The 129,235-nt window shown below is 44.1% G+C and overlaps 3 protein-coding genes and 1 long non-coding RNA gene across 6 annotated transcripts in view; 2 read left to right on the forward strand and 2 right to left on the reverse strand.

Annotated features, from left to right (window-relative positions):
* Positions 1–477: 477 nt before the first annotated feature.
* On the forward strand, positions 478–10,484 carry LOC110522250 (choline/ethanolamine transporter FLVCR1). The gene is made up of 10 exons (XM_021600482.3): positions 478–1,389; positions 1,567–1,711; positions 2,086–2,226; positions 2,788–2,855; positions 4,791–4,894; positions 5,642–5,752; positions 6,185–6,290; positions 6,644–6,755; positions 6,985–7,052; positions 7,557–10,484. The coding sequence occupies exons 1-10, from the start codon at positions 727–729 to the stop codon at positions 7,641–7,643; spliced, it is 1,605 nt and encodes a 534-aa protein (XP_021456157.3). The 5' UTR covers positions 478–726; the 3' UTR covers positions 7,644–10,484.
* A 771-nt stretch (positions 10,485–11,255) lies between these two features.
* Positions 11,256–50,411, forward strand: LOC110522251 (tubulinyl-Tyr carboxypeptidase 2). Its single transcript, XM_036975823.2, has 7 exons — positions 11,256–12,217; positions 17,560–17,648; positions 18,312–18,368; positions 18,817–18,891; positions 23,182–23,563; positions 25,480–25,598; positions 47,027–50,411. The coding sequence occupies exons 1-7, from the start codon at positions 11,900–11,902 to the stop codon at positions 47,094–47,096; spliced, it is 1,110 nt and encodes a 369-aa protein (XP_036831718.1). The 5' UTR covers positions 11,256–11,899; the 3' UTR covers positions 47,097–50,411.
* A 1,383-nt stretch (positions 50,412–51,794) lies between these two features.
* LOC149984115 (uncharacterized) lies at positions 51,795–61,511 on the reverse strand. Of its 2 annotated transcripts, none has more exons than XR_016495392.1 (4): positions 61,267–61,511; positions 58,628–59,045; positions 57,807–57,870; positions 51,795–52,990 (listed from the first exon to the last, which is right to left on the reverse strand). It is a non-coding gene; the product is annotated as an uncharacterized LOC149984115 (long non-coding RNA). The 2 variants fall into 2 exon arrangements; XR_016495391.1 differs by having other exon boundaries at positions 52,522–52,990; positions 61,278–61,477.
* Positions 61,512–70,782: 9,271 nt separating this feature from the next.
* Positions 70,783–129,235, reverse strand: part of LOC110522252 (polypeptide N-acetylgalactosaminyltransferase 14) — a 134,147-nt gene continuing 75,694 nt past the window's right edge. For both annotated transcript variants that reach the window (XM_036975825.2, XM_036975826.2), the window contains 12 exons: positions 125,590–125,657; positions 122,924–122,989; positions 108,845–108,966; positions 102,645–102,732; positions 101,108–101,192; positions 94,810–94,913; positions 92,149–92,275; positions 89,973–90,065; positions 89,331–89,414; positions 88,237–88,381; positions 73,859–73,978; positions 70,783–71,628 (listed from right to left, as the gene is read on the reverse strand). In XM_036975825.2, coding sequence (XP_036831720.1) covers positions 71,470–71,628; positions 73,859–73,978; positions 88,237–88,381; positions 89,331–89,414; positions 89,973–90,065; positions 92,149–92,275; positions 94,810–94,913; positions 101,108–101,192; positions 102,645–102,732; positions 108,845–108,966; positions 122,924–122,989; positions 125,590–125,657 — 1,261 coding nt within the window. In that variant the 3' untranslated portion in view covers positions 70,783–71,469. The remainder of the gene's footprint in view (positions 71,629–73,858; positions 73,979–88,236; positions 88,382–89,330; positions 89,415–89,972; positions 90,066–92,148; positions 92,276–94,809; positions 94,914–101,107; positions 101,193–102,644; positions 102,733–108,844; positions 108,967–122,923; positions 122,990–125,589; positions 125,658–129,235) is intronic.

Here is a 129,235-nt window from a genome sequence, read left to right on the forward strand (position 1 = left end):
CTTTTGAAAATTGGTAAATCTGAGGATGAGTTGAAGACCCACGTTTTCAAATGCATCAATACGCCCTGGCCTGATACAAGTGTAACATCCCATCTATACATCTGTTGTAGCTATTAAGGCCTACAATTAACTGAGCAAATATATATTTTTTTGGCCTGTCATTGAGGTGGATGGTTTCATTACACATTGTCTAAAAACGTTAGCTTTCTAGTGCGAGACCATGTGTCACTAACGAACGATTCCACCTTTGAACAACCTCAATGCTATTTAGGAAATTATGCAGTTTATTTGAATAACAGCAAATTATTATCGCAATATTTTTTATTAATCTACCAGGCATATAGACCGGTGCGAATATAACCGTACTGTAGAGTTAGGGCTACTATAACACCTTCCCTCCGGAGAGCCCTCCAAATCCTGCATTTTGATTGGTCAGAGTCATCATCGGAAGGCCTCCATGTGTGAGTTGTGTGATGTAAATGCACCCTGCCCCCATCCCCTGCACATCCACTAAAGCGCCACCGACATAGGCTACCATGCGAAAGAAGGCGCTTTATATGAGAGCCAATAATACAGATAGCCAACAACATTTTTAAAGGTATTTTTCTAAACGGTATGAATAGTTGTTGTATTACCTACTGACTGAATGTTGGCTCTGCCCTATTTTGTGTAAACGTACTTCCTGACTATAAGGTATAGAGAGATAGGCAACGTCGGCCCAGCATCATGGTGGCTGGCGAGTTAGTACAGGAGCATTTGCGGCTTGACAAAGCATCTGAAATAGACATCAAGACGCCGGTGCATAACGGAGTAGTCCCAACCGGGGATCAGTACTCCGACCTAACGAATGGAGCGGCACATCTGACAGAACTGGACTCGAAGGCGTTGGAACAGGAGATACCTCCAGATGAGAAACAGGCTATGCTTCCTGGAGATGAAAAATGTATCGAAACTAAGCTCTTTTGGAGAAGATTCGCCGTTTTAGCTGTGTTCAGCCTCTACTCCCTCGTCAACGCATTTCAATGGATCCAGTACAGCATCATCACCAACATTTTCGCCCACTTCTACAATGTATCCAGCGACAAGATCGATTGGCTGTCAATTGTATACATGGTGGCGTATGTCCCTTTGATCTTCCCCGCAACATGGTTACTGGATAAAAAAGGACTGAAATTGACAGCCCTTATGGGCGCGGGCTTGAACTGCGTCGGTGCGTGGGTGAAATGCGCCAGCGTCCGGACCGATCTTTTCGGTGTAACAGTGACTGCACAGATCATATGTTCCGTAGCCCAAGTCTTCATCCTCGGGCTGCCCTCTAGGATTGCATCAGTGTGGTTTGGCCCGAAGGAGGTGTCTACCGCATGTGCAACAGCCGTGCTAGGTAACCAGGTGTGTAGGCCTATTGAGTCACGTGATGAGGGGCTCCTAATGAATCCTTTAGCCTAATCACATTGTAAACGTTACAGGCTAATGCTGTGGACATGTTTTACTGCTGTCTAAAAATGACATTTCTGTATTTTGATGGAGTATGTGTGACATTTATGAATTTATCTGATCCCTCTTTAGCTGGGCGTTGCTATTGGCTTCCTGCTTCCCCCTGTCCTGGTCCCCAACACCGTGGAAGACATAGAGCTGATGGGACACAACATCAGCGTTATGTTTTATGGGACGGCTGTAGTCTCCACTGCTCTGTTCATCTTGACTGTAATTGGTAATTCAGTTGAGACGAGCCTTGTCAGGCCATCTGAAATGCACCCGGTGGACAGCACATCATAGTCACTGTAGCAACAAACTCCATAGGTCCAGAAGACTGCACTTATATTTTCCACAGGCTACGGATACCATACAAACATACCAACCATTCAAACATACCAACGTAAACCAGGATTGCATAGGAGTCATTGCAGTCATATGCTACTGAGTGCTTTTGAAGCAAGAAACAGAGAAACACTTGTCCATTATGTTGTAAAACTGTAAATACAGTGTTAGTGTTGACTATGCCACTTCTCTCCTAGGCATAAAATACAGACCCCCACTACTTTCCAGACAAACGTGTTGATGTTGTCTGTGTCTCTTTGCTCCTAGTCATGGAAGACAGACCCCCACTACCTCCCAGCCAAGCTCAGGCTGTCCTACTTGACTGTGCTCCTGAAGACTACTCCTACCGACAGTCCATCATCAACCTGTTCAAGAACAAACCTTTCATCCTACTGCTCATCAGTTATGGTGAGACACCTGACTTATAATCTTCCCTTATCTTACACCTTATCTTGTAACTACACTATAACTATGGCATTACTTCTGTATTACGTGCAATAACCTAAAGCTTCTGAAAAGTTATGGTGAGACACCTGACTACTTGCCAGTAGCCTGGACTCAGGTCTGTGCTTTAGCTAACTCATCTGTTGTGTTTGTTGTCGTCACAAAGTTTATGACATGACAATGAAAGTTTGAGGTGTTGACCAAAGCACACACAGATCTGGGGCTAGGCCAATTATCCTGTGTGCTGTCCTTCAAAGTCTCTTGTAGCATGCTGTCCATTCCACTGATTGTTTCCTGGGCATAGTTGTTCATTATGAGATCATTCTGTCTTTAACCCCATACACTCCAAGGCAGACTGACTGCTCAGTCGGTGCTCAGTCCGGTTATTAGCTAATCCTTTTTTTGAATTTGAGTTTCTTTTGTTGGTCTTCAGTTAAACTTCATGGTTTTGTGTGTACTATACAGATTATTGAAGTTTATCACTATGTCGGGATAAAACAGTCAAATAAATACATTTTCTTTTAGGTATCATGACTGGTTCTTTCTACTCTGTGTCAACACTTCTCAATCAGATGATTATGGCTTGTTACGAGGTAAGTGGAGTACAAAATGTGTGTTCCAATTACGGAAAATCAGGATTATTTGATGGGTTGATTTACTACATGCATAGCTAGATCAAACACAAGCTCTGGAACGGCACAAAAGTAACACACTTAATGGAAAAGGCTTTCTCTGGAAACAGATGGAGTTACATGAGCGCTCAAACCACGACAGGGCACGAATCCATTGTCTCCTGTTTGTAGTTCATAACCACTTTTCACGCATGCCTGCTACCCTTGGAGGAGAGAGACAGTCAGGGTTGGTTGAAAGACTGAAAGACAAGCAACATTCCGTGAACTCTAGTAGCAGCCTCCTCTCACTGTAAAATGTTAAATGATGTAAACATCACTTTCCCACCAGACTTTCCATAAATCCCTGAACTGTACCCCCTAAACCGACAGACCATGTGACCAGCTTTAAGGTTATACATGCATCCAGCTTGGCTGTCGAAACGTTGGTTATTAAAGTATTGCATCTGAGCTCCTAGAGCGTGCGGCTGTCCTTTCTAAAGTATGCATGCATCCAGGCCATATTTTGTCTGGTGTCCTCTTGAGCCTCAAGTTTTAGCTTATGGCCTAAACTCACCAAAGGCAAGCATGCAAGGGGTGTATGTGATCTATTTTTGAATACATTGTTTTGAATTATAATGACCCAATTGAGGGCGGGTGGGTTGTCTGCTTTGACGCCTCGCTCAGTGAGAAAGTGTCTCTATTTTTGCGTTTTATCGCAGGCGCTGCAGTCACACACAAAAAAACAATACAAATGTTGTCATTATTAACGTTTTTTTAGAGCTCATTTGAACTGGAAGAGGTGGCTATGGGTTGATGCTTTACGATACATGCTATATTAGACCAATTCATCCATGTATGGAAACCAAACATCCCTATCAGCAAAGATGATTGGAGTTATGGACTATCCTGCTAGCATGTAGTCACTGTTCTGCCTGTCCTGTCCTTTCCATTCGCCTATCTCTGCTTGCTCTGCCTGCCCGCTTCTGGTGAGTTTTTCCGCTTTAGCCATGTTAGTCCAAGAGCCACCCATCAAACATATAGATAATATTATGAACAGTAACACTGTCTCATTCAGAACGTGTAAAACTGCAATCTTTAATCAAAGTTACTATATTTAGCATCGAAATCACAGGGTAATTTCCCTAGCAACGTTCTGACGTTGCCATTTTTCACCTTGGTTACTTTTGTTGCACACTGGCACACAGAACAGAGAACTGTTTGTCCGTTCAGTGTTCGCCCTTGCATAAGGTCAAGCAACACGTTACCCGTCCTTCACTGATCCAGATGAACCCTGAAATAAGGAAATATATTTCAACCATGTGCATTGGTTTTCTCAGTTAATTGAAGTCACTTTGGCAGATATATTTAGCCTACAAGGCCATCATTGCTTTGTTTTTCCTGCTAGCAGAACTAAAGGCAGCACAGCGTTCGCTAGCTAATACAGCTCACAAAACATTCAAGGTGCCGACAGCTACAAAAAGCGCTGGTTTGGCGTCTGAGAAAAATTCATTTAGCACGTTTAAACAACTTCTAATCTTTTATTATTTTGGGATTCCTCTGTTCCGATAAATATGTTGCTTTCTGTAAGCATGAACAGCGTCACATGTGTGACATGTCAACCTCATAATGTTTCTGGGAGAAATGACCCAAAATGCGCTATGATTTTGAAATTGTACCTCTGATGCATAATATTGAACTAATGTTAAACTTTTACAAGTCTTCAACCACATATTCAAAAAGCTATCTATGTAATGATGTTGAAACTTTGCAGTTTTGTTTCCTGGGTCACGGAATGGCTTTTCTGATGAGTGGTGGCCCTTTTTTGGTGGGTGGCCCTTCATGCGAATATGAGAGTGGGACGCATGTCCCAGGAAAAGCCTGCTGTACCCTCCACTAACATCAACCTCCTCACCCCAGAACCAGGAGCTGAATGCAGGCAGGATTGGCCTGACCCTGGTGGTGGCTGGAATGGTGGGCTCCATCATCTGTGGACTGTGGCTGGACCACACCAAAACCTACAAGTAGGTACCGTCCCCAAGCCCAACTGCCAGTGACATAAATCACTGCATTCTTCGGTGACACAGTTACTAAACTATATTGCACATGATGCAATTGTGAGTTGCAGAAGGCAGTTGCAGTATGTCTATCTAAAGCCTTACGGTTATTTCTGGAGGCTTTGTGCGCTGCGGTGGCTTTTTTGTGGGCATACAGTACTCTGCGGTTACTAGAAAGGAAAGTGTTGTAAAGACAAACTGAAGTGTATGAGTTCCAACTCATCCTTTAGATAAGCAGCCTGCTGTACGTTCCAAAAATGATGTCCTGCCAGTTCAGATCTAATTAACACAGGTTTGTAGTAACATACTCTTAATGCAACTCAGTTTTAGTAATCAGATTTAGGGAGATTTCTCACATGCATGACTAAGCATTCTCATTTGCTCTGAAAGTCACCCTCTGCTTAACTTATTATCCTCTGGAGAACTGTGATGCGTTCTGATATGCTATTCATACAGGTGCTGGGTTGGGAATGAAACCAATGGTTAGAATCAGTGACATTTTCAGCAAGCTATGAAGTCATTCATTACAAAGTCAACTTATATGGGCTATGTGCAGTAAGTCCCTGAGACATAGAGAGAATGATGAACGTGAGAGTGACGTTGTACATTTTCCCTGCCCACGATTACCGGCCTTTTCCCTCTTCAATTGTGAGCCTCTGTATAGAACATCCACTTTTATTCCCAACGATGTTCTGTCCTGTGCTTGTTCCTCAGAATGACCACTCTGATAGTGTACATCCTGTCTTTCATTGGTATGGTGCTGTTCAGCTTCACTCTGAACCTCAACCGTATTTACCTGGTGTTCTTCACTGCTGGGGTGCTGGGGTAAGATAACCCTTCTTTGTATTTTTTTGTATTGTTTCACCTTTATTCATACAGGTAAGTCAATTAAGAACCCTTTCTTGTCGACCATGACGACCTGGTTTGTTCTAAAGTTGTAAATAAGTGCTTGAAATGATAATTAAGAAGTAATAAAGTTGTAATTGCCAGTGTCAACATTGTGCCAACAGGAAGATCTAGTGAACAGTATGGCGTTTAAAAAACAGGCACCTCCTTTTTCTTGTCGTTGCTTATTTTGTCACCAGTTCCTCTTGCTCTTGTATGTTTTGAAGGTAAATAGTCACACGCACAATGCCACTTTATTACCTATGTGGTGGCCAGAGGCTATGTTCAACCAAAACAACGGCATCGCGATAAAGCCGTCTGTTTTCCCTGAGGGCAGCCATGGTTCACTGATATGATTTTGTCATTCTGTAGGTTCTTCATGACAGGTTACCTTCCGCTTGGCTTTGAGTTTGGGGTTGAAATTACATATCCTGAATCAGAAGGGACATCCTCTGGTCTCCTTAATGCTTTTGCACAGGTAAGCCCCAAACACGTGCTAACAATCACAAGTCTTTTTCATTGTTTGTGGAACCATGTGTGACTGCCTACAGAGATTTTTTCAGGTAAATACTTTTGTTCATTCTCATACAAAACACAAAATGTGTCCTCCTCTTAACCGTATATTGTGTAACCTTACCCTAACCACACCCATTTTCAAACAAGTATATATCCACACATTATATACTTTCTATTCTGATTCTTCATACATTTTAAGCTTCTCTGCCAAGTGGGAAGACAATCTGTTTTGTCAGTCAGTATAATCCTTGTATACCATTGAGAAAATACAGGTGTCCAATGTTTTCTCACTCTCATTTTACCTTCTTCCCTCAGATCTTTGGGATTCTTTTCACTTTGATCCAGGGGAAACTGACAACAAACTATAGGCCCCTGGCTGGGAACCTGTTCCTCTGTGTCTGGATCTTCCTGGGTATCTTTCTCACAGGTTGGTTGGCTCACTGCTCTGATCTGTTCTGCACTCATCTGTTCTGCTCTGTTCTGTGGAGTATGGATGTCTTCCATATGATTCCCCTTCTGCTATGAAAACTGAAACAGACTGAGAATACAATAGAATACAATAAAATACATAACAATACTATGAAGGCTACGCCACAAATGTTTATGTTTATATATTGTTTGAGGCTCTCTTAATTACTTTATTTTGTTTGTTTCAGCCTTAATAAAATCAGAACTGAAAAGGAACAATGTCAACATGGGCATTGACAGCAAAACTCTTCAAGCAGTAAGTCACGTTCTCTCCTTTTCCCTCAGAGAGATTTTCTCTTTTCTTTTTTCTTTCTGCTGAAAGGTCAACCCCTCAATCACTTGTGACCTTTTCCTTGAATGATGTATCACACGACAGAGGTCAGGTCACTAGTCTGCTTGTTCTTTCACATTGACAGCCATTTTGAAGCTGTCTCATATGTCATGAGATTGCCCACATCAAGACCCCGGTAAACATCAAAAGACAGAACAGTCTTTCTGCCGGGCTTGTCTAATGTGAATCTGTATCATGCAGAGAGCAGAGTGAAAGAAAATAAAACCTTTTAATAAATAGTCTTCAGGCAGTTGAGATGCCCTATGATGTTAGAATTTGGCTCTGTGATTATGCACCTCACTGTGTTGGTTTAATGAACAGTGATTGGCTTATGCCATTGTTACTAGCCACTTAAGTGATGAGAAGACTCTTCTCATGAAAGGACTATGTAAGACTTGAATTAAAGATATCTTCCTCTTCTTGTCTCAGGTCACTACTAAGTGCCTATCAGACAAGCCAACCAATGGCGCCAAGATGGAAACATCAGTCAGCTTTTCCCAGGAGACCTCACTGTAACCCAAAGAGGTCGCTTAACAATCTACTGAACATTTCGGAGGCCTACAGCGCATTCAACAAAGTTTCCTGAGGTTACTTGAAATCTCCCTTTTCTCTGGATTGTATCTTGTAATGTGTTATTATGATAATGTTTTTACTGTAGTGGTTTTAGCTGAGCCATGATTTGTTTACAGACAGGTAAAACTATAAGCACTCAAATTCACCTTTCAGACTTCCCATAGTCCCCCTGCTTCTTCTGCTTGATGATCCACTACTGTCTCTACAATCACCATCATCTCTGGTTCATGAATTGGTGCTTATTTAAACCTATTTAAGGCATTATACAGAACCACACGGGAGCATAGAATGTAGGATCTCTGACCTGCCTCGGCCTGTGAGGATGATCATTGTTACTTCTTGTCTTGAGATTTAAGCCATTCGTACAAATATGGACCAAATATGACACACAAGGTGCAAGGCATATGTCAAATGTGCAACATGCACAGTCTACTTTTCTGTATATTACTAACATGAATGCTTTTGAAAGTGTTAAAACATTGATACGTTTGTTGAATACATGGCACAGATAATTGTTCTGCCGAGATAGGTAGCTAATGGTATAGCAGCGCCACCTAGAGGGATATTGTGGAAATACTAAGAATGCTGTGTGGATGATGAAGCACAAACAGGAGTCATAATGACTGTAGCATCACAATTCAAACATCTCCAAACCTTCATAGGAGCTTATATAGCTCACTCTGTGTCTTTAAGGACTATGCCCAGTAGCCATCTCCCAGCACATTTCTAAACCACTATATTGGCTCTTGTATTTCCTTTGTTTTAACAGGAATAATTCCTCTCGTCCAATCATTAATCAGAAGATCCAATCCACAGGCGTTTGTTTATATGTTATCCTGCTTCCTGCAGGATATGTGCTTATAATTATTCATATTTGAGTGTCAGAGCGAATGTTATTATTTAGCTACTTATGACGAGAAAAAATATTTATTTGGTTGACAGATGTTTTCCTTTCTTTTCTAGCATTTTACTTAGTTCTGAATAATGAAGAAGTACCATTCTATATGGACATTCATAACATTTCCTTTCTTTTTTAAAATTTTGATAATGAACTTATTACATCTTATATAGCAATGTAGTTATGTCTCAATTATTTATTTATCTTACTTAAGATGTATTCCATTTACCAAGCACTTGATATTTCAAAGACCACTGAAATGAATAATGTTATTAAATGGAATCCTTGCATAGACACTCATTCTTATTTGTCCCTAATTAAGAATGAGTACATCCAAACTGAACTAATTTAATACAGTATTTACACTGCATCGCCAAAAGTATGTAGACACCTGCTCATCGAACATCTCATTCCAAAATCATGGGCATTAATATGGAGTTGGTCCCCCCTTTGCTGCTATAACAGCCTCCACTTCTCTGGGAAGGCTTTTCACTAGATGTTGGAACATTGCTGCTGGGACTTGCTTCCATTCAGCCACAAGAGCATTAGTGAGTTCGCCCAATGATGTTGGGCCTGGCTCGCAGTCGACGTTCCAATTCATCCCAAAGGTGTTCGATGGGGTTGAGGTCAGGGCTCTGTGCAGGCCAGTAAAGTTCTTTGATACCGATCTCAACAAACCATTTCTGTATGGACCTCACTTTGTGCATGGGGGCATTGTCATGCTGAAACAGAAAAGGGCCTTCCCCAAACTGTTGCCCCAAAGTTAGAAGCACAGAATCGTCTAGAATGTCATTGTATGCTGTAGCATTAAGATTTCCATTCACTGGAACTAAGGGGCCTAGTCCCAACCATAAAATGCAGCCCCAGACCATTATTTCTCCACCACCAAGTGGAAACCCATTTCATGAAGCTCCCGACAGACAGTTATTGTGCTGACGTTGCTTCCAGAGGCAGTTTGGAACTCTGTAGTAATTGTTGAGAGCGAGGACATGATTTTTACGCACTTCAGCACTCAGCGGTCCCATCCTGTGAGCTTCTGTGGCCTACCAATTCCTCAGCTAAGCTGTTGTTGCTCCTAGACGTTTCCACTTCACGATAACAGCACTTACAGTTGCCTGCGGCAGCTCTAGCAGGGCTGAAATTTGGACGAACTGACTTGTTGGGAAGATGGCATCCTATGATGGTGCCACGTTGAAAGTCACTGACCTCTTCAGTAAGGCCATTCTACTGCCAATGTTTGTCTATGGAGATTGCATGGCGGTGTACTCGATTTTATACACCTTTTCAGCAACGGGTGTTGCTGAAATAGCCAAATCAACTCATTTGAAGCGGTGTCCACATACTTTTGGTTATGTAGTGTATGTGCAATACACCATATGGTAGCCTGGCGGTTAGAGCGTTGGGTCAGTAACCAAAAGATTGCTGGTTCGAATACCCTAGCCGACAAGGTAGAACATCCATCAATGTGCCCTTGAGCAATGCACGTAACCCTACTCCAGGGGTGCCGTGCTACTATGGCTGACCTTGTAAAACCGCACATTTTACTGCACCTATCTGGTGTATGTGACAATAAACCATCTACTATTTTATGACTTTGACACGCCGCTATCTAAAGTCTCTGACAGCGTGATTATAATTTAGCAATGTAATCCACAGTATAGTCAGTGCCAGCACTGTTACCCTGCAGATGCTACATAATGTGTATGATGTTGCACAATCCATTCAAAGTGCCCCAGAGTGTACTGTAAAACTAAGGTGTTTGTATTGCTTGTGTTTTTTTTGTCCTTTGAGTTTTGTATGTGGAAAGGGGCCACATGGATACTAGCTTATCTGTAGATAATGTCAGTTGAAAGTGAAAACAATACAATAAAATTATTTTCCGCTCAGTATTGTCAGTGGTTGTTGTTATTTTGTATCTGTTTTATTACTTGGAGTCAATGAGGTGGTTACAGAAGAGTTGTAGTAATGACTTAGACATTGTAACAACGGTTTCCTCATGTGGTGACCATTATGCAAATATATTTAATAAGCATACTGTATTCTAATAACTTGATGGTCCAACAAATTATGGTTTTTGTGACAGTATCATAAGTGATTGAAATGCTAGCACTAGGTTGAAAACGTGTAGAGAAAGTTAAAAAACCCAATTAGAATTGGCTGACATTGTCCAGAATATGTGCATATTTGACCAACTAGCCTGTTGCTGGAGTGCATATTCTCACATTTCTAAACAAGTAGGCCTAACCTTGATATCCCGCTAGGGTAGGCTATTTTGATACATAAATAAAATGTCCTCCTATCACTTAACAATATGTATTGTTTCTATGCATTAACAACCAAGCCTTTGATCATCTTGGACAATATGTAAGTATGTCCATACGTTTACTTTCTGAATAGCCACTGACCATTTCACGTCAGACACCAACTGGTTACCTTGAATCAGTGTGAAGTTGTTACATTGTAACAACCTTTATGACAGTACGACTTTAAAAGTGTTGACCGATGGTAAGAAAAAAAAAATCAATTTGTTGCAAATTTCACTTGTTGACGCCCTCATCCGCTATCGCCACCAATCACAGCAAGGGATTAGTTCCTTATTTGGTATGAATTCTACTTAAGTCCGCCTCTCTTTGTTGCTACACCCAATGAAATAATTTAGAACGCGTCTGGCTGCCGGGGTTACTATAGACAGAACAACATAGTGACATCATTTAAGAAAAAGATTAACCATGTGATGGATGACTAAATTACCAAAGAGGAGTTTTCATAATGAGGACAAAGCTTTCGAATTGCCTACTCGATATTGGGGAAATATGTAGACTACGAACGGATCGAAATGCATTGCAGGGGTTGTCTCAAGCTGTGGGGGTCATACGTTCCGGCAGTGTTCTGAGCAAAGGATGAAGTTAAAGAGGAGCGAGCCAAGCCGTGAATATTCTACTACGGGTAACCAGCAAACTACATTGTTATGAATGGTCCACACACTATGCGGTATTTAAGTAGGCTATGCTTTGCGGTTTGATTACTTGGTGGGATCTTTCAGCCTTTTTAATGAGTAAAGATTATGCTTAGCTGAATATGAAATGCACATTTTTTCTGGTGCATTTCTACCTAAAAAAGCTTGACATATGCGATTTTTTTCTTAATTTCGTTTATTTGAGTGATTGCAGTACCGTTATCTGGACGTACGGGAGTGGATATTGGTACAGCAACATGTTATAGGAATTCTGGGTTATTGACAAAAGCAAGTGGAATCATCGCGGGCTGCCATCTGCAAGGACCTCCACTTTTGAATTGAACGATGACTGGACCCAACGCCACTAGCACTTGTTCACCTGCAGCTAAGATGGGGAGGCACCGATCCAAAAGTACCAGTGGCAGTACGTACTGCAACTCGAGCCCGGGCGCTGAATCTGCCACCCTTAGCACCCCCAACAACGCTGGACGTTCATCGGGAGAAGAAGATGAGAAAGATGGGGGTGTGCTCTTTTACGTGAACAGAACTGGTTTTCCCATTGAGGGTGTCACTTGGGAGAGGATGTGGACTCATGTAGCCAAAGTACACCCCGATGGACAAGACATGGTCAGCAAGATAAGGAATGCTGCATACCTTCCCAAAGTAAGTATAGCCTCAAAGCTAGACTGATAAGCAGTGATATTGTCCTAAAAATCCTGTGCAATTACCATGTAATAACCAACACTGACATATGCTTCAAATTGCAATTCAACAAATATCATTTGCAATTCCATCCATGCAAAGAATCCATCAAATCACATGCACCGAATACAGTAAATTGCTTACTTTCAAGCCCTTAACCAACAATGCAGTTGTAAGAAAATACCTATGAAAAGTTAGAAATAAAAGTAACAAATTATTAAAGAGCAGCAGTAAAATAACAATAGCGAGGCTATATACAGTGGGTACCGGTACAGAGTCAATGTGCTGGGGCACCGGTTAGTCGAGGTAATTGAGGTAATATGTACATGTAGGTAGAGTTGTTAAAGTGACTATGCATCGATAATAACAGAGAGTAGCGTTCACAGAACCATAACAGGATGAGTTGAAGATTTCCTCCTGAAAGTCTTTCCTTATTATCCTGTTGAGGAATGAAGCATTAAGGCATGCAGATTATTTCAGCCTGCCCTGGCATCCAACAGGACACTACATTGCCGGAGTAATTTCATCAGAGGCCAGACATAACCGGGACTGAGTGTCGCCAAGCAGGGATCAGTGTTGAGAGCCTCTTTCTCTGTCACTGGTGGGAGTGGGACTGTGCTGAGAAAGGAGACTCTGGAGCATTACTCATTTGTACGCCGGCAATTAGTGCATGTGATGGCAAATCCCAAACTCATAGCACACTGTCAGCTATATAAAGCATATGACAACAATGCACGCAGGAACCTTTGTAATTGCCACGGTCTGTGTCCATTCTTGGTGCTGCTTCTGCACTAGTTGTTTGAGCTATGACCAGGGGCTGCTTTGGTGCTGCATCATCAAGGGACAGTGTGAAACTTGCTTTTAAGTTCAGTGTCTTATGAACAACCCTTTGGCAGTCCACAATAACAGTAACCTGTAGACCTGGTCAGTCCTGTGGGATTTCCCTCATGCCATTATATACCATTGTCCATCATCTAACCCTCTCCACTCAAGAATAAACCAGCACAAACACTATCTATAGTCTGTGTCTTTGTGAATAGGTGAATGGTAGTTGTGTTCTGCAGTGTTACAGGCAGCTCAGGGATAACCTCAGGGCCAGTGTCTGGGTAACTGTGTGGAGGAGAGAATGAGCATTGCACTGCTGTCTGTGGAACTCACATGTATGCATACAGAGCTATAGGCTACAGAGAGAAGCCTGTGAAGTGTCAACCTGCAGCATACTCTGAGGGCTGGAGGTGTGATTAAAGCGTGCCTCGTGATCCATTCATTCCTTGCAATTTTTGCAAGGGTTTTCTGTATTTACCTGTAGTCATTCATTGTTTTGGAAACTTGATTCATGGTTCCACTGGCCCACCCATATGGCATGTTGGTAAGATGTTAGCAGATTTGACTCTCGGTCTCCTGAAATACTGTATTTCTCTATGTTCTGCTCTATTGATATTATGGTAACATTACTATGCCATGTCAGGAATGGTAACACCACTGTGTGAGCTCTGTGCCCTTACTTTGCCCTGATAATTTGAAGGGGTTGGTTGTGAGCGAACTAATCCACCATCTCGGATTTGAGTCTAGGATAATCTGTTATGGCATAATACTTTCCAAAAAGCTTTTTACAGGAAACAAAACAGGCTTTTTACAGGAAACAAAACAGGCTTTCAGCCTCCCATTCTGTTTCAAACTTACCTCATGTGCACCTCATTGCATCACAATAGGATTTGGTTAGTCTGAACTGAGCTCCAAACGTGGTGCTACTGAATGAAGAATCATTTATGTATTTGTTTTTATTTCACATGCAGTGCAATGGGAGAAGGTTCAATCTAATGTTTTATGGTACCTTTATGGTAATCACATGAAAACCGTAAGCAATCATGCTCTGAACAGGCCTAGTCTCTGACCAATGCCCAACTATCTTCTTGAGAGAGACAGATGCCCAGGGTCTTTGGTGCTGCAGTCACATCTTGGCTATCGCCATCAGGTTTCAGTGATGTCCCCTGGGGAAGTAAAGTTAGATTAGAGTCACCACACAGGGGGCGGCCTGTTTGACCCCCACACGACCTCTCTAAAGCTGGGGAACAGACAGACGGGACGGCTGGACGGAAAGGGAGAAATCCCTCTTTGAACTACTTTTTAATTCCCGCTTGTCCACCTGTGAGGAACGTATGGTACGTCTACAGACAGACCATGCATTGCCAGCCTCAGCCTTGCTCAGTCAGGTCACCAGGTGTTAATACTATCCCACTTACTGTGGTGCTGAAATATACATTTCAAAGCTTGTCTCCATTTCCCTCTGTGTAATTGTCCTCTTTTTTTAATAAGAAGTCTTTCACACCTTTATAATAAGGAATTAAGTTGAGTCACACACTCTTGCCTTTAGGTCCGGTAGTTCTCTGAGCTCCGCAGTGCGCCCTCCTCTTCTTCAGATTGGAGAAAAGGAAAGGAAGAAAGAGGAGCAGGCAGACAGCTAATTACACATGGTGAATTGGGAGCATTGTGTGTTGCGCTCCTGTCAACTCTCTCTCAACACTAACACTGCATCTAAATGAGAATAGAACTAAAATAAGACACACTTTATAACTCCATGCGAGATGGAAATTTGTCTCCTGCTTTTATCTTATACAGTACCAGTCAAAAGACACACCTACTCATTCCAGGGCTTGTCTTTATTTGTACTATTTTCTACATTGTAGAATAATAGTGAAGACATCAACACTATGAAATAACCCATATAGAATCATGTACTGACCAAAAAAGTCCTAAACAAATCAAAATATATTTTATATTTGAGATTCTGCAAAGTAGCCACCCTTTGCCTTGATGACAGCTTTGCACACTCTTGGCATTTACTCAACCAGCTTCATGAGGTAGTCACCTGGAAATCATTTCAAATAACAGGTGTGCCTTGTTAAAAGTTAATTTGTGGAATTTCTCTTTCCCTCGATCCTGACTATTCTCCCAGTCCCTGTTGCTGAAAAACATCCCCACAGCATGATGTTCCCACCACCATGCTTCAGCTTAGGGATGGTGCCAGGTTTCCTCCTTCCTTGGCATTTTAGGCCAAAGATGGAAATCTTGGTTTCATCAGACCTTTTGGCTCCAACTCCAAGCGGGCTGTCATGTGCCTTTTACCGAGGAGTGGCTTCCGTCTAGCCACTCGACCATAAAGGCCTGATTGGTGGAGTACTGCAGAGATGGTTATCCTTCTTTTTTCTGTGTGTCTTTTTTTTTTACCCCCTTTTTCGTGGTATCCAATTGTTAGTAGCTACTATCTTGTCTCATCACTACAACTCCCGTACGGGCTCGGAAGAGACGAAGGTAGAAAGCCATGCGTCCTCCGAAACACAACCCAACCAAGCCGCACTGCTTCTTAACACAGCGCGCATCCAACCCGGAAGCCAGCCGCACCAATGTGTCGGAGGAAACACCGTGCACCTGGCGACCGGGATAGCGTGCACTGCGCCCGGCCCGCCACAGGAGTCGCTAGTGCGCGATGAGACAAGGATATCCCTACCAGTCAAACCCTCCCTAACCCGGACGACGCTAGGCCAATTGTGCGTCGCCCCACGTACCTCCCAGTCGCGGCCAGCTGCGACAGAGCCTGGGCGCGAACCCAGAGTCTCGCCGTGCCCTAGACCACTGCGCCACCCGGGAGGCCCTGTGTTATTACTTTTCTATATGTGATGTGGTTGGCTACACTTTGAGAAGATGTCTGATACCAAGCACAAGGAAATCCTTTCCTCAGTCAGCACTTATCCTCATCCTCCCATCCCTCCGTTTACTGTGGAGATAGAGATAAAGAGAGGGAGAGAAGAAAGAAATACCCCTGTACTCCTTCCCTGACCCAGCAGAATTATGTTCCATTCCAGGCTCTCCACAGTGGAGATAGGGCTGGCAGGGGGATTGTGTGAGGGATTATTGAGAAATAAGACCCAGCGCAACTAACTGCTGAATATTACACTGTTTTTTGCTTACTCATTTGCACAGCTTTGATTTAAAGCTTTTGAAATTAGCCTGTGTGATGAGCGAGAGCTTAGACCACTATCTGTAGGAGATAAAGGGCTGATGAGACCTATCTGTAGGGGGTGGAGGGCTGATGAGACCTATCTGTAGGGGGTAGAGGGCTGATGAGACCAATCTGTAGGGGGTAGAGGGCTGATGAGCCCTATCTGTAGGGGGTAGAGGGCTGATGAGCCCTATCTGTAGGGGGTGGAGGGCTGATGAGATCTATCTGTAGGGGGTGGAGGGCTGATGAGACCTATCTGTAGGGGGTAGAGGGCTGATGAGCCCGATCTGTAGGGGGTAGAGGGCTGATGAGCCCTATCTGTAGGGGGTGGAGGGCTGATGAGATCTATCTGTAGGGGGTGGAGGGCTGATGAGATCTATCTGTAGGTGGTAGAGGGTTGATGAGATCTATCTGTAGGGGGTAGAGGGCTGATGCGCCCTATCTGTAGGGGGTAGAGGGCTGATGAGACCTATCTGTAGGTGGTAGAGGGCTGATGATCCCTATCTCACCTTGATTGGTTTGGGTTTCTCTTATCCTCTCATCTCACCTTGATTGGTTTGGGTTTCTCTTATCCTCTCATCTCACCTTGATTGGTTTGGGGTTATCTTATCCTCTCATCTCACCTTGATTGGTTTGGGATTCTCTTTTCCTGTCCACACAAAATATACACATTTGCTATCTCTCTCACACCCTCTTTCTCTGTACCTGTGGCTGATCTAGTGGCTGTATTGTTCTCTGTTGAGTCAGATACTACACAAACCTGGTTGAAAGGATCAGTGTGTGTGTGTGTGTGTGTGTGTGTGTGTGTGTGTGTGTGTGTGTGTGTGTGTGTGTGTGTGTGTGTGTGTGTGCCATTGATTGATCAGAGAAACAGACCTAACAATGATTAACTAGAATTACTAATATCCTGGAAAGGAAATGTCTTCCCTCTGGGTTTAGGTCATGGTACTCTGTCATTAGTTTGATCCATCACCTCAGGCTTTCCAAATAGAGCATAGTAGGGTTTGTGTGACTGAGACAGAGGGCTAAACTGTTTGTCTTCAGCATGACACCAGACTCCTCAGATAAGCTCAGTTTAACAGCTCTGTTGAGAAGAGAAACAACCCTGAGGAAATTACATAGCGTTTAGTTTACTGGGTCACCTTTTTTCACACGCACACGAGCACACACACACACACATTTGTTTTTCTGGTTCTGACTAACTCAATGACTGTACATTAGAAGGCCTTCAATATTGCCACATGTTTATGTTTCCACCACCACCAAGATCAATCTAACATAGTCTTTCTTTGTCATCCCACAGCACCCTGTGCCATCAGTCCCCAACTTCAAGCCCTCCATGTCTGTCCCTGCCTGGCTGCTGGCCATCCAGAACTACATGAAGGCACTGCAGTATCCTTTCCCTGCCGAGCACTCAACCTGCCACCTCCCTTCCCTTATCCTCCTCTCATCCCCCGTTCACAGAACACGCTGAGAAGAGAGAAACCACAGCTCCTTTTAGGGCACAATGTCCTCCTATAGCTCATTGCAGATCCGTGACACATTTCACACTGTTTAATTCACTCTGGAGCCCTGGGGGTTGCACAGTATGTATGCAGTGTGTTAGCTAACTAACACTGTGTCAACGTTTTCAGGTGGGCTTAATTTGTTGTGATTGTAGCCAGGGGAGTGCAGGTGCACCAACTGCCATACTGTAGCTACAGGTGCACCAACTGCCATACTGTAGCCACAGGTGCTCCGTGGGTCTGTAAATAATGTCACAGTACTTTATAGTCTTCACTCTGTTAACTGCGGGAGACACATTCAGATGGAGAGTAGCCATCGTTTTCAAATTCGTTTCAGTTAGACTTGACACATGACAGTGAGGGGGGGGGGGGGGAATGTAATCAATGAGGTCTTTGAGGTACAGTTTTTTTTCTCTCGGATATTCATAAACCTCTAGCCTACAATAGATTAATTACATCAACCTGATATCAGAAACATCACCATTCCCCTCTCGCCCAGCCGTTGTAAATAATTGCAGACTCCTTTGAATGCCCCTTAACTGTCTGTCAGATACAATCACACAGGAACTCAGTTCTTTGAGATAAGGAAGACCAGACCATTGTGTGGGTAAGTGTGTCTGTGGTATCTCAATTGGTTCGTGTTTGTGTCTTTCCTGTGTCTGCCACTGTGCCGAGCCAGAAGAGAGGTCCCACTACTCTGTGAGACAACATAATTTGTCTGTAGAAGAATATAGGCCAGTTCATATGTTGAAAATAGCTGTCCTCTGCCTCTTGCTGTGTCCTTTACCCAGAGTACACATGCTATGTGCATGTACTCTGCAAAGACAGCCAGGACATTTAAAAATACAAAAATATGTAAAAGGGGTCATCGTATTTAGAAGATGGTGCTTTCATTAGTGTACTTGGCTTGTACTTGACACATTTGAAGTCATTCAAACAGGGTCTGTTGTTATCCTGTTTGAATAACACCATTGTGTCATTGTTCGTATAAGGCACCAAAGGGGACTTTGTATGAAACAAGAATATTCACTACAATCATCTTTGTTCTCTTTCAGGTTGATGGAGACTGCGAGAGAAATGATCAGGGAATCTCTTCCAATCAAATGCCTTGAAGCTGTCATCCTTGGAATGTATCCTTTATTTGCCTGCAGGCACAGTCGGAGATACACATTAACCAAGGGAGTTAGAGCGGATCTGTTTCTGGTCCTGAGGTGCCCGTTGAAACCCCTGAAATCAATTAGATACATTCAGTTGTGCGACTGACGAGGTATACCCTTTCCCTTTAATAATCCCCCTTAGGCCAGTAAGACTCACAGATGCCCCAGTTGCTAGGAAACAAGAGTCTGAAAGTTCAAAGGTGAACCTCCCTCCTAGCATATAGGCAGGCAGAGCAAAGTTTCTGCAGCGTTTCTCACATTGCCATTTAGAGCGGCTTGGCTGCTGGCCCTTTTCACAAACGGTTACTGTCACGTCCGAGCCTGATCTTTCTCAGGGGCACAGGTTTATCCTCAGTCAAAACTGCAAGCTGGTCTCATGAAGAAAAAGGCTGTGTCTGTTGTGTCTGTTGACTTGACAGGCTTTTCTCTCGGTTTATCCCACTGGGCACAGATGTCAGTTCAACATCTAGTTTTCATTTACAGTTGGTTTAGTTGTCAATTAACTTGAATTCAATATGAAATAATTAAATAAATGTCATAATGTCATTGGATTTAGGTTCAAAATACCAAATTCTTTTACGTTAATTACTTTTTTCAAATCCAATCGGTTTTACACGTTGATTCAACGTTATCACATTGAATTCTTTGGTTGAAGTGACATGGAAACAATGTTTATTCGGCCAGTTTTTGCCCAGGCTCAAGTCCAAGTCTGTCAGGTGAGACCAAACCTGTTAACCCTCATTGACAAAGATGATAAGCTCAATGAAGCTTTGACTTGCAACAGACATTCTCTGGTCTCCTAGATGAAAGAGCCAGCCAAGCTGTATGCTAAGATACAGAACCAGTTGATATGTTCAGATAATAGTGAGAAAATTAGAGACTCAGTTGTTACAGCATGGCTCTTAGTTTTGTTCTGTGAATGGTTTAGTAGATGGAGTGTTGTATACTCGTGTTTTCTTATGATACAACCTATGTTTCCCTCCAGATCAACTACTACAGCCTTGTCTTTGTGTTGAGCTGAATCCTCCAGTAACTTGGTGCATTAGTAGGTCCCCCGCAAGGCAGATTCCTCTACTACAGATAAGAGGTTCTGAATACAGTAGCCTAAGATGCTTATCGCAGAGAGGAGAAACAGAGTTTATGTTTGTTTTTTAAAGAATAACTCCGTTTCATCAGGTCTTGGACATATTTGTAATGGAACTATGTATGCTCTTATTATTGTCACACATTTAAACAGATTTTTTGTTGTTGCCTGTTACGAGGATTGATAAAACGTCAAAGAATTAGGGTGAATGAGGGCATATCATTTTAATACTTTAGAAAACAGTGAATGTACTGGATCAGGGGTCAATGGCAGTCTTATCCCAGCAGAATGTTTAGAAGTTTATTGCGAGTTGGTTTCGCCTTTCACTTAATGATAGATATTTGGTTTAAAAAAACAAGAGGGGCAGCAGATGGTTTTACTAAAGTGCTGACCCTCCTCTTGACCAAACAGTGGTGCATCGTGGATCATATTTACTATGGGCCATCTTCCACACACAGCATCATGGCAACCGAGCAAGCATGTATCTTAATCTTCCAAACACTGACAGAGTGTTTGTCATATACCTAGAGATATGCTGTTCTGTTGGAGAAGGGCTTAGGGGGCAGTTAACAGGCGTGTCATTAATATTTGCAACGCCTCCCTGGAGTTTTCCCAGCTCAGGTGTTAAAGCAGCATGAGCCAGTACTGCTGGAGCTAGTAAACACAGGCCTTATAGTCATACGTCGCTTGGTTTGGTTTCTATGGCAACAATAATCCTCCCCAGGTAATGGAAAGAGCTCTTGCCTGGTGGCAGATAAGAGGAAGTATGCTACTATTGGGGTTGGGGTGGATCGCATGCCGTGCATCATTGGTAATATGTGATATTTTTGTAGTTAGTTAATGGGGCATTCAGTAAGGAGAGGCAATGGGGGGACTCTGTGTGTGTGGGTGTGTGTGTGTACAGTATGTGTGTACAGTGTAGACAGACCCAGCTACCACAGGGGAGGACAGAGGGGCTTTCTTTTTTCTGTTGCTCTAACTGCCGCCTCAATGAATAATCACACCAACGTTCTGCAAACCGCCGCCGCACTGCGCTCCCTACTCTGTGAAAAAACAAAGTGTCAGAAAAAAATATTCTTTCTGAGGGTGATTATTTCTGCTGTCTGTCTGTATTCTCCCAACGTTGGGTTTGTTTCTCATGGGAACACAGAGTGTAACTGATCAAAGTGTTGATGTCAACTACCATAACCTCCTTTCATGGTGCTTCCTGTCCTGTGGTGATCTTAAATAATACCTGTCACTCTTCTCTCAAACCTCAAGAGCTCTCTTCTTCAAATGGGATATGCCCACTTTATTTAGTTGAGGCTTCCTCTGTGAATATTTCTCTACAGGCATCTTGCTTGTGAAACATGACTCGTGGCCGCACACGGACGCTACAAAGATGCCTTTTAACTATGTATGTTGTGGAAGGGAATCCCCATTGCACCTGTTGAACTGGTCGGCTGGCCCCTATGATTATTTAATGAAAGTACAGTGCTGTGATGTTAGGGGTGGGCGGGCGGGCGGGATGTGAAGATGACGGACAGGCGCTCTGGCCATTGAGAGGGCTTGGTGTGGAGAGATACAAAATACAAATAGATGGTTGCTGGTAGCTGAGAGGAAACAGAGCCAAGCCACAAACCAGTCAGTTGATGCTGAAATGTGCTCCCTCTCTCAGAACCAATGTATTATCTCAACCACAGTAGCAGCCAGATTGTGTTATTGTTACTGCACAACACTGCAGAGTGAGGGTGCAGCGAAAACAGCCTGCTTATTGAAAACATGAGACGACAACATTACTGATGATGATACGGATGAGTGGATCATAGATCATATATGCATAATATATGTCTGGATTATGATGAGGTCAGTACTGCTGAGGCTAATGGTTGGTAGTGGGTCAAACTCTGATCTGATTGACCCTTTCTCAGGCCAGTCAGTGGGGCTGCCAGTTGCTTTTTACTGGTCATAAGGTCACTGATACACACAGTGGAGTTTCCTATTCTTGTGTGTGTCACTGTAGTGCCTCTACTGCCTCGGGACCTGGACAGTCCCAGATAACCCATCTCCAAGCTTGCCGTGTCCCCCTCCGCCCCCCTCTCTCCTGGGCAGGCCAGATTTGTCAAATCTGCCGCATCGTGCGCCGCCCAGCCACGCTGCAGTGGATCCACAGGCCAGTTACATAAGAGTTCTGGGGAGCCACATACAGAGTATAAGCCCCAGGGAGAGGCTAGCCTGGTGTGCATTGTGTGAGACACTAGATGCCACGTTAGGACACCACAGCTATTTATTCCTGGGACTTTTAGGAATAACTGTCTTTGAGTGTCTGGCTACTTTCGAATGAAATATGCATATACTGTATCCTCAAATTTTGTTTGAAAGAAATGTATCTGTTTTGTGATAGTATCCCATCCTATGATGTGCAGAGATGTACTACAGTCTGTCCGCTGTAATGAAACTGATATAATGAATGTTACACCTGTCAGCTCCAAACCCTCTCATTCACTCCCTCCATTAGCTGATTTGATTTAGAGATATAGTGAGTGTGGCTGTGTTTGGGTTCAAAGACAAGCCACTTACTAAATCTGCTTCTCCATTATTAAAACAGCCAATGCCAGTTAGCTAATGAGTTTCTGGAAATAATCTAATGAATTTGTGAGTGGGCTTAACATTGGCTTGGATACACCCTTCTCTCTCTCTCTCTCTCTCTCTCTCTCTCTCTCTCTCTCGTAAACATCAAGTGATCACCATTCAGGAGATTATTAGGGAGTATTTATCTCTGAAAAGTTGTTGTTGATTATACTACTGATGCTACCCCCTTTAACCATGATGCTTTAGCTTTTACCTTCTTTCTTTCTTTCTTTCTCTTTTCTCTCTTTCGCTCGCTCGCTCTCTCTTTCTGTGTATATAATTACAACCATTCAGTAGACAGCATTAAATTCCCTGAAACTGTTGTTGTTGATTATACTACTGATGCTAACCCCTTTAACCATGATGCTTTAGCGTTTACCTTCTTCTTTCTTTCTTTTTCTTTCTTTCTTTCTTTCTTTCTTTCTTTCTTTCTCTTTTCTCTCTTTCGCTCGCTTGCTCTCTCTTTCTGTGTATATAATTACAACCATTCAGTAGACAGCATTAAATTCCCTGAAACTGTTGTTGTTGCTAATGATGCCAGTTAACGTCCTTGAGCATGGTCACCCCAGATACCTGACCAACGGGCTGACGTCGGTGGAGCGTTTCCCCATCAGCTTCAAGACCCAGTTCTCAGGGAACCACTTCCACCACGTGGTGCTGGGCGTCTACTGCAACGGACGCTATGGTACGCTGGGCATGAGCCGCCGCCAAGACCTCATGGACAAGGCCTTGACCTTCCGCACGCTCAGCGAGCTGGTGATGGAGTTCGAGGACTCGTACCGTCGCTACCAGCACACGCTGAAGAAGGTGAAGATCGGCCTGTACGTGCCCCACGACCCGCACGTCTTCCAGCCCATCGAGTGGAAGTACCTGGTGCTCAACGCCGCCCGCCTGGGGAGAGAGGACATGAGAAAGGAGCTGGAGAAACATGGCCGAGACATGAGGATGAAGGTGCCATGTTGTTGTCCTACTTTCTCACATTTTTCTCCTCTAGGCAGACATGAGAGGGCATATGTGTCAAACTTGATTACTCGACGCCTCACTGCCCTCCTTTCATACATTTTCCCCCGTTTAGTATCTACAACACTGTATGTAACCCCGTGGATGCCCAAATACTATATTTCACAAGTCTTTGAACAATACTCTGAATTGTAGGGTACAGTATACTGTACCCTTGAACTCTGTTAGGTTGAAAATGTTCAACACAATAGATAAGCTCTCTAGTCGACTGACCCGAGGTCATCCCTGAGAGAGCGTTCAACTCGTTTGTGTTGCTTTGGCTTGGCTTCCGTCTGGAACGGCATCATGTCATGGAATTCCCCCTTTGTTCCCCGTCTGAAACCAGGGCGGCTACCACGGAGGGGCGATGGGTGTAATATGAACCGTCAGGGATAATTAAGGCCAGAGTTCCCCTCAGTGGAAGAGAGAGAGACAGAGAAGACAGAGAAGCTGGCTGGTTGGACCACGTCTCCCAGATTCATCTGACTCAGCTGTAGCGTGGTGGTTGGTGGGGGATGGTAGTAAGATGGTGCGGCTGACTATCACAGCAACAGTAAATGTAGGTCATGTGTTCCCAGCTGCCCAGCGCTGGAGATACAGCCTTAACCTCTGTATTTGACCTCTCGTTAGCTGTGCATAGTTAACATACATACCGAAAATGTGTCAGTGTATATATAGATATTACCGTATTTCTGGAAGCTGAAGAACTCACCTACTACCCTTTTCCTTTTTAGAACTAGTAATAGGGACATTAGTGTAAAAACACTTTTCTCATTTGAATGAATCAATCTAGGAATAATTTTACAGTGAAAATGCTCAAAGGCTATTTGGGAAATTATTCTAGTGTGTCTTCTATGCACAACACAGACAGAGAGCTTGCATTTTATACAGTATAGCAGAGGAGTGTCTGTCCTATAACCCTCCCCCGCTACCACACACACATCCTTATGTCTATCACCAATCTTATGACTAACATCCTGCCTATGCTCTCAGCTGCATGTGGTTTCTGGAGCACGGAATATGAGCTGCTTCCTGTTGGTTCGTTCCAGGAAATCCTTTTCATAATTATTCTCCTCCGGACTGTCCGTCAGCAGTGAGCTCTCATTAGGTTTCTACCAGGACAGGGTGACCCTGAAACTCGAATTCTGCTAACCAAGCAGTGGATGTTAGTAATATGTTAGTCTCTCTTTCAGTGCCTGTAGTGTGTGTGTGTGTGTGTGTGTGTGTGTGTGTGTGTGTGTGTGTGTGTGTGTGTGTGTGTGTGTGTGTGTGTGTGTGTGTGTGTGTGTGTGTGTGTGTGTGTGTGTGTGTGCTTGCGTGCATGTGTGCCTGTGTGTTTTTGCCTGTGTGTGTGCCTAAAAACTGCCTATATGTGCCGGTGTGAGCCCGTGGGTAATTGAGTTTGCAGAGGGAGTTGACTAGTGGGCTGATTGGGTTAATGGGGTATCATCACGTTAATGAGGGCACTGCCTGGGAGGCTGTCTTCATTACTGTCTGTTAGTGTTTTTACTAATGAAGAGAGACACTCTCGGCTCTCCTCTCCAAAGTCTCCCCACTCCCCACAGTGTCGTCATCCCCTCTCCTCTTCTCCCTACATTGATTCACAGATGGCGCCTTTACTCACTATGTCCCTGAAATCCAACTGTGTCATTAAAAGTTAACTTCTTCAACTGCTCTTTTTATTGAAGCGGAACTTTTCATTTCCCCAGCCCCATGGCCTGCAGCAAATGGGCCCAGTGAATGGTGAACATGCCTGCTAATTGATAAACAGAATGTAACTCCTCCTGCAGCTTGCAGTAAAGAAACTGCAGCTCAAACCGGATCTTATACATTAGATTCCTAAGTCTTATTCTGTTGTTTTATCTCAGATCCTGAAGTCATCGAGTGCCCAGTCTCCCATCAAAGAACGGACCAGAGGCAAGTCTCTCTCCCCCCACCGCCGACAGAGCAGCCCCCAAAGACGCCACATCCACCGGAGAGACAAGTCGTAAGTATCCTTGGGATCCTTTTAATAACTGCTAACTTAATTTGGGTTAACTGTTTTGAACTTCAAGCGCGTATAGGACTAATGAAAATTAATTTGCTTAGGCATTATAATAATAACGCCTAAGCATAATTTCTTCTTTATTATGGCACGGCGTCAGTGAGATTCCAACCTATGATCTACTGTTCTCTATCCATGGAATCAGTCCATTGCGCCACCAGGATGGAGCTAGCATGCCATGTTTTTTTACACATTCAATGCTGTTAATTTGAGTCTATTCAAACAGACCCCATTTCAAAGGAAGCAACCACTCATTAAGATCAGGTGTGGCCAATTAGTGGGAGCAGCCAACATTCCTGAACACACTTAACAAGATAGAGGATAGAGAGAGTTTTGTTTATGCTGAGAATAGAAAGAATATACACTGCTCAAAAAACTAAAGGGAACACTAAAATAGCACATCCTAGATCTGAATGAATGAAATATTCTTATTAAATACTTTTTTCTTTACATAGTTGAATGTGCTGACAACAAAATCACACAACAATTATCAATGGAAATCAAATTTATCAACCCATGGAGGTCTGGATTTGGAGTCACACTAAAAATTAAAGTGGAAAACCACACTACAGGCTGATCCAACTTTGAAGTAATGTCCTTAAAACAAGTCAAAATGAGGCTCAATAGTGTGTGTGGCCTCCACGTGCCTCTATGACCTCCCTACAATGCCTGGGCATGCTCCTGATGAGGTGGCGGATGGTCTCCTGAGGGATCTCCTCCCAGACCTGGACTAAAGCATCCGCCAACTCCTGGACAGTCTGTGGTGCAACGCGGCGTTGGTGGATGGAGCGAGACATGATGTTCCAGATGTGCTCAATTGGATTCAGGTCTGGGGAACGGGCGGGCCAGTCCATAGCATCAATGCCTTCCTCTTGTAGGAACTGCTGACACACTCCAGCCACATGAGGTCTAGCATTGTCTTGCATTAGGAGGAAACCAGGGCCAACCGCACCAGCATATGGTCTCACAGGGGTCTGAGGATCTCATCTCGGTACCTAATGGCAGTCAGGCTACCTCTGGCGAGCACATGGAGGGCTGTGCGGCCCCCCCAAAGAAATGCCACCCCACACCATGACTGATCCACCTCCAAACCGGTCATGCTGGAGGATGTTGCAGGCAGCAGAACATTTCCCACGGCATCTCCAGACTCTGTCACGTCTGTCACATAATATGCTCAGTGTGAACCTGCTTTCATCTGTAAAGAGCACAGGGCGCCAGTGGCGAATTTGCCAATCTTGGTGTTCTCTGGCAAATGCCAAACGTCCTGCACGGTGTTGGGCTGTAAGCACAACCCCCACCTGTGGACGTCGGGCCCTCATACCACTCTCATGGAGTCTGTTTCTGACCGTTTGAGCAGACACATGCACATTTGTGGCCTGCTGGAGGTAATTTTGCAGGGCTCTGGCAGTGCTCCTCCTGCTCCTCCTTGCACAAAGGTGGAGGTAGAGGTCCTGCTGCTGGGTTGTTGCCCTCCTACGGCCTCCTCCACGTCTCCTGATGTACTGGCCTGTCTCCTGGTAGCACCTCCATGCTCTGGACACTACGCTGACAGACACAGCAAACCTTCTTGCCACAGCTCGCATTGATGTGCCATCCTGCATGAGCTGCACTACCTGAGCCACTTGTGTGGGTTGTAGACTCCGTCTCATGCTACCACTAGAGTGAAAGCACCACCAGCATTCAAAAGTGACCAAAACATCAGCCAGGAAGCATAGCAACTGAGAAGTGGTCTGTGGTTATCACCTGCAGAACCACACCTTTATTGGGGGTGTCTTGCTAATTGCCTATAATTTCCACCTGTTGTCTATTCCATTTGCACAACAGCATGTGAAATTTATTGTCAATCAGTGTTGCTTCCTAAGTGGACAGTTTGATTTCACAGAAGTGTGATTGACTTGGAGTTACATTGTGTTGTTTAACGAGCAATCGTTTGTTTAACGTTGCGACGAGCAATCCCGTATCCGGGAGCGTAATTATAGCCTCAAGCTCATTAGCATAACCTTTTGTTAACAACACTGTCATCTCAGATTTTCAAAAAATGCTTTTCAACCATAGCTACACAAGCATTTGTGTAAGAGTATTGATAGCTAGCATAGCATTAAGCCTAGCATTCAGCAGGCAACATTTTCACAAAAACAAGAAAAGCATTCAAATAAAATAATTTACCTTTGAAGAACTTCGGATGTTTTCAATGAGGAGACTCTCAGTTAGATAGCAAATGTTAAGTTTTTCCAAAAATATTATTTGTGTAGGAGAAATCGCTCCGTTTTGTTTATCACGTTTGGCTAAGAAAAAAACCTGAAAATTCAGTCATTACAACGGCAAACTTTTTTCCAAATTAACTCCATAATATCGACAGAAACATGGCAAATGTTGTTTAGAATCAATCCTCAAGGTGTTTTTCACATATCTATTCGATGATAAATCACTCGTGGCAGTTTGGTTTCTCCTCTGTTCAAAATGGAAAAATGCACGCACCTGGAGATTACGCAATAGTTTCGACGGAGGACACCGAGCGGACACCTGGTAAATGTAGTCTCTTATGGTCAATTTTCCAATGATATGCCTACAAATACGTCACAATGCTGCAAACACCTTGGGGAAACGACAGAAAGTGTAGGCTCATTCCTTGCGCATTCACAGCCATATAAGGAGACATTGGAACACAGCGCATTCAAAATCTGGCTCACTTCCTGTATGAAATTTCATCTTGGTTTTGCCTGTAGCATTAGTTCTGTGGCACTCACAGACAATATCTTTGCAGTTTTGGAAACGTCAGAGTGTTTTCTTTCCAAAGCTGTATATGCATAGTCGAGCATCTTTTCGTGACAAAATATCTTGTTTAAAACGGGAACGTTTTTCATCCAAAAATGAAATACTGCCCCCAGAGGTTCAAAAGGTTAAGTGTTCCCTTTATTTTTTTGAGCAGTGTATTTTTTAAACATTCTATGAACATTCTTTGAACGTTACTAATGTTTTCTTGTGGTTTTTATGGAAAGTTTTGTTAATGTTCTGAGAACATGACTTTAAGTAGAACAATCCTGAAACCTGCAGAAAACATTATGCTGAAGTACTGAAATTCCCGCAGAATAATGTTGTTTCTTAATATTCTCTCAACGTTCTGAGAACACTACTTTAATTAGAATCACGAGGAAACCTGCAGAAAACATTATGCTGAAGAACTGAAATTCCCACAAAAGAACATTGTTTCTTTACCTTCTCTGAATTATTTGAGAACATTCCCAATGTCAAACCAGTTGGAGAACGTTCCTAGAACATTACCAAAAATGTAATTCAATGTAACCATGTTTCACATTTTATGAAACGTTCTGTTAAAGTAATGAAATACCAAGAAAATTGTTATTTTTGAAGTTCCAAGCAACTATCTTGCACCATTCCCAGAACATTGTAGGAAGGTTGTATGCAAATAACCATAGGACAACTAGGCTTTCACCAAGCTATAAGAAAAATATGGTTCTCATAACGTTATGTGCTAGCTGGGCATGGAACCCTGACACACTTACTGAAGTTGCTGACTGTAGCCCTTTACACTGGTACCCATATACGGGTTGAAAATGAAAGGTTTTGGCAGGAATAAGAATACTTGCCACACATTTTCCAGGAATAGTCTAATCATGTTACTGGATGTATCCAGAATATTATCAACAAATTAGGCAAAAAGTACAGTCAATTTAAAATGCACATCAAATCAACTGTGTAATGTTTGGATTCAGTGTTGTGTCAGGTGAACTGATGTGCACTCACCTTTGGTCTAATAATTTTCCCATTACCTTCAAACTGTTCCCATTCAATTGCTACCATTGTTATGCATATGAATTTAAGATTTAGTCTGTAAGAAACAATTCAATCTATCACTATGCATATAGGCCAATTCCCACGAGTGTAAGGGGTTAAGGAGTTAAGAAAGTTAGATGTTTACTGTAGACGATTGCTCTTCTCTTATCCTTAAGGCCCCTTTTCCTGCCTTGCTTCCTGGCTAAAGATCCCAGTTCAGGAAGAGTTCAGTCTGTCATATTCTTATCAGCTGCAGCAGCCAGTTAGAGGAAACAGAGGGCTGAGCAGCAGCACTAGAGTAGATACTGACATTGGCTGATCTGGGTGAACAGCTCATGGTTAAGTTGGAGTTAACGTGGAAGCACACTAGCTTCAGTATGTGTGTGGGGGTGAAGGAGTGAATGTGTGCAATGTGCATTCCAGTGGTATGTAGCCTACGCGTGAGTGTACACCACAGTATGTGTTGTGATGGAGGACCTAACTCAGCGGCTTGGCTGGGCTGACGGTCCATTCTGACAGCACAGCAGTATTATGACAGCCTGCCGAGCAGAGGGAGGGAGGAAGAAGTTCTGCTGACAACATCTGAAAGCCCCAGTCAGCCCAGAGGAGTGTGTCCTATAGAAGGGACGTGTCCTCTCCTATTATCAATCACCAGCACAGTTGGAGGATTCAGGATGGAGGATCCTGCCCTGACAGAGAGGCTGCTGGGATACTTGCACTGTGGAATGTAGAAGATCTTTCCCATCCCCCCCAAATCAGAACTTGTCTCGTCCTCGATTGGTTAAGGTTAGGAAGGGGGCTTGTGTAATCTGATCGTAGATCTTTGGTGAAGGACAACTTCTACTTCAAGCCTGTGCAGAAGGCATCCTGGGATTTATGCATGGACTCTCATAATTCCTCTTGGCTATATTTAAGTTCGCTATTGACTGAGTGTGTCACACAGAGACACAGACAGAGAAACAGGACTGGAAGTGTTGTCAAGCTAGAGTGGTTCTGACAAGATAGAGGCTGGAAGAGACACTCATCCACTCTCACTGATACTTTATTTAAAACCAAACTAGATTTTGAAGTCTAGTGGTGCGTGGGTCAGCTGTTTGTTCACCCGCACCCTCCCGCAATTGCTAATAACCCATCCGCAACCGCCCGACTATATGTGCACCTGACCCTAACACGCAAGTATAGAACATGTGCTGTAGGCAACAGAGAGAGCGGAATGATTTTTTTTACAGGGATTGCAGGATTTTTTGCCTAATTTAGATATGTTCCTGCTTATAATTTCTGACATTTTGGTAGGCTGTTTGTTAGTCAACTTGTCTATAATTAGATACGTGTAGCTTCTCTTCTGTCAGTATGTGTTTCCCTAGAAGACTAAATAAACCCTTGCTTCCCAGAATAATGTCGGTAAAATTCTCTTTCGAGTTGCAAAGACATTAGGGACCGAGGAGAAAATACAAAAAAATAAATATGTGAAAAGTTTTCTGTACAAAGTTTCCAAATGATATCAGTTTGACCAGTTGTAAGGAAATACAATGCTGTGAAAATGACCCAATATATTTCTGATAAGATTTAAGTTCGGCTTGGATGCATATTTTATGTGGTTGAAATACTATCAGCTTTTATGATGCAGATTTTTTTTAAATGTAACCTTTACTTAACCAGGCAAGTTAGTTAAGAACAAATTTGTATCTACAATGACGGACTACACCGGCCAAACTCTCCCCTAACCCGGACGACTGTGGGCCAATTGTGTGCTGCCCAATGGGACTCCCAATCACGGTTGGTTGTGATACAGCCTGGATTTGAACCAGGGTGTCTGTAGTGACACCTCAAGCACTGAGATGCAGTGCCTTAGACCATAAAGATGGCACCTCTACAGACTGGCCTATTTTTCTACAGACCTTATTTTTTCGGCACTGAGCAAATCTCAGGTCTGCTGAGCGCAAACTTGAACGTTGTGAAAATCTTGTGCCACTTCCAGCACATGTTTACTGTAAACACTGAGGCTGTACCCGCTTTAAGTTACAGTTTCAGACAGTGGTCAAGTAGGCTACTGTGGCTATTTGATCATAATGGAGGCCTACCAGAGTGGCCTACCATCAAAAACAGTGGATAAAATGTATCCCATAATATTTTAAAAGAGAAATAGTTATATAATTTAGCCTACAGTAGCAGCCAATGTGTGGTGATCAATATAGGCCTGCATTCCAAAACATGCAGTGGTTGATATTAACCTGTTTATTCCCTTGTCCTTAAGACATGGAGGTGACTGAAAATGCTGTGTTGTTTGATGCAAGAAACCACTTTACAAAATAAAATGCATTATTAATCCCACACCATTATTACAGAGAATCAGACAAATTATTCTACCCTCTACCTATTGACTACTTATCTTATTCAAGCCTTTTTTTAAATACAACACTGCCGCTTTAAGACAAGAACAAAAATCTTTACCTGAATATCTTTTCAAAGATGTCTAGAAATAGCATCTACTTTGCTGTAAACACAGTCTAGTTCAAAGTGAATGACACAGATCCATATATGGCAATGGTCTATTTGCATATAGGCATACTGCAGCTCTGATTGGTTATGCCGCACTGGTCTGTGTGGAGTACAGGTCATGCCTGTCAATGCAATATGCATATGTTTCGGTATGTTTCATTGAAAGTGGCTAATATTGCGTTGATTCGATCACAATTTCCACAGTAAAGGGAAATGGTGATAGTGTTAACTAAGGGGAAAAACTCCAGAAAGTTGAGTGAAGTTCAATCTCATGCTTCTCTGCGGGGGCTGATATTTCTACTGCTCGCACACACGCAGCTTAGAGGGAACATTGCTAGCGTACCACAAAACATACCAAAATTCAACAGACATGCATTGCATTGATCAGCCTGAAAATAGCTAATTTCCAATTTGATACATTTTTCGAAACTCTGAATAGAATAGAGTTATAGGCCTACTCAGGCTGGTTATAGGCAAACTATCACATTTGACCTATACCTCAGCCTATAGCCCATCTATCCTATTTAAAAAGGACTGAAGACAGAAACAGATCATTTGGTTCCATTTCAACATATTTATTAGTGAAACCAAAGTGCTGTAACATATATACATTAAATCAAATAGCCTAGTACACACACCAAAACTTTTCAAATGTTCAAGTCAAAAGGCTATTGCAAAGGAAAACGTGGACAGTCGGGCATCACAAATTCAGAACTGCTTGACAGCAACATAATAAACTTAAAGCACTGATCATTGGGAACGAGATCAGAATAACTGTTTTAGTTTAGTTTAAAAGCTATGACGAAGGCCAGGAGAATAATAAATACGTTTCAATGAGAAAGCAGAAATACGCTTTGGGTAAAAAACAATACAAAATCTGTTTTCTAAGATGTAGCCTACGATGCAATACTCGTGATCATTTTAAGGAGAACAAAAACTACTGAGTATACATTTGAACACCACCGCAGAAGCTTCGCTATTCGGCATCTTCACAATTAAGTAGCCTAGTTTTGTTGTTTGGCTACTTGAAGAGAACAAGGTCCTATCACTCGCAGTAGACCTCTTCCAATGCATTGTGGAAAAGTGTGCATCGAATTCGAAGTATAACATCCTGGCATTTAAACCATATTAGATTTTCGGAAATTCACATACTATAAACCATTCTATTTCTGCATACTGATAATGTGTCATGCACAATTGCGTGGTTTCCTACTATTCATTGATTTCAGTAGCACATCCCCATATTAAATTGAGCAGCTGTTGTCAAAGCCACAATTAGTATGGCATCCGAGCATTGTAAGGTCACACGCTATTAAACTTTTATTTTTTTCATACTCAATAGTCAGTGTTCAGATTTCAGTTTCCATTTAACCCCTCTATACTATGAAACAAAGTGAAATGATATAAAGAATGACAGTAATAAGCTTTGAAGCACCTTCAATTCAATTTTGGGCAAAAAGGCAAACTAGTTTATTGAATCAGATGGGTCATTCATCACCAACCCACTGATATTGCCAACTACTTCAATAATTTTTTTATTGACAAGATTAGCAAATTTAGGCATGACATGCCAGCAACAAATGCCGACTATACACAAAAATAAAAACTGACCAAATTATGAACGACAAGCGTTGTAATTTTGAAAAGTGGAGTGTGGAAGAGGTGAAAAAATGATTGTTGTCTATAAACAATGACAAGACACCTGGGTCTGACAACTTGGATGGACATTTATTGAGGCTAATAGCGGATGATATTGCCACTCCGATTTGCCATATCTTCAATCTAAGCTAACAAGAATGTGTGTCCCCTTAGGCCTGGAGGGAAGCAAAAGTCATTCCACTACCCAAGAATAGTAAAGCCCACTTTAGTGGCTCAAATAGCCAACCAATCAGCATTGAAATTGATTGTTTGGTGCATTAAACAGTCAATACTTTTATATAAAATCAAATTTACAAAAAACTTTCAGCACGCTTATGAGGAAGGGCATTCAACATGCATGGCACTTCAAATTACTGGTGATTGGCCGAGAGAAATTGATGATTAAAAGATTGTTGGAGCTATTTTGTTTGACTTCAGTGCGGATTTTGATATTATCAATCATAGTCTGCTGCTGGAACATATGTGTTATGGCTTTACACCCCCTGCTATATTATGGATAAGTTACCTGTCTAACAGAACACAGGGGGTGTTCTTTAATGGAAGCCTCTCCAACATAATCCAGGTAGAATCAGGCATTCCCCAGGGAAGCTGTCTAGGCCCCTTCATTTTTTCAATCTTTACTAATGGCCTGCCATTGGCTTTGAGTAAAGCCAGTGTTTATATGTATGCGGATGACTCAACACTATACATGTCAGCTACTACAGCGAGTGAAATCACTGAAACACTAACAAAGAGCTATAGTCAGTTTCAGAATGGGTGGCAAGAAAAAAGTTAGTACTAAATATTTCAAAAGTAAAAGCATTGTTTTTGGGACAAATCATTCACTAAACCCCAAACCTCATCTAAATCTTGTAATGAATTGAGCAAATGGAAATTGAGCAAGTTGAGCTGTATGTTCAAAACATAGTAGCTAAGATCAGGAGAAGTCTGTCCATAATAAAGTGCTGCTCTGCCTTCTTAACAACACTATCAACAAGGCAGGTCCTACAGGCCCAAGTTTTGTCGCACCTGGACTACTGTCTGGCCGTGTGGTCAGGTGCCACAAAGAGGGACTTAGGAAAATTACAATTGGCTCAGAACATGTACACAGAGAGCTAACATTAATAATATACATGTCAATCTCTCATGGATCAAAGTAGAGGAGAGATTGACTTCATCACTACTTGATTTTGTAAAAGTATTGACTGTTTAATGCACTGAACAATCAATTTCAACTACTAGCACACAGCTCGGACACCCATGCATACCCCACAAGACATGCCACCAGAGGTCTCTTCACAATCCCCAAGTCCAGAACAGACTATGGGAGGCGCACAGTACTACATAGAGCCATGGCTACATGGAACTATATTCCACATCAGGTAACTGATGCAAGCACTAGAATCAGATTTAGAAAACAGATACAAATTCTCCTTATGGAACAAGCCCGGGACTGTGAAGAGACACACATACATACACATGCTAACACACGCACTCTACACACACATGGATTTTGTATTGTAGATACTGACTGTATGTGGTAGAAGAGTAGTGGCCTGAGGGAACATACAGTTGGAAGTTTACATACATCTTAGCCAAATACATTTCAATTCAGTTTTTCACAATTCTTGACATTTAATCCTAGTAAAAATTCCCTGCCTTAGGTCAGTTAGGATCACCAATTTATTTTACGAATGCAAAATGTCATAATAATAGTAGAGAGAATGATTTATTTCAGCTTTAATTTATTTCAACACATTCCCAGTGGGTCAGAAGTTTACATACACTCAATTAGTATTTGGTAGCATTGCCTTTAAATTGTTTAACTTGGGTCAAATGTTTCGGGTAGCCTTTCACAAGCTTCCCACAATAAGTTGGGTGAATTTTGGCCCATTCCTCCTGACAGAGCTGGTGTAACTGAGTCAGTTTGTAGGCCTCCTTGCTCGCACACGCTTTTTCATTTCTGCCCACACATCTTCTATGGGATTGAGGTCAGGGCTTCGTGATGGCCACTCCAATACCTTGACTTTGTTGTCCTTAAGCCATTTTGCCACAACTTTGGAAGTATGCTTGGGGTCATTGTCCATTTGGAAGACCCATTTGCTAACAAGCTTTAACATCCTGACTGATGTCTTGAGATGTTGCTTCAATATATCCACATAATCTTCCTCCCTCATGATGCCATCTACTTTGTGAAGTGCACCAGTCCCTCCTGCAGCAAAGCACCCCCACAACATGATGCTGCCACCCCCGTGCTTGTAATTTTGTTCTTTGGCTTGCAAGCCTCCCCCTTTTTCCTCCAAACATAACGATGGTCATTATGGTCAAACAGTTCTATTTTAGTTTCATCAGACCAGAGGATATTTCTCCAAAAAGTACGATCTTTGTCCCCATGTGCAGTTGCAAACCGCATTCTGGCTTTTTTTATGGTGGTTTTGGAGCAGTGACTTCTTCCTTGCTGAGCGGCCTTTCAGGTTATGTCGATATAGAACTCGTTTTACTGTGGATATAGATACTTTTATACCTGTTTCCTCCAGCATCTTCAGAAGGTCCTTTCCTGTTGTTCTGGGATTCATTTGCACTTTTCGCACCAAAGTACGTTAATTTCTAGGAGACAGAACGCGTCTCCTTCCTGAGCGGTATGACGGCTGCGTTGTCCCATGGTGTTTATACTTGTGTACTATTGTTTGTACAGATGAACGTGGTACCTTCAGGCGTTTGGAAATTGCTCCCAAGGATGAACCAGACTTGTGGAGGTCTAAAAAAACTCTCATAGGTCTTGGCTGATTTCTTTTGATTTTCCCATGATGTCAAGCAAAGAGGCACAGTGTTTGAAGGTAGGCCTTGAAATACATCCACAGATACACCTCCAATTTAAATGTAAAATTATGTCAATTAGCCTATCAGAAGCTTCTAAAGCCATGACATAATTTTCTGGAATTTTCCAAGCTGTTTGAAGGCACAGTCAACTTTAGTGTATGTAAACTTCTGACCCCCTGGAATTGTGATACAGTGAAATAATCTTTCTGTAAACAATTGTTGGAAAAATTACTTGTGTCACGCACAAAGTAGATGTCCTAACCGACTTGCCAAAACTATAGTTTGTTAACAAGAAATTTGTGGAATGGTTGCTTAACGAGTTTTAATGACTCCAACCTAAGTGTATGTTAATTTCCGACATGAACTCTACTTAATGTGTTGTGAAAAGTGTTATGAAATGTAATGTAATGTAATATTGTATTGTATATTACTGCCTTAATGTTGATGGACCCCAGGAAGAGTAACTGGCAGCAGCTAATGGGGATCCTTAATAAATGCAAATACAAACAGTAGACTACAGTTCCATTGACGTGCCATAGACCCATTTGCCATTGGCCGATCACACAGACTGGGAAATGTTCTGGATTACCTCTGAGAAAAGTATTGACGTTTACACTGACTCTGTGACTGAGCTCATCAGCAAGTGTATTGAGGATGTTGTTCCCACTGTGACTATTAGAACTTATCCAAACTTTGGATAGACGGTAGCATTCGTGCAAAACTGAAAGAGCAAACCACAGCAAGGTGACTGGGAACATGGACATATACAGACAGACCAGCTATGCCCTCCATAAGGCAATCAAAAAAGCCAAACGACAGTACAGAGACAAAGTGGAATCGCAATTCAACGGCTCAGACAAGAGACTTATGTGGCAGGGACTCCAAACAGTCACAGATTATAATTGGAAAGCCAGCCACGTTGCGGACACAGATGCCTTGCTCCCGGACAAGCTAAACACCTATTTCTTAATTCCTTTCTTTTAATTTAGGGTTATTTGCGTGTATTGTTTTGTATCGTTATTACTGCACTGTTGGAGCTTGGAACATAGGCATTTCACTACATCCGCGATAACAGCTGCACAATATGTGTATGCGACCAATACAATTTTATTTATTTTAAGTCCCCGTCTTGTGACTGTCAAATTTGCATAGCGCCTCAAAATCATCATACATAACATAGCCGGCACTGCTATCATCCTCTACCACTTCACCAAATATTTCCCAAACATTACTTTTCTAGCCCTTCTCTTTATTTTCAACTCTCCATTTCGCAGCTTTTCTCTTATTGAATTAAACGCCAACATTGCCCTTTTTGCCTCAGTGGATCGACGTTAACTTTTTCTTCCCATTCCCAAAAGCATTTGGCGAGTAAGCTATTTGGCGAGTAGGCTATTTGGCAATGAGGCTATTTGGCTCGCGTAAAGTTAGGCCCTAAAGCTGCTTACACACTAATGAAAGAAAAATCTCAATGTTGCCAATAGATATAAATTGCACAAGAATGATACATTTATGGATTTTTGTATGTATTGTTTTCTCTTTATTCAACCCACCCACCCTTCATCCACACAATGTTTCATGATCCTAAACCCACCCGCCCCTTGGATATAACCGCAGGGCCTACGGGTTATGAGTCAACCCACGCATCTCTAACGCGCAAACACACACACACACACACGCACGCGCACGCGCGCACACACACACACACACCCACACATACACACACACACACACACACACACGCACACACACACACACACACACACACACACACCACAGTGCCCTGTTGCTATCTGGTAAGATGAGAGCCTTCTTACCCATCCTCCTGGCCTGGTTTGGTGTCCTCTCAGCTGGCAGAGGGCAGGCTGAGGCTGTAATAGGATCTGGGGCTGGCTCACGGTGCAGCAGCTACAACATTATTCAGGGAACACAGACATAGAGAGGAGGATCTACATACATTAGAGATGCCTTCTAGTAATCACCCTTGTACGGCCCAGCTCAGATTGACTAGATATGTTTTTAAAGTCATAGCTCAGCCCAGCAATCCAAAGCCTAATGTTGGATTTTTGTCATTCATGGGTTATGTTTGTGTGTATTGTAATTTGACATTGAGTGTGAAACCTCTTTGACATCTGGTATGTGTGTGTCTGTGTGTCTGTGTGCGTGTGGGCACGCGTGTGTGTGCATTTATGCACTACGTATTTATTTAAATTTACATTTTTTTATGTAATTTTTATTATTTACTCCTTTTTCTACCCAATTTTGTGTTATTCAATTGGTAGTTACAGTCTTGTCTCATCGCTGCAACTCCTTATCTGTATTGAACACGAGGGGAGACAGAGAGCTGGTTTCAAGGGCAGGGCGCAGCAGGTGTTTATTGCAAGGGACCACAGGAGGAGGCACGTAGCTGGGTCCAGGGGCAGGCAGAAGGTCATACACAGGAGGTTCAAAAGGGAAACAGTACAGGCAGGGAAAAGGTTCGTAGCGTTGTCCGGGAGATCAGGCAATAGGTTCATAACAGGAAATCCGATAGGCAAAAGGTGTCGATAGTGAGGCAGGCAAAAACTATCATACACAAGAGGATTAAGTTACATGAAACCCAACGCTCCGAATAGAAGTGTCACAAACAAACAATACCTCACAATGATGGGGTGCAAACTGAACTAAATAGTGTGTGATAATGACATACAGGTGTGTGAACAGGTGATTAGAATTCAGGTGATTGGGATCTGGAGAGTGAGCTGTGTTCAGGGGATCTATGTGTTTGACAGTGTGAGCTGGAAAGTGGGCTGCATTGAGGGGATCTACTTGTTTGAGGGTGTGAGTTGGAAGCAGACGTTACACATACGGACTCGAGAGAGGCAAAGGTCGAGAGCCGTGCATCCCCCGAAACACAACCCAACCAAGCCACACTGCATCTTGACACAATGCCCACTTAACCCGGAAGCCAGCTGCACCAATGTGTCAGAGGAAACACTGTACACCTGGCGACCGTGTCAGCGTGCACTGTGCCCGGTCCACCAAAGGTGTCTCTAGTGCGCGATGAGACAAGGACTTCCCTGTCGGCCAAACCCTCCCCTAACCCGGATGACACTGGGCCAATTGTGCACTGCCCCATGGGTCTCCCGGTCGCAACAAAGCCTGGACTCGAACCCAAAATCTCTAGTGGCACAGCTATTACTGCGATGCAGTGCCTTAGACCACTGCACCACTCGGGAAGCCACACTATGTATTTATTTAGACAGTGATGATAAAACTTTTCAGTTGGCTCTAATCTCCAGCATTTTGGATTTGAGATGAAATGTTTCATATGAGGCAACAGTACAGAATGTCACCTTTTGTTTGAGGGTATTTTAATTATCTGTTTTGTCCTTTAGAAATGAAAGAACTTAATGTGTCTAGTCCCCACATTTGAAGGTATCATAAGTATTTGGACAAATTCACTTGTGTATTAAAGTAGTCAAATGTTTAGTATTTGGTCCTATATTCCTAGCACGCAATGATTACATCAAGTTTGTGACTTTGCAGTTTCTTTTGGTTGTGTTTCAGATGATGTTGTTGCCCAATAGAAATTAATGGTAAATAATGTATTGTGTCATTTTGGAATAGATTTGATTGTAAATAAGAGTATAATATGTTTCTGAACTCTTCTACATTAATGTGGATGCTACCATGATTACGGACAATCATGAATGAATTGTGTCTAATGATGAATGAGAAAGTTACAGAGCCATAACTATCATACCCCCCCCCCCCCAAATGTCTAACCTCTTCTGTTATTCGTAATGGTGAGAGGGTAGCATGTCTTAGGGGTATGATCTTTGTGCATCTGTAAGTTTCTCTCTCATAATCATTATTCACGATTCGTTCATGATTATCTGTAATCATGGTAGCATCCACATTAATATAGAAATGTTCAGAAACATATTCTATTCTTATTTATACTTACAGTAAAGTACATTCTGTACTGTGCCTCATATGAACATTTGATCTCAAATCCAAAATGCTGGAGTATAGAGCCAAATTAATAGTTTTAGCTTTGCTTTCCAAATATATACGTAGGGGAGTGTGTGGGTTTGCAATTCTGAATGTGAGTTTCTTCATGTGCGTAATCCCCACTTGAAGTGGCTTGACAATAGCCTCTTACACCATAGTAATTGAGACTAATGATGCACATTATCTTTCCTTACAGACCAAAGGAGTGAGAAGAGGCTCTTCTAAGTGAACAACAGTGACATTTAAAGAGGGCCTGTAGGCTGAGATCTACAGTGTCGTGAAAAGGTATTTTCTCCCTTTCTGATTTTCTTGATTTGTGCATATTTTTTATACTGAATGTTATCAGATCTTCAACCAAAAGCTAATATTAGATAAAGGGAACCTGAGTTTACAAATAACAAAAAAAGTGATACTACTTTTATTTAATTAACAAAGTTAATGTAAAAACCCAACACTCAGTAACTGGATGTGCCACCTTTAGCTGCAATGACTGCAACCAAATGCTTCCTGTAGTTGTTGATCAGTCTCACATCGCCGTGAAGGAATTTTGGCCCACTCTTCCATGCAGAACTACTTTAACTCAGCGACATTTGTGGGTTTTCAAGCATGAACTGCTCGTTTCAAGTAATGCCACAACATCTCAATTGGGATTAGGTCTGGGCTTTGACTAGGCCATTGCAAATGTTTAGCTTTTTAACCATTTTCATGTAGACTTCATTGTGTGTTTTGCATCATTGTCTTGCTGCATGACCCAGCTGCTCTTCAGCTTCAGCTCCAGCTCATAGACGGATGGCCTGACATTCTCCTGTAGAGTTCTCTGATACAGAGCAGAATTCATGGTTCCTTCTATTAAGGCATGTCGTCCAGGTTCTGAGGCAGCAAAGCATCCCCAAACCATCACGCTACAACCACCATGCTTACCTTTGGTATGAGTTGACACAAGTTTGCCAAAAAGCACCTGGAAGCACCTGTATGATCCTCAAGACTCTTGGAAGAATGTTCAATGGACAGATGAGACCTGGATGACTTGCCTTAATAGAAGGAACCATGAATTATTCTCTGTATCAGAGAATTATACAGGAGAATGTCAGGCCATGCGTCTATGAGATGGAGCTGAAGAGCAGCTGGGTCATGCAGCAAGGCAAAGAGGCAAAACACACAATCAAGTCTACATGAAAATGGCTAAAAAGCAACACATTTGAAGTTTTGGAATGGCCTAGCCAAAGTCCAGACCTAATCCCAATTGAGATGTTGTGGCAGGACTTGAAACGAGCAGTTCATGCTTGAAAACCCACAAATGTCACTTAGTTAAAGCAGTTCTGCATGCAAGAGGGGGCCGAAATTCTCCCACAGCGACGTGAGAATCTGATCAACAACTGCAGGAAGAGTTTGGTTGGAGTCATTGCAGCCAAAGGTGGCACAACCACAAATTGACTGTAAGGGGGTAATAACTTTTTCACACAGGGGTATTGGGTGTTGCATAACGTTGTTTATGAAATAAATGAAATTGTTGTCTTATTTGTTCACTCAGGTTCCCTTGATTTAATATTAGGTTTTGTTTGAAGATCTGATAACATTCAGTATAAAAAAAATATGCAAAAGTAGAGAAAATTCGAATGGGGGCAAATACTTTTTCACAGCACTGTATGTGTTCAGTACCACCTTCCAATCTGATGGGATTTATTGTGAGCTTGTTCTTAGACACCCACCTCTCTGCCTGTCGCCTCCTGTAAGATATTAATTATTGAGGAAGAGAGACTTGTCCAACCCCTGATACGTCCTCAATGTACATGTCACATTTTCTTACTGAAAAAAACCCACATGATTTCACATGTGAAAAATCACATGATTTCGCTTGAAATTTCATGTGAAATCATGTGTTTTTGGAACACTTCACGTGTTCACATGTGAAATTCATGTGTTTTTTTCCCGTAATGGCCTACACGTCCCCCCTAGGGAGACGTCATTGTCCTCCGTCACCAACACCTTCAATTATTCACCTCAAACCCAACCAACATAATCTATCCGAGTCCCTGGCTATGGTATATACATTTTTGTTCAGCCAGCGCCTCAGAAAATATCATCAGCTGTCAGAGTTTCTGTACAAAGATTGGAGAGTAAAATGCTGACCACATCGCTCGCATGAATGTTGATTTTGTCCATCCACACCAGACGCGATCAGGACACGCAGGTTAAAAAATCTGAACCAACTATATTAATTTGGGGACAGGTTGAAAAGCATTAAACATTTATGGCAATTTCGCTAGCTAGCTTGCTGGTGCTAGCTAATTTGTCCTTGGATATAAACATTGGGTTGTTATTTTACCTGAAATGCACAAGGTCCTCTACTCCGACAATTAATCCACAGATAAAAGGGTAAACTGAGTCCGTTTCTAGTAATCTCTCCTCCTTCAGACTTCTTCTTCTTCTTTGGACTTGGACCAACTTTAAGGTGCATTACCACCACCAACTGGATTGGAGTGGGGACCTCTGTTCATCTTTCAATCACCCACGTGGGTATATGCTCCTAAAAACCAATGAGGAGATGGGAGAGGCGGGTTCTATTTTAGATACTTGCTACGCAGACGCTCATTGACATGCGCTAGCATTGTGGGTGCAATGATTGAATAACATGAATGTGTAAATGTATTTTGCAAGACTCAAGCACGTGATGCGGGCGGTGTGGTCAGCATGTTATTCTAGCCGATCTGTGGAAGCCTGCTAATGCTCTCTTCTCTCCATCCATTGCCTGCTCATCGAGCAAAGCCGCCTCAGAGATTTGTAGATGTTGGGTTTGTTTAATGGCGCGAATGCTGCCAAATAACATTGATTGGCAAAGACAGGAGTTTTATCCCCACAGTGATTTATGAACGTATTAAATCGAATTGGTCAAATGCAGAATGATAGCTAGACTTGAGAGCTTAATGTATCCCTGAATAGCTTGGAAAATCTCCTCTGTTGTGGATGAATGGTTCAGTAGATGTACCCATAGACATGTTAGCAGTGCCATTAAAAATACTGAATATGGAGGTAATGCACTTAAGGCAGTTATCTCGAGCTCTGCTCAGCAGTGGGCTTCAGCACAGCATGATCGTTCTCATTAACACTCAAATGTGAAGCTGAGATAGAGTCTGAAATTAACTTCACTTTGTAGACAAGGTCTTTGCAGCATATGGACTTTAGAGACAGAGATGGAATAGTCATAACCCACTGGGAACATACTGGTTGAATCAATGTTGTTTCCACGTCATTTCAATGAAATGACGTTGAACCAACTTGGAATAGATGTTGAATTGTCGTCTGTGCCCAGTGGGAAGTGTCACACTGGAGACGAAGGTGTATGAATATTATAAATGTTGATTTCCTCCCCAGGATCTTCCTCTCAGACAGGCTGACAGACACCTAGGCCATCTCTCTGCTTTACCACTCTTCTGGCTGTGTCACTTTCACCTGGCTTCATCGTAGGAGACAGTCACATTGCTACTAAACAATTATAGATTTGCTCTCTTAAGAAACCTTCTAGACCCACCCAGTTTCCCGATATCAAATGCAAGGTTATATTTAAGCAAAAAGGCCTGAGGAGGTGTGGTTATATGGCCAATATACCATGGCTAAGGTCTGTTCCTAGGCATGACACAACCCATCAAATACCACAAACACCCCCCCAAGGTGCCTTACTGCTATTATAAACTGGTTACCAACGTACTGCAATTAGAGCAGTGAAAATGCATGTTTTGTCATAGCCTTGGTATACGGTCTGATATGCCATGGCTGTTAGCCAATCAGCATTCAGGGCTCAAACCACACAGTTTATAATACTGGAATATGTTCATGCTTGGAAGGAAACCACCTGTTTACAGATAAATGAAATATTCAATGATGTTGTTTGGACAAGGAAAGTCAGAGAGGGTCAGACCCGTTGCTTTCGACAAAATTGCCATTTTCATTCCTGTTCATATCTTCACTGTCTTTCCTTTTTAGCTGTACATTGTAGAGGCAGCTTGTACTGCAGCTGGGCTGACTGTTGTCTGTTCTGTAATGGTCTGGGAAGGGCTGGCTGCTGTGTTTGTCCTTTTCCTGCTCTGAGCTTCTGGCCTGTCAGAATACATTCTCTTCATCAGAGCTCGGGAGTCTAGGCCTGCAGCCTCTCCTCTTCTCTGCCTGCCAGCCTAGGACCCATACATGGAGCCTCAGACACCACAGAGCACTCTGGCTCACCGGCCCCCCATGTCCTGTGAGACCCCTAACCACCACAGACCACCTCCTCTGCCCTCTGTACCTTCAGTTCTGGGCAGTCATCCACGTTCAGACATATGGCATAGTCTGCTAACAGACTAACTGCTAACAGTCCTCTGCCTACTAGGACCTCTGTCCTTGTGTCAGCCCTAAAACAGAAAGCCAAACCTCAAGTAATTTGTCCTCTCTCTAAGGATTTAGGGCTTTATTCTGATGAATGGTCAGCAGTGGTGTTTCTTTGTGGTGAGGAATGATGATAATTCCGAGGCTTGTGGTGAAAGATGGGCTATTAACAAGGGCTGCTGGGAAGCCTTTATGTGAGAACGCGGTGTGAGAAAGGTGTGGCTCAGAGAGAGTTGAGAGCTGTCTTACTAACTGATCGACTGACTAGGTGCTTTGAGTGTTGAAGCCTGGCCTCTAAGTGTACCCCCTCTCCATGGAAGACAGATTGCTATTGATCGGAGCAGCAGGGGAGGGAGTTGGAGCGCTGTCCAGGGTACTGACGAAGTATTCTCCGATACTCTCACACATACACGCACATGCACACACGGCCTGCATTGATGGAGTGGTTTGATGTTGAGATGAGTGCTTATTCTCACTATTTCTGGCGGAGGGAGCTGGGGCGATGGGGATCGATGGATGGGAGAGACTGAGCAGCAGGGTTAGGGTCATTTCCAATTTAATTTGAAATTCCAATTTAATTATTGAATTCACTCAAGTGGAGAATTTATGTTGAATTCAATTTGAATTTCAACCATTATTCAAGTTATGTAATTGTAATTGAATTGTAGTAAGACTGTTTGGACTTTTTGAATTGGAATTTCATATATGTAATTTAATATAATTTAATTTAATTAGAATTCAGTATTTTTACATTTCCTAGTTAATGGAATTAATGCAGATAGTATCAAACATTGAATGCAGGATTTGTTTTAAAATATTTCTATATTTGCAGTATAGCTAGGCTAATTAAACAGTGACATCATCAGCCTGAAAGCCTGAGGGAATTGAAATCTAATTGGAAGTTGTGGAATTGTTGTGGATAAAATTGAATTGGGAATTGAATTATTGTAATTTACCTGACATTGGAATTTAGAAGAATTGAATTATCTCTGAATTCAAAGACTGATCTGGAATTTGAATTGAATTAAATGGAATTTACAGCAAGAGAGAATTTAAGTATAATTGAATTTGTGGAATTAACCCGAACCCTGCTGAGCAGGAAATAAACTCTGAGGGAGGGAATGGAGCACGAGAAACACTGACAAGAGGAGTGCCCTCAGGTCTTCAAGCAGAGCAGAATATTGACGACAGACAACATTAGAGGAGAAATATGAAACCTTGGTTACTATGGATAGTGCTTATTTATGAATGTCTAACCCATAAGTCTCTTTTTAGAAATACTTCTTCTCTTTGAAATGTATCTTTGTCATTGTCCGAGAGAAGGTGCTGTGTGGGTGTGGATAATTTTGGGTCTGAGAACCCAGGTTTGGTTGCATAGTGTGTGTGTGTGTGTGTGTGTGTGTGTGTGTGTGTGTGTGTGTGTGTGTGTGTGTGTGTGTGTGTGTGTGTGTGTGTGTGTGTGTGTGTGTGTGTGTGTGTGTGTGTGTGTGTGTGTGATAGCAGTGCCAGTGTTGTGTGCTAGAACTCTGCAGGGCTGAGCTGACAGGACAGCACCACTACAGCGCAGGATTATAAAGTGATGTCTGACTGTCTGACTGACTGTCCTGCTGCCACTTCATACTTCACTCTCTCTCTCTCTCTTTCTCTCACTACTCCCTTTCTGTCTGCCCCGTACCTCTCTCTCTTTCTCTAACTCTTCCTCTATTTCCCTCTGAGTTCCCTGACAAACTAAATGTGTGTGTTTGTTTTACAGCACAAACCCAATAGCTATTCTGGTATCACTCACTCTTACTCTCTGAGCTCAACAATAGGTATCAGATGCTTCTGATAGCCTGACGGTGTAAGGTGTGTGTGTGTGTGTGTGTGTCAGAAAATGCTGCACCTCTGCTCTCCTCAGCCCAAGGACAACTGCACTATGCTGATGAGAACCTATGGGGAGCTAGTCTACGTGACCACACTTCATAAAACTGTATTACACCCAGGCCGTGACACTAAAGGATGCCCCAGGCTTTACTGACACTGGGGAACTGACTAACTGGCTCTCTACATGAGCAAATGGTTTAGTCAATTATTCCCAGTCTTACCTACCTGCTCTGTGTGTGAGAGAGGATCATCACTTCAATAGGAAGTTATTGAGTGTGTCTGAGGTGTTCAACACAGTTCATCAGCTAACGTGATAGGGCCTTAGTTTGATTGGCTATCTGTCTTTTCCTGCTCTAAAATATATGATGCTAAAGCTAATTGGTCCGATCTCTCTCTTTCTGCAGACCTGCAGCTCTGGATCGAAAGCCTGCAGAACTCAGTACCTTGAATGACGGCTACCAGATCCGCATCTGAGACTCATTCTCCTGGTGTCCGCGACTCCCTACCCCCATCCCACCCTCTCCTGTCCATGGTGCTTCTTTCATGCACTCTGACCCCCCCAGTCCGCCTCACAAACCCTCAAATGGGATATCTATTTAACATACATTGTGTATATCATATTCATAAAGTATTTATAGGGTTTTACCAGCCTCATCTAAAAGGGTGAAGATGATGACATTATGCTCAGTGCTAAACTGGAGGTTGACATCCAGTACGAACACATACATCATAAGTATTTCAACACTGCTCTACTCCTGAAGGATAGTATGCCTTCTGTATACACATCTATTATGTTTATATCAAGATCTCTCATGCCTTTAGGGAAGTACACACTGTATGTGAGGGTGCTCTACATTGTTTTATGTAAAAAGGAGATCAACAGTTACACTTCAGTCACATTGGCAATGTGAAGCGAGCTTTAAAAGCTGTAAATTTGATGCTGACATCATGTAAAAAAAGATCAAATAGTGTGACATATCTATTTTTTCAAGCCCTTCCTAAAATGTAAAGATTCTTTAGATTGAATAGTTGTTGTTTTGCCTAAGCCTGTAAAGAATGTTGAGTAGTTAAGCGCTGGGCTGAGCTGCAGCTCAGTGTGATGATTAGAAGTGAATGAGAGAGAGAGAGAGAGAGAGAGGTACTGTAGGCCTGAGGTGAGGGTAACCCAGAGGGGCCAAAGACCAAAGCAGTCAAGCAGAGAGCCTGCTGAGTACTGCGGCAAACCCCAGCCTTGACTGACTCCCTGTTAGCTCTGGGTTAGATTATCCCCTCTGTCTCTGTCGGCCCGCCCTCCTCTATCACAGATACAGCATAAACCAGGGCTCTCCAACCCTGTTCCTGGAAAGCTACCCTCCTGTAGGTTTTCGCTCCAACGCCAGTTGTAACTAACCTGATTCAACTTATCAACCAGCTACTGATTAGAATCAGGTGCGCTAGAATAGGGTTGGAGTGAAAACCTACAGGACGGTAGCTCTCCCGGGAACAGGGTTGGGGATCCCTGGTAGAGATCAATTCAAGTTTTAAGCAATTGTTCTTGTAAAGAAATCAAAGCTGGTGACAATGATGCTTTGGAGCTTAGCCAGAACATGACCTTTTATTCCAAAAATAATTTGACAGTGACGTTGGTTTGAATCTAGCCTATGCGGAGTCGCCCTAAAACGCTAAAATCCCGTTTTCAGGGATACAGTATTTTCAACCTAACTTCTGTCTCCGCTCAGGCGGCTTTCTACGCCCGTTACGTTAAGTTCAGATCAATCAAATGTCAACTCTTTTATACCTCGCTATACAGTTGTATGCAAAAACATATGTTTGATAATGTCATGTAGTTCCTAACTAGAGGCCTTTCTTGAAGTTAAGAATGCAAACACTGAACTGAACACCGCAAGACGGACATATCAATCAAATCGAAGCTCCTCATTTGCCTTCTTAACTGCCTGGACGCATTGTCAAAGTTGTTCGGAATGTTTTTTATCGTATTCAAAAATCATCATCAGATATGCAGGAGGGTGCCAACTGAACAATATCAGATTTTGTAGCATTTGGTTAAAGAAGCTATGCACATCAAACAGATAATGTCTTCCTCAATCCAAATGGTTTCTAGATTGCAGCAGAATTGAAATCCAGTCTTGTTATATTGAATTTTGAACAATATCAGTGCAGTGATGTTTCATATGATCCTTTTTGATTCGTGTAGATTGGTGCTGCTAGTCTGACAGTATACCATTAAGGCCAACATCATTGGTACCAGCCGTCTGAAAGACTACTCTAAGCACAAAACAGCCAGCTTAACATTTGACTTTGGTTTTTACAATCATGCAGAAGCACAATGCGCTTCTTTTTTACACAATACAATCCTTTGTCTAATCTATGTAGGCTAGGTTTAACACTCTTATTGTTAAAAACTGCCATAATAAAGACTTACCGGGAGAAAAGACTGCTTTCACTGCTGCAAATCTGAGAACTGAAAGGTAGTACTTGAAAGTGATGGAGCTTAAATTGATTTTTTTTACTCTTAGCCGTTGAGTTTTGAGCTAAATCATGTTATGGATGAGTTCCATTGGTGATTCTTTGCTGTTTCCTGAACAAATATATTACTCAGTACAGTGTTTAATCATGCAGTTTATTGTTGTTTTGACGTGGTGGAAACACATAAAACACATTGTTTTGATGAGGATGGTGTAGCATTCTTTGGACAATGTGTGATTTTAAAGAAGGACACTCCACATTGTAGCAGTATCAATTTTCAAAGGCCTTGCTTTGTTAACAGGTTGAACCCTAAATAGACCTGAAACGGTACATACCATCCAACGGGATACGGTTGAAGAAAAACACTTCCTCATGATGACTGTAGATGGGTTTTTTAGCGATTTTGTATTTACCAAATGGTGGATTAAAATATATATATATATATAAGAACCAAGTTATCTGAATAACTGCCTAATATGAGTAACCTGAAAACAGCTGCCACCACTATAATGTACCACCACCTACTGCATTCAGTGGATGATAACTTGAAAGGCAATGTTGTTGGGGCTAAGCGCTACTGAATATTTAGCTGTTTTCTAAGCATGACGTGGAACTCTACTTAAACTTTGTGTTTACAGCTGTAACTCAGCTTTTAGATGAGACTGCTTTTCCTGTATTAAAGTGCATTTCATGAGGGGTGTTCTCTTGGCCTCTCTCATAAATGGGAATGTAAGTGACTAGAACTCTGGGTGTTAGTGTTCTCTCTATACTAATGCCGCTAGAGCTACCAGTTGGCTGGTAATGTTGTCATATCTTTCTGGAAAGTGCTGATTTTTGTCCCATTGGCTGAAGTGGAAGAAGATAAGTATTGATGGTAGATCAACAGCAGAACTAATGGAAGCATTTCTTAAGCCCCGTTTATACCTGGTTCTAACATGCGTCCTTTGTCCTGATTGTGTCCACATCCTGATTGTGCCCACATTTGTAGACCGGTGTGTACAATCAAAAGATACATTATGATCGGATTGTGTGGGCACAATTAGAATGTGGGCAAGATCAGGACCAAGGATGCATGTTTAGCGCCAGGTATGAACGAGGCTTCAAAAGCCCTGATGTGGCTAACAGATCTCACTATTCTCTTGAAATGAGCCTTCAGAATCTGTCCCTGTTGTTTTTACATGTATGATGATGACAAAGTGTTATTTTTGCATTACCACTGGTGGAAGATGATGTCCTCCCAACTCCTACTGTCACAATGATCAGTTGACAATGTTTTTTTATCAACTGTAGCATGTTATAATAAAAAATGATTTATCTTTTTAATTCTGTCTTTGTTGTTATTACTTTGCACAACAGGAAGGACTAGACCGGCCGAATTGACCGCATCGGAGTAAATATAAATGCTGAAATTCCAGAATATTCCCCAGTAGGCTATGGTTTCATACTGCACTGATATCTCTCTGTATATAGTCTCTATGAATATGTTTACACCAGCTGTGTGTGACATGCAACGACACAGAGAGATGATTTATCAAATGAATCCCTAATTTCTCATCTCTGAAGCAGCTCATGGAATGCCGGGGAACGTTATACCTCTCTCTCGCTCCCTTTCTCTGTAATGTATACTCAGTGGTGTAAAGTACTTAAGTAAAAATACTTTAAAGTACTACTTAAGTCGTTTTTTTGGGTTATCTGTACTTTACTAATTATATTTTGGACAACTTTTACTTTTACCTCACTACATTCCTAAAGAAAATAATGTACTTTCTACTCCATACATTTTCCCTGACACCCAAATGTACTCCTTACATTTTGAATGCTTAGCAGGACAGGGAAATTGTCCAGTTCACACACTTGTCAAGAGAACATCTCTGGTCCTCCCTACTGCCTCTGATCTGGCAGACTCACTAAACACATGCTTCGTTTGTAAATTATGTGTTGGAGTGTGCCCCTGGCTATCTGTAAAAAAAAAAATATATGCAATTGGTGCCATCTGGTTTGCTTAAGGATTTTGGAATGATTTATACTTTTACTTTTGATACTTAAGTATATTTTAGCAATAACATTGACTTTGATACTTAAGTATATTTGAAACCAAACACTTTTACTCAAGTAGTATTTTACTGGGTGACTTTTACATTTACTTGAGTCATTTTCTATTAAGGTATCTTTACTATTAATCAATTATGACAGTTGGGTACATTTCCCACCATTGTGTATAGTTGGAAAATAAATGCGATATGTCCCAATACTTTCTGAACTTGTTTTCTATCCCTCATTCCCACTTATCTAAATTACACAACAGGAAATAACTAATAGGCAATCGTCAATGAGCGTAAAGGACAAGAGCTAAGGAAAGGAATCATCTTCAAAGTATTAGGATTCATCCCATGTCTAAGCAAGAAGATGAGTCATCAATGAGGCTGGATCTCACCAACTGTCAAACGATCAGCCTGTGAATGCTTTCATCCAAGAAATCCCACAAAGCAGTAGCAGCAGCAGCTTTGCAATATCAGCAGAACATCACTGAACTCTAAGACCAGAGACGTGAGTCCTAATGGCCTTAATTCACAGTTCACACCACCAACCATGTATGGGTTAGGTGGTGAGGAACTCAGATGGAGAAAAATACAGAAAGACAAAGAAGAGCACATTTACAAGAACATTTGAGTGATGTGAACCTGAGATAAAACAAGTCAAAGATGACCAACCAAAGCAAGTTGAGTTTATTTGGGACCTCTGGGACATGGGTGTGAAGTGCCTACTTTTGTTTATAAACCTTGGCATGTCCCTGGCAAGGAAACACACACTAACTCAATTTGGCCACAGACTTAATCATATTTTGACTAGAATGTGAGCAATGTCAAAACAGAATTAAGGCCACATAGTGATACAAGTTTACAAGCAGCGGTTTGTGTGCTAGAGCAGGGCGGTTGATAGCACTAATGTGGCCATTATATAAGGCAACCAAATGCAATAGATTTTGGAGTTGCTTCTTTCACTACAAGACATTCCAAATTCAATGTCCTCAAACTCTGACTTAGTTTCAGTCTAAAGAAAAAGAGGGATGTGCAATATTAGGAACAAACTTAAGGATTCTGCAGTGTGTAGAATATTGAAAACACTCCCAACGTGTTGAGAGAAATTGCCTGTCAGGAGGCTGACTCCAGTGATTCTTCATCTAAAGGCAGAGATGACTGTTCTGTTCCAATAAATGAGCTTTTCCCCTAACGCACAAGCAGATTCATCTCTCAAGGTCATGTACCCTGGTTTCATTTTCATTCCTCTCCAGGTGAGAAAACGCTCACTTTTCTCTGATCAGCACGTGGACGCTTCTCTGTCTACCTGTGTGCTTTTGGTTATCTCTGAGAGATACCGTTCAAACAATCCCTGGAACTCATTTGATGTAATGTGACAGAATTATATGCATGTCTTTAATTACAGGTCTTTTGTGTTAAATAAGGTACAATAGCTGTAACATAATAGCCTTCATTTTCAATACCAATATCATCAAACCAAATAGTATGTGCTCAAGTGCATAATGTGTATAATGACATAATGAATAAAACATGTAGATTTCTCAGTGCTATTCCTTATCAGCAGCACATTCTAAAATTAATTCATGTCAACATTTATTAAAACCATTCAAATATAAAAATGTCTCTTTTCATAATATCTTCAACCAATGTAAAATAACATAAAAAGATCTCGACGCAGTAGAGATCTCTCCAGTTCTTCGACCTACAGGCTCTGATCCTTAACCCTTGACATCCAGTCTCAGGGGCAGAGGCGGAAGCGGGCCAGTATGAGCAGATGGTCAGAGGAGTTGTGCTCGAGTTCTGTCTGTCCCACCAGGGCCAGTCTGGCCAGCAGCTGCAGCCTTCGCCTGGGCAATGGACCCTCTGGAAGTAACATACAACAGCCATGGTTAAAGCCCTGACGTTTCCCTAATGATGTGATCTTAGTGAAGAAAAACTAGTCACGGTTACATAATTGCAGCCTGGGAGACTAATCACCTCCACAGCTCACTGCACTGCAGCAAAGCAGACTGCAGCATCTGTAGAGTTCACATTACAAGAACCACCTCACCATAAATAATATTTTGATTTAAAGATTTTGATCTAAATAATATTTTGATTTTGATCCCACTCTGCTTTAAAGTATAAAAATCAATCAACAAATCCTGTGTTGTATGTAGTGTACAGTACCAGTCAAGTTTGGACACACCTACTCATTCAATGGCTTTTCTTTGTTTTCACTATTTTCTACATTGTAGAATAGTAGTGAAGACATCAACACAATGAAATAACACATTTGGAATCATGTAGTAAAAAGTGTTTGAGATTCTTCAAAGTAGCCACCCTTTGCCTTGATGACAGCTTTGCACACTCTTGGCGTTCTCTCAACCAGTTTCACCTGGAAAGCTTTTCCAACAGTCTTGAAGGAGTTCCCACATATGCTGAGCACTTGTTGGCTGCTTTTCCTTCATTCTGTGGTCCAACTCATCCCTAACCATCTCAATTGGGTTGAGGTCGGGTGATTGTGAAGGCCAGGTCATCTGATGCAGCACTTTTTGAAATCTGACACCGCGGTTGCATTAAGGAGGAGTCTATCTTTAATTCTGTGAATAACACTTGTATCTTTTATCAATGTTTATTATGAGTATTTCTGCAAAATCATCTGATGTTTTGGAATCAAAACATTACTGCACGTAAGGCGCCAATGGAAACTGAGATTGTTGGATATAAATATGCACATTATCGAACAAAACATACATGTATTGTGTAACATGATGTCCTATGAGTGTCATCTGATGAAGATCAAAGGTTAGTGATTCATTTTATCTATATTTCTGCTTTTTGTGACTCCTATCTTTGGCTGGAAAAATGGCTGTGTGTTTTTTCGATTTGGCTATGACCTAACATAACCATATGTTGTGCTTTAGCTGTAAAGCAGTTTTTGAAATTGGACACAATGGGTAGATTAACAATATGTTTATCTTTCATTTGCTGTATTGGACTTGTTAATGTGTGAAAGTTAAAATATTTCAAAAAAAAAAATTTGAATTTCGCACACAGCCTTTTTAGTCGGAATGTTGTCGATGGGTACCGCCTGCGCTAGAAAGGTTAAAGTGACTAGTGATACATTTATTACATCCAATTTTTGTGTCTTGCAAAGACACGGCAGTTGGAACCAAAAATCTCAAATTTGGACTCATCAGACCAAAGGACAGATTTCCACCGGGCTAATGTCCATTGCTCGTGTTTCTTGGCCCAAGCAAGCCTCTTCTTATTGGTTTCCTTTAGTAGTGGTTTCTCTGCAGCAATTTGACAATGGAGGCCTGATTCATGCAATCTCCAGGTGGTGATCTCAGGCCTGCCGTCCTCTGTCAGGTAGTGGGAGTAGGCTGACGTCAGCCTCAGACTGTGCTCTATACTGGGTCTGGACTCACTGGTGGGACATGGGGAGGAGGAGAGACCCACTGTCACACAGGGCACAGGCTTAACAACACAGACAGATGCTCCTTGAAGTTGGAGCACTGCAATGACTGCATTGGACAAACAACAAATCATCCAGGGATAGACTTGTCACTTCTCCCTATGAGCAGTTCCACTCGCTTCACGCTAATATTGTTCGGGAAGGATTTGTCAACTCTCGTCTCCTCTTCTCTCCAATGCATACAAACAGAGTGAGCGAGACGGCGAGAGAGGGATGAGTGGATGCATCAGATGTGCAGACGCTGTTCAAAACAAATTAGAGCTGCGTCGAGCGGCACAGACACTCAACTGAGAATTCGTAGACGATCGAGAAAAAAAAAACACTTCCCTCCATTCTGCAAGCAAACGTGCAATCCTTGGAGAATAAAATCAACGAGTTACGTGGAAGATTAAACTACTAATGGGACATTTAAAAACTGTAACATCTTAGGCTTCACAGAGTCGTGGCTGAACGACGACAATATCAACATTCAGCTGGCTGGTTATACGATGTACGGGCAGGATAGATCAGCTGTGTCTGGTAAGACAAGGAGCGGCGGACTATGTATTTTTGTAAATAACAGTTGGTGCACGATATCTAAGGAAGTCTCGAGCTATTGCTCGCCTGAGGTAGAATATCTCATGATAAGCTGTAGACCACACTACCTACCGAGAGAGTTTTCATCTGTATTCTTTGTAGCTGTTTACATACCACCACAGTCAGAGGCTGGCACTAAGACAGCATTGAATGAGCTGTATTCCACCATAAGCAAACAAGGAAACGCTCACCCAGAGGCGGCGCTCCTAGTAGCTGGGGACTTTAATGCAGGAAAACTTAAATCCGTTTGACCAAATTTCTATCAGCATGTTAAATGTGCAATAATTCTATCTTCCTGATTCCTGCCCACAAGCAAACATTCAAGCAGGAAGCACCAGTGACTAGATCAATAAAAAATGTGGTCAGATGAAGCAGCGGCTAAACTACAGGACTGTTTTGCTAGCACAGACTGGAATACGTTCCGGGATTCCTTTGATGACATTGAGGAGTACACCACATCAGTCACTGGCTTCATCAATAAGTGCATCGATGACGTCGTCCCCACAGTGACCGTACGTACATACGCCAACCAGAAGCCATGGATTACAGGCAGCATCCACACTGGGCTAAAGGCTAGAGCTTCCGCTTTCAAGGAGCTGGACTCTAACCTGGAAGCTTATAAGAAATCCAGCTATACCTTCCGACGAACCATCAAACAGGCAAAGCGTCAACAAAGGACTAAGATCGAATCATACTACACCGGCTCTGGCACTCGTCGGATGTGGCAGGGCTTGCAAACCATTACAGACTACAAAGGGAAGCACAGCCGAGAACTGCCCAGTGACACGAGCCCTACCAGACAAGCTAAACTACTTCTATGCTCGCTTCGAGGCAAATAACACTGAAACATGCATGAGAGCACTAGCTGTTCTGGAAAACTGTGTGATCACGCTCTCCGCAGAAGATGTGAGTAAGACCGTTAAACAGGTCAACATTCACAAGGCTGCAGGGCCAGACAGATTACCAGGACGTGTACTGTGAGCATGCGCTGACCAACTGGCAAGTGTCTTGATCACGTCTGTAATACCAACATGTTTCAAGCAGACCACCATAGTGCCTGTGTCCAAGAACACTAAGGTAACCTGCCTAAATGACTACCAACCCGTAGCACTCAAGTCTGTAGCCATGAAGTGCTTTGAAAGGCTGGTCATGGCTCACATCAACACCATCATACCGCCCCAACAGATCCACAGATGATCCAATCTCTATTGCACTCCACACTGCCCTTTCACACCTGGACAAAAGGTACACCTATGTGAGAATGCTATTCATTGACTACAGCTCAGCGTTCAACACCATAGTGCCCTCAAAGCTCATAAATAAGCTAAGGACCCTGGGACTAAACAACTCCCTCTGCAACTGGATCCTGGACTTCCTGACGGGCCTCCCCCAGGTGGTAAGGGTAGGTAACAACACATCCGCAATGCCGATCCTCAACACAGGGGCCCCTCAGGGGTGTGTGCTCAGCCCCCTCCTATACTCCCCGTTCACTCATGACTGCACGGCCAGGAACGACTCCAACACCATCATTAAATTTGCCGATGACACAATGGTGGTAGGCCTGATCACCGACAACAATGAGACAGCCTATAAGGAAGAGGTCAGAGACCTGGCCGTGTGGTGCCAGGACAACAACCTCTCCCTCAACGTGATCAAGACAAATGAGATGATTGTGTACTACATGAAAAAGAGGACCGAGCACGGCCCCATTTTCATCGACGGGGCTGCAGTGGAGCAGGTTGAGAGCTTCAAGTTCCTTGGTGTCCACATCACCAACAAACTAACATGGTCCAAGCACATCAGACAGTCGTGAAGAGGCCACGACAAAACCTATTACCCCTCAGGAGACTGAAAAGATTTGGCATGGGTCCTCAGATCCTCAAAAGGTTCTACAGCTGCACCATTGAGAGTATCCTGACTGGTTGCGTCACTGCCTGGTATGGCAACTGCTCGGCCTCTGACCGCAAGGCACTACAGAGGGTAATGTGAACGGTCCAGTACATCACTGGGGCCAAGCTTCCTGCCATCCAGGACCTCTATACCAGGCGGTGTCAGAGGAAGGCCCTAAAAATTGTCAAAGTCTCCAGCCACCCAAGTCATAGACTGTTCTCTCTGCTACAGCACGGCAAGCAGTACCGGAGCTCCCCCCCCCCCCCCCCCCCTCTTTACACCACTGGTACTCTCTGTTGTCATGTATGCATAGTCACTTTAATAACTCTACCTACGTGTACATACTACCTCAACTAACCGGTGCCCCCGCACAGTGACTCTGTATCAGTACCCCTCTGTATACAGTCTCGCTATTGTTATTTTACTGCTGCTCTTTAATTACCTGTTACTTTAATCTCTTATCTTATTTTTTTTTTAAACTGCATTGTTGGTTAGGGGCTCATAAGTAAGCATTTCACTGTAAGGTCTACTACACCTGTTGTATTCTGCGCATGTGACTACTACAATTTGATTTGAAAAGCATTAATATTGAAGGTCTGCTGTGAGTCAGAGGAGCTACAGCTGGTGCAGTACCTGACAGGATCAGATCTCCCACAGTTACCTGACAGAAATAACTGACTGTAGGGATCACGGGCACTGTCTGTCTCAACTAAATGATTATTTAACCCTGAAATGCAACCGGGGCTAACTGACCTGTTCATAGTTGCCATAGCTTGTGCTTCAAAGTCCTGTACAGACAGGTTGGAGATATCCCCATCTGGGAGGAGAGAAGAGTATTAACGTCACATACAGATCAGAGGAAAGAAGGGTATTCCCTCAGTGTTGGTAATGGCCTAAAGCTGTTCACTGAGAGAGTGTGGGGTAAAATGATGGGTTACCTGTAGGCAGAGTCTCATACTGGATCTGCTGGGTGACGCCCAGGCTATGGGGCCAAATGGGCACGGTCACACACACACACACACACACACACACACACACGGGAAACATTCTGTTGCTTCACACAGTTTTGTCTAGCATAGTAAAGCAACTTGCTGTACACAGTTAATTTCACGATCTATTCTTTACTATCTACTGCATCTTAGCTGTTCTGTCACTGCTCATCCATATATTTGATACTTATATATTCTCATACCATTTCTTCACTAGATTGTGTGTATTAGGTTTTGTTGTGGAATTGCTAGATATTACCTGTTAGATACTGCTGCCCTGTCGGATCTAGAAGCACAAGTATTTCGCTACACACGCAATAACATCTGCTAACCATGTGTATGTGACCAATAAAAGTTGATTTGATGGCAAAGACAGGACATTCAACCCAGATTGAAAATGAACTACAAATACTGCAGAAAGATGACGCTTCACAGAGAGGAGCTCAACGAACATTCTATAACAGCCCACATTTGATATCAGGACTCCCAAAATATTATGTTCCCTCTGTAGTAATCAGCTTCAGCCACAGAGCTTATGATCCCACTGCAGATTAAGCCTGGGCATGTCGATGTTGAAGCCCTCACCTTGCATATGGGAATGCTGTCGTACTCCAGGCTGCTCTCCCTAACAAAGTTGTACAGAGGGGACCAGGGAACAGAGTTAAAATCCCCATAGAGGACGGTGGGATAAGAGCTGCCATCAGAGAGGCGGGACACTGTTGTGATTTCTGCAAGCAGCATAGCCAGCTGGGCCAGCTTAATGCCCCCATGCCCGGGGTTGTAAAGGAGGTGTGTGTTGGCCACACACAGGCCTCTGGGCTGAAGGGTCCCATGGGACGCAGTAACAGCACCAAGCCCAGGTTGCCCCGGTCTAGCAGGGGGATGCCCCGGCGGAAGTACTCCACTGGGTGACTGGACAGCAGGGAGAGGCAGTCCTTCTTATAGACGCCCGCACAGCCGTCAGGCTTCATGCCTGACCTCTACTTGTACTCCCACTGGTAACCTGGGGAAGGGAATGGGGGGGGGGGGGGGGAGACGAAGAAAATGTGACATTTCTCATAAACTGTGGGGAAACATGTACACAATTACAATATTTTTGAAAGTGAATAAAGTGAAACAGGAAAACCAAGTGGTTTAAGAAATACATTCTATGCCTGTGGCTCCCTCTAGTGGTAATGTTACATATGCGCTCCAATGGCAATATCACTTGCTTATTTACGCAGGCGGATACAAGGTTTTCAATTTAAAACAGACTGAGTTTACAGCTCAAATGAATAGGCCTACTCTTAATGAATCTCCCATGTGCAGATTCTGCGTGTAGACCAATAACGAGCAGCATTAGTTCCACGTAAGAGGTTTTCGTCACTTGTTATTTGGATGTATCAGGATCGGGCTAAACCAGTGCTTTAACTGCTTCACACGTTTGCCCACACAGTTCGGGGAGAGGGATTAAGTCTTAACCCTTTACACGCATACACTATAATTGACGTCAGAGCTCAGGCTACGCGCATCACAGTGCTATATTGGTTTTGACTGACAGCCGTTCTGAATTTGAGCACCACACACGACAAGTAGTTGCCCCCATACCTCCCGCTACTTGGGCAACTTTAGCAAATGTGTTGTAAATGCTGTAAATTAAGATGACTCAATGTATTTTGAAAGATGAGACCTTTAAAACGATAATAAATACTGATTTGAAGTCATTCAAGCGAGTCCAAATTTGCACTTAACATTTCCATATCATAAAACTCATGGGGTGGCAGGTGGCTTACAGGTTAAGAGTTGGGCCAGTGACCGAAAGGTAGGTAAACAACAACTGTAATTGTGTGACCACAGGGATGCAGGGTTGTGTTCCAAACAACCAAAAAACTTGCTCTAGTTCCTCAACGGCACAGCTAAGGGAGCTCAAAGAAGCACCTTATAGCTGAAGACTCTTCTTTGAGTCATACAAGTGCATTGAAATTATTAGGAACTGTGCACAGTTTGGAGAGGTGTGTGGGCACTTGGAGACAACTAGTCTTTTCACTCAAACCCTTGTCATTTTTTGTCTTATGTTGCACCTACTCCACATTTTACTGAATGTATCCAGAGTATTTTCAGATTTCGTTAGCAACAAAATGCTGTGAAAAGTACAGTAAATGTAAAATGCACATAAAATCAACAGTGTAATGTTTGGATGAAGTCTAGGGTCAGGTGAAATGTTGTCCTTTTCCCAAACATCAGACTGTTACAACCTCTTCCTCAACGTGATCAAGACAAAGGAGATGATTGTGGACTACAGGAAAAGTAGGACAGAGCACGCTCCCATTCTCATCGACGGGGCTGTAGTGGAGCAGGTTGAGAGCTTCAAGTTCCTTGGTGTCCACATAACCAACAAACTATCATGGTCAAAACACACCAAGACAAAGCCTATTCCCTTTCAGGAGACTGAACAGATTCGGCATGGGTTGTCAGATCCTCAAAAAGTTCTACAGATGCACCAGAGAGCTGGTTGGATTACCGTCTGGTATGGCAACTGCTTGGCCCCTGACCGCAAGGCACTACAGAGGGTAGTGCGAACAGCCCAGTAGATCACTGGGGCCAAGCTTCCTGCCATCCAGAACCTCTACACCAGGCGGTATCAGAGGAAAGCCCCCCAAAAATACCAAAGACTTCAGCCACCCTTGTCATAGTCTGTTCTCTCTGCTACCGCATGGCAAGCGGTACCGGAGTGCCAAGTTTAGGTCCAAGAGGCTTCTAAACCGCTTCTACCCCCAAGCCATAAGACTCATGAACAGCTAATCAAATGGCTACCCGGACTATTTGCACTGCCCGCCCGCGCTTTTACGCTGCTGCTACTCTCTGTTTATTATTCATGCATAGTCACTTTATCTACCAAATTACCTCAATTACGTCGACTAACCTGTGCCCCCGCACACCCCCGTACCCCCTGTATATCCTGTAGCCTCGCTACTGTTATTTTATTTTTGTTCCTTAATAATTTTTTATTTTCTATTTTTCTTATTTATTTTTTTACTTGAGTTTATTTTAGAAAATACTTTCTTAACACTTATTTTCTTAACATGTCATTGTTTGTAAAGTCTACTACACCTGTTCTATTCAGCGCATGTGACAAATGACATTTGATTTGATGGTTACTCCATGGATATGTATCTGAAAGAAGTCGCTATGAAAAAGACGCAACAGTCTCTAGAAGGCAGAATGTTGAATAAAATCATGTTTACATTTACTTTACCGGTTGTACATGCTGTTGGTCTTTTTGGCAGTAAGCAATGGAGATAGGGTTGGTTTTTTACCCAATTTTTTTGCGGCACCGGTAGATTCTGTAGTTTGCGTTCTCAATCTGTTGACGCATTTCACGTAATGCACAACATGTAAACAATAGCGAATGTACTTGGCCGAAGAACGTTTCCTCACAATAAGCCGGAAATGTTAGCCATCTCTTTCTTCTTATTATCCGATGAGGTTTAAGGGCGGATGGCATCCAATAAATGTTGCATTAACGCCACCTACTAGTCTGGAGTCCAAATCCCTTATAAATAAAATACAAATAAACAAATACTCTGCCATCTAACACTACACTCACACAACAAAATTAACAAATACAAATAATGAAAAACAACACCACCCTACTCCACTATTTAAATATATTTAATCCTACCTCAGGCCAACAACCTGAAAGAATGTGACGACACCACCACTTAACACAGTCTGTAACTCCTCTGATGTCAAGTCTCGCACACCCAAATACCTCTCTGCAGCTGCAGCTGCCACGACAACCTTCATTTTCTGTGACGTTCATCCCTGCAGTACAGTTGATAACCATTGCTATAAATGCTAAAAGTCCAAACATATTGAAACATACAGTTGAAGTCGGAAGTTTACATACACCTCAGCCAAATACATTTAAACTCAGTTTTTCACAATTCCTGACATTTAATCCTAGTAAAAATTCCCAGTCGTAGGTCAGTTAAGATCACCACTTTATTTCAATAATGTGAAGGGTCAGAATAATAGTAGAGAGAATGATTTATTTCAGCTTTTAATTATTTCATCACATTCCCCGTGGGTCAGAAGTTTACATACAGTCAATTGGTATTTGGTAGCATTGCCTTTAAATTGTTTAACTTGTGTCAAACGTTTCAGGCAGCCTTCCACAAGCTTCCCACATTAAGTTGAGTGAGTTTTGGCCCATTCCTCCTGACAGAACTGGTGTAACTGAGTCACTGAAGGTTTGTAGGCCTCCTTGCTCCCACACGCTTTTTCAGTTCTGCCCACACATTTTCTATGGGATTGAGGTCAGGGCTCTGTGATGGCCACTCCAATACCTTGACTGTGTTGTCCTTAAGTAATTTTGCCACAACTTTGGAAGTATTCTTGGGGTCATTGTCGATTTGGAAGACCCATTTGCGACCAAGCTTTAACTTCCTGACTGATGTCTTGAGATGTTGCTTCAATATATCCACATAATTTTCCTTCCTCATGGTACATCTATTTTGTGAAGTGCACCAGTCCCTCCTGCAGCAAAGCACCCCCACAACATGATGCTGCCACCCCCATGCTTCACGGTTGGGATGGTGTTCTTCGGCTTGCAAGCATCCCCCTTTTTCCTCCAAATTTAATGATGGTCATTATGGCCAAACAGTTCTATTTTTGTTTCATCAGTACGATCTTTGTCCCCATGTGCAGTTGCAAACTGTAGTCTGGCTTTTTTTATGGTGGTTTTGGAGCAGTGGCTTCTTCATTGCTGAGCAGCCTTTCAGGTTATGTCGATATAGGACTCGTTTTACTGTGGATATAGATAATTTTGTACCTGTTTCCTCCAGCATCTTCACAAGGTCCTTTGCTGTTGTACTGGGATTGATTTGCACTTTCCACACTAAGGTACGTTCATCTCTAGGAGACAGAACGCATCTCCTTCCTGAGCGGTATGATGGCTGCGTGATCCCATGGTGTTTATACTTGCATACTATTGTTTGTACAGATGAACGTGGTACCTTCAGGCGTTTTTGAAATTGCTCCCAAGGATGAACCAGATTTGTGGAGGTCTACAATTTTTTGGGCAGGTTTCTTTTGATTTTCTCCTGATGTCAAGCAAAGAGGCACTGAGTTTGAAGGTAGGCCTTGAAATACATCCACAGGTACACCTCCTATTGACTCAAATGATGTCAATTAGCCTATCAGAAGCTTCTAAAGCCATGACATCATCTTCTGGAATTTTCCAAGCTGTTTGAAGGCACAGTCATGCACAAAGTAGATGTCCTAACTGACTTGCCAAAACTATAGTTTTTTTAACAATACATTTGTGGAGTGGTTGAAAATCAAGTTTTAATGACTCCAATCTAAGTGTATGTAAACTTCCGACTTCAACTGTATATCACTTGTTGGCCTATCCCTCTGTACTGGTACATACCTACTACTCACACCACTCCTCTCAGGATCCCTCCCCCTTCACCCATCTTCCTCTACTTTCTTCACTGCCTCAGCATATGACAACTTCTGCGGTACTCTAACCCTGGGAACCTCACCTTGCCTCTCTTGCACGGGACATTAATGATCCCCAGCCCCACGGGCACCCCTTCAAATAACACATACCACAACTTTCCCCAATGCTGCACATTCCTTTGTCTCATGCCATTCTGCATACTTCTCACACCTATGAACCTCCCTCCTACACACTGCTGCCACATGCCCATAAGCTTGACACCTGTAACAATGTAATGTATTCGGCACAAAAGCTCGTACATGATAACTTACATATCCTAACATCACTTTTGACTCAACATCAAAACTCAAAAGAACAGACAATGAGTCTTCTGTTTCACCACTTATGCCTGTTTCGCACCAAATGACGAGCATCACAAACACCATGAATCTTCCCCTTCAGTTGGTCAACTTTTACATGTACTGCTACCCCAGTAATCACTCCTTTAAATGGCACCCTTTTCTTGAAAGCAAAACAATTCACATTTCTTGCCTCCATTTGTATAACATAAACAAACAGCAGTACCAGCAGAAACCAAAACAATTATCACAATACCACTTCTGGTTACCCTCACTGATGCCACAGCACCCATCTCTGTTTTCACCCACACCAAAACCACAAATGGATCAGCCAAAGGCAAGGGTCCACTTTTTCCAAAACTTCACTCCTACTGTCACAGACTCATCTTTGTCCTGACCCTCGGTGCAAGCCTCGGGCTCCGAGAACTTCACCACAGCTACCACCTCCGATACTTTGACCTCATTCACTTCCATTTATCCTCCTGTCTTCAGCACACTCTGCTTACACTTTCTACCATTCATCTTTAACAAACCATCTCCTCTGCCTCCTCCAGTTGCAGAGGGAGGTGTTTAGTCCCAGGGTCCTTGAGTTTATTTTATTTTTACAGGGACAGTGCACATTAATCAACGTTTCAGTAAAAGTGCCGGTTTTAGCCAGCCGGCTAATTTTCAACCACAGTCCCTGGGCAGGTTATTAAAACCAATTACAATATAGACAATCATTGAGCAGTGAGCACACACAGAGCAACAAAGGACAAGCAAGACATAGCATACAGACAGAGCAACATAAGACAAGCAAGACGTAGTATACAGACAGAGCAACATAGAACAAAAAGCAGCAAGACAAAATTCATAAAAGCAACAAAGTGTTTCCACACCTCACAAGCTACAGACAACAGACAACATGGAAAGCAGCAACACACAGCTAGGGATTATGATCACAAATCTGATTGACCTTTAGCCATGTATTCATACACTTTGTGAACGTGTGATAGGTGGTGCAGTTAGGTGTGTCTGATGGCAGTGTATTCCAGACATGGGAAGCTCTCACAGAGAAAGCGGATTTACTAAAGGTGCTTATCCTTAAGGGAACTATACAGTCACCTCTCATGGCAGACCTTGTGGATCTGCTGCCATATGTTTGGGTTTTCTGTTTAACAAAAATACTGAGTGGAGGGGGAGCCAGGCCATTTAGGATCTTGAATACAAGACATGCGTCGGTTTATTGCACAAGATTTTCCCAACTCAGGAGCTCATGCTTTCTGAGGATGTAACAGTGATGATGGCTATTGGGCTTCTTATCAAGCACTTTGAGAGCCTGTTTGTAGACAGACTGAATAGGTTTTAATGTTGTACAGCAAGCTTGGGCCCAACTAGTCAAGCAGTATGTTAAGTGGGGGAGTATCATAGATTTGAAGTACAGTTTTGCTACCTCTGTAGTCAAACAATTTCGTATAAATCGGAAATTAGCTAAGTTGAATTTGGTTATCTGAATGACCTTTTTCACATGCTTTTTAAAAGAGAGGTTGGAATCAAGTATGATGCCAAGGTACTTAAAATCAGATACCACCTGGAGCTTCTCCCCTGACACATCCTTAGCTTAGTGATGAGCTTTGTGGGCCCTATGAGCTGTAGTCAATGAACAGGATTCTCACATAGGTGTTCCTTTTGTCCAGGTGGGAAAGGGCAGTGTGGAGTGTGATTGAGATTGCGTCTTCTGTAGATCTGTTGGGGCGGCATGCAAATTTGAGTGGGTCTAGGGTTTCAAAGCACTTCATGGCTATGAGTGCTATGGGGCTGTAGTTAATTTAGCAGGTTACCTTCACTTTCTTGGCCACAGGGACTATGGTGGTCTGCTTGAAACATATAGGTATTACAGACTTGGTCAGGGAGAAGTTGTCAAGAAAATGTCAGTGAAGACACTTGCCAATTGGTCCGCACATGCTCTGACTACAGGTCCTGGTAATCCGTCTGGCCCTGTGGCCTTGTGAATTTTGACCTGTTTAAAGGTCTTGCTCACATTGGCTATGGAGAGCGTGATCACGTAGTCATCCGGAACAGCTGGTGCTCTCATGCATGCCTAAACGTTGCGAGCATAAAAGGCATTTAGCCCGTCTGGTAGGCTAGCGTCACTGGGCAGCTCGATGCAGGGTTTCCCTTTGTAGTTCGTAATAGTTTGCAAGCCCTGCCACAGCCGACATGTGTCAGAGCCGGTGTAGTAGGATTCAATCTTAGTCCTGTTTTTACGCTTTGCCTGTTTGATGGTTCATCTGAGGGCATAGCGGGATTTCTTATAAGTGTCCGGATTAGTGTCCTGCTCCTTGAAAGCAGCAGCTCTAGCCTTTAGCTCAGGGGGAGGGTTGCCTGTAATCCATGGTTTCTGGTTGGGATATGTACGTATGGTCACTGTGGGGACGACTTCGTCGATGCCTTTTATTGATGAAGCCGGTGACTGAGGTGGTATACTCCTCAATGCCATTGGTTGAATCCCAGAAAATATTCCACGATTCATCCAACGTGCATCAATCACTCTGGGAATATTTTTCATCGACAACACCTTTTCTCCCCCAGGAGACTGAAAAGATTTGGCATGGGTCCCCAGATCCTCAAAAAGTTCTACAGCTGCACTGGTTGCGTCACTGCCTGGTATGGCAACTGCTCGGCCTCTGACCGCAAGGCACTACAGAGGGTAGTGCGAAATGCTGTAGTTGTGGAGGTGAATATGCGCCTGAATTCCTGGAGTGCCCTGTTCAGGTGAAGGAGACTGAGGTGGCCAGAGTAAGGAATGTCCAGTGTGTCTCCTATCTGGAGGAGGTGAGAAGATTGGAAGGAACGAGTGGCGGAGAAGAAACAATGGTAGTAGAGCCTCCACGACCAGAGAAGGTTTCTCATCAACCGAGTGAAATTGAAATGCCTCATGTTAAAATTTGGGCTCTGTTTTATTTATGGTCATAAACTGTACGGCGCAAGAGGAGAAGAAGTCCAAGAAAATTGGAATCATTGAAAGGAGCTGAACATTTTTTGTGTCTTCGCGATTTCACAGCCGAGGCCGTGCAATAAATCCTATTGGTGAATGTTCCGCCATCACAGGCCCCTGAGCCGTGTAGGGAGGTATTTTGGAGTAGACTGTGATTGAAGAAGTGGGATGGGTTTTGTTAGTTGATGTGTTTAATTTTGATGTTGTTTTCCCCTTTTCCCACAATGTTTTTTTATTTTCTCATTCATTACCTCGTTCAGCTGGTGGCGGTAATGCACCATTAATATTGTGTGCCAACTGCCATTAAACCCCATTGAAGAAAAATAAGATAAGAGGGGAGGGACCTCAGGGACCGTCATGGCCTGCCCATCTGTGGGGAAAATAACCGGTGGTTACCTAGGTTATCCCATAGCAAATAGTTGACCTTTTTCAAACGCCAGTTTGACCAAATGCTTGTTTTAGTCAATTACAAAACTTCACTTTCCATGTCTAAAGATTACTTTTCTATAAAACCGAAGAGAGTTGCACACTCCATTTAACCTACCAGTCATTTATTGGGTAAAAAAACACCAACGTTTCGGCATCACTGTGCCTTCTTCAGTGTAGTCAGCACCTCTACACTAAATCATTTTCTCTGGGTGTGCGCCAGCTCATGCTTTTAATAAAGATTACTTTTCAACATTACCTGCTACTGAGTGTTTTCAATTCTTTAAAAAACATAATATTGACAGTAGGGCCTCCCTCATGCCCCTTTTCATGGTGCTAGCAGACATATGAGTGAGTGCTACCTTGCTAGCAACCAGTCTGGAACATTAAGCTAGCCAAGACAAACTCATTCAAGGGTTTATCTTTATTTTCCCTATTTTCTACATTGTAGAATAATAGTGAAGACATAAAAACTATGAAATAACACATATGCAATTATGTAGTAAACCAAAAAAGTGTTAAACAAAACAAAATATATTTAGATTTTAGATTCTTCAAAGTAGCCACCCTTTGCTTTGATGACAGCTTTGCATTCTCTCAACCAGCTTCTCCTGGTCTCATTCCAACAGTCTTGAAGGATTTCCCACATATGCTGAGCATTTGTTGGCTGCTTTTCCTTCACTCTGCCATCCAACGCATCCCTAACCATCTCAATTTGGTTGAGATTAGGTGATTGTGGATGCCAGGTAATCTGATGCAGCAGTCCATCACTCTCCTTCGTGGTCAAATAGCCTTTACACAGCCTGGAGGTGTGTTAGGTCATTGTCCTGTTGAAAAACAAATGATAGTCCCACTATGCGCAAACCAGATGGTATGGCGTATTGCTGCAGAATGCTGTGGTCGCCATGCAGGTTAAGTGTGCCTTGAATTCTAAATAAATCACCAACTTGGTCACCAGCCAAGCACCCCCACACCATCACACCTCCTCCTCCGTACTTCACAGTGGGAACCACACATGCTGAGATCATCTGTTCACCTACTCTGCGTCTCACAAAGACATGGTGGTTGGAACCAAAAATCTCAAATTTAGAGTGTCCATTGCCTGTGTTTCTTGGCCCAAGCAAGTCTCATCTTCATATTGGTGTCCTTTAGTAATGGTTTCTTTGCAGCAATTCGACCATGAAGGCCTGATTCACGCAGTCTCCTCTGAACTGTTGATGTTGAGATGTGTCTGTACTTGAACTCTGTGAAGCTTTAATTTGGGACTGCAATCTGAAGTGCAGTTAATTCTAATGAATGTATCCTCTGCAGCAGAGTTGACTCTGGGTCTTCCTTTCCTGTGGCGTCCTCATGAGAGCCAGTTTCATCATAGCGATTGATGGTTTTTGCGACTGCACTTGAAGAGACTTTCAGAGTTCTTGAAATTTTTCAGATTGACTGACCTTCATGTCTTAAAGTTTTCCCCCTACCTACAGACTTGATATCATTGGCCCCTTTAATAAATGGAACACTAGTCACTTTAATAATGCCACTTTAAGAATGTTTACCTATCTCGCATTACTCATCTCATGTACAGTATATACTGTATACTGTATCCTTCACTATCTATTCTTTACTATCTACTGCATCTCAGCCGTTTTGTCACTGCTCATCCATATATTTGTTACTTATATATTCTCATACCATTCCTTCGCTAGATTGTGTGTATTAGGTTTTGTTGTGGAATTGCTAGATATTATCTGTTAGATACTGCTGCACTGTCGGATCTAGAACCATAAGTATTTCGCTACACTCCCAATAACATCTGCTAACCATGTGTATGTGACCAATAGCATTTGATTTGATTCGACAATCGTGTATCTTTGCTTATTTGAGCTGTTCTTGCCATTATACGGACTGGTCTTTTACCAAATAGGGCTGTCTTCTGTACACAACCCCTACCTTGTCACAACGCAACTGATTGGCTCAAATGCATTAAGGAAAGAAATTCCACAAGTTAACTTTTAACAAGGCACACCTGTTAATTGAAATGCATTCCAGATGACTACCTCATGAAGCTGGTTGAGAGAATGCCAATCGGGTTGATTGGTTTAACACTTTTTTGGTTACTACATGATTCCATATCTGTTATTTCATAGTTTTGATGTCTTCACTACTATTTTACAATGTAGAAAATAGTACAAATAAAGAAAAAACATTGAATGAGAAGGTGTTCTAAACGTTTGACTGGTACTGTATGTCTAACCTGTGATTAAATGTTTTCCACATACATACTGTAGCTACGTGTAGCCTACTTGGACACCTGGTCTCCACATTTCCCACTCTCCCATGCTGAATAGCCTGAAGCCACGGGGCTCTTCTCGCAGGCTCTGCTTCCCTATGTGGGAGGATTGCAAATCGTAGTTCAGTATGTACATTAAAATGCGGTTTAATGGGAAATAATGTTTGCTTTGTCAATTTGTGTTCATGGTCGACGGGAATTCCTTCTTCTTCTATACTTGGAGTATAGAATACCACAATAGTCACAATAGCCATTAAACCTTGTGGTCAAACAAGGAAATGGTTCCAATTGTTTTTCCACCAGTAATTTTTCCCATTAGGTATTGTATATACACTTAAATAAGGGCTGTGTTTCGTGTAGGCTTACTCTGGTGTGACGTTTTGATAACTCTCTAGGACAAAGTTACTTTTTATCAATATATTTGCCCTTTATTTACCCCACAAAAATGAACTGCAAATAATCTGCTAATGTGGCTATCATAAAGAGCTAGAAATGCCATGATAATCTGGACGAGACTGCCAAATCGAGGCAAAGCATTTTCAAATCTAAGAGTAAATGGAGACTAATATATTGGTGAAAGTCCCCTTGTCCAAGAGAGATTTATATGGTTATCAAAATGTTATGCCACGGTAAGCCCTGGTAACCACTAGGCTTTATGGGTTTTATGACACCTCCGATGTGGGGCTCTATTAGCGTTCTAAACAACTGGGACTTCTGACTTCAGTGTGTTCAAGATAACTCGCAATTTCAAGTCGGAAACTCTAGCATCTTTCTAGAGCTCCGATTTAAAGATCACTGATGTCATGATTTGACATTGTAAAGAATTCCATCAAAAATACCATTACATTCTTTGACAGATTTCTCTGATAGCGTGACACAACATCATATCTGTGAATGATGCTTTTCCCATGGAAGTTAGCCAGGTAGGCATATTCATTTGAGAGAGCGGTTATTATGCTATTTATTCTCAAATCCTAACCCCTTTTCGGTCAATACTTCTTGCCGTTCGTCTGTCTTTGTTAACCCATGATGTGTCACTGCACAGAACTGTAAGATGCTGGTAATGCTGATCGAGGTGCCAGTGCTGTGCTGGTACCAGTCACATCTAATGCAATTTAAATCATTATACTGAAACTAATTCACAATTTGTTCAATCAGGGAAGGGGCATCCAACCTTCACCATTACAAAATGTTATCAGTATATTCTATATAGGCTACTTATCTGCTGAACGTATGAACTGAACTGCTGAACACAAAACTAATAAACAAACCTTTTCTGTATTTCTTTTATTTCCTTTTTGACATTGCAGCACTGGCTATTACAGTGTGTTTGTGTTTCAGGATCATAGACATGTGTGTGTGTGTGTGTGTGTGTGTGTGTGTGTGTGTGTGTGTGTGTGTGTGTTTCAGGATCATAGACATTTTGTGTAAAGGTCATCTCCATTTCAATTAAAAATAAATGGGTATCATAGGATATTAAAATATTGCCATTTGACATATGCATTAAATTTGCTGACACAAATTCCATCATAGCTGCATCCCATCCCATATTAGATCACCATTGAAATGTCATTACAAAGAAATTATACACTTGAAGCAGCAGTTAGAAGAATAGTTTTGACAGACCACACGTTTCAATGAAAACAGCAATGAAAAATGGTGTCCCCTGTATTTTCATCTACATTAGCCCACAATAAATGACTTCAGCCCTGCTGAATGTCTTGTTGAACACTTGAATGTGCTGACATCAGTCTAAGTCCCTGCCATCTTATAAAGACTTATCTCAGTGACCGAAAACACCCTTTACTCTGGTATCCTCCTCCTCTCTCCTTTCCCTATCTCCCTCCATCACTCTCTCTCTCTCTTTCTAAAAGCCCTTGGCTATAGTAAACACTGCAGACGTTTGTGATTGCTCGTAGTGTAGTCCTCCTCTACAGGAAGGATTGTGTTGTGGGTGGATCAGGAGAAGGGCATCTCCCATCTCTGGGTGTAGGCTGTCAGTTCACAGGGGCTGATCACCAGCATCTTACTGCTCTCGATGCCGTCCAGGGCCATCTCACTGTCCAGGCAGAAGTGGGAGGCCAGGTGCTCCAGATGGGTGCCTGACTTCTGCCATCGCTGGAACACAACAGACAATACAAAGATCAATAACTGTATACAGAGACATGCATTTCAATGTTATTAAACTGCTATTGTCCATTAATTGTTACAGAATGCCATTGGTTCAAATAAATAAAAAAGTTTGGGCAACTATTGTCCAATACGGACCCTGTAATTCTGTCAACTTCATTTTTAGCTAATGATCTTTATTGCATGTCATGTTCATGGCACATGGCACTCTTCCCACTATTCACCACTAGATGTCCCTCTTTATTCAATTTCTGGTGAGTCACTCATTTTGAGCAGGGAATTCTTCTTCCTGTTGATATTGTTGAACTTGTACATGAACAAAACTAGAGGATATTAGCAAACATGCAAGGAATTTGTCATTGCCTCACACATCCATCACTGGTTAGAACATGACGGCTGACAGGCAAAGCCTGTTGCCAAGACTAGTGGAGCGTATCATGATCACGCCTCTCTTCAGTGGTAGAAACAATACAGTGGATATCAAGGGGATTTTCTGGATCAAAAAGGGCAAAGGTTGTGGGCGTGGCAGGAGGCGTGGCAATTAGCAGCTGGCCCATGTGAGTGGCTACATTTTTGTGAACAGGCCCCCATCTCCATGGTGAAGAGAATTGTTTGAATTTTTGAGCCAATATCCTGAAACTCAAACAAATGTCTTGCCATGTAGAGAAAATGTTGCCGTTTTAAAGTTCATTTCCTGCAATTATACATATTCTACCATGGAGCTGGGAGAAAATCATGCCGTTTTAAAGCTAGTTTCCTGTAATTCTATGCTTTTCACCATGGCTAATGCTGTGCTTTTTTTCTCAAACATAATAACATAATGAACACTACTAAATTCATTGTTTTTGGAATTTTCAATTCTCCCTGACTGTCTACCTTTTATTTTGGTAATTGTTAGTTCTCAAAGATGATAGTATAAAAAAAATAAGATATAGGTCCATTATATTTTCTACATACTTTATATCTGGTTTTAGTTGGTTGTTTAAATTTACACTGAAAGCATTTTTCCATCCTGAATATCGACTTGAAAAAAAAATGTTTTGGCGACCCGCCCAAGGAATAAAATGGCAGAAAAACCAAGGGTGGATATGGTAGAGATACAGAGCGTCTTTGTTTCATAGTATTTAAAGTCAGTGAACAGAAACAAGCTCTGTTCCATTGTGACCCTGATCAAAGCAGGAAAGACTCAAATTGCCATGACATGTTTTTCTTCAATTTTTTTATGAAGCAAAGTGAGACTGCACTTTTTAATTGATAAAAGAAAATAATTAAAACAAAATCAATTTGTATTCAGTGCCTGTGGTGCCTCTAAGTAATTCTTCTTGTTACTGGCTGTTGATGCACAATTGATAGTTAAGCACATTTATAGGCTCCTGAGAGCCTCTCTCTGCTGTAGCCTACAGTGGCCTGAGGGGAACACATGAGCACGGCTCTAATTAGCTATTATTGAACAGTTTCCGTCTATGTGCCAGGGGTGGAACATGTTGCTTTGGGAGCCTTTTTAGCAGGAGGAGGTAGTATATCCCTGGCAACTTCGAAAAGTGGGAGACCTAAAATCTACCTGCCAATTCAGAGGTCTATTATGTGGTTCTGACTTATCTATGCAACACTAGACTGTAACTGAGCTGTGTATAATGTTTTAAGTGTGCTATTTATCCTCTCTTTCTCTCTCCATCACTCTCGCGATCCTTCTTTCTCTCACTTCCTATGTTTTCACCAGACACTACATCATTATCACCACATATTCATGAATCATCTGTTCCTGCAGTCACCACCCAAACAAAACAATGTGAATACATTTTACAGTCATGCATGCTGCTCAAAACACCCTCCCACTCATAAACAGTATCTCCACAAACCAACTCTGTTTTGTTTTCCTCCTTGTTTACCAGGAATGTCAATAAAACATGTACAACCTTTTCATACAGACTCAAACCATGTAAACAGCCTCGCTAGCATACTGTTAGATAAGCCGAAACAGACTGGGGAGGACCTTGCCTCTGTCTCAGGGTGCAGCAGCAGCGGCAGCAGCAGCTGGCTGGTGATACAGGCAGAACCCGGAGCTCTCAGGCACACTCTCCACTGCACTATCAGACTGCCTAAGTGAAAGTTGATTTATGGCTTGTCAGAAGTGACTTTGCTCGTTTGAGGCAGGGGGCCGGCAGGGGGCCGGCGTGATGAGTGTTCAGGTGAGGACGGGCGCCCTCTGGGCTATTACTTGTTTCCCGTCGCCGATGTTACAGGGCATGAGCATGACCTGGGAGGCAGGAAAAGTGGTAGAGAGGGAGAGGCAGTGCTGTTGCTGGCGAATCTGCTGCCCGTGGGTGTAGATCCACTCCTGAGGAGAAAGAGATACACTGATGACACATCAACAACACGATAATTCCGCACTAACAAAACTGTCTACGTACCATGTACAGTGGGGCAAAAAACGTATTTAGTCAGCCACCAATTGTGCAAGTTCTCCCACTTAAAAGGAGAACTTAAAGGTAACATTTTCATAATTTTCATCATAGGTACACTTCAACTATGACAGACAAAATGAAAAGAAAAAAAATCCAGAAAATCACATTGTAGGATTTTTAATGAATTTATTTGCAAATTATGGTGGAAAATAAGTATTTGGTCACCTACAAACAAGCAAGATTTCTGGCTCTCACAGACCTGTAACTTCTTCTTTAAGAGGCTCCTCTGTCCTCCACTCGTTACCTGTATTAATGGCACCTGTTTGAACTTGTTATCAGTATAAAAGACACCTGTCCACAACCTGAAACAGTCACACTCCAAACTCCACTATGGCCAAGACCAAATAGCTGTCAAAGGACACCAGAAACAGCTTGGTTTGAAGAAATCAACTGTGGGAGCAATTATTAGGAAATGGAAGACATACAAGACCACTGATAATCTCCCTCGATCTGGGGCTCCACGCAAGATCTCACCCCGTGGGGTCAAAATGATCACAAGAACGGTGAGCAAAAATCCCAGAACCACATGGGGGGGACCTAGTGAATGACCTGCAGAGAGCTGGGACCAAAGTAACAAAGCCTACCATCAGTAACACACTACGCCGCCAGGGACTCAAATCTTGCAGTGCCAGACGTGTCCCCCTGCTTAAGCCAGTACATGTCCAGGCCCGTCTGAAGTTTGCTAGAGAGCATTTGGATGATCCAGAAGAAGATTGGGAGAATGTCATATGGTCAGATGAAACCAAAATATAACCTTTTGGTAAAAACTCAACTCGTCGTGTTTGGAGGACAAAGAATGCTGAGTTGCATCCAAAGAACACCATACCTACTGTGAAGCATGGGGGTGGAAACATCATGCTTTGGGGATGTTTTTCTGCAAAGTGACCAGGACGAGTGATCCGTGTAAAGGAAAGAATGAATGGGGCCATGTATAGTGAGATTTTGAGTGAAAACCTACTTCCATCAGCAAGGGCATTGAAGATGAAACATGGCTGGGTCTTTCAGCATGACAATGATCCCAAACACACCGCCCGGGCAACGAAGGAGTGGCTTTGTAAGAAGCGTTTCAAGGTCCTAGAGTGGCCTAGCCAGTCTCCAGATCTCAACCCCATAGAAAATCTGGAGGGAGTTGAAAGTCCGTGTTGCCAGCCACAGCCCCAAAACATCACTGCTCGAGAGGAGATCTGCATGGAGGAATGGGCCAAAATACCAGCAACAGTGTGTGAAAACCTTGTGACGACTTAAAGAAAACGTTTGACCTCTGTCATTGCCAACAAAGGGTATATAACAAAGTATTGAGATAAACTTTTGTTATTGACCAAATACTTGTTTTCCACCATAATTTGCAAATAAATCCATAAAAAATCCTACAATGTGATTTTCTGGATTTTTTTTCTCATTTTGTCTGTCATAGTTGAAGTGTACCTATGATGAAAATTACAGGCCTCTCTCATCTTTTTAAGTGGGAGAACATGCACAATTGGTGGCTGACTAAATACTTTTTTGCCCCACTGTATGTGAGAGTAGATTTATGAACAGAACACTTATCAGAACACAGTCATGTCATACTACTGAAAACACATCAGTAGTATGTAGTCACACACTACATCCAATCGTGAGGCGACCCAATTCCTCCAGCCTGGGAGAGTGTGTGTCTTCAGTACAGCACACACCACTACCCACACCTCCAAAACATCTGTCTCTGGGAGTGGGCTCACTCTTCAGGAACATTCCATACATCATGACATAATAAGACTCTGTCTCTGTGGAACCAGACCAGGGAATATTACTGAGCCAGCATAGTGGAGATTGACACGCACGCACACACACGCACACACACGCACACACACACACACACACACACACACACACACACACGCACGCACGCACGCACACACACACACACACACGTCTTGAGTACATATTTTGATCGCTAAAACTAAAGTAAGCCAATGAGATGCTGCTAAGCCTGTCTGTGTTTTCTTACTGGACAAGTCATTCTTATTTACAATGACGGCCTAGGAACAGTGGGTTAACTGCCTTTTTCAGTGGCAGAATGACAGATTTTTACCTTGTCAGCTTGGGAATTTGATCTAGCAACCTTTCAGTTACTGGCGCAACACTCTAACCACTAGGCTACCTGCCGCCCCACTAACCACTAGGATACCTGTGTATGGTGGTGCAGGCATATCCAGCCACTTTTCATGGTCTAGCTAGCTTACAGAGGATTTGATATTGAGTGGGCCCACAAGGATCCAAATATTCACACATAATATATCTTGGATTCTAGTGTTTTATTGTAGAATATCAGACAGAAAGACTATTTGAAACTCCGGGTACAAGCTGCCAGGCAACATCCCCGTACCCACATGTCCTAGTCAGGCGAGATGCACTACAACAGAGATGCACTAAACTGTGGTCTCATTTTATAGTTGTATTACATCTCCTTCCCCTGGGCTCAAACAATAAGTGCATCTGTGTTCTTGTCTGGGTCCCTGCCTTTTTGGAAAGCTAGTTTTTTTCTAACATGATATTGTGATGTTCTTGGATTCAACTTTTGTGCACTTCCTTGGTTTCATAGTGTCTAACCATGTGTTTAGAAAAAATATTTAAGGTAACTAAATAGGACAGGTTTTAGACCAATTCAAGCTAGAACTACAAATGTATGCTTGCTAGTACCCGGATAAAGCACTAAATAAACTTCAGTTAGTGCTAAATACGGCTGCTAGAATCCTGACTAGAACCAAAAAATTTGATCATATTACTCCAGTGCTAGCCTCCCTACACTGGCTTCCTGTCAAAGCAAGGGCTGATTTCAAGGTTTTACTGCTAACCTACAAAGCATTACATGGGCTTGCTCCTACCTATCTCTCTGATTTGGTCCTGCCATACATACCTACGCAGGTCTCCTAATTGTCCCTAGAATTTCTAAGCAAACAGCTGGAGGCAGGGCTTTCTCCTATAGAGCTCCATTTTTATTGAACGGTCTGCCTACCCATGTCAGAGACGCAAACTCGGTCTCAACCTTTAAGTCTTTACTGAAGACTCATCTCTTCAGTGGGTCATGTGATTGAGTGTAGTCTGGCCCAGGAGTGGGAAGGTGAACGGAAAGGCTCTGGAGCAACGACCCGCCCTTGCTGTCTCTGCCTGGCCGGTTCCCCTCTTCCGCTGGGACTCTCTGCCTCTAACCCTATTACAGGGGCTGAGTCACTGGCTTACTGGGGCTCTCTCATACCGTCTCTGGGAGGGGTGCGTCACCTGAGTGGGTTGAGTCACTGATGTGATCATCCTGTCTGGGTTGGCGCCCCCCCCCCCCCCCCGGGTTGTGCCGTGGCGGAGATCTTTGTGGGCTATACTCAGCCTTGTCTCAGGATGGTAAGTTGGTGGTTGAAGATATCCCTCTAGTGTGTGGGGGCTGTGCTTTGGCAAAGTGGGTGGGGTTATATCCTTCCTGTTTGGCCCTGTCCGGGGTGTCCTCGGATGGGGCCACAGTGTCTCCTGACCCCTCCTGTCTCAGCCTCCAGTATTTATGCTGCAGTAGTTTATGTGTCGGGGGGCTAGGGTCAATTTGTTATATCTGGAGTAATTCTCCTGTCCTATTCGGTGTCCTGTGTGAATTTAAGTGTGCTCTCTCTAATTCTCTCTTTCTCTCTTTCTTTCTCTCTCTCGGAGGACCTGAGCCCTAGGACCATGCCTGACATGATGACTCCTTGCTGTCCCCAGTCCACCTGGCCGTGCTGCTGCTCCAGTTTCAACTGTTCTGCCTTTGTATTATTGGACCATGCTGGTCATTTATCAACATTTGTACATCTTGGCCATGTTCTGTTATAATCTCCACCCGGCACAGCCAGAAGAGGACTGGCCACCCCACATAGCCTGGTTCCTCTCTAGGTTTCTTCCTAGGTTTTGGCCTTTCTAGGGAGTTTTTCCTAGCCACCGTGCTTCTACACCTGCATTGCTTGCTGTTTGGGGTTTTAGGCTGGGTTTCTGTACAGCACTTTGAGATATCAGCTGATGTACAAAGGGCTATATAAATACATTTGATTTGATTTGATTTGATTAGTACTTATTTATTACTTATTTTCCTATAGCAGAGCAAATTGAGAACTACTGATTTCAAACACAAGTGCCTCAGATACATGTAATTATCTGTAGAAATGGCATATCCTGTCTAGTTTCTTTTGGCACAAAATAAGTGAGTTGATAGCAAGCGACACCTGAGGGCTGACGCCAAGATAGGAAGAGGGTTCTGGCAACGTAATCGGAGGCAATTAGGAAGATATGTAGTGAGCAGCAGCAGTAAGGACAACCTTCCCAACTGAACTGGTGATTCCTATACTGGATGTTTAGGATGGTCACCCAGTAGGAATGTATGTGTGTGTGTTTGACAACACAAAGGAGGTCCCGTGGTAATCACTAGACGACCATGCTACGAAGGACCAAGTATATAGTCATAATTGATGAGCCTGTACATGAGATATTTGCTTCTGACCTTTAGCATGGACAGCGGTGGCCATGTACAGTGGATATGTTGCCTGTTTCTAACCAAGGTCTTTGAAAAGACATGCAGACCTAAGGATTCAGTGCAGTGCCCAGAGTGAGGGCTTTTAATTATATGTACATTACAATTATTAAACTCTGGTACAAGTCTCTCTTTCCACCGGGATTTAGCAACCATAGCGCATGCATTACCCAAAACACAGGATAATTGGCGCTCTCGAACACGCGCTCTGGTTGACACACCCCCTGCCGAGCACGGCAGAAGGAACACACATTGCATCACGATGGAGGAATTCAGATATGACTTCATTGTTTTAAACTACGGCGTGCAACATGGTTCAATGTGCCAGTAAATCAGCACGATCAATTTGATTTTGAATTGTATTACCGCTGTCACGGAGCTCTAGAATTGGCATCAAGTTTATTGTGCTAACGAAGATACAAACAGAGTAATGGAGAGCACTGAATAACATGGCAGTACACGGGGGCCGCCATCTTTATGTGTGTCCGCTATAACGACGAATCAAAGGTCAATTCTAACCATTTCTTAATATATGAATAGCGATCCTTTTACCAAAACATGTGCACTTTATAGTGGTAACATTCATACAAAACGTATGGCTGATAGAGCACAACTAGCAGAGCTACAAACGATTGAATACCTTTTTTTTCCCGAACATCACCCCGTGTTCTAACATGTGTTTCTTTCTCTTTTACAGGCAATTATCAATGTACCAGAGGACATCCCAGGCAAACGTCAAGCTGTAACACGGATTTGAAGATGACTTCCTAGAGAGGAGCAGCCATAGACTTAGATAGACATCGTATCATTGTATCGGTCCCTGTATGGCGTCCGTGAGAGCACGGGCAGCGCCGTTGAGGCCATCTCCCTTTTGAAGTGGTCCATTTTCTTCTTCTACTACGTCAATGGCAAACAAACTGCACACTGCCGCATAGTGTGTTGTTTGAACAGGTATAAAGCCAAGGTTGGTGATTTAATTCCACCTGCAATTATGGAATGTTTCCTCACCAGTAAAAATTCATTGGCTGAATCCTCCTGGTCACCTGGATGGAATTATGTGATCCTTCCTCAAAATTGTGAAAGTCCTCAATGGCGCTGCCAATGATAAAACAGGCTTTTGGGCACTAGAGTCCTCTATCTATACTCTTCGGGGGAAAAAAAGGGTTCCAAAAGGGTTCTCGGCTGTCCCCATAGGAGAACCCTTTTTGGTTCCGGGGAGAACTCTTTTTGGTTCCACATAGAACCCTCTGTGGAAAGTGTCATGTACTGTCATGTTGTCTTGTCTCTGTCCTTTCCCTTCACCCTGTCTCCCTCTGCTGGTCGTGTTAGGTTACCTTTTCTCCCCCGCTTTCCCCCAGCTGTCCCTTGTCTCCTCTAACTACCCATTCACCCCGTTCCCCACCTATTCCCTTTTTTCCCTCTGATTAGGTCCCAATATCTCTCTCTGTTTCTGCTCCTGTCCTTGTCGGATTCTTGTTTGTTTGTGTCATTCATGCCTGAACCAGACTGTCGTCATGTTTGCTGTAACCTTGTCCCGTCCTGTCGGAATCTGCCGGTCCATCTGAGCCTACCTATGTTTGGTAATTAAAGAAGCTCTGTTTAAGTTGATTCGCTTTTGGGTCCTCATTCACGCACCGTAACAGAAGAATCCGACCAAGAATGGACCCAGCGACTTCGGATCCTCTCCACTCAGCCGTCGAGATCCAGGGAGCGATGCTAGGCAGACACAAGCAGGAATTGTCTGCTGCTCGACATGCCGTTGAGACCCTGGCCACCCAAGTCTCCAACCTCACAGAACAGGTTCACCATCTCCGCCTCGATCCACCGGCCACTTCCAGGGCTTTCGAATCTCCGGAGCCCAGAATCAATAACCCGCCGTGTTACTCTGGGGAGCCCACTGAATGCCGCTCGTTCCTCACCCAGTGTGATATTGTGTTTTCTCTCCAGCCCAACACTTACTCCAGGAGCACTGCTCGTGTCGCCTACGTCATATCTCTCCTTATTGGACGGGCTCGTGAGTGGGGCACGGCAATCTGGGAGGCAAGGGCTGAGTGTACTAACCAGTATCAAGACTTTAAGGAGGAGATGATACGGGTTTTTGATCGATCTGTTTTTGGGGAGGAGGCTTCCAGGGCCCTGTCTTCCCTATGTCAAGGCAATCGATCCATAACAGACTACTCTATTGAGTTTCGCACTCTTGCTGTCTCCAGTGGCTGGAACGAGCCGGCCTTGCTCGCTCGTCTTCTGGAGGGTTTCCGCGCAGAAGTAAAGGATGAGATTCTCTCCCGGGAGGTTCCTTCCAGCGTGGATTCCTTGATTGAACTCGCTATTCGCATTGAGCGACGGGTTGATCTTCGTCACCGAGCTCGTGGAAAGGAGCTCGCGCTCTCCGTCGCCTCCCTCTCCGCATCACTACCATCTTCCTCTGCCGGCTCGGGTGCTGAGCCCATGCAGCTGGGAGGTATCCGCATCTCGACTGAGGAGAGGGAACGGAGAATCACCAACCGCCTCTGTCTCTATTGCGGTTCCGCTGGTCATTTTGTCACTTCATGTCCAGTAAAAGGCCAGAGCTCGTCAGTAAGCGGAGGGCTACTGGTGAGCGCTACTACTCCTGTCTCTCCTTCGAGATCCTGCAGGGAGCCAGGTTTTTCACTAAGTTGGACCTTCGTAACGCTTACCATCTCGTGCGCATCAGGGAGGGGGACGAGTGGAAGACGGCGTTTAACACTCCGTTAGGGCACTTTGAATACCGGGTTCTTCCTTTCGGCCTCGCTAACGCTCCAGCTGTCTTTCAGGCATTAGTCAATGATGTCCTGAGAGACATGCTGAACATCTTTGTTTTCGTTTACCTTGACGATATCCTGATTTTTTCACCGTCACTCCAGATTCATGTTCAGCACGTTCGACGTGTCCTCCAGCGCCTTTTAGAGAATTGTCTTTTTGTGAAGGCTGAGAAGTGCACTTTTCATGCCTCCTCCGTCACATTTCTCGGTTCTGTTATTTCCGCTGAAGGCATTAAGATGGATCCCGCTAAGGTCCAAGCTGTCATTGATTGGCCCGTCCCTAAGTCACGCGTCGAGCTGCAGCGCTTTCTCGGCTTCGCGAACTTCTATCGTCGTTTCATCCGTAATTTCGGTCAGGTGGCAGCTCCTCTCACAGCCCTTACTTCTGTCAAGACGTGCTTTAAGTGGTCCGTTTCCGCCCAGGGAGCTTTTGATCTCCTCAAGAATCGTTTTACATCCGCTCCTATCCTTGTTACACCTGACGTCTCTAGACAGTTCGTTGTCGAGGTTGACGCGTCAGAGGTGGGAGTGGGAGCCATCCTTTCTCAGCGCTCCCTCTCTGACGACAAGGTCCACCCATGCGCGTATTTTTCTCATCGCCTGTCGCCGTCGGAACGTAACTATGATGTGGGTAACCGCGAACTGCTCGCCATCCGGTTAGCCCTAGGCGAATGGCGACAGTGGTTGGAGGGGGCGACCGTTCCTTTTGTCGTTTGGACTGACCATAGGAACCTTGAGTACATCCGTTCTGCCAAACGACTTAATGCGCGTCAGGCGCGTTGGGCGCTGTTTTTCGCTCGTTTCGAGTTCGTGATTTCTTATCGTCCGGGCTCTAAGAACACCAAGCCTGATGCTTTGTCTCGTCTCTTCAGTTCTTCAGTAGCCTCCACTGACCCCGAGGGGATTCTCCCTGAGGGGCGTGTTGTCGGGTTGACTGTCTGGGGAATTGAGAGGCAGGTAAAGCAAGCACTCACTCAAACTCCGTCGCCGCGCGCTTGTCCTAGGAACCTTCTTTTCGTCCCCGTTCCTACTCGTCTGGCCGTTCTTCAGTGGGCTCACTCTGCCAAGTTAGCCGGCCACCCTGGCGTTCGGGGTACGCTTGCTTCCATTCGCCAGCGTTTCTGGTGGCCCACCCGGGAGCATGACACGCGTCGTTTCGTGGCTGCTTGTTCGGTCTGCGCGCAGACTAAGTCCGGTAACTCTCCTCCTGCCGGCCGTCTCAGGCCGCTTCCTATTCCCTCTCGACCGTGGTCTCACATCGCCTTAGATTTTGTCACCGGACTGCCTTCGTCAGCGGGGAAGACTGTTATTCTTACGGTTGTCGATAGGTTCTCTAAGGCGGCTCATTTCATTCCCCTTGCTAAGCTTCCTTCTGCTAAAGAGACGGCACAAATCATCATCGAGAATGTTTTCAGAATTCATGGCCTTCCGTCAGACGTCGTTTCGGACAGAGGTCCGCAATTCACGTCTCAATTTTGGAGGGAGTTTTGCCGTTTGATTGGGGCTTCCGTCAGTCTCTCTTCCGGCTTTCACCCCCAGTCTAACGGTCAAGCAGAACGGGCCAATCAGACTATTGGTCGCATCTTACGCAGTCTTTCTTTTCGCAACCCTGCGTCTTGGTCAGAACAGCTCCCCTGGGCAGAATACGCCCACAACTCGCTTCCTTCGTCTGCGACCGGGCTATCTCCTTTTCAGAGTAGCCTCGGGTACCAGCCTCCGTTGTTCTCATCTCAGTTCGCCGAGTCCAGCGTCCCCTCCGCTCAGGCTTTTGTCCAACGTTGCGAGCGCACCTGGAAGAGGGTCAGGTCTGCACTTTGCCGTTATAGGGCGCAGACTGTGAGAGCTGCTAATAAGCGTAGAACTAAGAGCCCTAGATATTGTCGCGGTCAGAGAGTTTGGCTCTCCACTCAGAACCTTCCCCTTAAGACGGCTTCTCGCAAGTTGACCCCGCGGTTCATTGGTCCATTCCGTATCTCTCAGGTCATTAATCCTGTCGCAGTGCGACTTCTTCTTCCGCGATATCTTCGTCGCGTCCACCCGGTCTTCCATGTCTCCTGTGTTAAGCCCGTTCTTCGCGCCCCCGCTCGTCTTCCCCCCCCCCCCCCCATCCTTGTCGAGGGCGCACCTATCTACAGGGTCCGTAAAATCTTGGACATGCGTCCTCGGGGCCGTGGTCATCAGTACCTAGTTGACTGGGAGGGGTACGGTCCTGAGGAGAGGAGTTGGGTTCCCTCTCGGGACGTGCTGGACCGTGCGCTGATTGATGATTTCCTCCGTTGCCGCCAGGTTTCCTCCTCGAGTGCGCCAGGAGGCGCTCGGTGAGTGGGGGGGTACTGTCATGTACTGTCATGTTGTCTTGTCTCTGTCCTTTCCCTTCACCCTGTCTCCCTCTGCTGGTCGTGTTAGGTTACCTTTTCTCCCCCGCTTTCCCCCAGCTGTCCCTTGTCTCCTCTAACTACCCATTCACCCCGTTCCCCACCTATTCCCTTTTTTCCCTCTGATTAGGTCCCAATATCTCTCTCTGTTTCTGCTCCTGTCCTTGTCGGATTCTTGTTTGTTTGTGTCATTCATGCCTGAACCAGACTGTCGTCATGTTTGCTGTAACCTTGTCCTGTCCTGTCGGAATCTGCCGGTCCATCTGAGCCTACCTATGTTTGGTAATTAAAGAAGCTCTGTTTAAGTTGATTCGCTTTTGGGTCCTCATTCACGCACCGTAACAGAAAGAGTCTATCTCTATGGAGCAGCCAAGGTTGGCTTAGCGTTGGAAAAGTGGTCCAGAGGAGTTAGCACTTCGTTCAGCCAGTCTAACGTGTGAAACACATCTCCAAGGGTGTTCATTCCCCGAGGAGAGTGGGCAGGCACAAAAACCAAGTCCCATCCATTCTCCCAGCCACACACCATAACAACCTCTACCGTAGCCTCTACTAACAAGAGTACTTGAATAATTAGAACATGTGTTGCGTAGGGAACAGGCCTGCATCAGCATGACATGTTGACATGCTATTTTACACCCCATTTGATATGAGATACACCGTTCTGCCTTGAGAAGACAGCCCAATATTGTAGTGTATATGCCATGTTCATCGTAAGAGCTAGTCCACCTGGATCAATAGTCCTCCTGTTACCCTGCAGCAGCCACGTCGTTACATTACAACCTTGCTGCAATAAGAATCACAACACCTAGAAACACATCACAGAGGATAGGGCCCAGTGTGTATGTGTGTGTGTCTGTGTGTGGGGGTGTGTGAGCCAGTGTGTGTGCACATACATTATTTGTGGCATTGTGCGCACAAGTGACAGCAGCCATGTCAGAGGGCAGTGTGGGAGGTACGTGCATCTCACCTCTCTGTGGAGGTGACACCAAGAGGCCAGGCCACTACAGTAGGCATGTCTCTGGGTTGAGAACAGAGGGCTGTAATAACCAGGCCCAGCTGGGTTTTGTGTATTAAACGGCAGGTGGGTGGAGACGAGGCCTGCTAGCAGATTAACAGGTCGGAAGGCAGAGGGCATGCACACAACACTTCTTAATAGAATAAACGGCACAGTGAAAATGTGCTCTGTATTAAATCTAATTACCCTGCAGTAATGGCACAGCTTTTTACGATGTCCGTTGTGGCACGCCAATGTTAATTTACTGTAATATTAATCTAAGTGGCTCCAAGTCTAGGGGATCTGTGCGCTGCTTGAGGAGACAGTGTGTTTTCAGAGCAGGGGTAAGCAACCTGATTCATCCGTGTGCTTTTAAGTATGCTGCCTCTAATTCTCCCACATTTCTTTATCTCCCCTCCTGGAGGACCTGAGCCCTAGCAGCATGCCTCAGGACTACCTGGCCTGACGACTACTGGCTGTCTCCGTCCCCAGTCCACCTGGTCATGCTGCTGATGCAATTTCTGCTGTTCTGCCTGCGGCTACGGAACCCTGACCTGTTCACCTGCTATCTTATACCGGGCCTGCTGTTTCCTCTCTCTCTCTCTCTCTCTCTCTCTCTCTCTCTCTTTCTACCGCACCTGCTGTCTTGGCCTCTGAATGCTTGGCTATGAAAAGCCAGCTGACCTGCTGCACCCTCTGTAACCACTGTGATTATTATTTGACCCTGAACGTTACAACATCTTGAAAAATGATCTGGCCTTAATGATCATGTACTCTTATAATCTCCACTGGCACAGCCTCTCTGCCTTTCTAGGGAGTTTCTCCTAGCCATCGTGCTTCTCCATCTGCATTGCTACTCTTTGGGGTTTCAGGCTGAGTTTCTTTATAAACACTTTGTGACATCTGCTGATGTAAAAAGAGCTCTATAAATACATTTGATTGATTGATAGAGGCTATATAATAGAGCACAGACAGGCTGGTTGGATAAAGTCTGAGTAAGAACATCCAGTCTTCCATATTGGCAGCTGCTGTGTTTTTGGCTGAATCTCCATCTACTTCCCTGTTTTAATCAGAACACCTGAGAACCACCAGCTTGGAACATAACGAACAGCTGTGGCCAGTCTCATACTGAATCTGCTTTGAGAGCAGTGTCCTACCTAGACCCAGACACTTCTGCTATTCTTATACACTGTAATAATAACAACACATAACAGTTGGGCTACTGTACTGCAGAAGCATAATAGGCGTAGTCTAAATGAATGCTGACACAGTAATTATACAGTAGCCTGTTTTACCATGTTTCAGTGCTGAATTAAAGCCAAATAAAGCATAATGTGCTTCCTAGGGAAATTAATTGGGAGAGAAAAAAAAAAAAACACTCCTCCCGACCAAAACAAGTCGAACCATCTGAGAGCCTTTCTTAACTTCTGCATAACACACATCTCTATAATATCCTCTGATTCACATAACTAATCACCCATCAACAGCTAACACTTGGCCGTAGACAAAGTGTGTGTGTGTGTGTGTGTGTGTGTGTGTGTGTGTGTGTGTGTGTGTGTGTGTGTACACGTGTACGCGAAAGACAGAAATAAGTGTACAGGGAGGTGCTGTGACAGCCGGTCACGGCGGTGAGAATGATCCTATCTGCAGAACAAGTGCTTGGGAATAATCTGTGGAGGCTGAGAGGCGTTGAGCACTCGGGCAGGTCAGGTCTGCTTGCTGGTAGCACTGACATAACATCAGGTAGAACGAGAGAGAGAGCGGGAGAGAGAGGGTAAATAAAAGAGAGAAGGGAGAGGCATATTGACAGAGTGGGAGAAAAACAAATACAAGAAAGATTGATAGGGAGGAAGAGGGAAAAGAGAAGGGGAGAAAGAGGTAGAGGTGGAAAAAGAGAGCGAGAGGGGTGGGGGAGATCGAGAAAGAGGTAGAGAGCGATCCAGGTGTGTGAGCGAGCCGGTGTGTGAGACTGTCAGAGTGGGAGCAGCTCAGGCTGAATTCCACAAGTGCAAGATGATGCTTGTCTGCTCGAATTGTACAGAGACGGAACGAAAACATGACAGGAGCAGTACTGACGGACGGGGAGAGAGGCTTAGCCCATGTTTGTTTTAAAACAGTGTGTGCTGGAGAGGCTAATGAGGACAGATACTTTCTGACAGCCTGGGATACATCGTACCTCTCTGTCAGTGAGTGTTGAAGCTGCTGGACTTGTGTGCAGAACAGCCCCTTAACCAGGCAGTAGTGATACAATAGTATTGACTCTGGACTAGACTTAAGTTCTCTGTATTCTTTGTGGATATTGAGTCTGTTCTGGGCCATACAGTAGCTCTCTGTCAGTGTGAGCTGAAGCTACACTACCATTCAAAAGTTTGGGGTCACTTAGAAATGTCCTTGTTTTTGAAAGAAAAGCAATTTTTTTGTCCATTAAAATAACATCAAATTGATCAGAAATACAGTGTAGACTCCTCCCTATGTTTTAGATGTGTTCAAAACTACACGGTTTCTGGCAGGGGGTATGCGATACCATATCCTCAATTCTCGGGGTTGCATTCCCTTTAGACCCGGAGGTCTGTCTACTGGGCAACTGTACTAACACCAATCTTAGGCAAAGCCATACTATAAAGCTAACAGAAATATTGCTAGCGATTGCCAAGAAATGTATTGCCTTGAAATGGAAATTTGATTCCCCCTGCCAGTTGCAATGTGGCTATCGGAAGTTAATAGTTGTATCCCACTGGAGAAAATCACTTGAGGAATAAGTTTACAGACACTTTACAGAATTTGGTGACCTTTTATTGACTATATGGATAATCTCCCCTCACATCACATTGGTTGAAGAGCCAGTTTGCGCCGTTGAAGGGAGTAGTACACAGAGTTGTACGAGATCTTCAGTTTCTTGGCAATTTCTTGTATGGAACAGCATTCATTTCTCAGAACAAGAATAGACGGACGAGTTTCAGAAGAAAGTTCTTTGTTTCTGGCCATTTTGAGCCTGTAATTGAACCCACAAATGCTGATGCCCTAGATACTCAACTAGTCTAAAGAAGGCCAGTTTTATTGCTTATTTAATCAGACAACAGTTTTCAGCTGTGCTAACATATTTGCAAAAGGGTTTTCTAATGATAAATTAGACTTTTAAAATTATAATCTTGGATTAACACAACCTGCCATTGGAACACAGGAGTGATGGTTGCTGATAATGAGCATTCACACGCCTATGTAGATATTCCATAAAAAAATGTGCTGTTTCCAGCTACAATAGTCATTTACAACATTAACAATGTCTACACTGTATTTCTGATCAATTTGATGTTATTAATGGAAAAAAAAATTTATTTCAAAAACAATTGACCTGTAGCTCTCAGTTTATGAGTGTAGCAAAGAGAGCGAGCCATAGATATACTGTTGAGTCGGTCTATTAAGTCTTGACTGTTTAAATGTTGAGTGTAGGCCGTACCTGGTTGAGTGCCGGCACAGATCTGGTCCCGATGCAGGGTGCCAGTGTGAGAGAGGGGAGGTCCTGTCCCTCCAGCTTCCGCGACTCTAGACAATTCTGTCTTTGACGAACCACCCCCGACTTAGAGTCCGAATCATCTGGCACTCTGAAAATACACAACACACATTTTACAAAAGTATTTTCTTGATTTAGAGCATATTCCCCAATGCAGAATACAAGGCAGATTCATAATCTCTGAATGTAATATGTTGATACTCACGCCTGGGATAGATTCATGGTGGTATTTTTACATGCACATAAATAACTATTCAGTATAGATATTAACATTGAGGCTAGCGTGTCATGTTCCGTAGCCTCGCATTAATGTTTCCTCAGACAATGTCTGAACTGAATTACAATCGATATTTAAATGTACAGGAAGAAATAGCTGTTCACATGACAGAGCCATTCATCAGAGCTAGGCAGGACCTATGGCTTGGGGAGGGGGAGGGGGTGTAAGTAATGTTGTCTTCTGCCAGTGTGGGTCTGTGGTGGCTTTACAGCCCAGCTCATTCACTTAGTCAGCAAGCAGGAACCTGGAACCAGCAGCAGTGGTTATATCCTTTGTGTGCTCTGCCAAAGTTTTGTAATAGCCTATGACTGTACTTCTCTCTGTATATCACTCTCTCTCTCTAGCTCTTGTATGTCTTTAACATTCTCTGTGTATACTCTTCCTCACTACTGTCCTTCCACTGGGACTTGTCCTCCCTATTTCAACTTTCTCTCAATTCACCTGTCTCTTCAACTAACTTTTTATAGTCTCTTTTCTTACTACGCAATTAACGGTGGTTCCAAGTCATCTAAAAGGTCAGACCTCTCTCCCTCGAGTCACATTGTTCATTTCGGTCCGTGGGATTAACCTAAACTCCATCACGCCTGGCTGTTGTTGTATCAGTCAGATTGAGCTGCAAGGCTTGCTTTTGAATCCAATGCCAGGCGGACACAGAGCAATCAGGGGACAAAAATAGAGAGGCCTGAATATGAAAAAGAATCATTCATCTATTCTGAATGAACCATAATGGGATGTGTGTGAGTGGCCAGCCGCAAACACTCACTTGAGCTCTGGGTAGACGTTGTCCAGATACCACTTGAAGGATTTGCACTTGAGAATCTTGCGGAGCTCTTCCCTGCCATGAATGCTGATAATAGAGAGAGAGGGAAATTAATGAAGTGTATGTTAGAGAGAGGAACCTTTTTATAATGCTGTCCTGCTCTTATCAGAGAAAAGGCAGTGCTACAGGCTTACACAGAGGCAGGCACATTGCTCCAATATGTAATGCAGGGAGACCAAAAACGCTCTCTTTAAATAACCTGAATGATATGGTTTGAACTGAACCGTCTACCCCGTTAATCGTGCTAAACCAGATGCAATGTATGTGTTCTATAATATTTCTCTTTATCAGCCCTCTGTAGAATATAAAATATAGCAGTAGAATTGTATGCTGTGTAGAAGTGTATGCTGTGTAGAAGTGTATGCTGTGTAGAAGTGTATGGTGTGTAGAAGTGTATGGTGTGTAGAAGTGTATGTTGTGTAGAAGTGTATGCTGTGTAGAAGTGTATGCTGTGTATGCTGTGCAGAAGTGTGTGCTGTGTATGCTGTGTAGAAGTGTATGGTGTGTAGAAGTGTATGGTGTGTAGAAGTGTATGGTGTGTAGAAGTGTATGCTGTGTAGAAGTGTATGGTGATATGTCACTCACTCTCCGTAGGACTTGCCCCGTGCTGCAGGGCGAGCCGAGTAGTAGAAGAGCCTGAACTCGTCCATCCACACCTCCGCCGTGCGCCTGGTGTTCCTGCAACACAGCCAGTAGAGTAGGATTCAGCAGGCGTTTTACATTAAACCACTTCACTCCAGGGTGGGCCAGCCCAGACCGCCAGTGTGAAAAGGCCTAGCACGTATGTGACCGAAATAACCAAAGCCAAGCCAGCCCTCGCACATTGGTCTCAAACACATTCCAAGAAAATTCACCATCTTGCTTGGTAAAGATTAGCAGCAAAATAATAACGTTCTCCTGAGAGTTAAGTATACTGTATCATATTCCGTATATGTCAAGCTCACCCTTTTCACTGAATGTTGTGGGCCTTATGCTCATCCTAGCTCCATTTCATTACAGTTTGCATATTAAATGGGGAAAATACGTAATTGAGAATTCCATAATCCTCAGACCCAAACGCACCATCCTGGTTCCTCTAGTGGACCTGCTACACCCACCCAGCCTTCAAAGTCTGAGCGCCCTGCATAGGTGAAGCGTTTCATGTAATGACGGGATTGGTCCATGGAACAGTGACTGAAGTGGGTAAATAATTCTAGTAACGTGATTCCTCTGCTGCATACTGTGGACCTTCTCCCAATATATATGTGTGCTGTTATAGACGTTAAAGGGAAAGTTTATTCCAAAATCAAATTCTACCACGTTGTCATACATCCTGAACTCAACTTTAGTCCTCTTTTGACATTTGAACAGCTAATTAAACTAGTCTACAGCCTTCTCCTATCCTTTTGTTCCTGACGGGCAGCAATACAACGTTTTGGCCTACTGTAACCCCTGCTGTTTTACACTCCTTTGAAGCTCACACATCACATCTCTCCTTTCCGCCTTACACTCAACACCTACTCTTACACGGCCTGGCTTCTGAGCCGAAGACTTTGGGACAGAGAAGGACGTAAACTGCTTTTAACACAAATGACAGTGACATTGTGCTAAGAGCGGAGCACACGGAGACAGCAGGTGAATAAATTCAATAGAATTATCAATGGGCATGCTGAGCCACCAGCTGCCCTTAGAAGCTTTTTTTCTTCCCCAGGACATGAAATCAAACATCATTCTCGGAGCAATTATTCATTAACCCGACTGAACTATGCTAGACATACACATTCTGTTGACAGGATGAAGTAATTATTCATTGAAGCCTAATGTGTTTTATGTCGCCAGTAAAAAAAAAAAAAAGATAGCTAATCAGTGAACAAACAGTGAGCGCTCACTGCCAGTCAGTCAAAGAAGATGCAGCCAAGTCAAGGGGTGACTGGAACACAACAACACATTTTCTGAAACTGCTCTGCAATCAAATCAAATCGTGTGCTGTTCACTTTACATATTCAGACCATGCCGTGACCTTCCTCAAAACTAATTGCAAATGAGAAATCCAAATAAAGAAATCTGATTCTGTCGATTAGCGGCATTGTTAACCAAGGGCGGCATTTCGGCTTCATGTCGAAGTTAAACATTTGATAAAAGACGATATGCTTTCACAAAGTTTTCAAATAATAGAATTTGTGCACACACACAATTAGCTGACTAAATCCCTGTCAAACACAGTGGGAACATGAGCCTAATCCCTAATATGGAGAGAGAGGGACAAACCACTCTGATGTGCAGGGGACAATAGAGTTTAGCTTAATTCATTCAAAAGACAATGTTAGGCAAAGCTTTAGAGCACACTACAGCAATTTCTTTCATTTATATATGCCACGTTCGCTGCAAAATCTGTTCCCAGTATTGGGTTGCATTGCACGAATATTGGCCTATCAATCACGCGAACAATGTAAAAACAGCAAAATATATATTTTTTAAGTAGTACATATGAAGTGTTACACTTATTTTGGCTGCCGTGGGTTGGCCTTTTTTATTTTTTAATTGCATTGCCACGATTGTACAGCTGTAACACATGAACAAAGTGAATACAGCTCAATAACGCGTACAGTATCACATACAGCGCGGTACAGTCACAGCGCAGTACTTTGGTTGTCGTGGGTTGCCTTGCTATTTTGGAGAAGGCAGTCCGATAGATACATTAAGATGTGGGTCTGGGTGTAGTTGTTAGTTGTTTTTGTATTTTGGAGCAGGCGGATACAGTACAGATGGGGTCAGGTCTTACTTGATGTAGGTGTTGGCGTTGCCCTCAGGGAAGATGTAGGGGTGTTTCTTGCGGAAGACGTGGCCGACCCTGCTGCAGGGGATAATCTCTAGGCTCCCTCCACACATCCACACCCGGAACGAGATCTCTACACACACACACACACACACACACACACACACAACACACAGCTACCATTAGTTATTATTGTCACATGGAATAGCTCAGGGGACAGCCATGAACCACGAAGAGTAGCACTGTATTGTATGCTCAGTGCTTTTAGACGGTATGAGTCCTAAGGCAGGGACAGGCAGGGACAGGCAGAGACAGGAGAAATTAAATTCAAACACACACAGTATTACAAAGTGTGATTGGAAATCTACAATATATGGGGCAACTCTGATGCTTTGAATATTTGATAACATGCTTGTTGCCTCATATCTCAGGTTTAAACTCATGTTTCAAACTGCCGTGTCCTCTGCTCATTTAGAAGTGCACCAGCAGCCACATGAATGTAAATAAACAAGTCCCTCCATGGCCTGGTCTAATTGGTCTAATACAGTATAAACATCAGGGCTGATGCCACACACTTGTCTTTTAAACCCAACAGAGTTGAAGTTTTGTAGCCTCAAACACAGCATATAAAATGATGCTTCCTTTTTCGGAGTAACATGCTCAAAACTTTTCCTGCAATGAACACGATGGGAGACCGAGAGCTGGTTTCAAGCGCAGGGCACAGCAGGTGTTTATTGTAAAGGACCTCAGGAGGAGGCAGGTAGCTGGGTCCAGGGGCAGGCAGGTCATTCACAGGAGGAGGCAGGTAGCTGGGTCCAGGGGCAGGCAGGTCATACACAGGAGGAGGCAGGTAGCTGGGTCCAGGGGCAGGCAGAAGGTCATATACAGGGGGGCCAAAAAGGAAACAGTACAGGCAGGGAAAAGGCTAGTAGCGTAGTCCGGGAGATCAGGCAATAGGTTCATAACAGGAAATCCGATAGGCAAAAGGAGTCATTAGTGAGGCAGGTAAAAACTATCATACACAATAGGATTAAATTACAGGCAACCCAGCGCTCCGAATAGAAGTGTGTCACAAAACAAACAATACCTCACAATGATGGGGTGCAAAGAACTGAAGTAAATTGTGTGTGATAATGACGTACAGGTGTGTGAACAGATGATCAGAATTCAGGTGATTCGGATCTGGAGAGTGAGCTGTGTTCAGGGGATCTATGTGTTTGAGAGTGTGAGCTGGAAAGTGGGCTGGAAAGTGGGCTGGAGAGTGAGCTGCGTTCAGGGGATCTATGTGTTTGAGAGTGTGAGCTGGAAAGTGGGCTGGAGAGTGAGCTGCTTTCAGGGGATCTATGTGTTTGAGAGTGTGAGCTGGAAAGTGGGCTGGAGAGTGAGCTGCGTTCAGGGATCTTTGTGTTTGAGAGTGTGAGCTGGAAAGTGGGCTGGAGAGTGAGCTGCGTTCAGGGATCTTTGTGTTTGAGAGTGTGAGCTGGAAAGTGGGCTGGAGAGTGAGCTGCGTTCAGGGATCTTTGTGTTTGAGAGTGTGAGCTGGAAGCAGACGTTACATTCCCAACAAGCATCTGAGCTTTTTCGACTTTTCAAAGTGTCAAAGGGAGCAGCGCAGGGAGTAAGCACGTGATATAGAGAGAGAAATAAAAGAGAGTTGTGAGGGAGATGAGAAAGTGTGTGTGTGTGTGTGTGTGTGTGTGTGTGTGTGTGTGTGTGTGTGTGTGTGTGTGTGTGTGTGTGTGTGTGTGTGTGTGTGTGTGTGTGTGTGTGAGAGCGAGAGAATGAGAGAGAGAGAGAGAGAGAGAATGAAAGAGAGAATGAGAGAGAATGAAAGAGAGAATGAGAGGGAGAGAGACAGCGAATGTGAGAGAGAGAGAGAGAGGAAGAAATAAAAGAGACTGGGGAGAGAGATGTTGAGAAAGAGGAAGAGCATTATTTTCCAGTCTCTACTCCTTTCTTTATTGATCTGATCAGCAGCAGTACAGTCAGGAGAAACTGTCTGTCTATTATGTGAACCCCAGCATCCTTCTGCCAGAGATACATGGGAGAGCGCTAGTCAGCCTCCTGGCTTTTTAGAAACTGTAATAAAGTATGAATCATCCCCACCACTACCTCGGTTAGCCCTGGCTGTGGTGCACAACTTGCCTGCAGATGTACCTGACAGAAGCAAGAATGAAGCAGGGAAGAGAAGTGGTCACGCTACCTATTGCTCCAGGGGTCTGGCTAGGACTGGAATAACTGCAATGTTACACTCTCACTAGCTTGTTTCACAGTGGTGTGGTGTTATGCTGGTCAATAATTGGTCATATACAATTCTGCTTAATATTTGTGTCTTCTTGACCCTTGGGGTTTTAACTACACAATAAATGTTTGAAGCCCATCATAATGGAGAGGGTTTGATTGATTTGAAAAAGTATCACTTGACACTTTTTTGGGGGTTTGGGACTGTGGTAATGACCATTACAAACCCAAACACAATAAATCAACTGTCCCGCTTTAGTAAGAAAAGGTTGCATCCTTGAGCAGACTGAAAGAATTGTGTCAGCTATAGAGGCAGGCTACTAGTGCTGACAGACTGACACGCTGCACCAATGCAGGTGCTCTCAGGCACACACAACAACATAATCCCCTCAACCCAGCTCCTGCCCAGTCAACTGACTCACTCACCAAAGTTCTCCCCGCCCCAAATGTCCATGGCTGTGTCATACTTCCCCAGGTGGTTGAACCACGACTTGTCAATCACAAACAGCCCTCCGGCGATGATAGGCGTCCTGTAGGAGAGAGAGAATTCCAGGAGTATTATATCATGGAACGTTGACTGGATGGGTAGACTTGAGGTAGTTTGTTGGTGTGTTTTTTGTAGACACTAAGAACACATTATGATAGATCCAGGTGATGGTAGAAGAGTCCAAACTTCTATCTAAACCCTCAGTGTTCACAGTGATGTGAATGATGAGGATGTCCCGGGCCAGGCCCAGTGAGTGCGTGTGAGCCGCTGAGTAAAATGTAAATTGATTGAGTGATACAGGAGCCAGCCGGGGCAGACGGGCAGGGCGGGCAGGGCTGGGCCGGCTGACAAGCAGAGGCCAGTGAGACGTGTAAGAGGATACCTTCTCATTATCAGGCAGAAGGTGAAGCTGCACCCAGGCCCTCCATGGAGTGCCAACCGGGACCTATCTAACACAATTCACTCAGCACAGGATCGAACAAAGGCAGAAAGAAGCAGAGAGGAGAGAGAAAAATGATATAAAACATTTCTGTCCCCATAGGATAAGGTTTCCAGGAAAAACCCTTTTGGGTTCCATGTACAGTGCCTTCGGAAATTATTCATACCCCTTGACTTTTCCCACATTTTGTTAGGTTACAGCCTTATTCAAAAATTGATTAAAAAAATGTTTGTTCATCATCGATCTACAAACAATAGCCCATAATGACAAAGCATAATGTATTACAAATAAAACATGGAAATGTCAAATTTACATAAGTATTCAGACCCTTTACTCAGTACTTTGTTGAAGCACCTTTGGCAGCGAACACAGCCTCAAGTCTTCTTGGGTATGACGCTACAAGCTCGGCACACCTGTATTTGGGGAGTTTCTCCCATTCTTCTCTGCAGATCCTCTCAAGCTCTGTCAGGTTGGATGGGGAGCGTTGCTGCACAGCTATTTTCAGGTCTCTCCAGAGAGGTTTGATCAGATTCAAATCTGCTGGGCCACTCCAGGACATTCAGAGACTTGTCCCGAAGCCACTCCTGCTCTGTCTTGGCTGTGTGCTTAGGGTCATTGTCCTGTTGGTGGTGAACCTTCACCCCAGTCCGAGGTCATTAAGCATTAAGGATCTCTCTATACTTTGATCCGTTCTTTTTTAGTCTCATAGCAAAGGGTTTGAATACTTACGTAAATAAGGTATTTCTGTTTGAGTTTTTTTTATAAAAGTGCAAAAATGTCTAAAAACCTGTTTTCGCTTTGTCATTATGGGGTATTGTGTGTAGATTGAGGAGGATAAACCATTTCAAAATAATCCATTTTAGAATAAGGCTGTAACGTAACAAAATTTGGAAAAAGTTTTTTGAATACTTTCCGAAGGCACTGTACATCCCTTTCCACAGAAGGTTCTACATGGAACCCAAAAGAGTTCTACCTGGAACCAAAAAGGAAAAAGGGTTGTCCTATGGTGACAGTCAATGAACCCTTTTTCCTAAGTGTAGCTAGAGAGAGAACCCTCCTCATAGAGAGAGAACCCTCCTCATAGAGAGAGAGCCCTCCTCATAGAGAGAGAGCCCTCCTCATAGAGAGAGAGCCCTCCTCATAGAGAGAGCCCTCCTCATAGAGAGAGAGCCCTCCTCATAGAGAGAGAGCCCTCCTCATAGAGAGAGAACCCTCCTCATAGAGAGAGAGCCCTCCTCATAGAGAGAGAACCCTCCTCATAGAGAGAGAACCCTCCTCATAGAGAGAGAACCCACCTCATAGAGAGAGAGCCCTCCTCATAGAGAGAGAGCCCTCCTCATAGAGAGAGAACCCTCCTCATAGAGAGAGAACCCTCCTCATAGAGAGAGAGCCCTCCTCATAGAGAGAGCCCTCCTCATAGAGAGAGAGCCCTCCTCATAGAGAGAGAACCCTCCTCATAGAGAGAGAGCCCTCCTCATAGAGAGAGAGCCCTCCTCATAGAGAGAGAACCCTCCTCATAGAGAGAGAACCCTCCTCATAGAGAGAGAACCCTCCTCATAGAGAGAGAGCCCTCCTCATAGAGACAGAACCCTCCTCATAGAGAGAGAGCCCTCCTCATAGAGAGAGCACTCCTCATAGAGAGAGCCCTCTCATAGAGAGAGAGCCCTCCTCATAGAGAGAGAACCCTCCTCATAGAGAGAGAGCCCTCCTCATAGAGAGAGAGCCCTCCTCATAGAGAGAGCCCTCCTCATAGAGAGAGAGCCCTCCTCATAGAGAGAGAGCCCTCCTCATAGAGAGAGAACCCTCCTCATAGAGAGAGAGCCCTCCTCATAGAGAGAGAGCCCTCCTCATAGAGAGAGAGCCCTCCTCATGTTGCTGACTTTAAGGCAAGCCATTTTCAATTCACCTGCTTTGCTCTTTGAAAGATGAGGAGCATTGTCTCTTGTCTAGAATAGACACGCCATGATGCTCTCTGGGGTCAACAACATTCTCCACATTCATTTTCAGCTGTTTCTCATTTCCTGTCTCTGTCTGCAGAACTTGAGTCATTTGGTTGGACCAATGATGACAGGGGAGGGGAATTGATTCTGGAGGCAATACTACTTTCTCTGGTCATCTGTAACGTCTCCAGAGTGCACTTGAGGCTACGACTTTAAAAAGTACTAAACTAAAAGAAACACTATATATAGAAAAGTACAAGGACACCCCTTGAAATTAGTGGATTCGGCTATTTGAGTCACACCTGTTGCTGACAGGTCGACAACACAGCCATGCAATCTCCATAGACAAACCGTGGAAGTAGAATGGAGAGGTCAGTGACTTTGAACGTGGCACCGTCGTAAGATGCCACTTTTCCAACAAGTCAGTTTGTCAAATGTCTGCCCTGCAAGAGCTGTCCCAGTCAACTGTAAGTGCTGTTATTGTGACAAGGAAACGTCTAGGAGCAACGGCTCAGACGCGAAGTGGCAGGCCACACAAGCTCGCAGGACAGGACCCCGAGTGCCGAAACGCTTAGCTACCGAGTTCCAAACTGCCTCTGGAAGCAACGTCAGCACAATAAGTGTTCGTCGGGAGCTACATGAAATGGGTTTCCATGGCCAAGCAGCCACACACAAGTCTAAGATCACCATGCGAAATGCCAAATGTCGGCTGGAGTGGTGTAAAGCTCGCCCCAATTGGACTCTGGAGCAGTCGAAACGCGTTCTCTGGAGTGATGAATCATGCTTCCCCATCTGGCAGTCCAATGGACAAATCTGGGTTTGGTGGATGCCAGGAGAACGCTTCCTGCCCGAATGCATAGTGCCAACTGTAAAATGTGGTGGAGGAGGAATAATGGTCTGGGGCTGTTTTTCATGGTTCGGGCTAGGCACCTTAGTTCCAGTGAAGAGAAATCTTAACACTATAGCATACAATGACATTCTAGACGATTCTGTGCTTTCAACTTTGTGGCAACAGTTTGGGGAAGGCTCTTTCCTGTTTCAGCATTACAATTCCCCTGTGCACAAAGCAAGGTCCATACAGAAATGGTTTGTCGAGATCGGTCTGGAAGAACTTGACTGACGTGCACAGAGCCCTGACCTCAACCCCATCGAACACCTTTGGGATGAATTGGAATGCCGACTGCGAGCCAGGCCTAATCGCCCAACATCAGTGCACGACCTCACTAACTCCATAGTAATGCCCATGATTTTGGAATGAGATGTTCGACGAGCAGGTGTCCACATACTTTTGGTGGACAAAATACAAAATACAACCCTCGCCAACGATGACCTTGGCTGCATCCTGAACAGCTTTAGGCTGCATGTTTCCTCCTGCATTTCAAGCCTTGCACCAGGACATACTATTTCTGATAGTAAACATAATCATTCATGATCTATTGATTCAGTCTACTAAACATGTATATCAGCATAAAGTCAGAAACAGCTTTACGAGAAAGCCAAATGAGAAAGCTCACACAATACAACAGACAACGTGATGCTTCTTCATTTTGCAGCGAGAGACATCCTTTGTTGTATATTTCGCCTGCTGCAACATAAATATCTGCCAGACTGAATGAGTGTTGTCGTAACAACCGAACATTACAGGAGGAAATCATCATCGTTGGACAATGCTGTAAAACCCTGAGGCACATCACCAAATCCTTCTTAGTTATTGCTGTCTGCCATTAACTACTGTTGCTGCCTCCATTTTCAGATCCCACTTTGTTCAGACGGTCCATAAACAGACCCCCCCCCCCCCCCATGAAAAAACAGATGATGATGGGACTGAATGACTGGATGTGTAGGCAGCTATAGGACAGTGTCAGGTTAGTAAGATGGTGGATAGTGACACATTTGTGACTCAAAATGCTCTGTGAAGTGTAGTTTGCAGTGTTCTTTAAGTGAAGTGTATTATTGAGTGGATACAATGAAGAGTGAATGGTAATGCATCGTAGTGAATCTGTTTCCTCTGCCCTTAACTCACGAACACTGCACGCACACACACACCACACACATGCCAGCACGCAAATGCACCAGTGGACGCTGCTGAGGGGAGAATGGCTCATAATAATGTCCGGAACGGAGCAAATGGAATGGCATTAAACACCTGGAATCCATGTGTTTGACGTATTGGATACCATTCCACCGATTCTGCTCCAGTCATTACTACGAGCCCATTCTCCTGTGAAATGCACACACACACACACACACACACACACACACACACACACACACACGCACGCACGCACGCACACGCACACACACTGGCACCCCATGCTCCCACCATCTGTGCCTCTTTAGCCTCTTTCAACACCAGCTCTGATGCTGTCTCAGTTTCAGTCCCACCACTCCATGGTAAGTAGGTTGCTACAGTGTCTGTGTGTGTGTTTGTGTGCGTGTGCGTGCGCGCGTCCTTAACCAAGTCTCTATCTGGTTGTCTATTTGTGCCAGTGTGAGGAGCAGACTCCATGTGACGCTGCAACAGTCTGTGGCACATGGGCCACACTGTGAGCCTGATGTGGGATCAGTTCCTACCAGGGCTGGGTCTGTGCCTGGGCTATTAGGGGATCTCATTACTCTAACACCCCCACTGGCAGCTCAGGGGTTTGGGGTCGGCGTGGAGGGATGTAGGGTAGTGGACCATATACACTCATCAAGAGAAGAGGGGAGAGGAGAAAAACAGGAGATGAGAAGACAGGAAGGGATGAAGGAAATGAAGTACACACAGAGAGATGAGAAAATAAGTATGAATAGGAAACTAGACGAGGTGGGGAAAAGAATAGAAGACAGAAGGGCAGAAAGGAGAAGAAGAGAGGTGCGAAAGGAAGAAGAGATGGAGAGATTAGGAGTTTCCTCTTCAAGAAGTGTGAAGAGGAAACGATGGGAGGGGAGGAAAAGGAACAAAACAGAAAGAAGCGAGGAGAGGAGGAGGGGAGATGAGAGAGGCCCTCCAGATTGCCCTGAGCAGGGCTGAGGGAGCCAAGTGGAGAGGCTCACTGTCTACCTCATTTCTCAAGTGGAGGGAAGATGTTAGCCCACAGCCCAGCATCTCTGTGACACTGTCCCCAGCCCTGACATACTGCATGGTGTGTCAGACTGGCAGGAGCCAAGGTTCTCAAGCCCCGCACAGCATGGTGAATACTCATCATGGAAACACACATTAGCATTTATGCAGAGTGACAACAGTATCAAGTCTTTCATTAGAAAATATGCTCCTTCCTGTACCTGGACTATAATTATGACAGAAAATGAACAGAGATAGAGACAGAGAGTGAAAGAAAGAGAGATGTGTGGGAGAGATCAATCAATCATTCTAGCCGAGCATTAAAATAATCTGCCCCCGATTCAGAGCCACCTGGGACCAGGAGAATTAAAGAGGATCACATCTCTTTGGACGAAATAATGCAAAGGTGCTTTAATCGGCTGTGGTCCGGTCTCCTCTCTGAACTCCTTTGGGCTGCTTTCTCATTAATCGTGCTGCTGCTATCTCTGCAGCGATCAATGGCTTAACTGCCTCTTTCAGATGCTGCTTTCTAGTCTGCCTCTCCCTCTCTCTCCCCTGATGGACTGTTTAGATCACAGTGCAGTGAAAGACCTCAGGGAGAGAATTCATTCCCCTGCTGTTCCATCAGATGAAAAAGAAAAAGCATGGCTGCATGCTGCCGATCACTGGACTTGAGGACGGAGGGATGGATGGCCAGGCAGGCAAGCAGGGCACCCCCTCGTCCCCTACTTCCCTGCTCCATCGCTCCATCCCTCTCCTCTCATCTGCAGCCAAACCATCCCCTAATATCCGTCTTTATGCCTCCTTTCACTTACTTAATGGGTTCGGTGGGGTCAGCTCTCCTGGCTTTCTGTTCAGCAGACAACTGCTCCCACTTGAAATGTAGACTCCAGTCGAAGCCTGCGGCAGAGCAAGAGAGAGATAATCATAACATGAACTGGGAATGAGGGAGGGTGAAGGAGAGAGGGAGGGAGAGAGAGAGAGAGAGAGAGAGAGAGAGAGAGAGAGAGAGAGAGAGAGAGGGTAAGTCAGGGGAGGGTCAGGAGGAGAGCATTGCAGGTCAGAATGAAGATTTAGAAGAAGGAGAGATATGGAAAGAGTGAGGAAGAACAATAGTTGAGAAAAGAAAGGGAGACGGGTCAGGAGAGATCAGTGCAGGTCAGAGAGAAGGGGACCAAACGATTAATAACAAAAGGATAATGGGAAGAGAGGGGTGAGGAGGAGGGTGGACTGTTAAGGCGGGGTCGATTATAAACGCTGCAGCAGCCTCACATCCACAGAAGCCCCCTTCTTTTATCACATGCTTTATTAATCTCTGACAGAACACTGTCAATGATTACAGACACCATTCCTGCTAACGTCTCCTATTTAATTACTCAAATGATTAATTATGGCTGATTATGGCTCATGGGCTAATTGCTGATCTGGCCTGACCCTTTGGAATGACCTTTACACAAGTGCTTTTTAAAAGCCCAGCCCATCCCATCTTGTCCTGAGACAGATGCAGTGCTCTTAATGTCTCCAAATATATGCATGAGAAGACCAATGCATATTTGCTCAATTGATAAAGTACATACCTACTGTATGTGTGGATGTGTCTGCATGTGTGTGTGAGTATAGATGTGTGTATGTGTGTGCGTCTGCGAATGCATGCGTGCCCATGTGTGTTTCTGTGTGCGTCTCATTATGTGTGTGTGTGTGTGTGTGTGTGTGTGTGTGTGTGTGTGTGTGTGTGTGTGTGTGTGTGCAGGGGAGAGAGAGAGAGGGTCTGATTTGGCAGGCAGACCCAGGAGTGTTAGCGCAGCAGTCTGCAGGCAAGCAGGGCCGGGTCTCAGTGGATCGATGTGGCTCTATTGACACCACAACTTTTTCATGTTATGACAGATGGCTCCTTCAATAATTAAAATATCCAATCTGAGGCCTAGGAGTATCAGCCCCATTAATTGTCGTATCCAGTTCTCTGGGAACACTGATAGGAGCTGTTCATCTGGCTGTGTGTGTGTGTGTGTGTGTGTGTGTGTGTGTGTGTGTGTGTGTGTGTGTGTGTGTGTGTGTGTGTGTGTGTGTGTGTGTGTGTGTGTGTGTGTGTGTGTGCATAGCCTCAACTAGCCAGTTAATGGAGACCTGGTAGCCTGGGGGAGGGAAAGTGAAAGGAGAGAGGGATGGGGTCAGGAGTGAGGGATGAAAAGATGGATGAGTCATTGGCGAGAGGGAGGCACTAGACAGGGGTGGAAAGAGGGCTGGAGAGATGTGCAGATCACAGTGCAGTGAAGAGATGGATAGAGAGAGGGAGGGGCATAGATGTGGAGAGAGCGATGAAAACGGGGAGGTCAAGCCCTTATAGCTCTATACCTCCACGGAGGTCAGAGGAGGCTGCTACGTAAGCGAATGTATCCATGTTAATGATGTCGATCACTGGGCTCACCACACAGGTGGGGTCCTGGGGAGGCAAGAGAGAGACTGGAGTCAGAGACCATGTTCAAAACATACAGTAACAATGGGACATACGGTAATAGCGGGATTTGATTCAGTATTCATTATTTACAGTTCAGCAGCTGAAGTTAATGAGGAAGGTGTGGGTGTAATGAGGGGCATTGATGTGCTGCAGGGCACTGATTAAACATGCATTATGTTCATACAGTAGGTCACACAGAAGGTTGGATGATGTTTCAGTCAATGCTCTGGAGCTAATTTACAAGTCGCTTGAGGACAAGGAAATACCATGGTAGAATGCCTACCTTTAGGAAATGTGATACATTGTGCTGCATTTCTTGATGAACTGCCCTTAGAATTACTTGACAGATGTGACAGTCTCTCAGGCTCATTGTCTTTCACCCTTGGCTGCCCAGCTAATCTAAGGTACTGTACATCGATCAGTGTCTTTGATCAGATCAGACAGAGTGAAGAGGAAGTTAACGGGCTGTGTGTGAAAGTCATGTCTCTAAATATTCTTCACACACACCCATGCAAACAAACACTCTCACTCACCAGTCAGCATTCACACACACACACAAACTAGTTAGCGCTGACAAGCCCAGTCACAGTCAAAGCCCACAACAGAATCACCTTCAGCTGCTGACACAGTCACACACACACACAAACACAGTGACAGGCAGCATCCAGGGCAGTCTGACCGCATCATCTGACATTTGATTTGCCTCCTCAGCTTCAGCATCCCGTTCAGCTCATGTCTCACACATGCTCATCTGCTCTACTTCAAAAATATTTGTTTTCTCCCATCTCTCTCTCTCTCTCTCTCCTCTCTCCTCTCTCTCTCTCTCTGCTACGGTGTTCAATCAAGGTGATTTGCCTTGACCGGCAACCATCCTTCCCAAGACTGCCGTGGTATGTTTCCCGGGACACAAGAATACATAGTCATCAAATCCCTTTCAACCAATTGCAAAAATCCTTCTCTTCTCCGACATTATACTGCTCTGAGAGGAATGGTCTATTACAGCAGTGTGGTGTGTCGTGAATACTATACATCTGTCTTTGTGCCTGCATTGACACAAATCAATAAGTAATACATTTTGAAATAAATATGTATATATGAGGACAGTGATGGATGACTCCCTCAGAACAAAATCAATCCTGCTTCTTTTTATATTTTGACTGTTTGTAGACAAGAGCTTCCTGTATTAACACATACTGTATATTTTATAACTTCCTGTGATATGCCTCGCAGTGCCAAATCCAAAATAATGTTGGCAAGTTTTTGAGATTTTAAGGCCAGACATCAGCAACTGCACCAGGGCATTAAGATTCAGACAGCACTTTGAAGTCAGACATGCATTAAGGTTAGCATATAATTTAATATAACATGTAAGCCCGCCAGCATTAGTCATAGGCCTCTTTCAATGTTTAGAAAGCAGCATGTCCGTATAAGAGCTTTTAAGGCGAGAGAGAGTCAACCGTCAATCCTCTGTCTTAGCCTGGGGGAGATGGGGAGATGGGGAGATGGAGGGATAAGACAGAGACAGAGAGGGAAGAGTGCTGTTGGTGTAAATGGAGGGAGTACTGCACTTATTCCAGATTAGGGGCAATCAGTGGAACAGCAGAAGGTAAACTGCCATTTTCACCCCAGTCACACCACTCTACCGTCAGCCGCACTAAGAGTGGGGTTGGTGCTGGTCACTGAGACTGACAGTTCACAACACACAATGCTCCACTTCAACACAAACTAGGAGAGAGTTTATCATTCATTTCTGGAGATATAGAAATATGCCAAAAAGAGAAAGCATGTGTTGGAGAGCAGGGCGAGGGTTTTCTTCCTTCAGGTAAGTGTGTAGCGTATACTGTCAAAAGGAGGAATACACATTGGAGATCATTGGAGGGTGGTAGTTAGTGTCTCAAGATCCCAAGAAACTTCACTTTGTTCAGGGAGAATGATGTCAAAAGTCTATAGGTGAATGGGGTTATCCATCAGCAGGTATAGAGTATGCCTAGGATGTGTCACTGCCTGTACTGTTATTGTAGATGTAGTGTCACTGCCTGTACTGTTATTGTAGATGCAGTGTCACTGCCTGTACTGTTATTGAAGATGCAGTGTTTTTTTTTTATTTTTTATTTTACCTTTATTTAACCAGGTAGGCAAGTTGAGAACAAGTTCTCATTTACAATTGCGACCTGGCCAAGATAAAGCAAAGCAGTTCGACAGATACAACAACACAGAGTTACACATGGAGTAAAACAAACATACAGTCAATAATAAAGTATAAACAAGTCTATATACAATGTGAGCAAATGAGGTGAGAAGGGAGGTAAAGGCAAAAAAAGGCCTTGGTGGCAAGGTAAATACAATATAGCAAGTAAAACACTGGAATGGTAGTTTTGCAATGGAAGAATGTGCAAAGTAGAAATAAAAATAAGTGTGTGAAAAAAAAAAAAAAATAAGTGTCACTGCCTGTACTCTTACTGTAAATGTAGTGTCACTGCCTGCCTGTACTATTACCGTAGATGTAGTGTCACTGCCTGTACTGTTATTATAGATGCAGTGTCACTGCCTGTACTGTTACCGTAGATGTAGTGTTACTGCCTGTACTGTTATTGTAGATGTAGTGTCACTGCCTGTACTGTTACTGTAAATGTAGTGTCACTGCCTGTACTATTACCGTAGATGTAGTGTCACTGCCTGTACTGTTATTGTAGATGCAGTGTCACTGCCTGTACTGTTATTGAAGATGCAGTGTCATTGCCTGTACTGTTACTGTAAATGTAGTGTCACTGCCTGCCTGTACTATTACCGTAGATGTAGTGTCACTGCCTGTACTGTTATTGTAGATGCAGTGTCACTGCCTGTACTGTTACCGTAGATGTAGTGTTACTGCCTGTACTGTTATTGTAGATGTAGTGTCACTGCCTGTACTGTTACTGTAGATGTAGTGTCACTGCCCGTACTGTTACAGTATATGTAGTATCACTGCCTGTACTGTTACTGTAGATGTAGTGTCACTGCCTGTACTGATACTGTAGATGTAGGATGTGTCACTGTCTGTTCTGTTACTGTAGATGTAGTGCACTGCCTGTACTGTTACTGTAGATGTAGGATGTGTCACTGCCTGTACTGTTACTGTAGATGTAGTGTCACTGCCTGTACTGTTACTGTAGATGTAGGATGTGTCACTGCCTGTACTGTTACTGTAGATGTAGTGTCACTGCCTGTACTGATACTGTAGATGTAGGATGTGTCACTGTCTGTTCTGTTACTGTAGATGTAGTGCACTGCCTGTACTGTTACTGTAGATGTAGGATGTGTCAATGCCTGTACTGTTACAGTAGATGTAGTATCACTGCCTGTACTGTTACTGTAGATGTAGTGTCACTGCCTGTACTGATACTGTAGATGTAGGATGTGTCACTGTCTGTTCTGTTACTGTAGATGTAGTGCACTGCCTGTACTGTTACTGTAGATGTAGGATGTGTCACTGCCTGTACTGTTACTGTAGATGTAGTGTCACTGCCTGTACTGTTACTGTAGATGTAGGATGTGTCACTGACTGTAATGTTACTGTAGATGTAGGATGTGTCACTGCCTGTACTGTTACTGTAGATGTAGGATGTGTCACTGCCTGTACTGTTACTGTAGATGTAGGATGTGTCACTGCCTGTACTGTCCCTGTAGATGTAGTGTCACTGCCTGTACTGTTACTGTAGATGTAGTGTCACTGCCTGTACTGTTACTGTAGATGTAGTGTCACTGCCTGTACTGTTACTGTAGATGTAGTGTCACTGCCTGTACTGATAATGTAGATGTAGTGTCACTGCCTGTACTGTTACTGTAGATGTAGGATGTGTCACTGCCTGTACTGTTATTGTAGATGTAGTGTCACTGCCTGTACTGTTACTGTAGATGTAGGATGTGTCACTGCCTGTACTGTTATTGTAGATGTAGTGTCACTGCCTGTACTGTTACTGTAGATGCAGTGTCACTGCCTGTACTGTCCCTGTAGATGTAGTGTCACTGCCTGTACTGTTACTGTAGATGTAGTGTCACTGCCTGTACTGTTACTGTAGATGTAGTGTCACTGCCTGTACTGTTACTGTAGATGTAGTGTCACTGCCTGTACTGATACTGTAGATGTAGTGTCACTGCCTGTACTGTTAGTGTAGCTGTAGGATGTGTCACTGCCTGTACTGTTATTGTAGATGTAGTGTCACTGCCTGTACTGTTACTGTAGATGTAGGATGTGTCACTGCCTGTACTGTTATTGTAGATGTAGTGTCACTGCCTGTACTGTTACTGTAGATGTATTGTCACTGCCTGTACTGTTACTGTAGATGTAGGATGTGTCTATGCCTGTATTGTTACTGTAGATGTAGGATGTGTCACTGCCTGTACTGTTACTGTAGATGTAGGATGTGTCACTGCCTGTACTGTTACTGTAGATGTAGTGTCACTGTCTGTACTGTTACTGTAGATGTAGTGTCACTGCCTGTACTGTTACTGTATATGTAGGATGTGTCTATGCCTGTATTGTTACTGTAGATGTAGGATGTGTCACTGCCTGTACTGTTACTGTAGATGTAGGATGTGTCACTGACTGTACTGTTACTGTAGATGTAGGATGTGTCACTGCCTGTATTGTTACTGTAGATGTCGTGTCACTTTCTGTACTGTTATAGTGGATGTAGTGTCACTGCCTGTGCTGTTACTGTAGATGTAGTGTCACTGCCAGTACTGTTAGTGTAGATGTAGGATATGTCACTGCCTGTACTGTTACTGTAGATGTAGTGTCACTGCCTGTACTGTTACTGTAGATGTAGTGTCACTGCCTGTACTGTTACTGTAGATGTAGGATGTGTCACTGCCTGTACTGCTACTGTAGATGTACTGTTACTGTAGATGTTACTGTAGATGTAGTGTCACTGCCTGTACTGTTACTGTAGATGTAGTGTCACTGCCTGTACTGTTACTGTAGATGTAGTGTCACTGCCTGTACTGATACTGTAGATGTAGTGTCACTGCCTGTACTGATACTGTAGATGTAGTGTCACTGCCTGTACTGTTACTGTAAATGTAGGATGTGTCTATGCCTGTACTGTTACTGTAGATGTAGTATGCATCACTGCCTGTATTGTTACTGTAGATGTAGTGTCACTTCCTGTACTGTTACTGTAGATGTAGGATGTGTCACTGCCTGTACTGTTACTGTAGATGTAGTGTCACTGCCTGTACTGATACTGTAGATGTAGTGTCACTGCCTGTACTGTTACTGTAAATGTAGGATGTGTCACTGCCTGTACTGTTATTGTAGATGTAGGATGTGTCTATGCCTGTACTGTTACTGTAGATGTAGGATGTGTCACTGCCTGTAATGTTATTGTAGATGAAGTGTCACTGCCTGTACAGTTACTGTAGATGTAGTGTCACTGCCTGTACTGTTACTGTAGATGTAGGATGTGTCACTGCCTGTACTGTTATTGTAAATGTACTGTCACGACCTTTACTGTTACTGTAGATGTAGTGTCACTGCCTGTACTATTGTTGTAGATGTAGGATATGTCACTGCCTGTACTGTTACTGTAGATGTAGTGTCACTGCATGTACTGTTACTGTAGATGTAGTGTCACTGCCTATACTGGTTTTGTAGATGTAGTGTCACTGCCTGTACTGTTACTGTAGATGTAGGATGTGTCACTGCCTGTACTGTTACTGTAAATGTAGTGTCACTGCCTGTACTGTTACTGTAAATGTAGTGTCACTGCCTGTACTGTTACTGTAGATGTAGTGTCACTGCCTGTACTGTTATTGTAGATGTAGGATATGTCACTGCCTGTACTGTTACTGTAGATGTAGTGTCACTGCCTGTTCTGTAACTGTAGATGTAGTGTCACTGCCTGTACTGTTACTGTAGATGTAGTGTCACTGCCTGTACTGTTACTGTAGATGTAGTGTCACTGCCTGAACTGTTACTATTGATGTAGGATGTGTCACTGCCTGTATTGTTACTATTGATGTAGGATGTGTCACTGCCTGTACTGTTATTGTAGATGTAGTGTCACTGCCTGTACTGTTACTGTGGCTGTAGGATGCATCACTGCCTGAAATGTACCTCTTTGATCCGCTGGAGCAGCGGAGGCAGCCAGTCTTTGTTGACCTCACAGTGACTGTCCAGGAAGGTCAGGACCCCGGCCTTAGCCGCGTCCGCCCCACGAACCCTGGAGCGGATCAGACCTGTCAAAGAGGGGAAAAGAAAGATAGATTCTTATCTCTAACCACTGCTGCTGTGTGTGTGCACTTTACACGTGTGTCTACCTACCTGTGTCTGTCTGTGTCTAAACCCAACCACCGTGTCTAAACCCAACCACCGTGTCTAAACCCAACCACTGTGTCTAAACCCAACCACTGTGTCTAAACCCAACCACCGTGTCTTAACCCAACCACCGTGTCTAAACCCAAACACTGTGTCTAAACTCAACCACCGTGTCTAAACTCATCCACCGTGTCTAAACCCAACCACTGTGTCTAAACCCAACCACCGTGTCTAAACCCAACCACCGTGTCTAAACCCAACCACTGTGTCTAAACCCAACCACCGTGTCTAAACTCAACCACCGTGTCTAAACCCAACCACCGTGTCTAAACCCAACCACCGTGTCTAAACTCAGCCACCGTGTCTAAACCCAACTACCGTGTCTAAACCCAACCACCGTGTCTAAACCCATCCACCGTGTCTAAACCCATCCACCGTGTCTAAACCCATCCACCGTGTCTAAACCCATCCACCGTGTCTAAACCCATCCACCGTGTCTAAACCCATCCACCGTGTCTAAACCCATCCACCGTGTCTAAACTCATCCACCGTGTCTAAACCCAACCACTGTGTCTAAACCCAACCACCGTGTCTAAACCCAACCACCGTGTCTAAACCCAACCACTGTGTCTAAACCCAACCACCGTGTCTAAACTCAACCACCGTGTCTAAACCCAACCACCGTGTCTAAACCCAACCACCGTGTCTAAACTCAGCCACCGTGTCTAAACCCAACTACCGTGTCTAAACCCAACCACCGTGTCTAAACCCATCCACCGTGTCTAAACCCATCCACCGTGTCTAAACCCATCCACCGTGTCTAAACCCATCCACCGTGTCTAAACCCAACCACCGTGTCTAAACCCAACCACCGTGTCTAAACCCAACCACCGTGTCTAAACCCAACCACTGTGTCTAAACTCAACCACCGTGTCTAAACTCAACCACCGTGTCTAAACTCAACCACCGTGTCTAAACTCAACCACCGTGTCTAAACTCAACCACCGTGTCTAAACTCAACCACCGTGTCTAAACTCAACCACCGTGTCTAAACCCAACCACCGTGTCTAAACCCAACCACCGTGTCTAAACCCAACCACTGTGTCTAAACTCAACCACCGTGTCTAAACTCAACCACCGTGTCTAAACTCAACCACCGTGTCTAAACTCAACCACCGTGTCTAAACTCAACCACCGTGTCTAAACTCAACCACCGTGTCTAAACCCAACCACCGTGTCTAAACCCAACCACCGTGTCTAAACCCAACCACTGTGTCTAAACTCAACCACCGAGTCTAAACTCAACCACCGTGTCTAAACTCAACCACCGTGTCTAAACCCAACCACCGTGTCTAAACCCAACCACCGTGTCTAAACCCAACCACTGTCAAATATGATCTTGTAACTGTTTCTTCTCAGATACTCTGAACACAGTGAAGTCACTGTATTGTCCATTTCATGCGTGGAGACAAGGGAGGTTTTAAAAAAGCCTTTTGTGTCTGTTTATGGTGCAGCGAAGCAATTACAGCCCTTAGAGATGAGGGCCTAAATGGGGACATCACACTGTTAAGAAGTCTCAATGATCAGACATTCTGTCTGGTCTAAAGAGCGAAATCAATAGTCCCTGACATAGGACGGAGTGTCATTGTATGAAATTGCAGGACTCCCCTGTAAGTTCCGCACTACGCTGGGACTCCAGCCAATTAAAAAACCCATTTCATCCTCAATAACACTTTATTTTCTGGATGGCTGAGCTCACCTCCCCTCAACAGTTGCTAGAGGAAGCCTGACTCTGTACAGAACAGAGCTCGTGTTAAAGGAGGGTTGCTGCAGTAGATGCCTTTACAGACCAGAGTTAGAGAGAGAAAGCAAGAGGGAGAGAGAAAGAGAGAAAGAAAGAGAGAGAGAGAGAGAGAGTGAGTGAGAATAAATAATTTGTGTGTGTGTGTGTGTGTGTGTGTGTGTGTGTGTGTGTGTGTGTGTGTGTGTGTGTGTGTGTGTGTGTGTGCGTGTGCATAGTGATTACATTCACTAATAAAGCCTGATAGAGGTTGACATTGCATAACAGCTTCTGCTGTTTGTAGCATTAAAGACTGTTAACTACACCCAGGCCCCCTACACACAAACACGCTCATCAACACTGTAGTGGAACACTGAGGGTGGCTAATGAAACCTCCAGCTCCAGGAATAAAAATAGGACTGCATAACAACAGCCTAGTGACACCATTTGTTTTTGAGAAAACCCCTGAATTGGTTTAAAGATACAATCTAATTGGTGTTGTAATGACTTTTTTTACTTGATTAGGTATTATCGGAGAGACATTTCTTATTGTTGTGGGTGGAATTTTGGAAGTTGTCGTCTTGAGATTGGAGGTCTCTGCTTTTCATTAGTGCAGCTGGAATCTAATTACCCATAATGCCTCACACTCCTGTCTCGCCACAACGACATACACGAGAACAACTATTTCGAACAGCACTTGTTAACTACAGATTTCAAATCATCATCCCATTCCATTAAAATGTGCTCCCTCATCAACATTACATTTAAGTAATTTAGTAGACACTCTCATCCAGAGGGACTTGCAGGCGCAATTAGGGTTAAATGCTTAGCTCAAGGGTATATCAACTAGTCGGCCCAGAGATTTGAACCAGCAACCTTTCAGTTACTGGGCCAACACTCTTAACCACTAGGCTACCTGCCACCCATGTTCATAACTGACCCGTAAAAGTCAATATCAATCCCAGGGTCCGAATGAAAAATGATAGCAAGCAATGGCAGGTCGCGACAGGCAGACCTGTGATTGCAGGGCTCTAAAAAACCTCACAGCTGCACACGTAAATGGCCCTGCACACGTAAATGGCCCAGAGGACTATCCGTCATTACAACGACCAACCTACTGAGCAATCATAGTGTGGCAGAGGCCCCGTCCAAATGGGTTCCATTAAACTGTAACGCTGTTGTATATAAACACCATCACCCACTCCATACCTAGCCCCTTCAGCCCCCCACTCTTTAATCCTCCCCCCACACCCCCTTAATATAATATATGCCATTGAGCAGATGCTTTCATCCAAAATGCACTCACAGTCATACGTGCGTACATTTTTTATGTATGGGTAGTGCCGGGAAACGAACACACGATCCTGGCATTGCAAGAGCCATGTTCGGCTGAGCTACAGAGGACCCCCCCTCTGTTTCTCCCCACACCCACTCACTGTTTGATGATGTTCCTGCCACCCTGCCAGATCAATGGCGTTTTCTGATGAGCCAGGTCCATATTTCCAAACAGAGAATCACTGAAAAGTTTCACCTAAACTCAGCAACAAAAGAAACGTCCTCTCACTGTCAACTACATTTATTTTCAGCAAACTTAACATGTGTAAATCTTTGTAATAACATAACAAGATTCAACAACTGAGACATAAACTGAACAAGTTCCACAGACATGTGTGTGTCCCAAAAGTAACAGTCAGTATCTGGTGTGGCCACCAGCTGCATTAAGTACTGCTGTGCATCTCCTCCTCATGGACTGTACCAGATTTACCAGTTCTTGCTGTGAGATGTTACCCCACTCTTCCACCAAGGCACCTGCAAGTTCCCGGACATTTCTGGGGGGAATGGCCCTAGCCCTCACCCTCCGATCCAACAGGTCCCAGATCTGCTCAATGGGACTGAGATCCGGGTTCTTCGTTGGCCATGGCAGAACACTGACATTCCTATCTTGCAGGAAATCACACACAGAACGAGCAGTATGGCTGGTGGCATTGTCATGCTGTAGGGTCATGTCAGGATGAGCCTGCAGGAAGGGTACCACATGATGGAGGAGGATGTCTTCCCTGTAACGCACAGCGTTGAGATTGCCTGCAATGACAAGAAGCTCAGTCCGATGATGTTGTGACACACCGCCCCAGACCATGACGGACCCTCCACCTCCAAATCGATCCTGCTCCAGAGTACAGGCCTCGGTGTAGCGCTCATTCCTTCGACGATAAATGCGAATCGGACCATCACCCCTGGTGAGACAAAACCGCGGCTCGTCAGTGAAGAGCACTTTTTGCCAGTCCTGTCTGGTCCAGCGACACTGGGTTTGTGCCCATAGGCGACGTTGTTGCCGGTGATGTCTGGTGAGGGCCTGCCTTACAACAGGCCTACAAGCCCTCAGTCCATCTTCTCTCAGCCTATTGCGGACAGTCTGAGCACTGATGGAGGGATTGTGCGTTCCTGGTGTAACTCGGGCAGTTGTTGTTGCCATCCTGTACTTGTCCCGCAGGTGTGATGTTCGGATGTACCAATCCTGTGCAGATGTTGTTACACGTGGTCTGCCACTGCGAGGACGATCAGCTGTCCGTCCTGTCTCCCTGTAGCGCTGTCTTAGGCATCTCACAGTACGGACATTGCAATTTATTGCCCTGGCCACATCTGCAGTCCTCATGCCTACTTGCAGCATGCCTAAGGCACATTCAAGCAGATGAGCTGGGACCCTGGGCATCTTTCTTTCGCCGTTTTTCAGGGTCCGTAGAAAAGCCTCTTTAGTGTCCTAAGTTTTCATAACTGTGACCTTAATTGCCTACCGTCTGTAAACTGTTAGTGTCTTAACGACCGTTCCACAGGTGCATGTTCATTAATTGTTTATGGTTCATTGAACAAGCATAGGAAACAGTCTTTAAACCCTTTACAATGAAGATCTGTGAAGTTATTTGGATTGTTACAAATGATCTTTGAAAGACAGGGTCTTGAAACAGGGACGTTTCTTTTTTGACTGTTTATTAATGGATTTATCTCTCTCTTCTTCACACCAAGGCTCCTAATCACTGTTCTAAAAGAGGTTTTACGATATAATCCATGCTCTGTCACATCACCCCCCCCCCCCCTTATCTGTCACAGGCTGAGAACAAGTCAAGAAGGTACACTGGGTTTTAGGTTTGTTTGCAAGAGGAGGTTTCATGCATTTCAGTCACTGAGTACCATGACAACTAGGGGAATAAACATCAAATACATAAAAGTACAAGAAAATGTTTGGCAATGACAACAGTCTATTGCGCCAGTCTACCATGAAATACTTTAAGACACTGAAAGCTTCAACAATGATCAAAACAGACCCATATCTTCCTGTATTATACAGTAACTGAGGTGGATGCTGTCAGATAGTATCCATACCCCTTGGTGTTACCAGGTGAAGCTGCTTTTGGAGATTTTGGGATGTCAGATTGTCAGCCTGTGAGGTGAGATGGGGTTCATATCCATTAGCCCTCCACTGAACCCACCTATCAGGGGAACTTCAAACGCCTTTGAGCGCTGGGGCACCTCTATCCACGCACAGCAATCTGCATCTCGTTACTGTCTGATTCCTCCTCTCAGCTTTTCAACTTTATATTTCACAGACTGTATAATGTGCTGAATCTGATGACTCTCTGCCTTAACAGACAGAAAGGGTGGAGGGCTTTTAACTAGCAAGCCGCACATGCTGCTTTTCAGCGTTTTTCAGTTTGCTTTTTAAAACTAGCCCTATTTAAAAGCTATTTATATGGCATCACTTAGAACGCCCCTGTGGATTTATATAAAAGGTGACACAGGGAGCTGCAAAATAATCATCATGACATATGAGTTTCCTGAAAACAATGACTCATAATGCAATCTAATAGTTTCCTGTTTAGTAGTGCTCAGACTGTATACCAGTCAACCTTTTGATGTGTTGATATAATATATTATAGAGATACACAGACTAGATTCACATGTTGTCTAGTTGGGATCATGATGTATCTATGACACATACAGTGCCTTCAGAAAGTATTCACACCCCTTGACTTATTCTACATTTTTTTGTGTTACAGCCTAAATTCAAGAAGGATGAAATAAAAACAATTCTCACCCATCTACACACAATACCCCATAATGACAAAGTAAAAACATGTTTTTAATTTATGCAAATGTATGTAAATGAAAAACAGAAGCATCTCATTTACATAAGTATCTCATTTGCATAAATATCCACACCCCTGAGTCAATACTTTGTAGAAGCACTTTTGGCAGCGTTTACAGATGTGAGTCTTTATGGGTAAGTCTCTAAGAGCTTTCCACACCTGGATTGTGCAACATTTTGCACATGATTATTTTCAAAATTCTTCAAACTCTGTCAAATTGGATGCTGATCATTGCTAGACAACCATTTTCAGGTCTTGCCACAGATTTTCAAGTAGATTTAAGTCAAAACTGTAACAGTGAATGTTCCTGCCACTCAAGAATATTCACTGTCTTCTTGGTAAGCAGCTCCAGTGTAGATTTCAAATCAAACCAAACATTATTGGTCACATACACATACTTCGCAGACGTTATTGCGGATGTTGCGAAATGTTTGTGTTCCTTGCTCCAACATTGCAGCAGTATCTAACAATTCACAACAACACGCACAAATCTAAAAGTGAAGAATGGAATTAAGAAATACATAAATACTAGGACGAGCAATGTTGGAGTGGCATTGACTAAAATACAGTAGAATAGAATACAGTATATACATATGAAATGAGTAAAGCAGTATGTAAACATTATTAAAGTGACCAGTGATTCCATGTCTATTTACATAGGGCAGCAGCCTCTAAGGTGCAGGGTTGAGTAACTGGGTGGTAGCCGGCTAGTGATGACTGTTTAACAGTCGGATGGCCTTGAGATAGAAGCTGTTTTTCAGTCTCTCAGTCCCAGCTTCGATGCACCTGTACTGAGCTTTCTGGATGATAGCAGGGCGAACAGGCCGTGGCTCGGGTGGTTGATGTCCTTGATGATCTTTTTGGCCTTCCTGTGATATCGGTGTGCTTTAGGTGTCATGGAGGGCAGGCAGTGTTTCCCCGGTGACTGCATCGTCTGTGGATCTATTGGAGCGGTAAGCAAATTGAAGAGGATCTAGGTTGACATGATCCTTAACTAGTCTCTCAAAGCACTTCATGATGACAGAAGTGAGTGCTACGGAGCAATAGTCATTTAGTTCAGTTACCTTTGCTTTCTTGGGTACAGGAACAATGGTGTATATCTTGAAGCAAGTGGGTCCCCCCGTGTGGTTCTGGGATTTTTGCTCACCGTTCTTGTGATCATTTTGACCCCACGAGGTGAGATCTTGCGTGGAGCCCCAGATCGAGGGAGATTATCAGTGGTCTTGCATGTCTTCCATTTCCTAATAATTGCTCGCACATAATGCTGAGTTGCATCCAAAGAACACCATACCTACTGTGAAGCATGGGGGTGGAAACATCTTTTTTTTTTCTTTTTCTGCAAAGGGACCAGGACGACTGATCCTTGTAAAGGAAAGAATGGGGCCATGTATCGTGAGATTTTGAGTGAAAACCTCCTTCCATCAGCAAGGGCATTGAAGATGAAACGTGGCTGGGTCTTTCAGTATGACAATGATCCCAAACACACTGCCCGGGCAACGAAGGAGTGGCTTCGTAAGAAGCATTTCAAGGTCCTGGAGTGGCCTAGCCAGTCTCCAGATCTCAACCCCATAGAAAATCTTTGGAGGGAGTTGAACGTCCGTGTTGCCCAGCAACAGCCCCAAAACATCACTGCTCTAGAGGAGATCTGCATGGAGGAATGGGCCAAAATACCAGCAACAGTGTGTGAAAACCTTGTGAAAACGTTTGACCTCTGTCATTGCCAACAAAGGGCATATAACAAAGTATTCAGATAAACTTTTGTTATTGATCAAATACTTATTTTCCACCATAATTTGCAAATAAATTCATTAAAAATCCTACAATGTGATTTTCTGGAATTATTTTTCTCATTTTGTCTGTCATAGTTGAAGTGTCCCTATGATGAACATTACAGGCCTCTCTCATCTTTTTAAGTGGAAGAACTTGCAATTGGTGGCTGACTAAATACTTTTTTGCCCCACTGTATATGCCGTATAACATATTCTCACTTCTTAATCCCCACTGATGTGTATCAAAGTAGTGTTGTGGAAGTATCCACCGTATCAATTAACTTTAGAGTAGAATAGAGATATCATGCACAAAGTAGTCTACACAATCGGGATGCGTTTCAGTGAACTATCACCCAAGATGTCCATCAGATGCGTATGCATTTTATTTTTCCATATATCTAGCCAAGTTTTTCCGTACTTCACACACATGCTTCGCTTTCCAGTAGCTAAACGCTAGCTAGTTCAAGTCTGTGACTGTACTTCCGTTTGTACCACTGCACGGTAAACAAACGCACAAGCTGAAAATATTGAAAGCATGCGGTACACAGAATGCACTGCAGCCTAGTGCGGCATCCCCAACGTAGCGTTGCGGACTGCTATATCGACAATTAATGACTTCCGCTGAAACGCGAAGTTTGATGCATCTGGTGGACATAAGGTGTACTAAAGTAGGTAGGAAAGACGTTTTTAAACGTATGATATCTGCCAGTAAATGCTAACGAAGGCAGCAATGGGTATGCAAACCAGGTATTGAAAAACTTTGGTCCGAAGTCTTAGTTGAATCTTTGTTGTGTGCAGTTCAGTCATCATGTGCTGTTTGAATGGACATTTCTATAGGGTTTCACAAAAAAAAACTTTCCAATTAAATTATGACGGCAAAGTAGGCCCCCTGGCACAATTATATTATAATGATTTGTATCAATCGGGATCCATTTGTTTTGCAAACTCTGCCATCATATGTACACTGTAGATGTAAGCTTCCAACTCCCACTCTCATACACATTTGTAACTTATTTTGTACATAATGTTTCTGCAACCGTATCTTACGGCAAAAAAAGAGCTTCTGGATATCAGGACAGCGATCACTCACCTCGGATTAGACTAAGATTTTTTCTTCAAAAAATAAGACGCACAAGACATTCTCCAAACACCCAGCAGGGCCGACATCCCCGTTATTTGCAAGAGGAAGCGACGCAGGTACAGAGGACAAAAGGCCGGATGCCTGGTCAAGACCCGGAAAAGGCGGGTGGGAAAGCTGCCCATTAACATCAATACTCCTCGCCAACGTGCAATCATTGGACAATAAGCTGGACGAGGTACGATCACAAATATCCTGCCAAAGGGACATCAAAAACTGTAATATCCTATGTTTCACGGAATCGTGGCTGAATGATGACATGGATATTCAGCTAGCGGGATACATGCTGCACCGGCAAGATAGAATAGCACACTCCAGTAAGACAATGCATATTTGTAAACAACAGCTGGTGCACGAAATCTAAGAAAGTCTCTAGATTTTGCTCGCCTGAAGTAGAGTATATTGTGATAAATTGCAGGCCAAACTACTTGCCTAGAGAGTTATCAGCTATATTTTTCGTGGCTGTTTATTTACCACCACAGGCAGATGCTGGCACTAAGACCGCACTCAGTCAGCTGTATAAGGAAATAAGCAAACAGGAAACCACTCACCCAGAGGCGGCGCTCCTAGTGGCCGGAGACTTTAATGCAGGGAAACTTAAATCAGTTCTACCAAATTTCCATCAACATGTTAAATGTGTAACCAGAGGGAAAACAATTCTAGATCACCTGTACTCCACACATAGAGACACGTACAAAGCTCTCCCTCGCCCTCCATTTGGTAAATCCGACCACAACTCTATTCTCCTGATACCTGCTCACAAGCAAAAATTAAAGCAGGACGCACCAGTGACTCGGTCTAACAAAAAGTGGTCAGATGAAGCAGATGCTAAGCTACAGGAATGTTTTGCTATCACAGACTGGAACATGGCATTGAGGTGTACACCACATCAGTCACTGGCTTCATCAATAAGTGCATCGAGGACGTCGTCCCCACAGTGACTGTACGTACATACCCCAACCAGAAGCCATGGATTACAGGCAACATTCGCACTGAGCTGCCGCTTTCAAGGTGCGGGACACTAACCCGGAAGCTTACAAGAAATCCTGCTATGCCCTGCGACGAACCATCAAACAGGCAAAGCGTCATGCAGTTGTGGGTAAAGCGTCAATACAGGGCTAAGATTGAATCATACTACACCAGCTCCGACACTCGTCTTATGTGGCAGGGCTTGCAAACTATTACAGACTAAAAAGGGAAGCACAGCCGCAAGCTTCCCAGTGACACGAGCCTACCAGACCAGCTAAATCACTTCTATCCCTGCTTCGAGGCAAGCAACACTGAGGCATGCATGAGAGCATCAGCTGTTCCGGACGACTGTGGGATCACGCACTTCGTAGCCGACGTGAGTAAGACCTTTAAACAGGTCAACATACACAAGGCTGCGGGGCCAGACGGATTACCAGGACGTGTGCTCCAGGTATGTGCTGACCAACTGGCAGGTGTCTTCACTGACATTTTCAACATGTCCCTGATTGAGTCTGTAATACCAAAGTTTCAAGCAGACCACCATAGTCCCTGTGCCCAAGAACACAAAGGCAACCTGCCTAAATGACTACAGACCCATAGCACTCAAGTCTGTAGCCATGAAGTGCTTTGAAAGGTTGGCAATGGCTCACATCAACACCATTATCCCAGAAACCCTAGACCCACTCCAATCTGCATACTGCCCAAACAGATCCACAGATGTTGCAATCTCTATTGCACTCTACACTGCCCTTTCCCACCTGGACAAAAGGAACATTTATATGAGAATGCTATTCATTGACTACAGCTCAGCGTTCAACACCATAGTACCCTCAAAACTCATCATTAAGCTAAGGATCCTGGGACTAAACACCTCCCTCTACAAATGGATCCTGAACTTCCTGACGGGCCGCCCTCATGTGGAGAGGGTAGGTAGCAACACATCTGCCACGCTGATCCTCAACACTGGAGCTCCCCAGGGGTGCGTACTCAGTCCCCTCCTGTACTCCCTGTTCACCCACAACTGCATGGCCAGGCATGACTCCAACACCATCATTGAGTTTGCAGACAACACAACAGTGGTAGGTAGGCCTGATCACCCACAATGACGAGACAGCCTATAAGGAGGAGGTCAGAGACCTGGCCGGGTGGTGCAAGAATAACAACCTAACCCTTAACGTAACCAAGACTAAGGAGATGATTGTGGACTACAGGAAAAGGAGGACCGAGCACGCCCCCATTCTCATCGACGGGGCTGTAGTGGAGCAGGTTGAGAGCTTCAAGTTCCTTGGTGTCCACATCAACAACAAACTAGAATGGTCCAAACGCACCAAGACAGTCGTGAAGAGTGCACAACAAAGCCTATTCCCCCCCAGGAAACTAAAAATATGGCATGGGTCCTGAGATCCTCAAAAGGTTCTACAGCTGCAACACCAAGAGCATCCTGACTGGTTGCATCACTGTCTGGTTTGGCAATTGCTCGGCCTCTGACCGCAAGGCACTACAGAGGGTAGTGCGTACGGCCCAGTACATCACTGGGGCTAAGCTGCCTGCCATCCAGGACCCTAAAAGGAAGGCCCTAAAAATTGTCAAAGAACCCAGCCACCCCAGTCATAGACTGTTCTCTCTACTACTGCATGGCAAGCGGTACTGGAGTGACAAGTCTAGGAAAAAAAGGCTTCTCAACAGATTTTACCCCCAAGCCATAAGACTCATGAACAGGTAATCAAATGGCCACCCAGACTTTTTGCATTGTGTGCCCCTCCCAACCCCTCTTTTTATGCTGCTGCTACTCTTTGTTTATCATATATGCATAGTCACTAATACCTTTTCTGCACTATTGGTTAGAGCCTGTAAGTAAGCATTTCACTGTAAGGTCTACACCTGTTGTATTCAGCGCACGTGACAAATACACTTTGATTTGATTTGATAGATCCCCTGAACGCAGCTCACTTTCCAGCCCACTTTCCAGCTCACACTCTCAACACATATATCCCTGAATGAAGCTCACTCTCCAGATCCCAATCACCTGAATTCTGATCACCTGTTCACACACCTGTATCTCATTAGTTCAGTTCTTTGCACCCAATCATTGTGAGGTATTGTTTGTTTTGTGACACATGTCTATTCGGAGCGCTGGGTTTCCTGTAATTTAATCCCCCTGTATATGATAGTTTCGCCTGCCTCACTAATGATGCCTTTTGCCTATTCCCTGCCTGTACTTTAGATTGGATTTCCTGTTATCAACCTATTGCCTGATCTCCCGGATGACGTTACTAGCCTTTTCCCTGCCTGTACTGTTTCCTTTTTGGCCCCCCTGTATATGACCTTCTGCCTGCCCCTGGACCCAGCTACCTGCCTCCTCCTGAGTATGACCTTCTGCCTGCCCCTGGACCCAGCTACCTGCCTCCTCCTGAGTATGACCTTCTGCCTGCCCCTGGACCCAGCTACCTGCCTCCTCCTGTGTATGACCTGCCTGCCCCTGGACCCAGCTACCTGCCTCCTCCTGTGTATGACCTTCTGCCTGCCCCTGGACCCAGCTACCTACCTCCTCCTGTGTATGACCTTCTGCCTGCCCCTGGACCCAGCTACCTACCTCCTCCTGTGTATGACCTTCTGCCTGCCCCTGGACCCAGCTACCTACCTCCTCCTGTGTATGACCTTCTGCCTGCCCCTGGACCCAGCTACCTACCTCCTCCTGTGTATGACCTTCTGCCTGCCCCTGGACCCAGCTACCTACCTCCTCCTGTGTATGACCTTCTGCCTGCCCCTGGACCCAGCTACCTACCTCCTCCTGTGTATGACCTTCTGCCTTTTCCTGGACCCAGCTACCTACCTCCTCCTGTGTATGACCTTCTGCCTGCCCCTGGACCCAGCTACCTGCCTCCTCCTGTGTATGACCTTCTGCCTGCCCCTGGACCCAGCTACCTACCTCCTCCTGTGTATGACCTTCTGCCTTTTCCTGGACCCAGCTACCTACCTCCTCCTGTGTATGACCTTCTGCCTGCCCCTGGACCCAGCTACCTACCTCCTCCTGTGTATGACCTTCTGCCTGCCCCTGGACCCAGCTACCTACCTCCTCCTGTGTATGACCTTCTGCCTTTTCCTGGACCCAGCTACCTACCTCCTCCTGTGTATGACCTTCTGCCTGCCCCTGGACCCAGCTACCTACCTCCTCCTGTGTATGACCTTCTGCCTTTTCCTGGACCCAGCTACCTACCTCCTCCTGTGTATGACCTTCTGCCTGCCCCTGGACCCAGCTACCTACCTCCTCCTGTGTATGACCTTCTGCCTGCCCCTGGACCCAGCTACCTTCCTCCTCCTGTGTATGACCTTCTGCCTGCCCCTGGACCCAGCTATCTGCCTCCTCCTGTGGTCCTTTACAAATAAACACCTGCTGCACTCTGCGCTTGAAACCAGCTCTCTGTCTCCCATTGTGTTCATTGCAGTAGACCTACATTGTGGACTACAGTATATAAATCAAATGTCACTTGCTAGGTGCCCAATTGAATTAAAGGGCAACTACACCCTCTCAAAAATACATCTCCTGGTGTGGTTTCAGCAATGTTGTGGACTTAGAAAACTCAATTTGTTCCAGTTTTCAATTTAAAACATAAACGGTTTCACACAGGGGCATCATCCCACTGGGCACAGATGTCATTTCAATGTCTATTCCACACTGGTTCATTGAAATGACGTTACAACAATGTTGATTCTACCAGTGTGTGTCCAGTGGGTTTTGTTCACCAGGCGAGCCGTTTGAGAATGATTTTGCCAAGTTAGGGTATATGCATTTCTCCAGGCACCACTCCGCCACTGCCCACAACGGGTGCTTTTCCCTGTGCTCTGAAATCATCTACTGCAGGCAGGCTACTAGTGCTCCAATCAGGTGAACCATCCTCCTGGTCTACTGTTATCGCCTCATGACAACATTCGGCTCTAATGCTGCTCTTCCCGCTCAGAAGACAACTGGTGGTGGGCTCAATGGTATGTGTTCAAGTTGAGGACACAATTGTCTACTGCACGGATAAAATACTCTCAACACACACACACGCAAGCACGCACACGAATTAACTACGTTACCTTCTCTCCTGTCATTCCGAAGACACTTTACTTTGGGCAACTTGGTGAGTAGAAGGCAGTCATTTGCTGAAAGAGAGCATTTGATTCAGGGTTAGATGCAATGTCCTCAGCACTGTCACCCACACATTGCATGGTACTGGACATGAATTGCAATGAACACATTGACAGAGACAGGGGAAATCTTTTAAATCACTGACACTTTTATTCCGGCAGATGACCCAGAATGGGAGAGCTCGTCTCATCGATCTCCAATCCATTTCCACACTGCCTCCTGCTGGAATCAGCTCTATCTCTATCTCTGCTCACAGCTTCTCCTCTACTCTACTCACCATCTTCACTGTAGTAATCTACAGTACCAGGATGATCTACTCTACTCACCATCTTCACTGTAGTAATCTACAGTACCAGGATGATCTACTCTACTCACCATCTTCACTGTAGTAATCTACAGTACCAGGATGATCTACTCTACTCACCATCTTCACTGTAGTAATCTACAGTACCAGGATGATCTACTCTACTCACCATAACTCACTGTAGTCATGTACAGCACCAGGATGATCTACTCTACTCACCATAACTCACTGTAGTCATATACAGCATCAGGATGATCTACTCTACTCACCAACTTCACTGTAGTAATCTACAGTACCAGGATGATCTACTCTACTCACCATAACTCACTGTAGTCATATACAGCACCAGGATGATCTACTCTACTCACCATAACTCACTGTAGTCCTATACAGCATCAGGATGATCTACTCTACTCACCATCATTCACTGTAGTAATCTACAGTACCAGGATGATCTACTCTACTCACCATAACTCACTGTAGTCATATACAGCATCAGGATGATCTACTCTACTCACCATAACTCACTGTAGTCATATACAGCACCAAGATGATCTACTCTACTCACCATAACTCACTGTAGTCATATACAGCATCAGGATGATCTACTCTACTCACCATATTCACTGTAGTCATATACAGCATCAGGATTATCTACTCTACTCACCATAACTCACTGTAGTCATATACAGCATCAGGATGATCTACTCTACTCACCATAACTCACTGTAGTCATCTAGAGCATCAGGATGATCTACTCTACTCACCATAACTCACTGTAGTCATCTAGAGCATCAGGATGATCTACTCTACTCACCATAACTCACTATAGTCATCTACAGTACCAGAATGATCTACTCTACTCTACTCATCATAACTCACTGTAGTCATCTACAGTACAAGGATGAGCTACTCTACTCTACTCACCATAACTCACTGTAGTCATCTACAGTACCAGGATGATCTTCTCTACTCTACTCACCATAACTCACTGTAGTCATCTACAGCACCAGGATGATCTACTCTACTCACCATAACTCACTGTAGTCATCTACAGCACCAGGGTGATCTACTCTACTCTACTCTACTCACCATCCTCACTGTAGTCATCTACAGTACCAGGATGATCTTCTCTACTCTACTCACCATAACTCACTGTAGTCATCTACAGTACTAGGATGATCTTCTCTACTCTACTCACCATAACTCACTGTAGTCATCTACAGTACTAGGATGATCTACTCTACTCACCACAACTCACTGTAGTCATCTACAGCACCAGGGTGATCTACTCTACTCTACTCTACTCACCATCCTCACTGTAGTCATCTACAGTACCAGGATGATCTTCTCTACTCTAATCATCATAACTCACTGTAGTCATCTACAGTACTAGGATGATATTCTCTGCTCTACTCACCATAACTCACTGTAGTCATCTACAGCACCAGGATGATCTACTCTACTCATCATAACTCACTGTAGTCATCTACAGTACTAGGATGATATTCTCTGCTCTACTCACCATAACTCACTGTAGTCATCTACAGCACCAGGATGATCTACTCTACTCACCATAACTCACTGTAGTCATCTACAGTACCAGGATTATCTTCTCTACTCTACTCACCATAACTCACTGTAGTCATCTACAGTACCAGGATGATCTTCTCTACTCTACTCACCATAACTCACTGTAGTCATCTACAGAATCAGGATGATCTACTCTACTCACCATAACTCACTGTAGTCATCTACAGCACCAGGATGATCTACTCTACTCACCATAACTCACTGTAGTCACCTACAGCACCAGGATGATCTTCTCTACTCTACTCACCATAACTCACTGTAGTCATCTACAGAATCAGGATGATCTTCTCTACTCTACTCACCATAACTCACTGTAGTCATCTACAGAATCAGGATGATCTACTCTACTCACCATAACTCACTGTAGTCTTCTACAGCACCAGGATGATCTACTCTACTCACCATAACTCACTGTAGTCATTTACAGTACCAGGATTATCTTCTCTACTCTACTCACCATAACTCACTGTAGTCATCTACAGAATCAGGATGATCTACTCTACCCACCATAACTCACTGTAGTCATCTACAGTACCAGGATGATCTTCTCTACTCTACTCACCATAACTCACTGTAGTCATCTACAGAATCAGGATGATCTACTCTACTCACCATAACTCACTGTAGTCATCTACAGCACCAGGATGATCTACTCTACTCACCATAACTCACTGTAGTCACCTACAGCACCAGGATGATCTTCTCTACTCTACTCACCATCCTCGCTGTAGTCATCTACCAGGATGATCTCGTGAATCAGGTGGACAGGCGTCCGGTTCAGCACACTGCAAAAGGAAAGGGGAGAAACAGTAGAGTTAGTAGAAACTATTGCATTTCTTAAAGACGACAATCGTTACAGAGCTGCAAGTACTGTAATCTACTTTTCCCCCACATTATGGGAAAAACTGAGAATGGCATTACGGCTTTAATAAACCAACACTATTTCATTAGTTCTGAAGATTAAAAAATTAAAAATTCATAACGTCAGCCCCCAAAATTCAATTTGGATGGTTTTCTATTAAGTGTATGGGAAAATACAGGAACACTCTTTCTGGCTGTAGCTCTTTTTCCTCCCAACACCATCCTTTCATATTAAACTCTCACTTTATAAGAACCACACTGGAATCCCCCTCTAACATTATCTCTCCTCTCCTGGGGCACATGGCTGAACAGCAGGTCATGGAGCGAGAAGAGATGGAGAGAGAGCTGCACCACCTCCCTCAAATTACTTCACCTTTTATCCCAGTCTGAATCAAGGCACATCCACCCTCTTCTCCTCCCTCGCAGGCCCTCATTCCCTCTACCTACCACACCCACAAATTCTCTCTCTCTCTCTCTCTCTATTCCCTGATCTACACCACTCCTCCCACCTAAAGCTAAACCTCTCTACTCTCCTCTCAGCCTGGCCAACTTCCTGGAGAGATTACACACACCAGTGGAGAGCAGAGCATGTCTACCCAGACAGCCAATCAGCATAACCATCCCTGTCCCATTACTGGTCAGGCGTGCTCCGGTGATAGCGGTGAAATTATGGAAGGGGACAACACAGTGATGCTCACGGGACTCAAGGTGGATTTGCTGTGTGATTTGTAGCATGGTGTGAGGGCATCTCTCTCTTTCCCTTCCTTTCTCTCTTTCTCTCACTGTCTTTCCACCCCCGCCCTCTCTCTCTCTCTCTCTCTCTCTCTCTCTCTCTCTCTCTCTCTCTCTATCTCTCTCCCTATCTCTCTCTCTCTCTCCTCCTCTCCTGTCTTGGTGAATAATTGGAGGGCTGTCAGGCTTGGAGGTCTGTTCTTCTATCGCTGTGCATGCTGGACCCATTCATTACTCCATTCCCCCTCCTCTTCCCTCCCTCTCTATCCCGCTCCATCCACCCTCCGCTGGCGCCTGATCCTCATGCCTTTATTAATGCCCCTGACAGAAATCCGTTCCTGGTGGCAACGGGAAAAGCTCTACAGTAAGACAGAGCCCTGATTCAGCTTCTAAATGCAGCCTAATCAGGGGAGGCGGATGACTATAGCCCTGTGGGCTATATCTAGAACAGCAGCATCACTAATGTCTGCTGTAGACTTTATTCTAGACTGTATTTTCCCCTCTTTTTATGACCATCAGTCGGTTTCATATGAAGACTAAAATGCAATGTATTAGGCATGAATAACAAGCAAGTCAAAGTTCTCTCGACCCATGTAAAATACCTAATATAGTGTGTGAGTCAGTGGTAAATGTGGAGAGAAGTTCTGAGAAAACACAATTGAGTTGAGAGTCTCATGTGGGAGTTCCAAAACTGGGTCCAGACCGATACTGTAGAATTTGGCTACGACACTTGACTGTTCCAAGAACATCAAACCCACTGAGAAAACATTTAGTCTGCGCTGGATGTAGACAGTACCGTACGTCAAATCTATTATTGATTGTCGGATGACTGCTAGATGAAAGATTGACAGACATATTTGTGAATATTTTTTTGGGGGGGAAACAGAGCTGGAAACCTACAAATATTAGGCAATTAACCATTTTCAATAACAAAAACGGATGAATTGGCATCATTCCAAAGCCAGGTTAGGTAATATGTCCTTTCAAAATGAAGCTAACACAAACCATGTGGAATTACTACAGACAATCAAAAGGACTGGGTTAGCAGAGCGGTAGAAATGTGTTTACTGTACATTGCGGTCTTAGAATGTCATTATATTGATTCCCGCTGTGTTTATGGGGTGGCTCAGCACTTTGCGTCCACACTCACCACCCAAACACAGGAGAGAAGCCCTTTGACTGCCAAATTCATTTCTGTTTCTCCTGATGCATTCCAAAATGCCTGAGTAGGAGGAATACATTATGAGTAAACACAGCATCAATAAAAATCCATTGTGGCACATGCAGGAATAGGTGACATTTGGAAATTAATATAGTCTACATTACCCACCGGGCACAGACGTCATTTCAACATTTAGTTTTGAGATAATTCCTTTACGTTGAGGTCTTTTTGCAAATCCAATACATTTTCCACGTCGATTCAACGTCATCACATGGAATGTTTTTTTGGGGGAAATTACGTGGAAACAATGTTGATTCAACCAGTTTTTTCCCCCAGTGGGTATTTTCTCATTTGTTTAGTACTGATCGTCATGAGTGTGTCCTGAAGGCGCCAGTGTGCGGCACCGCTCTGTGTTAATCACACTACTCACAACCCATTAAGACAAGTTTCCACCACCTCCTTCTCCTCTATGGCTGTCTGGCACAGAGAGCGTCTCGTCAAACATCAGTAGAATATAGCATCCCGGTGTAGTATGGGGTCAATGACTGTTTCCCTGTTCTTTAGTTTGCTCTACCTGCTGGGGATATGAAAACACAGGCCTATCCTTCCTGCTCCTCCTCTCCTCACCTCACCTCTCCTCACCTCACCTCTCCTCTCCTCACCTCACCTCTCCTCTCCTCACCTCTCCTCTCCTCTCCTCACCTCACCTCTCCTCTCCTCACCTCACCTCTCCTCACCTCACCTCTCCTCTCCTCTCCTCACCTCACCTCTCCTCTCCTCACCTCACCTCTCCTCTCCTCACCTCACCTCACCTCTCCTCACCTCTCCTCACCTCTCCTCACCTCTCCTGACTTCACTATTCCTCCTCTTTCAATCCCCCCCTTTCCTCTAATTTCTTTTCCTCTACTTTCCACTCTCATCTCCTCTGTGTATTCATTATCTCTACCTCTCGTCCCTTACCCTCCCCTCTTCTCACTTCCATATTATTCTCCTCCCCTTCCCCTCTCTTCTCCTGATCTATCGGTCCCAGCACTGTCTTGGGAGAGCAGGGTCTGAAGAGGGTTTCCAGCCTGTCCCCCCCCCCCCCCCTCTCCACCTCTGAGGGTTCTGAGGGCTGGACTCTAGTAATAGCCTCTGTCAGCACTAACACAAATCAAAGAGAGAGGTCCACGGCCTGCTTTTCAACTTCGCTCTGTATCAATGTTTGGTTCTGGCGTCAGAGAACGAGAGAGAGAGAGAGGGGGAGAGAGAGAGAGAGAGATGGGCTAACAGAGATACCGGCTGAGGATTCTGGTGGGCTGTGCGTCAGGGGGTCTATCTGGGTCCAACCAGCCCATGAACCCCAGACAACTTGATTAATGCAGAGAAATCTCAGGAGATGAGGGTTGTTGTTGTTTTTCTTATTAGCTACATCACCGGCGGCAGCAGCCGCAGCGTGTGGTGGAGGGCTGAGTGAGGCGGAGGTTGTGTAATTACATGCAGGGAGAATGGAGGCCGTCATGATTACACAAACATGCCGACAGACATGGAGCACTGTGCTAATTAAACCCCACCCACTGAGGCTGAGGCCCCTGAGGGCCACAGGGAGGGTACTGGTACTGTGCCACC

The sequence above is a fragment of the Oncorhynchus mykiss genome, chromosome 4 (assembly GCF_057628025.1).
Source record: "Oncorhynchus mykiss isolate SJ-2025 chromosome 4, ASM5762802v1, whole genome shotgun sequence".
In the NCBI taxonomy this organism is placed as follows: Eukaryota; Metazoa; Chordata; class Actinopteri; order Salmoniformes; family Salmonidae; genus Oncorhynchus; species Oncorhynchus mykiss.

Coding starts and splice junctions, on each gene's coding strand:
- LOC110522251 (XM_036975823.2), top strand. CDS start 11,900: ATGACTGGACCCAACGCCACTAGCACTTGTTCACCTGCAGCTAAGATG. Junction 17,649..18,311: donor AACTACATGAAGGCACTGCA/GTATCCTTTCCC, acceptor ACTGTCTGTCAG/ATACAATCACACAGGAACTC. Junction 23,564..25,479: donor GCCGAGACATGAGGATGAAG/GTGCCATGTTGT, acceptor GTTTTATCTCAG/ATCCTGAAGTCATCGAGTGC.
- LOC110522250 (XM_021600482.3), top strand. CDS start 727: ATGGTGGCTGGCGAGTTAGTACAGGAGCATTTGCGGCTTGACAAAGCA. Junction 2,227..2,787: donor CCTACTGCTCATCAGTTATG/GTGAGACACCTG, acceptor ATTTTCTTTTAG/GTATCATGACTGGTTCTTTC. Junction 4,895..5,641: donor GACCACACCAAAACCTACAA/GTAGGTACCGTC, acceptor CTTGTTCCTCAG/AATGACCACTCTGATAGTGT.